This window comes from Delphinapterus leucas, chromosome 4, assembly GCF_059928025.1.
Source record: "Delphinapterus leucas isolate spDelLeu-1000000601 "Yukka" chromosome 4, BTC_Dleu_Yukka2, whole genome shotgun sequence".
NCBI lineage: Eukaryota > Metazoa > Chordata > Mammalia > Artiodactyla > Monodontidae > Delphinapterus > Delphinapterus leucas.
The window spans coordinates 80,303,300-80,447,478 of record NC_143132.1 but is presented as its reverse complement, the minus strand read 5'-3'; the positions used below and the strand labels follow the sequence as shown (position 1 = coordinate 80,447,478).

Below are 144,179 nucleotides of genomic sequence, written 5' to 3'. Positions count from 1 at the left end.
TCCCCTTTTACAGGGCTTTACTAGAAACCCTTCCACACCTTTAATTACACCTCATTGACAAGAACCATGTCACACTGTCATCCTTATCAGTAGTGGAGGCTGGACAACTTAGCTGAGAACATTGCCACCTCCATGCAAATCAGGATTCTGTTAATAAAGAAGAAGAAAAGAGTAAAGAGGTAGTTAACTAGCAGTCTCTTATACACAGTTTTGGAAAAGATGGCTTAAGGAGACTTCTGGGAATTTCAGTTCCCAAAATAACCAAAGCAAAATGGGGGGAAATGTAAAAAGTTCTCAGTAGAAAGAAAGACCTACTGGTCTGGCTACTAAAAGATAGGGTACAAAAATACCCAAATTGATGGGCAATCCATAAATGTTATGGTCAGGAAATACCAAGAAAACTAATAGCGATTGCAAACCTTACTGTCTGCTCTTCAACCCTAATACCGAAACTTCAGACAGCCCTGAAACAAATGCCCTAGAGGGGAGGCCGATGTCCTCAGACTAGGACACTTTCCTCATTGGGAACACTTGGGAACAGGAGGCTTTACGTACAGGTAACAGACTAGTACGTACATAGCGTGGGGTACAGAGTGGGGTGTGGTTGAGACACAAATGTTCCATGGAAACCAAGCCACAGGGACCTCTGCAGGAGTCTATAGGCTAACAGACATAACAACGGACAGGTCTGGAAACACTGAATGGGTAATAAAGAAAGGAAAGACATAACTACTATCTCTGCCCCATCTTCTCCTCTTCTCCCCATACAAAAAAAGAACCTTTAGCTACCTATCAAGTTCACCCTAGGTTGACCAAATGATGACTTTGGACAGCTACAGAAAGCATCTAGCTGACTTGGATCTACTCTGTGGATGATTTTACCATTTCTTCTATAACAATTTCTACCATTTCTACTCAGAAAAAGCTTGGAAGGATGCAAGGGAAGAAATCGACTGGGCTGCCACCAAACCCAATGAGAGGACCATCCCCTCCCTTGAGAACACTGGTTTTACTGGCTAGGGTTCTTGAAATCACTCTCATTTGAAAGTCTTCTCAATGAAGACTTCACTGTAGTAAGACAAAGATGTGCAGTAGGACAAAAATATTTATTGATTTATTGTACTATTTCAGGTATCAGTTCCCAGTAAAGTGAATGAGTACAGGGCTCTCCTCCAGGGGCTCTTGGGCTAGGAGCTCTTACCCAGTGTTGCCCAAAATTTCAATGCCAACACATACAGCTGTTAGCTGGAGCTAACTCTGCATGGAAACTTGGAAAGAAATTCAAAGAGGTATCTGGTACCCGCATTGAAGATAGTGAAGATAAATTCTAGAAGGTCTGGCTATAATACCAGTATAAATAAGGTTACAGCCAATAAGCTAGAGGTCCTCATTCTAGTATAATACAACAGCACTGGTTATAACAGCAGTTCTATCTTGAAGGAATGATCACACTAGACATTTCAGGTAATTCAGAACACCTGTAATAATTGGCTTTTCTCAAGAAAAGACTAAACTGCATATATTTGGCCATATGCCAAGTTATCTAATTAGTCTAGAGGCTGCATATATAGAATAATACAGATCTCAACTGTGAACATACATACTTCATTCCAGAACAACTGAAGGATGCGAAATCATGGTAAATTTCAGAACCTGGATAGTTTATGCAAAGGCTAAATTTAAAGGTGATAATGGAGGCCCTATTGCAGTTATAAGAGAAGATACATGTGGGGATGGGAGCACATTAAACTTATGAAATCTCTATCAGCTGGAACAGGGTTAACTGTAGCTGGCCATTTAACTGGAGCTGTCAGAGAAATGACCCATTCCCCAAACGCTGAGACACTTCCTGGACCCTGCTGTCCCTGTCCTAAGCACAGTCCCCAATCCTATCTATATATGCTTCTCTTGAGTCTGAGCTGAAGGGAATAGGCACCAGTACTCGTAACATCAAGGATGCTCATAAAGATCTTATTTTATAACACCCATATTAAGTACCAAAAACTGGACTCTGGGTTTTGGCAAAAAGTGTACACCCACTCCTAATTCTCCTACCTATTGGATATGAGGACCAATCCAATGGCTGCATGAAAAATACAGTAGGTGCTGCTATTTGGGAGTAACTAGACCAGCACTGGAGTCACTAAATGGCTCCCTAAAATCCTTATTGGGATCCGGGACAGAATTTATAATTTCCAAAGTTTAGATTGACAAAGCAACTCAGAGATCTGTGATACAGCTACTATATATATGCAACAGTAATGCTGAAGAAATGGTAGTCATGAGATATACCGTGGTCTAAAACCACATGTCCTTAATATTATATTCTAGCTAGGAAGGAGGACCATGTGCTATTAAAAAGAAAAAATACCTATATCCCAGACAATTCCCAAAACACATGGGATTCAATAAGATATATCCGTAAGGAAGTGGCTAAGCTGAGTGAATTTCATGTGGTCCTGGTTTTCCATATCTTGTGATAAAGTGGGAATTTATATTAAGGAAGTTTATTATTTGTGAACTAAATATTTCTATTTTTAATTGATGAGATATATGAAAATAATGATGGCATCATGTTGGTCTGGAGTCATCATATTGGTCTAGACAAAAGTTGTCAACTAAGAGGTGGACTGTGGTGGGTCATGACTTGTAATTTAAAAAGTCCGTGGCTGCAAAAAGCTCTATGGAAAGCTCCCTTGTTATTTGTAGCTCTGAACTGGAGAGTTCCTACATTCTGTGTTTCAGTTTGAAGGTCTGTATTCAAAACATGAGCTTTAGGTCCAGTAACAAGGTAGCTAGAGTATAGATTTACTGGTTTACCTATCAATGACATCACCCTCTAAACTGATAAAAAAACAGACTGAGGAGACTCAGTGCCCCTCTAATCTGGCGGGACTCCCATCCTGCATTAGTCCCATAAACCCACAGATTCAGGGCACATCTCTGGGAGAGAAAAGAAAGGCACTGAGAGCAGCACCTGTTGTCCTACCTTAAGGCATTCTCTGCTCTAACTAGCTGAGTTATAGCCTTCATCTGAGATAAGCTAATTCTTGCTACCACCAGGGTTAAATCCTGACATGTATCCTGACCCACAAGCTTCCAGGGGTCATGGGCTCTTACCACAACCAACACTTCCCCCTTTCAGGGAATCCTGACATCATCAAGTGACTGTCAAACATCCTTAAAATTCTCTAGAAATAGCTGTCAGAGTGTGTTCATTCCTACCCCAAGCCTAGCCTACAGGGATTGTTATAAATCCCAATTGTTAAGCACTAATTAGAGTACTCAAGATGAAGCACCTCACCAAATTCTTACAATCTCTGACCTCTAAAATGCCTACCAGTTTACCTTTCAAATGGTCAAATGCAGGATTAGTGTATTTCTATTTCCAATCCCCTTCAAAAGATACCTAAAGATAAATATAGCAGATTCATCCTTACCCAGAAAGAATGTGTTCTGACTTGTCAGGAACAAGTTGGGAATGGGGTATTTCCTCTTCGAGAATCTTGCCTACCTCAAGGGATCAACCTGACATAGGAAAAAAAGGGAATGTGATATACTTTGGGGGTCGGGGAGAGAGGTGGTTAAAATATCCATCAATTGCTTAGAACTCGACAGTAAATAAAGTTTGGGGCACTCCATGTGCTATCCCAGACAGAAACCTTAATAGGGATAAGAGTGTAAGCCATTTATGCTTCCTAAATTTCACGTCTCCAGACTTGTGAAAGCTATGGAAAAACTAAACCTCACAGAAAGTGCCACAAACTGTGAAATGGATCCTGTACCAGGCACATCTCTGCATTTTGTGAGGCTTTCTGAAACTGTGGGAAGCATTCCTTGGAACCCACTAGTAAAAATCAGAACATTTTGGAGTGATTAAATGTCATAAATATGCAACCCTGGGAATCTTTTCACAAGGAGAGTTTTTGTATCAAAATCATCTTGTGTGTCCCATGTTTGGATAAAGGTATAAGCTAAAAACAGAAGGTGTTTTCTTTTTTTAAGGATATCAACATCCATGTATTTTTAATGTTTTGAAAAACCACAGTATTTTGAAAACCTGCTGTGCATTAATGATGTATTTTGCAGATTTCCCGTTTCTGCTAATGGCCGTTTAGGTTGTTCACATCAGGCCTACAGCTGAAAACAACTAAAAAACTGGATAAAATGTATTTAAAATAATCTTTTTAAAAGCATCAAAGAGATTATAAAAGAGGAAGGAATTATCAGCACAAAGTAAAGAGAAGTCAAGAATCTAGAGAAGTAGACATGCCTGAAGCTAATCCCAGAAAATTAGAAACTCCATTCTGATGGCCTTAGGGTGCAGAAGGGAACAGAAAACAAAACTCTGGGTCCATGCAAGTTGGGGACTCTGACAGGAGACCTTCCCCTACAACAATCTGGGTTCCAGGATCTCAGAGTGAAGGTGAACAAGAATTGGAATAACCTGGGGAGAATTAAAACAGAATAACAATCCCTGAGTATTCTAGGAAATAGCAAACTTTGAACGGGTGGTCCCAGACTGGTAGTGCCCCTGGGTGCCTGGCAGAAGTAAATGCAAATAGTCTTTGGAGCAAAGTATTTTCATTATAGGCCTCACAATTATTCCTACAAAATAACCTTTCAAGTGCAATGACTAGCACAGAGTCAAATATACCTAGGATATATGAAAATTAAAATTAGTGAATAAAGCAGACAACAGAAAGAGATCAACAGAAACTCTAGATGTAGGGCTCAGGATCTGTGTCTTAATAGGCCACCCAGGTTTTTCTGATATATGCTAAAGTTTGAGAATCAATGCTTTATACTTTAATCATATAAATATGCGTCCTACAAAAAAATGTATAAGTGTATTAGGTCTGGGGAAGGGCCCAAGAATTTGCATTTCTAACAAATTCCCAGATGATGCTGATGCCAGGCCATACTATGAAAAGTATATAGAAATGTATATAAAAAAGGAATTACTACACAGGACAGGATAGTGGTCACCTGTGGGGAGGAGAAGAGCTGTAATTTGGAAGCAACATGCAGAAATTTCCTGGAATGCTGGCAACTTTCTATTTCTTGATGTCAGTGGTGGTTACACGGTCTAATCATTGTATGTTTATATTTGATGCACAGTGAGATCACTGGCTGTCCTTCTTCCATTCAGTCGTATATGTCAAATGCCACTGCACTAATTTTACCCATCATCATCCTGCCACCCTCATTTAAAATCAATTTCTAAAATATAAAGTGTAAGAAGTTAATAAAGTTGTGAGACGTAAATTCCTCAACTTCAGTTCCTAGTGTAATTAGCTCACAAAATTAAATTCCTACAAAACTAAAAAAACAACTATCAAACTTTTAACAAGAAAAAGTGTACAATATAAAAAATTACTGCTTTTTTCCCTAAGTGAAAAGAAAGGGGGAACTTCCTACTTCAAAGAGGAAAAGATGCAAATACAATCATTTTTGCCTTTGTGAGAATATCAGGTTCATATATAAATGAGTGCCACTTAAGAGCTATATAAAGTCATCTAGCTCACCCCGTAGGTATAAAGAGGATATCAGTGATTACTGTCAGGCTAGGTTAAGACTTCATTCCATCCATAGTTTTAAACTACTCTTTGTTATAATAATCACTTGGTTTGAAAACCAATCGTAAGTCCTCAAAGCATCCTACTCTTGCAAGAAAGTCAGAGTCCCTGCTACAGACTCATCAAAAGTTGTGGATATACCTATTGACTGTCCTACTCTATGTGCCCTCTGGATTACCAGAACTGGTTTGGAAGACTGCAGCATTTTCTAGTCATTTGTGAATCTTATTGTGTTTCTTGCGAGCTGATGATGTCCTTGTCACTTTGAAACCAAAGTGCTTTATACATACCATTCATTCGTTTTATTCTCACTTTATCATAAATGGTACTGATAAAATTTTTCAGCCTCAATTTTTTCCTATATGGCAAGTAGCTTCCAAGTAATCTTCAATTTTGAAACTGAAAGTATTCAATTATTTTATTTTTTATTTTTATTTATTTATTATTTTTTTTGCGGTACGCGGGCCTCTCACTGTTGTGGCCTCTCCCGTTGCGGAGCACAGGCTCTGGACGCACAGGCTCAGCGGCCACGGCCCACGGGCCCAGCCGCTCCGCGGCATGTGGGATCTTCCCAGACCGGGGCACGAACCCGTGTCCCCTGCATCGGCAGGCGGACTCTCAACCACTGCACCACCAGGGAAGGCTGTATTCAATTATTTTATACAGAAAATACTTGACACAGAAGTAGCAATCTTCCTGCAAGTTGTTTTTTCCACATTTCCACCATTACCAGGTTATCTGCAAAACGGGAAGTTTCCACCAAATATTTGATCACACTGGTCTGTGTAACTCATATTCCACTGACTTGTAGTAAGTTCAAGGCACCACTGTAAAATTTGCTGAATCCATTTCCTTACTTAGCATGTCCTCTTTTAGTTTTCTGCACATCTTTGTTTGGTATGTAACCTAAAATCAAAATGTTACTTAAAAGCCTTTTTTGGGCTTCCCTGGTGGCGCAGTGGTTGAGAGTCCGCCTGCCGATGCAGGGGACACGGGTTCATGCCCCGGTCCGGGAGGATCCCACATGCCGCGGAGCAGCTGGGCCCGTGGGCCGTGGCCGCTGAGCCTGTGCGTCCAGAGCCTGTGCTCCGCAACGGGAGAGGCCACAACAGTGAGAGGCCCGTGTACCGCAAAAAAAAAAAAAAAAAAAAAGTAAAAATGAACAAGTGCAATTCATCTTAATGCTTAATATATCCAAAATATCATTTCAACATGCAACTTATTTTAAAAAATAGAATAGTTTACTATAAAAAGTGAGACTCTGAAACCTGGAGTTCTTTGCACATTTAGAGCATATCGTATTTCAGACAGCCACCCTTCAAGTGCTCAGGAGCACCTGTAGTTTGTGGCTACAGAACTGGACGGCCCAGCTTTAGAATCTCCTTCTCCAAGTCTCTTACTTCCTCTGAACCATGTCAAACAATGCAGCCTCCGCTCTCTGCATTCCCCCACACCCACCTGCACCAGCCCTTCCAGGGCACCTGTAAAAACAGTCCCAGAGCACCCACCCATCGATACATGATTAGCTGATTCCTTACCTGTTTCTCTCCTTAGGCAAGGAGCCAAACGTTGTTGCCCTCAGTGGTGTAGCATTTCCACATTTTGCACATTCTTCAAAGGCCCTAAAATATGAGGAGCGTAGGGTGAGCGCTGGATCACAAAGGTCTCAATATTTCAACAACTCTCAGTTTAGTCAGTATAATCATCCCTACTCTGTCTCTGGATGTCTTAGTAGCTACTGAGAGGTCTAGAGAAGAACCCTTGTAATTATATTTTTGTATAATTGAATGTCACCAAAGAAAGCCTTTGGGAAAAGAGGAGAGTTGGTGCATATTTGGCTGGGCCCAGTGAAAAATGAAAATGGGGGCCCTTTGTTCAAAAATGAATTCTAAGATTTCGACTACAGAGCATTAAAGCAAGCACAGGGCCCTCTGATCACGGTGTCCTTCTGAGCCTGGAGCCCTGTGACTGCACAGGTTGGCCCTTTACGAAGCTGGTCCTGGTTGAGGCTTATGTCTTTGGAGGAAGCAGGGAAGTGGTGAGATTCCCTGGACTATCCTTGAGGAAATGGACATTAAAAGGGACTCCAAAATCATTATCTACTGGAATTCACTGGGGAAGAGTTATTTTGTTTTTTAACATCTTTATTGGAGTATAATTGCTTTTCAGTGTTGTGTTAGTTTTTGCTGTAAAACAAAGGGAATCAGCTATATGCATACGTATATCCCCATATGCATCCGTATATATCCCCTATATGCATACGTATTGTAAGGCCAACTGGCCCCAGGCAAGGCAACGCAATCAGACTCACAGGCTGCATCAGACCGAAACTTTCCGGACCACCCAGTTCCAGAAACTGACCTGGGGACTTTCCACCCGGCCCAGCCTTCCCGCCTTTCGAGGGGCGGGACTAACGGTCCCAAGACTGATGCAACCAGCACCGGATATTGCCATGATACCCGAAAAGACCACCAAATAAGGAATACCCTGCGCCCTCCCGGATTCGCAACACCCCTTTCCCTTCTTCCCCTATAAATTCTGCCCAAACGCTCGCCCGGGCGCGACTTCTCTGGCCCCTTTCTCTCGGACCAGTGAACCTTGCCCGGGAGCGTTCCCAAATAAAGCTTGTTTAAGCTCTCCCCCATTTCCTGGTGCCGTTCCTTACATTGGTGCCGAAACCCGGGAAGGGTACCAAGCCCCGCGGGTTACCGCGCCGGCCGCTCCTCCCCTCCCCCAGGAGACAACCAGGGAACCTCTACTCATCCACCCGATCCGGCAGAAAACGGGTTAAGTACCCCTCCCTTGTTCCCTCCGACCCTCAGAGTCCCTGCCCACCGGACTCCCTGTCCTTAATCGCGGCCACGTCAGGGACTCCTTCGTCCTCTCTCCGGGCCTCGGGCAACTGTGGAGACGTCCCAATCGCCTGACCGCCCTCCGACCTGCCCTCTCCATTCACTCAGGGACAAACTGGGGGTCATGGGAACCTCACGATCGAAACCAGATCCTAAGACGCCCCTGGGGTGTCTCCTAGCCAATTTTACAGCCCTCGGCTTCTCCCAAGATCAACGTTGCCGACGGCTTATTTTCTATTCCACTGTGGCCTGGCCACAATATCCTCTAAACAATCAATCCAAATGGCCTCCTGAAGGGACTTTCGATTTTAACATCCTCCATGATCTAGATAATTACTGCCGCAGGACGGGCAAATGGTCCGAGGTCCCTTATGTCCAGGCCTTCTGGTATTTATGCTCCCACCCTTCTCTCTGCGTCGATTGTTCCACTTCCCAGATCCTTTTTGCCAAACAGACATCTCCTACATCCAAGCCCCTAATTTCCTTTGACGATGACTCCTCTCCACTAGCCGACCCACCCGAATCTCTCGCCTACCTCCTCCTTTGTAGCCCGTCTCTCAGCCTCTCAAGACAACACACTGCAGATCTCCTCAATTACCTTGGCTCTCGCGGTTATCGGGTCTCCCCAGCCAAAGCTCAACTGTCTGTACCCTCGGTAACTTATCTGGGAATCCACCTCACCCCCACGACAGAGAGCCTAACGGCTGACCGCACCCAGATTATCCGTGAGCTCCAACCTCCAGAAACAGCGGATCAAATTCTCTCCTTTCTGGGCCTCGTAGGATTTTTTCCGACACTGGATCCCTAACTTTGCTCTCCTCGCTAAACCCTTATATCTAGCCGCTAAAGAAACCCCTCAAGGACCCTTCATCTCTCCTCCTGCCGTTCGACAGGCCTTTCTCACCCTCCGTAACGCTCTGATATCTTCTCCTCCCCTTTCTCTGCCCAACCCAAACCGACCTTTTCACCTTTTTGTGGATGAATGGGCCGGAATAGCCACTGGACTCCTTGCCCAGCCTGTAGGGCCTTCCTACCGCCCCGTGGCTTACCTCTCCAAACAGCTGGACGCAACCATTCGGGTATGGCAACCACGCCTTCGGGCCCTAGCAGCGGCAGCCGAACTGACCAAACAAACACTCAAACTGACTCTGCCCCACCCACTAACCGTGTTTTCCTCGCACCGGCTGGTCGACCTCCTAGGCCACAAGTCTCTCTCCCTCCTGGGCCCCTCCCGCATCCAGGAATTCCACCTGCTGTTCATTGAAAACCCTGCTGTCTCGCTCGACCTCTCCCCCCCGCCTAAACCCGGCCTCCCTCTTGCCTATCTCCGATACCAGGACCTCCCCTTCCCACTCCTGCCCCCAAGTCGTGGAGGCCCTCAGCCCGCCGAAAGAGGGACTCTTTGACACGCCTCTTTCAAACCCGGACTGCACCCTCTTCGTAGCATGCTTGCTCCCTGTTTTCTTAGGTTCCTTCGCAGGCGCATGGAGGAAGTCTCTCGGGTGGCCACAAACCAAATGCTCCTCGGCCCTTACACCTTCCTTCCCACAGAACCCCCCACTGGTCTCCCTTAAGCCTCGGACCTCTGGTCGCCCGACTCCCCTTTCGACGCCCCCATTCAGCAAGAAGTAGCCCGAGATCAGAACGCCGCCCCATTACACCAAAGATGTCGGGATGTAAGGCCAACTGGCCTGAGGCAGGGGTACGCAATCAGACTCACAGGTTGCATCAGACCGAAACTTTCCGGACCACCCAGTTCCAGAAACTGACCTGGAGACTTTCCGGACCACCCAGTTCCAGAAACTGACCTGGGGACTTTCCACCCGGCCCAGCCTTCCCGCCTTTCGAGGGGCGGGACTAACGGTCCCAAGACTGATGCAACCGACACCGGATATTGCCACGATACCCGAAAAGACCACCAAATAAGGAATACCCTGCGCCCTCCCGGACTCGCAACACCCCTTTCCCTTCTTCCCCTATAAATTCTGCCCAAACCCTCTCCCGGGCGCGACTTCTCTGGCCCCTTTCTCTCGGACTAGTGAACCTGGCTCGGGAGCGTTCCCAAATAAAGCTTGTTTAAGCTCTCCCCCGTTTCTTGGTGCCGTTCCTTACACGTATATCATACGTATGCATAATATATCCCCTATATGCATACGTATATCCCCATATACTCTTGTGTCTCCCACCTTCCTTATCCCACCTCTAGGTCGTCAGAGCTGATCTCCCTGTGGAAGAGTTTCTGAGCCCGTGAGAACCCCTTGGGAAGAGGTAGTGAGGGGATAAAGTAGGTACGTAATACACGTGCCTTTGTTGATTAATCAGTGTCACTCACATGCCGGATGTTCAGAAGGTCAAGCTTCTGTGGACCCTAATTGGGCAACAGCTGACTGACATCTACAAAGGTGACCTGCGGGCCTGAGCAGGAATCCCTTAAAAGCTACGTCATAGTCAACTTTCCAACGCTCCAAGCCAGAAACAGGTGGTGACGATGAGTGCCCTCCAGAAGCTACCACTAGTATGGGAGTTTGAGCTGAGGCGTGGTTTGTAGCCACCGACCTTACTTGGGCGGCCCAGGCCGAGGATGAGGAGAGAACTTTTCCCCATGGCCAGCAGCGGCTCTTTCCGGCGTCTGCTCTTCTGCTTCTGCAGACGAGGGGCACGCAGACTTCGAGACGTAGGAGATTAGGGCCGGGCCTGTGGGCCACCCTGACCGAGGCACCACCAGGTCTGGGCAAAACCAACCCAAACCACATCTATTGTTCCCGAAGGCCGCGGCGGCGTCGCAAAGGGCGACTGGGGCCTCGGTGCACCTGAGCCTCAGGGACCCTTCTTACCCCACTGGCGTTCGAGGGCAGCAACGGCCCAGGGCGACCACCTGCAACAGTTCAACCGAAACTGGGGCCTGGAAGAGCACAGAGACTCTGCCCGTGGTTTCCCGGGCGACAGGCCCCGCCCCCGCCCGCCCGTTAGGCCACGCCCCTCTGAGGAGCAGCCGGAGGGCGGGGGGATTCCGGGGTGTCAAGCGGTTTGGAACGCCGCGGGGTTCCTATTCTTCGTTTGTTCTCAGTTTGGGCGCAGCGTCAGTCCGCCGCCCGGCAAGGGCGCTTGGCACACGACAGGGACTAATACTCATGTGTTAGATAAACCAGTAAAAGATTCTCACACTTTGGCAGGTGAGGCCCAGAAGCCCTCAACCAGCGAGAAGGCGCCCTCTCGTCTGTTGAGCAACCGCCAGGCTCTCATCAGCTCTTCCTCTCGTCAGCCGCTTCCTCGATCACAATGCTGGGAGTCAAGATGATAGGCTCGCATCACAGATTTCTTAGATAACTAAATTTTAAACGTACCGTATTTAAAAATAATAGTGACAAAATTAATAAGATTCCTGCTAATGCAGTATCTATGCCAATTTAGTTCTATTTAAAGGAACGTCCGATCTCCTCTGTTACCTGTTAGCAGTTTACCTCTTGCTCATCTTTGCGGTAACTGCAATGATACATCGAAACCTTTTTCAAACATATTTGTAGTTGAAGATGCTATTATAAGAAGTGTATCTTCTTTCCAAAGAAGTGGATATGAAAGTTTGAACTGTAGATATAAAACCCTTCCTAATTACACCGATTACATCATACAACAGAACAGGTATCCTGCAAATGTTGTCTGATGTTGTTTTTACATAATCACAAGTGGATTAATCACATAGATCTTTAAATCTAATCATCATACAAATCTAGAAATATCAGATGGAGCCACGATAAATACCAACCATCCCAGGCACCAACCAAAGTGCTTAGTCGAATGAGTCCTGCTGCCACCTGTGTTCAGATACTGGCACCTGTGTTAATCTGTATAGAACATCTTTCAAGAGAAAGTACCAGGGAGCTTGTTCAAGTGAGGGTGTGGGTGTGGCTTAGGTTCCCAGCAGAAGCCCAGACACTTGCGGCCTTGGACATGTCATTTCAAAGTCACTTTCCAGTACTGGCTCATCAATTGTAACAAATGTACCATGTGAATGCAACATGTTAATAATAGAGGAAACTGGGATATAGGGACATTTTACCCTCAATTTTTCTGTAAAGCTAGAGCTGCTAAAATAAATAGTCTATTAATTTTTAAAAAGTCGCTTTCCTATTGATTAAGAAGATATGGTTAATAATTACATACCCCCAACCTGACTCATAAAAGAATTGTGAGCCCAATCCAATACATAAGGGTTGAATTTTACTGAATTATATTTCTTTAAAAAGTTTACACCACTTAATCAAAATCCCCTAGGATAGCTGTTAAAAAGAAAAAAAGCAAACAAACCAAAAAACCCATGACTCTGAATCTCAGGGGTGGACTGGGTGCCTAAGAATCTGCATTTTAGTAATCATGCAAGTAGACGATTCTGAGTTTGAGGATCATTGTTTTAGGTTGTCAGAATTCATCAGATTAAAAAAAAAGTCTATCCTTATTTAACTCATGCAAAGATGGAAATTTTGAAAGGTGTTAGTAAATGAGATTAACATGATTTAACTTTGTTGTTAAATCTCACCATAATTTCCTTCATTTAACGAGATTGATATTATTTTCTTGCAGTTTAAGGACTTTAACTTTTAAATGTGTTTAAAAGATATGTCAGTCTTCTACTTTTACTTTTTTTTGATTGAAATAAAGCATTCCAGTCACTTCAAATAGTGAACAAAATATTTAAAAAAATTTTTTCTTTATAGACCTGATTTCCTTATGCACACTAAGACATTCAAACCCTTATTTGTTTCAAAAAGAGTCATGTACTACAATGTTCATTGCAGCTCTATTTACAATAGCCAGGACATGGAAGCAACCTAAGTGTCCATTGACAGATGAATGGATAAAGAAGATGTGGCACATATATACAATGGAATATTACTCAGCCATAAAAGAAACGAAATTGAGTTATTTGTAGTGAGGTGGATGGACCTAGAGTCTGTCATACAGAGTGAAGTAAGTAAGAAAGAGAAAAACAAATACTGTATGCTAACACATATATATATGGAATCTAAAAAAAAAAATAAATGGTCATGAAGAACCTAGTGGCAGGAAGGGAATAAAGACACAGACCTAGTAGAGAATGGCCTTGAGGACATGGGGAGGGGGAAGGGTAAGCTGGGATGAAGTGAGAGAGTGGCATGGACATATATACACTACCAAATGTAAAACTGATAGCTAGTGGGAAGCAGCCGCAGAGCACAGGGAGATCAGCTCGGTGCTTAGTGACCACCTAGAGGGATGGGAGGGAGGGAGACGCAAGAGGGAAGAGATATGGGGATATATGTATATGTATAGCTGGTTCACTTCGTTGTAAAGCAGAAACTAACACACCATTGTAAAGCAATTATACTCCAATAAAGATGTTAGAAAAAAAAACCTTATTTGTTGTTAATGTGAGATTTAAAAATACCATTCCAAGTAATTCTCTTAGTTTTAGTAATGAATTCTATAACTCTTATGGGTTGTGATTTTTTTAAAGAGTCTTGGTGACTTAGTGTTGATAAATGATGCGACCAGTTGATGCTACATATTACTAACCAACTGCAGCTGATCCGCAAATGATGCCATCAAAATGTGGTTTTACCAATTGTTCCCTTGAAATAACTTGTGTATCAAATGTTAACAACGCCATTGTATCCATTGTCAGTAATTCTGAAGGCAAAAAAATACCTTCTATCAGCTTTTTAACAATTAAATTTTATATTTTGACATAACTGTACATACATTCATGTGCAGTTGTAAGAAATAATACACAGAGATATTCTGTGCTCTTTACCCAGTTTTTCCCAAAGGTAACATCTTACAAAAGTATACTATAATATCACAACCAGGATATTGAGATTGATGTAGTCAAGATACAGAACATTTCCATCACCAGAAGAATCCCTCCTGTTGCTCCATAATGGTCACACCCACTTTCCACCTATCCCCACTCCATCTTTAATCCACGATAACTACTAACCTGTTCTCCATTTCTATATATAATCATGGAATTTCAGGATTGTAATATAAACGGAAACAGTATGTAACCTTTTGGGATTGGCATTTTTTTACTCAGCATAATTCTCTGGAGATTCATCCCCATTGTTTCCTGTATCAGTAGTTTGTGCCTTTTTGTTGCTGAGTAGTATTCCATGATGGATATACCACAATTTATTTAACTATTCACCAGCTGAAGGACATCTGGGCTGATTCCAGTTTTTGGCCTTTACGAATGAAATTGCTGTGTACATTTGTGTACAGGTTTCTGTGTGATTAATGCCCAGAAATGCAATTGCTGAATTGCATGGTAAACGCATGTCCAGTTTTTCAGAAACGGAAAAACTGCTTTCCAGAGTGGCCATACCATTTTATATTCCCACCAGCAAATTACGAGTCATCCAGTTTCTCTGCATTCTCACCAGCAGTTGGTGTTGTCACCACTTTTTAATTCTAGTTATTCTGATAGGTATGAAATTGTAAGATATTTAAGGTGTACAACAAAATGGTTTAATATACATATACATTGTGAAAGTTTTCCTCTCATTGAATTAATTAACACATCCACCACATATTTACCTTTCTTGGGGGGAGGGGGTGGGAATATTTAAGTTCTACTCTCTGAGCAAATTTCAATGATACAACACAGTGTTATCAACTATAGACACCATGTTATACATCAGATCCTCAGACCTTATTCATCTTATAACTGAAAGTTGGTTCCCTTTTACCAACCTGTCCTTATTTTACGGTTGCATTTTGAGAGTTTTTAAAATATATTCTAAATAGTAGCTCTTTGTCAGATACACGTTTTGCAAATATTTTTCTCTCATTCTGTAGCTGTCTTTTCATCCTCTTACAGTCTTTCACAGAGCAAACGTTTTAGCGTAGTTCTGTCATATTATTTAAGTTTGTGTTTTAGTATTTTAATTTCTACCATGCAATGTGTTTTGTAATTTTTTTGAATGTGTGTGTTTATTTTAATACTTTGAAAATTATTTCTTTTTGATCTAAAGGTTATTGTTATAACTGTAACTTAAAACCTTTAATCCTATGTCTGTCTAGACAGAATCTAGCTCCACACTGTGAGCAAATCACAAATTAGTATTTTCCTTTTGCTTCCCTTTTACCCCTCCATTCAATTTTAGTTGTCATTTTCCTTAGCATTTACCTTTGTATTGCTACATAAACTTCCATTATTTTTACTTGATTTATCAGCTTCCAATGATATCTTTTGACCCCTTGCTATAAAGTATGAGTGAATTCAGCAAATATTAGTACCTATTTATTCTCCCAAATCTTTTCTCAAATCTGTTATATATGTTGTTCCCATATAGTCAGGATTATTACATATACATTTTGCGTTGTTACCGTAATCCCTGCATTTGCTTTAATCTTTGTCCTACAGTAAAGTGGATCAGTCCCAATGCCAGTCTTATTGTTGTCTTTCTCATTTATCTGTTGGCTGATGGAAGTTCATCATCTAGTATTTTCTACAAGAAGGGCTCATCAGATGTTCAAAATGTTTATTTTTTGCCTTTGCACTTGAGTGACGTTTTGAGTGTTTTAAATATTCTTTGGTTACAATTTCTCTTGAGGATTTATAAGCATTGCTCCACTATTTTCTGTTGCGGAAAATTTGCTCTTTGGAAATCTGAGATCAGCCTTATATTTCTCTTTTGAAAATGATTTAGTATTTTCGCATAGTTCCCCAAAGAATTTTTTGTCTTTGAAGTTCAGTAGCATTGGTTTATAGTACATCTCTGTGTTACTTTTTCCTGAGACATTGTGTGTCCTTGCAATTTTGCAATCAACTCTTCTTTTATTTTTTAAAATTTCGTGGTGAAATAGTCACAGTTTTCAAATTGTCCAAAGCAACTTTTTTCCCTGATAAATGTCTTTCACATCCTGTTTGTTTTTTCTTTTCCTCACTTGTTTTCTTTCTTTTTTAAATAAATTTATTTATCTATTAATTTGTTTTTGGCTGCATTGGGTCTTCGTTGTGATGCGCGGGCTTCTCATTGTGGTGACTTCTCTTGTGGAGCACGGGCTCTAGGTGCACGGGCTTCAGTAGTTGCGACACGTGGGCTCAGTAGTTGTGGTTTGCGGTCTCTAGAGCGCAGGCTCAGTAGTGGTGGCGCATGGGCTTAGTTGCTCCGCGGCATGTAGGATCTTTCCGGACCAGGGATCAAACCCATGTCGCTTGCATTGGCAGGCAGATTCTTTACCACTGCGCCACCAGGGAAGTCCCTTCCTCACTTGTTTTTAATAGGATCTTTGTATAGATCTTTGCAGTTCCTTTTGGTGATCTCATTTTTGACAGAGGTGTTTTTTAGGCATCAGATATTTATTTCCAGGAGATTCATATGCAGGTGGGTCCAGGCCTACATTTTAAGTGAGCAGAAGTTTTCTTTTGCTTCTGGATTTTAAGGGGGTTTAATGAGTTTTTACAGCCTTTAGTTTTTCCCACTAACGGAAAAAGGCAACTATGGGGGTTTTCACTTTGCAAGTCTCTCTTCTCCCCCAACCACATAGGTAGACTGATACCTGAAATTATGTCTTGCCAGTGTAATTCAACCTTGCCTTCTACACTTTTTACATCAAAACCAGGTCCAGGGAACCTGACATTGTCTGTACACTATATCCCTTCAGTTACAAAAAAAATTAGATTTTGCAACTCAGAGTATGCACCTGTCCTTAAAAAGTGTACTTTATGATCTCTTTCTGAGATCTGTAGCTGTGGGCATCCTCTTCTCCTCTTTCTCATATACTCCTCATAGAATTCCAATGTTCTCCCTAACCCATCCTGTTTCCTCTAGTTTTGTGACTAGAGGTTTTAGCAACCTCCTAGTTTCTTTGAGGGAAGAGTTTGCATTTCTGCTTCTCATCCTACTGGTTGCTTTAGGTTGATTTCCAAGGAAAGGATAAAATGGAAACCTTATGCCCCATCGTCAAACCAGAAGTCCTCAAACTAAATTCTTACTTTGCTGAAGTTTAGTCAATTGCAGTTTCCAACTTCCAGCCATGATAACTTGCTGGAGATTTTTTGGATGCATTAGAGACAGGAGTATGTGAGGGAAATGTGGCCAGTGAGAAATTTCCAATGGTGGATATTTATCTTACTGCCTATTTCCTTTTGAATATCTATGTGGTGAATCTTACCTGATCTTTGTCTTATCAATGAGTCTTTTTTAGCCAGAGAAATGGTCCTAGTTCATAGCCTACATAAAGGATGATTTTTTAAGGTTCCCTGTTCCCTGTGTGATACATGTTATCTCAATCTTTGTTGTCGCCCTAGTTCCCATCTTATTTGTGAGCCACCTGAAAATACCCTGCCCTCAGAAATGAACTTGATGTACCTCATATCTTCTCTCAATAATGGACTTCAATGTTTCCTACCTCCTGGAAACACCTGAAAGGAAACCACACAAGGACACTTTAGATTGTGACACTGGAAGCAAAGCCTTACAATCTGCTTGTCATGAAGGGATCGCTCCTCTTTGGAATCCTTCCTCGGTTGCTTTTTAGGGCAACAGATTTCCCCAAATCATCACACTAAAAATTCCCTTCCTTTTTCTGCTGAGTCAGGTCTTCTGTTTCCTGTGTGCTCAAATCTTCCTCTCTCTCTCTCTCTCTCTCTGTTTTGTTGTTTTCTCTTGGTCGTGACACTTCTTCTGATAGCTTGCTGAGGATGGGTCCATGAGAGGGGAAGAAGATTTTGAGACATCGTATGTCTGAAAATATCTATTCCTCCCTCATTTTAATTAAAAAATTGGTTGGGTATAAACTTCTAGGTTGGAAATAATATTATCTCAGAATGTTGGAGGCCTTACTCAATTTGCTAGCTTCTAGGATTGTGGAAAAATTCAATGACTAACATTCTTGAACTTGTGTATGTAACCTCTTTTACCCATCTCTGGAAAATTTTAGGATATTTTCTTTATTACTACTATTCTGAAATTTCATAATAATGTCTTATTGTGGTTCCTTTTGTAGTTCATGTGCCACACCCCCGTTGGTTCCCTTAAATCAAGAAATCTGTGTTTTTCAGTTTTGGAAACTTATTTCTTTCTGTAATTTTTTTTTTTTGGAAATTTTACTATTCAAATGTTGAATCCTAGATTAAAAAAAGAATATTTTACTGTGGTCAGGACACTTGACATGAGAGCTACCCTCTTAACAAATTGTTAAGCATACAGTTCATTGTCGTTGACTACAGGTGCAAAGTTCTACAGCAATCTCTAGAGCTTATTCATCTTGCTTAACTGAAACTTTATGCCTGCTGATCAGTAACTACCCATGTCTCCCTCCTCTCAGCCCCTGGCAACCACCATTCTACTCTTTAACTTTATGAATTTGATTATCTTAGATACCTCAAATAAGTGGAATCATGCACCATTTCCATAACTGGCTTATTTCCATTAGCATAATTTTCTCAAGGTTCTTCCATGTTGTCACACATTGCAGAATTCCCTTCTTTTTTTAAGGCTGAATGGTATTCCCTTGTATGTATATCCCACATTTTCTCTATCCATTCATCAATGGACATTTGGGTTGTTTCTTCAACTTGGCTATTGTGAATAGTCTAGCAATGAACATGAAAGTGCTAATATGTCTTTGAGATTCTAATTTCAATTCTTGAGGATAAATACCGAGAAGTAGGATTGGTGGATCACATAGTAGTTAAGGGTTTGATCTTCAAAATATATAAGGAATTTCTACAACTCAATTAGCATAAAAACTAATAACCCAATTAAAAAATGGGCTAATGACTTGAATATATATTTTGCCAACGAAGACATACAATTGGCCAACAGATATACTTAAAAATGCTCAACATGATTAGTCATCAGGGAAATGCAAATCAGAATGACAATGTGATATCATCTCATACCTGTCAGGATGGCTATTAGTGAAAAAACTCACAAGTGTTGATGAGGATGTAGAGAAATTGGAACCCTTGCACACTGTTGGTGGGAATGCAAAATGGTATAGCTGCTATGAACAGTAGTATGGAGGTTTTCACAAAGTTGAATCTCTTGGATTGATCCTCTAATTTCTTTATTTCTTCTCTCCTATGTTCCCTTCTCTTTTTTGTTGTTGTTCTGATTTCTTAGAAATCTAATCAACTTTACCTTCCAATTCTTTTCTTACAATTTTAATTTCTCCTAAAGGCTCTTAAATTTTCTAAGAACGATTTTTTTGTTTTGTTTTTTTTTTTTGCGGTACGCGGGCCTCTCACCGTCACGGCCTCTCCCGCTGCGGAGCACAGGCTCCGGATGCGCAGGCTCAGTGGGCATGGCTCACGGGCCCAGCCGCTCTGCGGCACGTGGGATCTTCCCGGACCAGGGCATGAACCCGTGTCCCCTGCATCGGCAGGCGGACTCTCAACCGCTGCGCCACCAGGGAAGCCCTCTAAGAACGATTTTTGATTTGAGTACTCTTTTTAGAGTTTTCTGTTCTTGTTTCATGTATGCAATATCTCTTTTTTTTTTTCCCCCAGAGGGCATTGATGATAGTTTTGAGTCATTTTTCTCTGCTTCTTGCATTGTCTTTCTTTCTTCAGTTCCATTTTTTTTCCTTTGGTCTACTTTTGTGGCTTTCACATTATATTCTTTCTTCAAATGTCTTGTGACCTTAGGCTGCCTTTTCAATTTAAGAGAGGCACTAAATGCTGATTGGAAGTGTATTGGTGGGGCTTGTAGGCTGGTGGGACTCACTGTAGGGTAGCTGGATAGCAAGAGAAGCAGCCTTTTTTATTGTGGGGGGGGATTACCCCATCATGTCAGTATTTGTAGGCTACTCAGTCTACCTACAGAGGAGTCCTCCCAAGCCCTGCCTGGGGAGGGAGATAACAACACACTTGATTTTCAACATTTTGGAGGCCAAGAGAGAAAAGAAGGCACTTTAACAAGCAGGTTTTTCTCTAATCTTCCTGTTTTGAGTGTGTTGACTCATTTTTACTCTTAGCCATTTCTGGTCCTTCTGCCTCAGTCTACCCACTTCATCATTTCCTGAAAGTAAACTTCTTGTTTGTATGGTTATCTGGCTGCTTGAAGTGAAAGAAGAAATCTGGGATTCTAACTACTCTTCAAACAAGCTTTCAGCCAATTCTTTTGAGGTTTAGCCTCACCCAGAACCCCTGTCCTCGGAGAGATACCAGAGGCTTATAATTCCCCAAATTCTGGGTTTTGACACCTTATTTATTGCAGTGCTTTTCAAACTTAGCATGTATAAAAATCACCTGAAGAGGCGGTTGAACCACAGATATCTGGACACCCCCTCCCAGAGACTGTTATTCACTAGGTCTGTGGTGGGCCAGAGTATCTGCAGTACTAGCAAGCTTCCAGGTGATGCTGATGCCTCAGGTGAGTGATGCATTCTGCTTTTACCTGCAGGCACTTCACTTCCAGTTTTCTGACTACTAATGATTTACTTTTTTTAAAATACTCATACAACCAATTCTATTTTCCAAAATTGTTTTAAATTCTCCTGATGTCTGTAGTCTCACTTTCCATTCTGTCTGTCCTAATAAATTTGAATTTAAAAGTTCTTTAATCTTGTCTTTATGTGGTGTGGGAAGGGAGTGGAAATAAAGGCAAGCATTTAGGTTGCTGCCATTTCTAACCAGAAGTCTAATTTGATGAAATGTAAGTTTGGGGCAAATCCTGATAGTGACCTTATTTTTAAGGTTGGAAATAGTATAATTGTAATATAAACTTGTCTAGCACTGGCTTAAATAAAATGGAGTTTATTTTCCTCACATAAGTCAGAAATGTCAGTATAAGCAACCATCTAATGCTTTTGACCTTTTTCTCCTGGTTGCAAGTTGGCTGCTAGTTCCTGACCAATACAGAGGGTGGATCTCAAGGAATGAGAACCAGAGGCTGTTAGGTTCAACGGTGTCTCCCAAAGAGGAGATTCTTCCTCCCCCGACAGTTTGGGGGACAGCAGTATCAGTTTAATAAAGGAACCACTTCCCCAACAATCATCTTTGGGAGTTATCAGGGCAGCTGTGGTTTTCCTGCTTCTGTCCTGGCACTCTACTGCGGGGCATTGCTCTATCTGCCAACCACAGGCTCTGCTGAAACTCGTTCTGTTCATTTCACTGAATTCTGCTGTTCACGATTCTGCATTGTCACTTTTCAGCTGCATACCGTCCTCATTGCTAGACCCTTTTGCTACGTGCTTTCTTTTGGACACTACTATCTTTTCTCAGGAACCACCATCTCCCATCAGGTACCACCTTGTCCCACTGGGCATTGCTGATACTCTCCTGGGTGCCACAGCTTCCACTGGGATTGGTGATCATGATGCAGTGGTGCTATCATGTACCAAAGCTCCATGGCATTCCGTGGGGGAGAACACCCTTCTTCTTTGTGTTTTATATTTGGTCACTGGGCACTGCAACCATGATGCTGTGCCTCAGTGCTCAACACAATGATTGGTGCACTAGTGCTTTTATTTTCATTCCAGCTTCCACTTCATCTGCATCCCCCAGAACATACGACAAACCACTCAGCAGTGAGTTATACTCAGAATGGTCCCTCTCCATCTGATATTACTGGGTAAGCAAGTCATTCTGTCCAAACTTTTCCCCCATTTTCCATGCTCATTGCTTTTAACGAGCTAGTTTAGCCAATTCACCATTTATCCAGATAGATTTTGATATCAAACCCCCATTTTTAGTTCATCAAGGCAGTGGACTCCCGAGAGATCCCTTTGGAGGAGATAATGCTCAGGTGTGCAGCAGGAAGGGCGTAAGGGAATTGGTTGGTTGATGCATTCATTTATCCATCCTACCTACTTCTACTGTACCTTGAGGCAAATTTCTTTATCTAATGTGATAAATACTGACCCCTCACTAACTTTTAAAATTTCAATCTGCTGAAGGTAGCCATGGGCTGAGATCTCTAGTGCCCCAGCAGTATAGTGGTATGGTTGTGACAACCAGTGTTTATTGCTTGGGAATAAGGTGCTGAAATTAGGTGAAGCTTGAAGAAGTCAGGCTGGGCTCAAGAGGGTTTTCATTAAATCCTCAAAGGTGACAGAGGGTTGTGAGCTCTTCAACCCTCAGCACGTCTCTGTGATCCTCCTCCTGCCCCGTCACTCATTACAGCTCACATCTCATCCAGGAGCATCAGGCTAGCAGCTCACATCCTGTGAGGTCCATGGAATACAGGTCTCACTGCTGAGCAGAAGCTGTTCACCTGAGCTGCCTGGGTGTCACCAAGGTGAAGTTCTTTGCTCCTTCTTTCTCCTTCCTCTACCTTGATCCATTTCCACTATTTTTTTTGTCTTTTTAAACTTATTTCTTTGCTTCTTTGTCTCTCTCTTGCCTGCTTTTCTCTTTCCTTATGTCTATCTTCTTTGCGTCTAAGAATTCTGTATCTTCCTTTCTCTGTCTTTGTTCATTTCATTTGAACACATTATAAGCATGCTATGTGCCAGGGCATGTGTTAGGTGGTGGGTATGATAAAGGTGGGTGAGTAAAAGAAGATCCTTGTTTTCCTGAAACTCAGTTCATTGTTGGCATTGTAACTATAACCCACAAGATAAAAAAGAATTATTAAGTGACTACGGTACTTCAGAAAACCACAAAGTGACCCTTGGGGTCAGAGGAGAGAGAAATTGTGACTGGGAGAATCAGGGAAAGTTTTGGAAAAGGTGGCATTTGAATTAGGCTCTAAAAAATGGATTTGCTTTAACAGGAGGAGCTGGAGAAGAGCAATGAAATTCTTTTGATGATTACTTTAAAGCTGATCTGTAGACCCTAGGCACTGGATTTAAAAAGTCTTAGTGAATAGAAAAAATTTAGATCTCTGAAATGGAACAGGTGGACAGAATGAGGTAGGGGTGAAGTACAAGGGGGTTCTCTGGGCTTATGACTTGAAGTAAGGAATCTGTAGGTGCTTGCTGCTTCCCTTGCTGGTGAGGTCGTGGCTTGTCCATAAGCCCTCTGAGCTTCCAGCTGCCTCCTAGGCTTGAACGCACAGCCCTGGGGCTGGCATGTGAATGGTGGGGCTGACCTGCAACACTCCAAGGACCATGCGAGTCCCGGGGTGGACACCTTCCAAGGGCTTTGTCACTTGATTTGCATCACTTCCCTCTGCATCTTCCCTTTAACTGAGATGCCAGGGAGATGCCACAGGAGAGGGTGGAGGTTTATCTGGAATTGTTGGATGGGAGGGGGCAACAATTTTCAAGGGCACTTTTTCAACTGTACTTGCACCCTGACCCTGGAAAATACTGAGAATTAAACGTGGTTAGAACCTGATAGCACCTGTTCACCATCATCCATCAAGTGCAAACCTTTAAAAAAACAACAAAACAATAAACCCTGGAAATATCATTCCTGAAAGAGTCTACTGGGGGTCAACTTCACAAACTACTTGAGCTGGGATGGATTTTAAAGAAGTGCCCTAATCACATTACACTTTCATTTTTGTGTGGGAAAACTGAGAATAATATCACATGGTGTGTACAGTAGTTTTGAAAATACAAGTCTCCTAACACCTAATTCTCTGCTCATCTCATGAACCCCTTGGATTTTGTCGGAATCACGTAAGAGGAAACATACTGTAATTATTAAAAGCCTGGGCTTCAGAGTCAGACCAACCTGGGTAACATTTTGGTGCTGTGTGGTTTTGGTCAAGTTCTCTTTGAGCCTAGGTTTCTTCATCCTTTAAGTGGATATAACTATGGGATCTACTACATTGGTATTATATCAGGATTAAATGAGATAATGCATGTGAAGAGTCTGCACATAGCTACTCAACAAAACTCATCTAGGACCATTAATTTATACAGATTATTACACTTTTGCATTGAGTATCTTATCCCTCAAGAATTATTTTATACCTTTACATTGTTTCATAACTATGTTTACAGTGATTACCTCCACTGTTTACCACAACTTCCCTTCTATCACATCTTTCCTTTCTCCTTTGCTGGATTCCAACCAACCCCTCCCCGCCAAACCCTGCCAGGACCTGCCCTTACCCCTAGCTCTCCTGCTCCATTTGGTGGATTTTTGCAGATTCTGGCAGGGCTCTTACCCACTTTTCTCTCAGGCCCTCTTTTCACACACAACTAGTTGGGCAAGACGTTTCTCAATCTCACATTTTCTGCATCATTCCCTGAAAAAATGTCTTCAAGTTTCTGGTTCACTGATGACACTGTTCCTTGTGGTCCAGGGCTGTTACAGATGATTGCTCAATATTTATATTCTTTACTCTGTTTTTATGAAGTTTGGGTGGAAGGGGTACTAAGAGTATGGACTCCAGAAAGCATCTTGGCAAGGATACCTTGGCAGATCCCCAGCCCCTGTGTGTCAGCCCCAGGGGATGGAGGATGGGTTTGTTTCTCACAGTTCTGATTCCAACAGAAGCCCTACTCCCTGCTCAGGGAAGCATGTCCCCCTCACACAAAAGTCTGGATGGCCCTGGAGAGCACAGAGGCTGTATTCCTCTGGGAGCATCTATGCCGTCATTCCTTGGCCAATCTGCCCGTGCATGACTCGGGCCAAAGTTTGAATTTTAGCTAGACTAATTATTAGATTCCTCTAGGAGAAAGGTCTCTCAAAACAAATCAAAGTTGGGATTCAGATCCCCAGAGTTGTGCCTTTAGATAAATACCCTATGTGGGGAAGGCACAATTTGGCCAGGAGAAAGAGGCAGAGTTAGAGAAGAAGTAAAAATGGCATTTTTTTAGACTCCAACTCCTGATAACACTTGGAATTTTTCCAAACCATAGCAACCTTTGTGGCTGAGAAAGTGAGCAGTGACAAGGTGCTGAGGAGGGTGTGAAAATTAATAATGAAGACCTTAACTAAAATTGGAGTCAGGAAGACCTGGAGAGGGAGCTCTCATGCCCTACCACTTGTCCTCAATTACAGACCCCAACAGGAAGTTAACATCTTCAGAAGGAAGTGACATTACTTTACTACCCTGGCAGGAGGGAGGAAGATTTTCTTCTCACCTAGCAACAAGCCCAGCCAATGGAAAACACCAGAGCTCAGCCAATGAGGAGCCACCATTACCCTGAACTCTTCCTTCCTTCCAATGAACTTTCACTTTTCTCTTGCTGATAGTTCCTTGTCCCACCTTCCTTTCTATAAACAGTCTTTCATTTTGTATAACTCCTCAGAGTATCTCTCCACTTGCCAGATGAGATGCTGAGTCATTTAATAAGGCCATTTTAGATCTCCAAGTTTACTCAGTTGAATTTTTTTTTTTTTTAACAAGGGTAACTAAAGTTTCTGCTTAACTGATCAACTGACCTGCTTATGGCATAATTTTTTTTCTAACATCTTTATTGGAGTATAACTGCTTTACAATGGTGTGTTAGTTTCTGCTTTACAACAAAGTGAATCAGCTATACATATACATATATCCCCATATCTCTTCCCTCTTGTGTCTCCCTCTTCCCACCCTCTCCATCCCACCCCTCTAGGTGGTCACAAAGCACGAAGCTGATCTCCCTGTGCTATGCGGCTGCTTCCCACTAGCTATCTATTCTACATTTCGTAGTGTATATATGACCATGCCACTCTCCCACCCTGTTCCAGCTTACCCTTGCCCCTCCCCATGTCCTCAAGTCCATTCTCTAGTAGGTCTGCGTCTCTATTCCTGTCCTGCCTCTAGGTTCTTCATGACCTTTTTTTTTTTTTTTTTTAGATTCCATATATATGTGTTAGCACACGGTATTTGTTTTTCTCTTTCTGACTTACTTCACTCTGTATGACAGACTCTAGGTCCATCCACCTCACTACAAATAACTCAATTTCATTTCTTTTTATGGCTGAGTAATATTCCATTGTATATACATGCCACATCTTCTTTATCCATTCATCTCTCGATGGACACTTGGGTTGCTTTTATGGCATCATTTTGAGTGAACATCTTTCTCTGAGTGACAGGGTAGATTGTGCCCTAGACTGTCCCACCTGTTTCCCCAACATGGAGACCATGGATGTCTCTAGGGCATTAGCAGTATGTCCGGCAGGTTCACTGAAGCCCAGGATTCTTGCCAATTAACCAGGGGTGCAGGGATGGTGGAGGAGGAGAGGAATGGAAGTTAGACCAAATCTGAAAGCTGGCAAAGAGAGAGAGAACAGGGTTTACATAAACGCCTCTCATAAGATGGGCAGTTGTGAAGTCTTGAGTCCATCCCTCTGATGGATGTTGAGGATCATCGTCCCTGCTTTGGCCCCAGCCCTGCCTTTCACAGCGCCGTCTGTCCACAGGTCTACAGGTAAAAAATTCTCTCCTGACATCGAATGTCTCTTGGTATCTTTCTTTTCCACCATCATATTCTAGTTGCAGCCCACTACAAGACTGAGGTCACAGGGCTGACTGCCCAACCCCTCACCTGGCCAAGGGCAATTCCCCTTGTTCTTCCGGATTCGCTATTGATATTTCTTCCCAGGAACTCTGTTTTCCTCATTTACGCTCTCTCTGTCTTCAACCTTCATCACCTCTTTCTGTTTTTCCCTTCATCTTTTCTCCCTCCTTTCTTTTTTTTCCCCCCCTCTCCTACTGACCTTTGTTACTAACTCTCCCTCATACTACTTCCTTTAAAAGTTTCTTTCTGGACTTTCCTGGTTCTTTTTCTCTTTCTCTCTTTTTATCCCCTCTCTCACTTCTTCTATAACTTCAAGCTTTTCTTTGCTACTTTATTTCTTAATCTCTGTTTCTTTCTACCTGTCTCTGTGTTTCTCTCTTCCTGCTCACATTCTTAACCTCTTTCTTTCCTTTTCCTTTTGCTGAAAAAAACCCTAATGTGCAATGTAAACATAGGTACAAAGAAGGGCACAAACCATTAATGTAAAGTTTAGCAAGTAATTATAAATTGGGCACCTATGTAACTTCTGCAAAGGTGAAAAATAGATTAATTCTAGGATTCATAGCCTCCAGTATGTACCATCCTGACCATGAGCACCTCAGTCTTCACAAGCCTCACTTTTGTGACTATCATTTCCTTGCTTTTCTTTATAGTTTGACCACCTATGTATGCCTTCTAAACAATGTAGCTTTAGTTTTGCATACTTTTGAATGTTATGCACATGGAATCATACCATATATATTCTCTCATGTCTTGCCTCTTTCACATTAGGTTTGTAAGATTTATCAGTGTTGCTGCTTGTAGTTCATTCATTTTCATTGCTGCCTATTACTCATTGGATGGACATACTGAAATTTATCGAACTATCTGACATCAAATTGTAGTTATCAGGATACTTGTTTTGCCTTTAAAAATGAGAGCTGGAATTGCTGCCCTCTGGTGTCTTTCAACAACTATAACAACAACATTGCATATATCCTTTCTTACTCCTTACAAGCAAACAAAGAGCTCCAAAAACCATTAAGAGTTTCACCCGGCCAGCTTGCTCAAATTACACCTGGGGCCTGAGCGGACCACACCTTGAAGCTGCAAAGAGATCCACTGACGGAGAGGCTTTTATTACCACCAGCGCCAAGCTCAGTGCTGACTCTACTGAGGTTTGAGTCACCACGACTGAAAAGGATTTGGCATAAATAGATTTGCCAGATATAGTTGGGAGGTGCTCAGGCGTCTAAAAGAATGTTTTTCAAAAAGATATCTTTTACAGTGTTATTAACTCAGATACCAAGTCCTACTCTGAAAGCAGGCTGGGGAAATTCATTTCAACAGGTATTTTATTCTTTTATTTACCTGATGTTCACTGAGTGCCAGACATTGATCTAGGCTCTAGAATACAAAACTAAACAAAAACAGTAAACAGGCACATAACTATGAAATAGTTATTTTATCACCAGTTAGTGATAAGTATTAAAAAGAAAACAAATTAATGGTAAAGAAATAGAGGTTAATGGGCTGATTCTTGGAAGCCACTCAGAGAAGGTGACGTGCAGAAATGTGAGGGATGTAACAGAGCAAGCCGTGTGAGGGTCCAGGGGAAGAGCGTAAGTAAAGGGAACTGTAAAGGCAAATGCGTTGAGGAGGGAAAGAACTAGTTATGCTTGCAGAATAGTGAGAAGGTCAGTTTGATGAAAGCAGAGGAGGGAGGTTGAGATTAGCAGGAGATGAGGTGGAGAGATAGGTAGGACACTGTAGGTGTAGTGGTAAGAAAATTGCATTTTACTCTGAGAGTGATGGAAATCCACTGGAGAGTTTAAGCAGGGAGTGATATGACTTAATTTACGTTTTGAAATCATCACTCTGGCTGCTGGGCAGAAAATTGATTCTAAGGGGATAAAAGTGGAAGCAGGGTGGTAAAAAAGAAAACTATTACAAAAATCCTGGCCAGAAATGGGATAGCTTTGGACAGGGTGAAATGGTGGGTATTGTGAGAAGCGGTCATATTTAGGGTGTATTCTGAACGCAGACCCCACAGGACATGCTGATAAACTGGATGTGGGGAACGAGGGCAACAGGAGTTCAGGATGACTCCCAGTTTGGGCTCAGCTGGTAGTGGAGGGGTGGAGATCAGAGTGGTCATGGGGAGAGACACATCTAAAGTTCTACTGGGGTGCATTAACTTTGAGATGCTTACTACACATCCAAGGGGACATGTCCAGTAGACAGGTGGTATGTGAGTCTTGGATTGAGATTAGGGTCAGAGGTATACATGTGGGAGTCATCATTGGAATAAATGGGACTGAATGAGATTACATAAGGAGTGAGAGTAGAAGAAAAGAGCGCTGAGGACTAAACTCTGGGGCCCTCAACATTTAGACAGCTGGAAGAGAGGTGAGGCCAGCAAAGGAAACTGAGCAGGAATGGGCAGTGAGGAAGAAGGGAAAGCAAGAGAGTTTAGTATCCCAGAAGCCAATTTTTAAAAGTAGTTTAAAAAGGAAAGTAATACGTTGCCCTCCCCCACCCCCCAAAATGCTATTGAGAGGTCAAGTAAAACGAGAATTGAGAATTGACACCTGGTTTTTCCGAGAGGGAAGTGATTGGTGACTCTGGCAAGGATGAGCTTAGGAGGGGTGATGGGCTGGAAGCTTGGTTGGGAAGAATTGACTTAAGCCCAGAAAAGGGAGATGTAGAGATTTGGAATGATGACATTCAAGATGTTCTTAAGAAATGCAATCCATGCTTATAAGAAGCTGAGCTTACTAAAGATTAATGAATATTTCAGAAGGCGTCTGTGTCTTTTGAATTTATATCTGCTACACTATAGGTAGGCAAAGAAAAAAAAAGTTTAAAAGAAAGTCTCCATGGTTTGCTGGCAGGAAAACCACTGAAAGGTTTTAAAGAAATCTTCTCTTTTGCATCTAAGTGGCTTAAAAGTTAAGTGGAAACACAAAGTCACCCTAGATTATGCATCACTAGAAGACAGAGTACTAACCAGATATGTGACATCCTCTGCTCAGGTGATGGCTGGGCTCAGGAAGGTGTACCAATTAGTGGCTGTGATTCTGCATACAATCTCCTTTCAAACACAAAATTAACAACCTTATAGATTTGTTTCATCTTATTTTTTCATTCTTAATTTTTTTTTTGACTTTGTTCTCCACAACTTTTTCTGCTTTCTTAATTCCATAACACTTTTTCTCAACTTAAAAGGCACTACGTTGTGACCAGCTGGAAAAAATAGGGGGTTATAGTTATATCCTTAATCTCAACATTGACAAGAGAAATTTTACTGTGCCTTTATGGATCAAAGTATTTTAACATCCCGTTTCTTACTGTTGGAATCTAGCAGTAGTCTGCTTTGTAACTTTGTAACGTCATTTTTTTTTTGAATTTTTGAATTCTATTTTATTTTTTTATACAGCAGGTTCTTATTATTTATGCATTTTATACATATTAGTGTATATATGTCAATCCCAATCTCCCAATTCATACCACCACCACCACCCTGACACTTTTTTGACATTTTTCTTTGACCACATTTTCTCACCTACTTAATGTAATTTTTTACTGCTTAATTGTTGCATTATTTATTTTAAAAAACTGCTTTAATTTTTTTTGGAATAAGGGAAGTAATAATTTCTTAGCTGACCCATGTAGTTATTGAAATGTCTGTAACACTTCCCTAAGGAGGGAGCGAGTAACTCTGGAACACAAGGAGAGAGGAAGGCATAACAAACCCTCTACTGACCCCACCACTGAACTACAAACCTCAGCCCTGGGAGGAAATCTGTAGCCTGGAGAATTTTGGTCCTGCAGCCAGATGATATAAAGGCCCAACAGATATCTCTTGGGGTATATCAAAAGGAAAGGTTTTGTGGCTATGGAGCAAAGATTGGAGATAAAAGAGAAGGACTTGACTGTGGCCCAGCCAGTTGTGAAGACTGCTGTGTACATTGTCAGGTTCTTTCTAAGCATCCCTCCATTCCCTCTTCGGTAGCAGTCATGCAGTTTGAGCAGGATTGACATCTCTTATCTCCCATAGCTCCAGTATTCCAGTATTTCTACCGGAATATCTGGTTTGTTTTTGCTGTGTAAACACTGAGAACCTTCCCACTCTTCCTATTTCCTTTTTACATTGTTGGCTACAAACATTGAGCCAGATTTGTGGCCACACCTGTAACACGTGTGTAGGAGTACATGGAATTCATTTGTGCACCAACTCCAGTCCTGGATCCTTCTTACAGTTTACTCTCTTTTACCCCCTGTTTTGTTTTTACTGATTTAAAAATGTTTTAGTATGAAATTTCCAAACACACTTAAGAGTAGAGAGAATAGTATAATAAGCTTCCACATGTCCATCCCCCAGACTAAAGTTATCAAGATTTTGCCACATTTGCATTATTGGCTCATGCCTGGAGAATTTTGAAGCAAGACTCAAGTACCTTGTCATTTCAAGCTTAAATACTTCAGTATGCATCTCTAAAAATTTTGGATTCAATCTATAATCAAATTTCTCATGTTATCGCAAATATGTTTAATAGTTTATTTAATTCAATCAGTATCCAAAGAAGGTCCACATATCACATTTGGCTGTACATCTCAATTCTCTTTTAATTTATAATAGTTACCCCTTCCTCACTTTTCCTTTGCCATTTATTTATTTGGGAAAAAAAAATCATGTGTCTTGTAAGATTTCCCACATTTTGGACTTTGCTGATAGCATCTTTGTAGTAATGTCTGAGATATTCCCCCATACCTTACATTTCATCTACACTATCTCGAGGCCTGATCAGATTCAGATTTAATTTTTTGACATGATTAGTGTGGTACAATTCCTCCAGCATTATATCAAGAGGCACATAACACCTGGTTGTCTTTCTTTTTGTGACTGATTCACCCTGTTCCCTTTTTCCCTGATAGGCAAGAACGTTCTTTGGTTATTTGTTTATTATTCCATTTATTTTTAATATATGCAAATATTTATCTCTCATTCTTAGACCAAAGAGTATATCCTGGAGATTATAACCGTCTATAGAGACAATCCTCATTCCTTTGTTTAGCTCCATAGTTCTCGATTGGGTGGATGTTCCATATTTATTCATCTAGCACCCTACTAGTAAGCATTTAGTTTCTTTTCAATATTTGGCTACTAAAAATAATGTTGCAATGAATAACTTTTTGTGTATACCATTTTCTATGTTTGCCATTATATTTTAGGCCTAGATTTCTAAACTTCTGATTACTGGGTTGAAGGGAAATGCATATATTATTCCGTTACATATTTTTGGCTGTTTTAAAATATAGAAAATATTGTAATATTTTGTGCATCTTTGATGCTATTTTAAACTTTCTTTTAAGAACTTGGGGGCATAAATTAATTTTTATTTTCATTATTATAATAATAGTTTTTGAGGCAATAAATAAATTTATGGTTGTATGTATATCTATCATTTATAGGCATAATTTTCTGTTGTGAAAATTGATATTAACCAGGGATTATCCATATACTTCCCTCTCCCCCCCAGTCCACCAAAGCCAACACCATAACTACCAGGTCAACCTTTCCCTACTCCCCCAGATTTCCCCATCCCTTGCACTCTAAACTTGGCATTGGATGGGTCAAGAAGGATTTTATGGCAGAAAGAAATGACCTAGGGAGAAAAGTAGAGGGATGGACATAAGAAAACTGAGGCTATAGAGGCTGGAGATGGGCAATGTGGTGGAAAGGTGGGGGTAGCAAATGAGAGGTGCTAGAGGACACAAAAGATTAAGTGGAAGGGATGAAATAGGAATATGAGAAGTGTTGCTAAAGTTTGTGAATTTGACCACTTTGTCTCCTTTTGGAAAAGCAAGTGAATAAAATTCTTCTATAATTTCTTGTTTGGCTCTCGTAATATGCATCTTGAACGCAATGCCATGTAGAGATGGACCTTTATGGACTATAGCACCAAGCCTTCATAATGTAAACACCTAATGTGTTTACAGATAACACTAGATTGAGATTAAGCTTGGCTGTCGGTGTGAAATCAGTTATGTATGAATTAATATATATGGACCAGCTATGTACTAACTGAAACCCATCCACATACTTGCAATGTAGGTATGTCTCTTTCTAATTATGAGCAGACCTATAAAGCAAGGCTGAGTCCTACCAGACACCAGATGTCCACTTACACCCTAATGCTTGAATCCAGTTCTTCTGGAATGAAACTATATGAATCACTGGTAAAATTTCTAAAAAAGAAGAAAAAACCATAGCAACAGAAAACAAAGGCTGACTCTAAGCACAGCCAGTGTATTAGCTAAACAGGATAGGCCACGTCGTCAAAATGTTGGCAAGTGTGGCTGTCATCTAAAAAGCACCTGAAGTCAGGCTGTCCGTGATCAGTGCCCGAGGAGCTGTCACATCTGCCCTGCACAGGATTCCTTCATGGAAAATGAGCCTTCTGGGCCTGTCCCTGATGGCCTTGAGGGCTGACTGGAACCCGTTCCCTGAGGGTAGCATTCTTGTAATCCTCTATTTAGTTGATCTCCATTTGTGGAAAACCTGGGGCCCGAATTCTGGATTCTTTCTTCCAGAGAGTTTAGTGTTTTGTTTTGTTTTTTGTTTTGTCTTTATTGGAGTATAATTGCTGTACAATGGTGTGTTAGTTTCTGCTGTACAACAAAGTGAATCAGCTATATGCATACATATATCCCCATATCCGCTCCCTCTTGAGCCTCCCTCCCACCCTCCCTATCCCACCCCTCTAGGTGGTCACAGAGCACCGAGCTGATCTCCCTGTGTCATGCGGCTGCTTCCCACTAGCCATCTGTTTTACATTTGGTAGTGTGTATATGTCAATGTTACACTCTCACTTCGTCCCAGCTTCCCCTTCTCCCCCGTGTCCTCAAGCCCGTTCTCTATGTCTGCATCTTTATTCCTGCCCTGCCACTAGGTTCATCAGTACCGTTTTTTTAGATTCCATATATATGTGCGTTAGCATAAGGTATTTGTTTTTCTCTTTCTGACTTACTTCACTCTGTATGACAGACTCTAGGTCTATCCACCTCATTACAAATAACTCAATTTCATTCCTTTTTATGGCTGAGTAATATTCCATTGTATATATGTACCACATCTTCTTTATCCATTCGTCTGTCGATGGCCACTTAGGTTGCTTCCATGTCCTAGTTATTGTAAACAGTGCTGCAATGAACAATGAGGTACATGTATCTTTTTGAATTATGGTTTTCTCAGGGTATATGTCCAGTACTGGGATTGCTGGGTCATATGGTAGTTCTATTTTTAGTTTAAAAAAAAAAAAACTAAAAAAGAGAGTTTAGTTTTTAAACTACTATTTGCAGCAGGCTGGGGAAGTCACAGATCTGCGATTGCTTTAGCCTCTTCCCTTTTCCCAAGCTTCATCTGGGAACCTGGGTTCATTCTGCTTTACTTTTGCTCAAAGTTTAGCTCTGGATTATCGCACTGATATTGGCATTTACCCTGAAGGCAACTCTCCCTTTTTCTGCCTACCGCTAGTTTCAGCTCAACGTTTTAAAAGTGAATGTAAAATTTCCATGTATTTATCTCCTTCATGCCCCCAAGCATTATCCTGTCCCCACCTCCCACCCCAAATCAGCCGAGTGAGGAAACAGGCTTTAGAGGATATAAACTTTTCCAAAGTGACACTCGTAGTAAGTGGCACAGCCTCGATTTCAGCCTTGTCTCTTTGACTACAAAATGCATGCTCTTAACCACCGTGCTTCCGGCCAACTCCTCCTGGGGTGCGTTATGACCATGGCCTTCAAACAGCCACTCTGCTGTTTCTCTTCATGTCAATCCACCCTTCATGCTGCCCACCAACTGTCCGTTTTAGAACATGGCTAAGACAGTACCAGTCTAACCATCCTTGATATGCCATCTCCATATTTCCCACCAAAGTGTACAAAAAACCACAAAGGACACAACTGCAAAAGCACTGGGAATTGAGGATGGTGATGGACTATTTGCTAGTGTCTGGGAAATTTACCACTAAGTGAGATGTGGAGGGGCTTAAAATGACAAACTTTTCACTTTGACCTGTGAAACAGTACAGCAGGACTAGCCATGACGATGCTGGAAAGCAGATTTGACGCTCCCCTCCCACAGTTCCTCTCTCCAGGCCATAACAACCCTTCATCTCTAAGTCATAACATCCACTGGACAGCAATTCCCTGGGTGGGAGGGAAACAGAGGAAGTGTCTGTGTTAGTTTCTTCCTGGCACAAAATATAAAATCAACCAGACGTAGAAGCAGAGCCTTGGGGGCAGTGCACTCCGGGGCTTTGTTTCCTGAGACACCACTGCCCTGTCCCTCCCTCCCCACACATGCCTTTCTTGTGCCAGTAGAAGTAATAGATAGGGAGAATTGGAAAAAAATTGGGCATAGGGCCAGTTGGGAAGGAACTCAACAGATCTAAGCAGGAGGGGGGTAAGTTACCAGGATTTGTTGAAGGAGGCGCTCAAGCCAGCCAGTAAGGGACAGGCTTCTATGTTGCTTCGGAGAAAGAAAAAGAAAAAGATTTTAGAGGGATATGCTATGGTAAATGGGAAATGGATGGGTGAAAAGAAAGTTTAGGACATGTTGCTTAGTGTTATACAATGTAATTGCCCATCTGGCACCTCTGTGAGAAATGTCAATAAAAATATAAATTATTTTCCACCGCCTTTTTGGATCGTGCTTCTTTCAGTTGTAGCGCTGTTTAATGAATGACCGTTAAGGTGGTCCAAAGTTATCTCCCCTTCACAGTCAGACAAATGGGCAGTGGAAGAATTGAAAGATTCCTTCTTAGTCTGAATGAGTCACTCCTGATGTCTGTCTGTCTATAGGACAATCACCTCCCTCCAGGGTGTGACCTGAATGAGGGGAACCCAGGCAGGTATGGAAAGAGGGCATCCATGTCACCTGTTTGCTGGAAAACGTTGAGCCTTCATGGATCTTCTTTCAAATTTGAGCAAATAGGCAAACAAATGAACAAACCTCAAATCAAGCCAAATAAAAATAAAAACACAATCCAAATGGAATCTATAAACACAATTAAGCCACACAAAAGCATAGTAATACTCTACAGCTGCAAAGGAAGTACAAATTTAAGAGAAGTTACTGTAGGAAGCAAAAGCATGCTTTAGAGAAATCTGCTTTCCTTCTTTTTCCTCCAACTCTGTTTCTTTCCTCCTGTGGCTCCCTTTTTTCTCCCAGTCTTTCACTGTTCCATATGCTTTCTCTTCTCTTTACCCCCCTCCACATGTCCTCTCTCCCTTTCTTCCTCCCTCTGCATCTCATTTTCCCTATTTTCTGGTTATCCTTTTGAGTTTCCATAGCCCTTGCTAAGGATGACATGGTGGGCATCTTTAAATCTTCCCCTCATTCTCCATCCTGTGTCATGGGAGGCGTGTTGGGATCTGAACTTCCAGGTCCTCTCAGTCCCTGAGCCACCTGGGATGGGGGAAATCTCTCTTCCTGTGGCTCCCTCCTTTGCAGAGCTTAAGTTCATGTCTTACATCAGATTCCCTTAGCTCTATGTTTCACTTGTTGAGGCTTGTTAAGGAAGCCAAGATGCATCAGGTGCGTGGCAGTGGTGATGCCCTATGTAGAGTCCAAGCGTGCCTTGGATTGAGTTTCCTGGAAACCAGCTCAGAGACAGAGAGTTGTGTGCAGAGTTTATTGGGAAGCGCTCTCAGGAGTTACACCTGTAGGGAGGTGAGGAAGGCAGAATTGGATAGACAAGAAAGGAACATGGGATACGGTTGCAACTGAGTCTCAGTCTACCCTATGGGGGGCTCTGGAAGTGAGATAGCCCTTTGGAGTTGTCTCAAATCAGACCGGGGGGAGGGACAGGTCTTTGGATCCTTGAATCAGCTAGTCATTGGCCTTTGGGAGCCTACTGTGAAGGGCAGTTCCCAGTGAGCCATCAGCATTCCCAGTATTCCTAGTTGAGGGATGGGGGCATTGGCAGAGAGTTCGGAATCTGGGTGGAGAGCTGGAGTGATACCCTGGGGACAGATATAATATGGCTGTTTTATCGTCACCCATCCAATACACTCCTTCTTCTGCATCCACAGTGATAAATGAGACAGAGGGTAATCAGACGTGGGTTTGGTCTTCATTCAAGGTACAAAGAGATAATGACCAAAATAACAAAGGAGTAAGAAAAAGACCAAGAAAGGGAGATATCATCTTTGGGGGATGATGTGGGAAGGTTCCCTGGGGGAGGCAGCATTGAACTGGGCCTGAGAAATAGGCCAGATTTTGATAGGTAGAGATGAGGGGTAGGTAGCAAGAATGTAGGCAGGAAGTTATCTGGAAGCACTTTAAGTCTTTGCAGGTCTTCAAGCCCCAGATGATTGTGAATAAAGAAGATCTAATTTCTCAAAGTAAGTGTCCTTTAAAGACATTTACTTTGGATAAAGCATAGAGTGGATAGAATGGAATGGAAGAGAAGTCCAAGGGACCTTGACATGGAGATGTTTTCATATATTAACACCTCGAAGATATCAGGAAGCTACAGGTGTGGAGGTGTTCCCCAAAGGCTTTTAGCATCTTGTATTTAATAGAAGTTTATTTACAGAGCCATTTTCTGAGGCTTGAGTCTTGAAGTGAGGGTTGGGAAAGCTCCAAGAATGATAACTGTTGCTGCCTTTAAATATCTGAAGGGTGCCATGAAGTGGCGGGGGAGTGGGTATCAATGCGCGTTCAGAAGGCAAACCCAAGATCACTATATGGGTGAAACAGGAAAACAGATGGTTCGGCTCATTGAAAGAAAGAGTTTAATGGAAGACAGTGCTTTTTCAAAATTAGATAGGTTATGAAGTAGTGAGTTGACCATAGGACGAGGTATTCAAGAAGAAGACAGAAACAAGATCAGAGAGAAGATTCTTTGGAATTGGCAGTTGACCTAGATGAACTTTAAAGCCCATTCCAGCTCAGAGGTGATATAATAATGGCTAACATTTATTCAGCATTTACTATGTACCAAATACTATTCCAAGCACTGTGAACATATTACCTCATTTATTCCTCACAAGTTTATAAAGTGGGCACTATTATTCTGTTCATTTTATAGACAGAAAATTGAGACTAGGGAGATCAAGTCATTTAGCCAATTGTCACACGGCTAGGAAGAGGTGATGCTGAGATTTGAATGCAGACAGGCTGACTCCAGAATCTGGTCTTCATCTCCTGTGAGACTGGGGTGTCAGAACCTGTGGCATCATTGCCCAGCCCACGTGATGCAGAGACAGTCAGTAGTCAGAGCCCAGAACAACAGTGATAGACTCTGATGTGTTAGCAAATGTCCCCTCCACTTGGTGAGTTGCTTAGCTCAGTAATCTATAAAATGTCTACAAATAACGTTACCCAAGGGACACATCACTTCTTCTTACCTCAGGCAGGAATGAGATAACCAAGTCCTTGACAGTCTCTAAGTGATGGGTTACTCAGCAAGTGGAGAGTAAGTTTGCAATGTGTTTCTTTGCTTCTCTTGTGAGGTTAGAGGGGGACCAAGAATGTGTGTCCTAGTTTTCCTATCAGAGTGGAGGTCCTTGAGGGCATGAAGTGTAGACATATTTCTTGGGGCCCAGCAGATCCCTTCTCGCCTCTTGCGAGTCAGCCTGGATTCCCAGACAAGAGCACTGAGCCCATGTGGTTCTGGCAGACACAGCCATGCCCTTAAGGGGCTTGTGAACTGTTAGAATTGCTGTCACAGTCACAGCTCGCTCACACTCAAAATAACATGGCAAGTGTAACAGAGGCACCAGAAAGGGTTTGCAGTGGCTTGGAAGACAGCAAGCATATTCTCACAGGGAACAGTGGGGAATCTTCCCAGTGCAGGCAGGATTTTAACTCATTCATTCAACACCAACTTTCTTAGATGCTGTACTTTACATGTCAGTGAAAGTCAGAGGAGGAACTTGTTCTCAGAGAGCTCCTCTTTTCTTGGGGAAGACAGATCATCCTGCCACTACCCAGCACAGTGGTTAAGAGGCTGTGATGGCACTGCCATCAGACTTCAAATCTCCTCTTCACCACCTGCTGGCCAAGTGACTCAGGGCAAGATGCTGAACCATTTCAAGGCTTATTTGAGTCATCCATGAAAGGCAGAAAAACAAGAGCTTACTTTATAGGGCTGATATGAGAGTAAAATGTAAACCTTTAGCAGGGTGCCTGCTTGGCCTACAGTAAGTGCTCGGTAAATGCTAGCAATCCTTATAAATGTTGCAGTAGGGAAAATGTGGGCTGCGATGGAGAACATAGGAACTCTCGCCCCTGCCGCAGTATAGGGGAGCAAGCATACCAGGCTGGGTAAGATGGTGCTCTATGAGAACAAGGCATTTCAGACAGAAGAAGCAGCAAGAACAAAAGAGGAGGGGGGATTCCAGGTCCTGTTCTGGGAAGAGAGGCATCGGCCAGGTGGGTTGAGCAGGGATAATGTGGTGGGAGCTGTGTCTGGTGAGTTAGATAGAGAGCAGGTCACGGGTGAACCTGAGTGCCACACTGAGTAATTAACCCCGGGATGTGGCCCTCAAGTGTGAGGCGGGGGATGATTTCCATACTTGTACATCCTTCTTCTGTAGACTCTGCTGAATTTGCTTGGAATCAGAAAAAACCTGGAAGATATACCAATTCAGGTAAAGATATAACCTTGAGCTGTCTGGATGACGGGGTGCTTATTTCATAACTTTGGTTATTTAAAAATTTGAGGGGTTTTCTAAATAACCATCAGTCCTTATTTCTTTAGAAAATATTTCATAAAGAAAAATTTTGGCACAGCCCTATCTATTCATTGGGAAAATAGAAGTAGCTCCTTACATATGTTTCTGAGTATCTGGCGGGGGCGGGGGTGGTATGAAGAGGGAAGTCCTGCCTTTGCCAAAGCTATAGGTGCTTCATATAATTGTGGGCCCATAAACTGTTAGCACAAAGAAGAAACTTATAGACATGTGGTATAGTTCTACCAGTTTTAAGGTCACAGAAATGTAGCACCAGGAGACCAGCTTCTCTGGGTCACACAGCAAGTCAGTGACAGAATGCAGATCCCTTATTTTTCCTTGCTCTCATTCATTCCACAGTTCTTGCTAATTCTCTCTCTCTCATAGTTTCTGAGAGTTTATATATGTAGACATGTACTGAGTATCATATTTGCACCTAAGACAGGCCTTATATAAATGCAGGTGTAGGTGGCACCACATAGCCAGACCAGATGCCAGTTGCTTCCAGAAGCATGGGTCATAGATGTTTAAAGTGCAATTCAGTCAAACAATGGCAAAGAGTCCAAATAAAATATATAGTAAAGGTATTACTTAAATCGAAAAGGCTATGGATGCCAAAGTCTTAACACTAGTCAGGCACAAGTGGCCTGGGCGATGCCCAGGTCACTATGACCCATGAGCTTACTCTGGTGCAGACTTGGCTAGTTCTGGGCTGAGTCGTTCATCTGTTTGAGTCTTCTGAACCTGTTCCCCACGGGTACTCAGAAAAGGGGCTTCAGGCTCTTTGGTCTTCTGTCTGGTGTGAAAGCCATCTTCCTTCTGGTGGGGCTTGTCAGGGCTCCTAGGGCAGGTCTTGGCTCCTGGAAGCTCACAGAGGAGAACTGCAGCTTCTGGAGCTGCTGCCCCAGAAAGCTGGCAGGAAGGCTGGCCTCACACCTGCCTTGTGGGCCAGTCTCCCAGTCCCGGTCCATTGCCTCAGGCTTCCCTTTCCTACTTCTCTTCCTATCTGTGTCTGGTACTAAACATCCTGCCACCCAACCCCAAGAAAAGCATAGCTTGTTCCCATCTCAGGCAAAGGGCTCTCTCTTCCTGGAACTTTTCTCTCTCTCATTCATACGGGAGTCACACTCTTTTCGAGGAGTCAGTCTGGGCCTAGATTTTGGTCCCAGGGAAGAAAATAACTCCTCTGGGACACTGAAGAGAAAATCTGGAGTCTGAAGATTCTCAGTTCCCAAGTGGCTGAGGTGAGGACCCCTTTACTCTTCTGCTCCTGAATCAGATCTACAAAGGAATTAACTTAGACCCTTGAAAGATCAATGCTGGCTTCTAAGAGAAAGTGAGAGCAGTTTTTGGTAAGACATTGGACTTAACCAATGTGACTGGCTGTGAAGGATGCACCTGGGTTTTTCACTGTTCCTTTGTCCTGTTTTCAGGCTGCACATAACTCTCCAATTCCATTCACCTAAATCAAATACTGCAACCAAAAGTTACATATAAACTTCCAAATTAACCTCCAAACCAAAGCCAATCAAAAACTGAGGACCTAGAAAGATGAATATGGGAGAGTAAATCCTTCCTATTTTTTCCACTGAGGTCGATAGTCTTCTCTCAATAATTAAGTCATTGTTAAGTGGCTGGGATTATAACCTGATATCCAGCAATGCACTCATACATCATTCACTCAACAGACATTGAACATCTACTACATGTTGAGCAGTATTCTAGATGCTGGGGATCCCTGTGGTCTTTTATTTTGATCAAGACTATAAAATTCATCTGAACACTGGTCTGAGAGAGTAAAGAATAATTTGTCTTTGTGGCCCACAGCCATGTTACATTACCTACATGCTAGAGCATCTAGCATGTAAGAGTTACTCAATGGATGGATGTTGAATGAAGGGAACTTTAAATTTTATGGTTCACCAAGACTGTTTAACTCCTTTAACAGAAAAGTCTTTTGGCCTGAGAAGCTAGGCCTCTGGATAACAGAACTGCTAATTACCTGCATGTTATGTATACACCATGTATTTCAAACATAGACATTCGTTGGTGAGTGCATCTGAGGCTACAAGAGGAACACGTTTAGACTATTTTTGTACATATTAGGTTGTCATTATAGTGATAGGAAGATGTATGGAAAAATTCAGACCACAAAGGCTTAAACTAGACGCCTGCAGTTACAAGTTACAAGAAGCATGGGTTCACGGTTTCAAAGCAAAATATTTGAAGAGGACGATGAGCAAAAGAAAAAATGCTTATTTACTTTCTATTACGGAAACGTTCGACATAAGAAAGTAGAGAGAATGGTATAATAAATGCACATGTACCCACAGAGTCAAAAATGATCAACTCGTGGTTAATCATGTTTCATCTATACGGCCACCCATAATATTTTGAAGGAAATCTCAAATATTATGTTAAAGAAAATGTTTTAGAATGGCAGAAGCCTGCTGGTTGTTGAAGCTGGGTGATGGGAACGTGGAGTTCCATCTTTTGTTGTTGCTGTTCACTTTTATATGTCTTGAAAGTTTCCAAGATACACCGATGGAAAACTAGGAACTGTTCTGCTTTTGCCATTACAGAAAATTATGTCAGAGAATAGAATAACTAATACTCTTTCCCCTAAAGTTGTGTTTCAGCTCCAATATAAGGTATTCTTAATAAAAGCTTTCAAGTTTAAAGAATAAAAAAAAGTAGTGGTGCTCTGACAACATAGATTTTTACAGATTATTTAAATAGAGGCTTCCAGCAGAAAAACTATAACACTTTTCCCCCTCTAAAAGTAGTTAATTTATCGACTGCTTACTGTGGGCTAGGACTTTGTTAAGCGCCCCTCATTGGACAATGAATTGAGGTTTCGGGGAGTGAGAGGTTGGCATACAGCCAAGAAGAGCTTTCCAACAGCCAGAGCTTAGCTAGATCTGCTGCCTCTGGAGACAGTGTGCTCCATGGCACTGGGGGTGTTCATGTCAGGCAGGGTGACTGCATGGCAGTCAATGGGCTTCTGTGATTACTCGGACTTCAGTAGTAACCCTAATCCTGGATCCCTGGGTCTGTCTGAAGACAGACGGTGAATGGTCTCCTCTCTCTGGGTGAAGAGCTGCCTTCACAGTAAATTAAAAACTGATCATCTTATGTCTGTGTAAAGCCTCACATGTGATAAATCAGAGAAACTGGTACATCTGATCGGGGTTGGACTAGATAAACTCCCAGACCTCTTCCACTCCTTGACTCTGTTCTACATACACTTCTGTCTTTTCAGGTCATGTGGTAGAGGCTGAGCCAAAGTAATTGAATGTAATTGTGATCCAGGATTATTCTGTGGCTGCTGTGAAATACACATTCGCTGTCCGGAGCAGTTTCCCATCGCTTGCAAAAGAGAGAACCATATTTTCTCTTTTCATGGCTTTTCTTGGAAAGGTCATGTTTGGAGGGAGGATAGTATGTGGTATGATGGAATTTTCTTTCTCCTCCATTCCCTCCATTCCTTCTTCCTTTACCTTGCTGAGTAGAGGATCTTTGATATAAGAGAATGAAGGGACAGAAACCTTGCTAGTGAATCAAAGTTACGCAATGGTAAGTAGTCACTATTAGTAGGAGGAACATTTATTTGCCTGTAGATGGTTCATGCTAAAGACTGAATCAGGGCCCTGAAGAGAAAGCAGAAGAGGAGAAGACAGATGGGAGATCAGATTCTATGGCCATACCACCCTGAAAGTGCCTGATCTCATCGGAAGGGAGGTCAGGGAGAGAAGGGAAAGTTCCAGACATGCAACCTAGATGGATTTTCAGTTGACTGATGGGTAACTTCATGGAAAAGTAAAAGAAAGTTGTACCCTGTCCTCTGATAGTGCCCTGGAGGATAGTGGCACATAGGACTCGCAAAATTGAGCAATAGCTTAGAAGAGAAGCTCAGTGGTGGTAGTGAGGGCAGGAGGGGAAGGAGAGGAAAGGATTCCTATACATCGTGATAGGGCAGGCAGGGGTGGGTGGTAGTAGTGGGCTGAGTATTTGCGACGGTTTCCTTTACTGGGTTTCAAGGTGAGCAGCCCTACTGTCCCTTTCTGGTTATGTTTTGAGGTTGGGCTTACTGGATTTAGTTTACTATTTGCTTTGCTTCTCTGATCTTTAGTTTCCTTTTTTGCAAAATAATGTCAACCTCTACTTACATCATAGAATTTGACATAGCTTTTTCAAGACGCTAAGCTTTGGAGGATAAGAACAAATGATTGGGCACTTTGGTGGATAGTCTGCAAAGGTGGCCACTACCAATTCCTGTCTTCCCTGTAGGTATATGCCACTTCCCCAACAAGAGGTGGAGTTTATTATAAGCTTTTGCACAGAAAAGGAAACCATAAACAAAACGAAAAGACAACCACAGAATGGGAGAAAATACTTGCAAACAGTATGACCAACAAGGGCTTAATTTTCAAAATATACATACAGCTCATACAGCTCAGTATCAAAAAAACAAGCAACCCAATAAAAATATGGGCAGAACACCTAAATAGACATTTCTCCAAAGAAGATATACAGATGGCCAACAGGCACATGAAAAAATGCTCAACATCGCTAACTATTAGAGGAATGAAAATCAAAACTACAATGAGTTATTACCTCACACCCGTCAGAATGGCCATCATCAAAAAGTCTACAAATAATAAATGCTGGAGAGGTTATGGAGAAAAGGGAACCCTCCTACACTGTTGGTGGGAATGTAAATTGGTGCAGCCACTATGGAGAACAGTATGGAGGTTCCTTAAAAAAACTAAGAATAGAGTTGCCATATGATCCAGCAATCCCACTTCTGGGCATATATCTGGAAAAAATGAAAACTCTAATTTGAAAAGATACATGCACCCCAATGTTTATAGCAGCACTATTTACAATAACCAAGAAATGGAAGCAACCTAAGTGTCCATCGACAGATGAATGGATAAAGAAGATGTGGTATATATATATATATATATATATATATACACAATGGAGTATTACTCAGCCATAAAAGAGAATGAAATAATGCCAGCATTATTGGCATTATTTGAAGCAACATGGATGTACCTAGAGATTATCATACTAAGTGAAGTAAATCAGAGAAAGACAAATATCATATGATAGCACTTATATGTGGAATCTAAAAAAAATGATACAAATGAAATTATTTACAAAACAGAAACAGACTCACAGAATAGAAAACAAATTTATGGTTACCAAAGGGAAGAGCAGGGATGGGGGAGGGATAATTTAGGAGTTTGGGATTGACAGATACACACTACTATATATAAAACAGAGAAACAACAAAAACCTACTGTATAGCACAGGGAACTATATTTAATATCTTGTAATAACCTATAATGGAAAATAATCTGAAAAAGAATGTACATATATATATATGTATATATATGTGTATATATATATACACATATATATTATATATATATAACTGAATCACTTTGCTGTACACCTGAAATAACACAACATTGTAAATCAACTATACTTCAATTTAAAAAAAAAGGTGGAGTTTATTTTCCAGCTCCTTAACTCTGGCCCTGTGATTGCTTTGACCAATAGAACATGATGGGAGTGATGTTCCGGGATTTCTGACCCAGCCCTAAGTGGACTGACGGCTTCCATTTCCTTCCTCTTGGAATGCTCCTTCTTGGAAACCATCCACCATGCAGTGAGGCAGCCTAAGCAGCTGAGGAATACCATAATAGGGAATAAGGCGTTTTGAAAGTCCACAAATGACGGAGCATTGTGAAGAAGGAAGGGAAACCTAAATCCATAATAATTTTCTATTCCAGTGAGAACAAAGTTCTGCCCATTTCCATTTCCTTGATGGAAATGGTCCAATAAAATCAAACTGCTACCAGGTTGTTGGCTGGTTCCCCATGGAATCATGTCCCATTCAAGGGGTCACTGCTGATCTCTGCTATTGTCATTTGGACACTCAGCAGTGAACTTAGAGAATAACTTATTTGCCACTGTGATGTTCTGTATAGCATTGCTTCTGACCAGGAACTGATTTTAAAGCAAATGAAATCTGGCAATGGGTTCATACTCATGGAATTCATTTGTTTTACTGTATCTCCCATCACTCTGAAGCAGCTGGCCCCAATGAACAGTGGGGAGGCCTTTGGAAGGCTCAGTTATGGAGCCATCTAGGTGACAGCACCTTGCAGGGCCGGGGTATTGTTCTCCAGGATGTGGCGTATACTCTGAATTAGCAACCAAGGTTTGATGCTGTTTTCCTCAGCTCCACGAATTCAGAGGTGGAAAAGCTCCCTCAAAATTACCTCTGATGGTAGTGATTTTACTTTTTTTTTGTTTTATTCTTTGCTTCCTATCCCCGACAACTTTGGACTCTGCTGGTTTAGAGGTCTTGGTTCCCAAGAGAGGAATGTTTCCACCAAGGAAGAAAAGAATTGTTTCATTAAATTGGAAGTTGAGACTACTACCTGGGCTCTTTATACCAGTAAATCAACAGATCATGGAGGGGCTTACTGTTTGGGTTCAGCAAAAGTAGGTCTTTCTGGGAAGGAAAATTCTTTGTTGTGGAACTGTCAGGTACATTTAGATCCTAGGTCTCCAGGCACTGTGTGCCAGCAGATACTTCTAGTCATTGATCCAACCCCCAAACATACCCTTCCTTCCCAAATGCCCTTTAGAGATATGGAATTGTCCCTGGTTGAGAATCGCTTGTCACTAGTGCATTGTTTCAACAGTGACAATGTTTATTTTTATAACATTTTGATAAGCAATAATAGAATAATAAACTTTATAAAATATTTCTTATTGAGCCAAATAACAAATTAGAGACATGGTTTTCTTTCTTTTCTCTCTTCTTTCCCCTACCACTCTATTTTCTAGTTGGGGATTTAGTTTTAAACCATTTTATGGATTTAAATTGTGGTCACAAACTTTAAGAAACTAGCCAAGGGAGGTCATTGGCTTTAAAGATGTCTAGATTTGAGACAGGCTGGGACCTGGGACCCTTTGCTGTAGTGCTTGCACCTGGACAAATGTCTCCTCAAGCAACAAAATATGAAGAAACTATAAGGGACTAAAAATAAATGCGCACATGTGCAGTTGGGGCAAATTATGAACAACGAGATACCAAAAGACTAAAAACCCAAGTGCCACTTCTGAGGAGTCCAGAGAAAAAGCTGCGTACTGTGCATGCCCCCTGCACTCAACGCCACCAAAGGGGTGGGCAAAACACCTAAGCCCGCCCTCTGGCCCGACCCCTGGACCCACCCCTACCCTTGCCCCATATAAGGGACCAGCTCGCTGCCCCCCTCAGGGAGTGAGCAAGGGAACCCGTTACTTGTTTTCACTCCCTCCTGCTGCAGCACAAGTCCCAGTAAAGCCTTGCCTGAATTTCTCATTTGTCCTCTTATCAATTTCTATTGATTAAAGAGTCTAAGAACCCTGTCAATAACAGATTGGCAATCTCTAAATTGTGGATATCATGACATCAGAGTTCATTTGACTGAGAGCAAGTTGCAATACCACAGGGTTATTTGTCTTGATACAAATATGATTTTATTAGAGAAAACATTCTGCTATACAGAACGATGTGTTACATTGCTCTCTGCATAGTAAGCTCAGGTTCTAAATTAAACTTAGTTTGTGCCAATGGGAATTGCATCAGCTGGTTAGGCACACACACGTGCGCACATGCACGCGCGCGCGCGCACACACACGTACCTCTGGTGATTCTTACCTTCTGTGTTCTTGTTTTTCATCATAATGTTTACTGTAGCAACGACTGCAAAGTATTTCCAGAGAATTTGTTCCTGGTGTTGGGTAATACACTTTGGCTCCAGGGCAAGTTCTAAAAGCTTCTATCAGCTTTACATACTTTCTGGAATTGTCCTCAGTTTCCATTCTCTCCTTGGCCTGTGGCTGCAAAGTGAGACAGCTCCCATCACACCTCTGAGACTGGTTAAGTCAGTTTACTTCTCTGAGTATTGATTGCCTTAATTCAGAAGCAAGAATACTGACTTGAAGGATAAAAAGTTTAATGAACTTTAAGATCCCTTCTAGTGTTAACGTTCAGTGGCTCCAATTTATTTTCTTACTTACTGTGTCCAGTACAAAGCTAGTGGAGTGACACCTCCACAGAGATCTTCAACTATGTAGCAGCCCCCAAGGAGACAGACCCTGACTCCAGGCACTACCTGCAATGCCTCATTAGAAGCATCCCTCTTCCATCCAGTGGCCTCCATCTGACCTCCTGCCCTCCAAGGATTCAGGTTTCTAAGTATAAAGCTCTTTGAATTCATACGTGGCTACAGCCAGAGGGGACCTCAGCCTTGCCATCTAGTCTAATTCTTCATCAAACAAATGAACAAACTGAGGCCAAGAGAAGTGACTTGTCCATGGTCACAAAGCCAGCCAGTAGTAGCAGGGCTGGGATATATATTGACATATCCTGCCTTCCAGTTCAGTGTTCTCTCCACTGAACCTGGGTGCCTGTCATCAAATGATTACAGCTTCCCAGGAATGGTGCTCCTAGAGATGGCTTTCTACACTGTATTTCCTTTGGTAAGATTTCAAGCGGAATTTCTCTTTCAGCTCTAAAGTCTTTACACTGGGTATCAGGGGCCTGTGGACACTTGCTCCATGGAGCTCAGCAGAAAAGGAGGCATCCGCAGTGATAACAGGGAACCTGGTGGGTTAAATACACTCACTTCTCTATCCAGGGGCTGTGGCCTCAGGGTGGCCTACTGAACTATTTGCCGAAAGGACATGAATTTCAATTCTCTGGGTCTGGAATGACCATATCCAGTGATGAGAAGGTAGAAAGACGCATTTATTTAGCAAATGTTTTGTTTTGATGTTCTGTGCTGAGTGGCGTAGTGATTAAGCTGGGGCTTTGGAAACAATCATTTAGGCTCAAATCCCAGTTCCATTCATTATTAGCTGTTGAATCTTGGGCAAGTTATCGAATCTCTCTGCTTTATCTTACGTATCTGCAAAATGGAGCTGCTGCTGCTATTACCTATGTATAGAGATTATTATTAAGATGAACTCAGTTAATATGTATAAAGCACTTAGAAAAATGCCTGATACATAGTAAGTGCTATATAGTGATCGCTGTTACTATGCAAATTAAAAATATATTCACATAAAACATCAACATACATTTTGAAGTGATACATATTAAATCTATTAGAATAGCTACCTATGAGGATATAAGAGCATTCCAAAAAAAAAGAACCCATGCAAGTAATTCCAGAGCTCCTGCTTTTAGTCACTAGAGACACTGCCTCTTTTTTTTATCCCATTGCCAATCTGAATAAACTGAGGCTAAAATAAAGGATGCTAAGGCATCAAGCATTCATGCAGAGGCAGGAGGAGAACTTGGAAGATAGTCTCCAGAATCAGATGGGAGATTTAGACCCTTCTTTTTCATCCCTAAACTTCAGAATCTGTAGGCTGTCTATGAGTTAATACTGTTTGAAGAGCCTGCTCAGATTCCGCTAGCCGCACCAAGCTTCTGCAGGGAGTAGAGTCAAGAGTGTGTTTTCCAACTGCAGAAAGCGTCATCTCTGATGCCTGAAATGCAGGTCCATGAGCTTCAGCAGTAAGTTTTACTCAAATAGGAAGCAAGAGTGTAACTGTGAGAGATTGAAAAAATGAATGCTCCCAAATAGAAGGTTGCCTAAATAAATTATGCCCAACCATATAACAGCATATAGGCAGCCTCCAAGCTGGAATAATATTAATGACCTAGGCCTAGAAAATGATCTAGAAAAATATTTGTGATATATTGTTATTTAAAAAAAAATAGATCACAGTGTACTATGTAGAATGTGTGTGTATATATACACATACATGCATACGCACATATATATATACACACACATACATGTACAGAAAATAGCAGGCAGGGTGTGCACATCATAATATTAACAGTGACTATCTTGAGCACGGGTATTAGGAAGAGTCTTACTTTTGCCTTATTTTATCTATATTTTCCAAGTTTTCTATAATAAACCTGTATGACTTTTATAAAGGAAAAATAATGAAAAAAGAGCTAAAGGGGCACCAATAGTAAAGGTTGTTTTTCCTATGGATATCATGTTCCTCTTCTATAATCAAGTTGAAAATTATCTTTTCTATTCCTTCCAGGCTGATGCAATGGCTCCCACCTTTGTGCACAGGTGGCTGCTCTTATCCATGGCTGTCACAGCATGGATCCTATTGCATTCTGGTTACCGGGTACATACCCAGTTACAACCATCTGGCATATATAGAACCTGGCACATGGGTACGTTTGACACAAATGAATTAATGAATCGGTGGGGGCTCAACAGCTTGGATTTGGCTACAAGCTCTGCCATTTATAAGCTAGGTGAGTCCCAGTCTCCTGATCTGTACAGTGGCGATAACAATTGTGGGTCAAGAGACCTCCAGTAGTTTTCGTAAATGGCAAAGTGCTGGTCGCAAGATGGGTGAGGGTGCAGAAAGAGGGTTTATTATTATTGCTGCATCTATTAACAGGTCTACATCTTCCCATCCCTTATTTCTCTTTGGCTCCCTAAGGCATCATGGTTACCATAGCAGCCAGATGATGCTGATGATACCTCCAGGGGCAGCAAGGTAAAGCTGAGCCAGTTCCCAGGTCCTCGTGCATGCCCTTGGCAGGCCAGAGTGAGACGGTCTGAAGCTCAGCCTCCTTTCAGGCCCCCCACCCTGTCTAGGGTCACTTAGATCCACAAACCCTGCCTCTTCAGCCTCAGTTTGGGGGCCCTGAAACACCCCTTCAGAGGCTCCCTCCTTCCCAACCTCTGTCTCTTGACTCCCTGCCTGGTTGCCGTGGAAACAGGTTCCACTGCGGACAAAGGAGGGAGCTGGGTCCTGCTTCCTCCCGGTCCTGCTGATGAGGATTTTTAGACCGTGGAGACTGCGCTGCCCTGCCTTGCACCTGCCCTCACTTCCCGTGTTCTCGCTCAAGTGGAGGTTGCCCTCCCTTGCCACTGACGAGACCATGTGTAAAAGTGTGACCGCAGGTGAATGGAAGAAAATCTTCTACGAGAAGATGGGGGCGGCAAAGCCGGCTGACAGCTGGGACCTCATCATCGATCCCAACCTCAAGCACAATGTGCTAGCCCCAGGCTGGAAGCAGTACCTGGAGTTGCGTGCCTCAGGCAGGTGAGTAGCCCAGGAAGTAGGACCCCTGCAGGCAGCCCCTGGGACACCTTCCATGAAAAGACAGAAACATGGGGAACCCAGGTGCTAGGGGTCAGTCTCACTGTTGGCCCAGTGCAGACTGGGAGGCAGAGAAAGAGTAGCTACTGGGAGTTGGGACACCTAAGTTTGATTCCAGCTCTTCCGCTGAGCACCTGGTAACTTTCCCTCTCTGAGTCAGAGTCTCCCCTTCTGGAAAAAGAGGCGGAATATATTTATCAGTTCTAAACACTGGTATTTTACATACTTTTATATTTTAATAACCTCTTAACACAATTGAAAGCCAAGAGAAGGGGGGGCTTGTGGGTCAAGAGGCCTATGTTCTGGTCCTGGAACAGTTCAGTTTCAATCTATTTAATTCAGCTTGACTTAATATAAAATATTGAACACCTGAGGTGTGCTGTAAACTAGCTCTACTCTTTATGACCTTTGAGAAATTCAGTTTCCTTCTTGGACCTCGCTTTCCCCACTTGTGGAAGGAGGGGTTAGCATAGATCCTTGCCTCTTGGTTCATGGACCAGCATCAGTAGCATCACCTGGAACTTGTTAAAGATGCAGAATCTTCGGCCCCATTCTAGACCTGCTGAATCGGAATCTGCATTTCAGCAAGGTCCCTACGTGATTCATATGCACAATAATGTCTGAGATGACTTTCGAGCACTCTTGTCCATGGGTGGATTATGTAAAGACTTACCTCTGGGACATAAGATTCGGAGGTTGAGTGGTGCAGCCTGGGGGTCAGAAGCAAGGCCTTCCTTCCTTCCCTAGTTCAATTTATTCAATTCAAGAAATATCTACTGGGTACCTGTTAGGTGTTGGATACTGGCTCTGCCTCTAACTCACTGTGTATACAGCTTTCTTACTCTCTTTGCCTCAGAGTAAAACAAAGGGTTAATTAGGTGATTTCTAAGCTCCCTCCAGTTTTGACATTTTCCATTCCAAGTTTTGTAGTCTAGTTTGGGAGAGGGGAAACAGTCCCCAAAGGGTGTGAGTAAACAAGAAGAGATGAGAATGGAAATGTGGAGTCCCTTAACCAGCTGATGGGAGGGATGCAAAGGACCAGACACTCGCTGTCAGGGCCCAGGAGCTTCTCAAACACCTGAAAGGCTTGTGGGGCTGAGTGGGGAGGGCTTGTGCATCCTCCCAACCTGGCTGATGACCTGAGAACCCCAGCTGGCCCCAGTTAGCTCACTCTGGGCGTGAACTGCCTCCACTTCCAGGCCTTCAGGTACATTAACCCTGGCACCAGCCCAGAGGCTGAGAATTGACAATGGTGTCATTTTCTCTGGATTTGGGTCTAGCCAGTTCATAGTCAGTGTTGACAGGCAAGAGTGTGTGGATGGAGCTTGTGTTTTCTCTGTGGTGCGGGCCATCTCTGCTATCAGACTCAAAGGATATTTGAGCAGGAAGGACTCTTAGTGCAACGTGCACGTTTTACAGATGAGGAAAGGTGCCCAGAGCCAAAGGCCCAAAGGCAAGGCCTGAAGGGCATTGAAATGGAGGGCACTGAGGCTTCTGCAGAGCACAGAGGGGGGCCCAGTGATGGCAGAGCGCTGCTGGATGCCAGCTGCCTCCTGAGGCGCCTACTCTGCTCCTAGCAGAGCACACAAGGGGGCGGGCTGGGAAGCCACCTGGGGAAAGCTAGTGAACCCAGGGGGCCGTAAACACAACACCTCTACCTCCAGGCTCTGCCTACTGCCCCTTACCTCGTTCCTGGATCTGTTTCCACCTCCTCCACTCCGTCCTCTCCTCCTAACTCTCCTCGTCTCCACAGGTTCCACTGCTCCTGGTGCTGGCACACCTGGCAGTCGCCCCACGTGGTCATCCTCTTCCACATGTACCTGGACCGCGCCCAGCGGGCAGGCTCGGTGCACATGCGCGTCTTCAAGCAGCTGTGCTACAAGTGCGGCACGGCGCGGCTGGACGAGTCGAGCATGCTGGAGGAGAACATCGAGAGCCTGGTGGACAACCTCATCACCAGCCTGCGCGAGCAGTGCTATGGGGAGAGCGGCGGCCAGTACCGCATCCACATGGCCAGCCGCCAAGACAACCGGCGGCACCGCAGAGAGTTCTGCGAGGCCTGCCAGGAGGGCATCGTGCACTGGAAGCCCAGCGAGAAGCTGCTGGAGGAGGAGGCGACAACCTACACCTTCTCCCGGGCTCCCAGCCCCACCAAGCCGCAGGCCAAGGCGGGTTCTGGCTGCAATTTCTGCTCCATCCCCTGGTGCTTGTTTTGGGCCACGGTCCTGCTGCTGATCATCTACCTGCAGTTCTCCTTCCACAGCTCCGTCTAAGATTCCCTTGTTGGGCCCAGGCGGATGCTAGGGGCCCAAGGCCTAAGAGGCCAGCCAACTGGTGGGAGGGGGTGAAGAGAGACCTGGGTTGGGAGTGGGGATAAGTTCTAGAGCCGGTGCCACCACTGACTCAGTGGGGACCCAGGACAAATCGCCCTGCTTTTCTATCTATAAAAGTAAGGGTTTGGGCTAGATCATTGGCTTTTCAAAGTGAGGCCCAGGACCCCAACGTTCTGCATAGGTGCCTCAGGGCTTTTGGATTTGGAAGGGGTGAGTGAGTGCGTTTCCCATCACGGTCAAACCGCCCATCCCCAACTCCTACCTCCTCCTCTAGAGCAGCTCCATGTTAGATGGAGTTTATTTAAGAGTTTTGTATGAAAAAGGTCCAACTGCGCTTAAAAAGTTTGAAAATTACGGGGCTAGGTGTGATCTCAAGGGGCCTTTCCACAGCAATGAGCTCCTCCTTGCTTTCTCATTAACCTCAGCCCTACCCTTCCCATTAGATACCCTCACTATTGCCCACATCCGGAGCTGCAGCCTTACATTAGCCTCTGCCTGGTGTATGAGTCTCATCCATAGCTCCATCTCCATGCACACAGCAGAGGTTCCTCTTGAAGGGAGAGAGGTGGAGGCACTAGGCTGCCCCTTTGTTCCTGGGTACGCGGCGTCCCTTGCTTCTGTTTTCCACACTCCCAGTTTCCGGCTTCCCTCCACTCAGCGTGGATTCTGGGGCCTGTCTGGTGCCCAGATGGTGCTTGGGGTGGAGTCCCATAGAGTAGGCTTCCCACCCACTGCACGTGAGCCATCAGAGAATTTAGGAGAGGTTCAGAAGGTAGAATGTTAGAAGCAAAGCACAAAATCCCTAGGAAAAAAATATAATGACTCTCCATTATAATGAAGAGTCTTCAGAGTTCAGGGACCAAGTTGGATTGATTCTCAGTGGTTCTGATGGTCAGAGTACCTGAAGAGGGGCCTGGCTTCTTGAGCTATTTGCTGCAACCCTCGTTGAGAGGCTTTTCCACATGGGCCAGGCATGGGCCCGCTCACCAAAGATCAGCTGTCCACCTAGAACCACAGGGATGGGGGGCCATTAGTAAGAGAGGGAGCATGAAAGATGGGAAGTGTTTTGCCCTAGAGAAGTGCATAGATATGTGGGAGAATCCTAATCGCCTTCAAATGGGATGCCATATGGTGTAGAAAGGGAGGAGAGGAGACTTTCTGATGGTAGGGGTACAGAGTGTGATTTGGGGAAGGGAGGCAGAAAGCAGGAAGTGGGACGCCACCCTGTACCTTTGAGGGTCCTCGTCCACCTCACCTTTGTTAATAACTTGACTCCTTCTCCTTCCCCCACTGCTCCCCTTTCTAATGGGAAGTCACCACCCACCGTCTGTAGTGGTGGAGGGAGGAGGGCCACTTATATAAAGACAGGGTACTTTAATAAAGATGGGATTTCTTCAATCAGGCTTAGTAGTCATTACTGTGTGCTTGGGATTCACCAGTGTCCCTGATCTGTAATGGGCTGTTGGACACCCCTCCCATCCCCTCTCTCCCCTTTCTGGGGTCCCCATATAAAGCTTGATCTAGCTCCAGCTTCAAGGTCTGGGCCAACCGTGTACATAGTCAGGAGGGATTCAGGCAGCCCTTGGTCAGCCATCCAGGGCACTCAGCTTAAGATTATTCTTACTCTTGCCCTTGCTCTGATCCTAGTAACTGCCTGGTGACTTCCTTTGCTTCACGTACACAAGTATTCATTCCTTTATCCAGGAGGTGTATCCTGAGTGCCTTCTCTCTGGCAAGGCCTGATGTGGGTGCTGGGATCCAGCGAGCACTAAGGGGTAGGCCGTGTCTCTCAGAGATCTCTGCTTACTGCAGATATTCTCAGCCTTGGCTGTACTTCAGAAATCCTGGGGAGCCTTTAAAGAAATGTCAGTGCCCAGCCACCACCTGAGACCAGCAGAATCAGAATTGCTGGGTGTGGGGCCTGAGCATCTGAAATTAGAATAAGACCCCCAGGTGATCCACCTGAGCTGCCTGGTGTAAGGCCTCCTAACTGAGGAATAGGCTTCCTTCTGCACCCAGGCTTATAATAATGAGCCCAGATATCTTCCTTGATGACCTGCCGTGGATTCTCTAGGACTTGGGCACAGCTTCCCCACTCACTCCCTGGGGACTTGACCCTCCCTCAAACCTCCCTGCTCCTGCCTGACCACCTGCTGCATGGCTTTATCCTGCTCTGAGAATCTCCAATTTTGAGCTCTGCCACCCTTGCCAGATGCTTATCAAGCTTGGTTGTAATTACTTGTCCATAGCTATACTCCCTGCTAGAGTGTGATCACGGCTTGGAAGTGACTTACTCCAGTCCCCACTGCCAGGTAGTGGTAGAGCAAGGGTCCAACCCTTGACTGGGTTTACTTCGGAACACTTTCCTAAAGCATCAAGCCTCTTCCTGCTCTGTAGGAAGATGTCTACCATCTACAAACACCTCCTCCGTCTCCCTCATTGTCCCTCATACTTGCTAGGCTTACTCACAGCTTAGCCCTTGTCTTGGCAAAGACTTCTCTAGGGCAGTTCTTTCTTTGCACACATGGCCACATGCCACATGATGACCTTGTTAGATGTACCCTAGGTTTTATAAATAAACTCCTCAGGGACATTCCAGGATCCCAAGCCTCTCCCACTGGTGCTTCTGTGCATTGGTCTTGATGTTCAAGCCAGGAGGAGACCTACAGGCACTTGAATTGGTGTTCCAGAGGCTGCAATCCTTAGCGTAGGGTCAGCAAGAAGTGCTGCCTTGATCACTTCCTTCAAACTCAGCAGGATGGAGGAACAGCCCAATGGGAGAACGCTTCTTGGGGCTCCGGAGTCCTGCAAACCCAGAAGATCACCAACTAAGGATGATTTGCTGTGAGACAGATTAGAGATGTCTTGATTGAGTGCCCTTATTTTATGGAGAAAAAAACTGAAGTACTAGAGAAAGTACGGAAGTTGAGCTGCACTGTACAGCGTAGAGTAAGGCAAGATCATGAAATCTGGGGTTAAGAAAGACTTGAGTCCTAGTTCTGCTACTTACTAGTATGGCCTTAGGAAAATTAGTTAAGCTCCTTGAGCCCCAGTTTTCCTCCTTGTTGAAATGGGAATAATCAATCTGCCACGGAGGGCTATTGTAAGGAATAAATAATACACTACGTGCGACATTCCAGATACAAAGCCCATATTCATTCTCTTCTTTCTGATGAGATTGAACGCTCATCCTCTTCTTTCTTCTCCTTTTCCTTTCCATTGGCAGCCTCCCCTTTGAGACCTGAAGGGCTTTCTCTTCGTGATTTCAGTTCTGTTGGTAAATACTTTAGGAAAAACATGGAAGACAAGGGTTAACTTCCCAGCCCAAGAGTTAGAACTAGTTTATTTTAATATATGTAGCATCGTTTCTTTTCTTCTCCTCATATATCTTGCAAAGCAATGACTTCATTTTCCCAGCAGCATGGTAGCCACTCTTCATTCTTCAAAGATAGCTATTTAAAAAATCTCCCCAAACAGAAAACATCAGTGATTTCTGGGCTCCATTCCCATTGGCTGAAATACCCCAGAAGGAATTTAGTTCTTTTCCAAGTCCCATTCTGGTTCTCTGCAGGACTCCCAGCTAAGAAATTTCCTTTGGGATCATTTTCGGCATTGCGTGGGTACTGCCACATGCATCAGGGAAGTGAAATCTGCCTGCTGTATGGCTCTTTTGTGACAGGGCCTTGTGAGGGCTGGTGGGCTGGCAGTTGTGGTATAGAAATCTCATTGGCCTGAGGGCTGGAAACCTGGGTTTCAGCCCTGGCTTAGCCAATATCCAGGCATGTAGGTTGATGACCTTGGGTGATCTAGTCTTTCCCGTCCCCTGGGTCTCAGTTTCTTCATTTGTAAAGCAAAGAGGTAAGGTGAACTGAAGGCTCCCTGCTAGCTCTGACGTTGCTCAAAAACTGCTGCTTAGACTTTTTTTTTTTTCTCATTAAACTTTTTTAATGGGTCTCAAATTCTGTGACAGATTTTTGGTCAAGTTGTTTCCATTAAAAAGTACTGATTTTAAAAACTAATACCTTAAAACTGCCACACACAAAACAAATGGTCCACAAAACATTCTCCTTCCTTCTGAAGGTTTTGCCATGCATTGTTATCATTAACCAGTCTTTTGCTATTAAACTTAAATGGCCAATTGAGACAAACTGTCCTGAGACCATTCTTCCACCACTGATTAAGACTGGGGTGGCAGGTATCGGGGATAATATTCATTTAGCCTTCTGAGCTTTCTGGGCAGACTTGGTGACCTTGCCAGCTCCAGTTGCCTTTTGTCCACTGCTTTGATGACACCCATAGAAACCATCTGTCTCATGTCACGAACAGCAAAATGGCCCAGAGGAGGATAGTCAGAGAAGCTCTCAACACACATGGGTTTCCCAGGAACCATATCAACAATGACAGCATCACCAGATTTCAAGAGTTTGGGGCCAACTTCCAGCTTTTTCCCAGAACAACGATCAATCTTCTCCTTCAGCTCAGCAAACTTGCAGGCAATGTGAGCTGTGTGACAATCCAGCACAGGTGCATAGCCAGCACTGCTTTGGCCTGGATGGTTCAAGATAATCACCTGAGCTGTGAAGCCAGCTGCTTCCAACAGTGGGTCATTTTTGCTGTCACCAGCCACACTGCCAAAGTGAACATCTTTGACAGACACATTCTTGACATTGAAGCTCACATTGTCCCCAGGAAGGGCTTCACTCAAAGCTTCATGGTGCATTTCAACAGACTTCACTTCAGTTATCACATTGACTGGGGCACAGGTGACCACCATGCCAGGTTTGAGAACACCAGTCTCCACTCAACCCACAGGGACAGTGCCAATACCACCAATTTTGTAGACGTCCTGGAGGGGCAAACGCTAGGGCTTGTCAGTTGGGCGAGTTGGTGGCAGGATGCAATCCAGAGCTTCAAGCAGTGTGGTTCCTCTGTCGTTGCCATCTTTTCAGGTGACTTTCCATCCCTTGAACCACGGCATGTTAGCACTTGGCTCCAGCACGTTTTCACCATTCCAGTCAGAAACTGGCACAAGTGCTGCTGTGTCAGGGTTGTAGCCAGTTTTCTTAATGGAGGCGCTGACTTCCTTAACAATCTCCTCGTATCTCTTCTGGCTGTAGGGTGGCTCAGTGGAATCCATTTTGTTAACTCCAACATTTAGTTGTTTCACACCCAGAGTGTAGGCCAGAAGGGCATGCTCATAGGTCTGTCCATTCTTGGAAATACCGGCTTCAAATTCACCAACACCAGCAGCAACAATCATGACAGCACAATCAGCCTGGGATGTGCCTGTAATCGTGTTTTTGATGAAGCCTCTGTGTCCTGGGGCATCAATGATGGTCACATAGTACTTGCTGGCCTCGAATTTCCATAGGGAGATATCAATGGTGATACCACGCTTGCATTCATCTTTCAGTTTGTCCAAGACCCAGGCATATTTGAAGGAGCCCTTTCCTATCTCGGCAGCCTCCTTCTCGAACTTTTCAACGGTTCTCTTGTTGATCCCACCACATTGGTAGATCAGATGGCCAGTAGTGGTGGACTTCCCCGAATCTACGTGTCCAATGACAATGATGTTGGTGTGGGTCTTCTCCTTTCCCATTTTTGCTTAGGTTTAGTGGTGGTTTTCACGACACCTGGGTCCTGGAGGCAAACCCATTGCGAAAAAGCTGCTAAGTCTTATTTTGTCCTTGGGCATTTGGGATAGTGCCCTGATCCTGACCCCTCTAATAGGCCATCTAGTTGTTACACCAAGATTTCAGTCTGCCTAGGTCAGCTTGGGGTTGGACTTTCTTATCTGAATGTCCATAGCATCTTCCTTTCCTTTCCTTTCTGGAGCAAATTGATTTATGCATCTTACTCTGACTCAACCTCTCTCTAAAGGTATTCACATTTTGAAAGGCAGTTACCTTGAGAGGTGTCACCTTATACAAGGACTTGGGTGGTAGTGTTGGAATATCAGTCTGTGTCTTATCCCTTCACTTCTAAGCCCAATAATTTTTATTTTGAGGACATAATAAGATATTCCCTATTTTCAAGACTTATTCACTCAATAAATGTTTATTGAGTACATATTATGTGCCAGGCATTGTTCTAGGCACTAGAGATATAGTGGAAAGCAAAGTGACTAAATCACTGACCTTATGGATAGTAGAAAAACTAGACAGCAAACAATATAAGTAAGCTGTGTGGTATACTAGATAGTGTTAAGTGCTAAGGAGAAGAATAAAGTAGGCAAGGGGGACAGGAAGGGCAGGGGATGGAGTTACAATTTTAGATTAGGTAGCTAGGGAAGGTCTCACTAAGAAGGTGACGTTTGAAAAAAGATGAAGGAACTGAGTAAGGCAAAGGGCATGTGCAAAAGCCCTGAGGTAGGAGCAGCCTGGAATGTTGAACCATGAGGAGGCCAATGTGGCCGGAATGCAGTTCAGGCTTAGTAGTCATTACTAAGTGGGGATGGGGGTCAGAGCATATAAGCCATAGGTCGTCAGGACATTGGTTGTTGATTTAAATGAGACAAGAAGCCATTGGAGGGTTTGAGCAGTGGGGTGATGTAATCCAATTTAGTGTCACTGTGTTGAGAATGTCCACAGAGGGACAAGAATGAAAGAGGAAAGATTAGCTAGGAGGCTCCTGCAACAATCCAGCAAAGATGGGATAGTGCCTGTTCCTGGGTGGGGACCTGTACCAGGGTAGTAGCAACTGGGATTGAATCTGGCTGTATTTTAAAGTAGAGCTGAGGGGGTTTGTTGATGACTCAGATGTGTGGTGTTTGAGAAAGAGGAATCAAACACGCCCCAAGATTTTTGGTCAGGTCAACTGGAAGAGTGGAGTTACCGCTTTCTGAGATGGGGTTGGCTGTGTAAGGAACAGACGTGGGGGCCGTAACAGGAGCTTGGTTGTGGACACGTGAAGTCTGAGATGCTTTTTGGGCATCCTGTTAGACACTGAACACGAGAAATGCCAAGGCAGTTGAATATTCATACCTGTGGTTCAGAGGAGAGGACCAAGCTGGAGATGCAAGTGAAGTCATTAGCATTTGGATGATGTTAAATGTCATGAGATTAGATGAGATTACTCAGGGAGTGAGGGTGGAGAGCACAGACAGGAGGGCCAGGACTGAGCCCTGGGGCTATCCATGTATAGAGGTTGGAAAGAAGGAGAAACTCGAGGGGGACTGTGGAAACTGAGCACAGAGAGCATGATCCACTTGAGCATTCAGAACCATCAGGCAGCAGAGCTGGGGCTGGAGCCCACGTCTTCAGGGTCAGGTTTCAGAACTCTTTCCACGCATCCAAAGCACCTTCTCTCTCATGGCACCAACTTACTCCTTGAATTGGAATCCTGTCCATGTGCCCTGCGTCCCCTGTTGTTTCATCAGGTCTGAGCAGGACGTGGATTTGTATCTTGTTTGTTTTGTTTTGTTTTGTATGTTTAAAGTATTTCGTAATGATGAAATACACTGAAATAAAAAGACTTAATGGGAGGCCTAGACCGCCAGTATGGATTTGGGCCTTGGACAGGCAAGCTCAGAGCAAAGGGAGCTGTTGTTGGAATTGTTTAAAGGAAGGATTCTGTTGTCTGGGGTCCTGTTGGCAAGTCTGGGCCACATGGGAGCGTTTAGTGGGAGTGGATTCAATAAGCTGGATAGTCCCAGGAGATGGGCAAGATGGAATAATGTCACAGGATAAACAGCTGAATGGGAGGTGAGAGTCCTCACTTCTAAAATAGGTGAGCATCATCTAAGACCTTGGGCCTGGACTGCATCTATGCTGTACCCTTCGGATCCTCGGGGCTTGCTGTGTTTGGTGCTGACCTGTTGGCATGTTACTTTGCAGAGATTTCCCCTGGGACTGGAGGATATTGGAGGGTAAGGTTTGTTCCCACCCACACTCTGTTCATCACCCTGCACGCTCGCCCTGGGCAACATCCAGGCTCGACACACCTTCCCCTGTCTGAACACTGTCTTGTCCTAACGCCCCACTTCTGAGGGAGGCCTCCCTAGGAGCCTTTGCCTAAATATTAGCAGGGTCCCGGCTCTTTTTCCTGTGATCAGAAGCTCACTGCTGGGAATTGAGCCTGTGTTTTTTGCATACAAAAGACATTTTCCTTATCTTCTTGAAAAAAGGCCAACACATACCAGACGCAGGAGGTGGTCACAAAGGCCCTGTTTGTCTCTTTCCCTCAAGTTCAGAGAATGCCCTGGCTTCCTTTCTGGAGACAGCACTGGTGCCAGAAAGTCCAGGGACCTGAAAACAGTTACTGCCTTCAGGTTTTGGTCCCTGCCCTTTTCCCCCTCTACTCTCTACTAATTCACCCTCAAATGTGAACAGAGGTTTGAATCTCTTCAAAGTGGCTCTTCTAGGCCCAGCCCTAGGTTCTCAGAGCCCCTGGAAGCCGATTCCTACCCTCCCTCTCCTCAGGCCTGCCCTTGTTCAGGACCAGAGGGTGTCTCATTTGTTGTTGGGAAGCCATATGGAGTCTCCCTACCTTTAGGCTCTTCTCCTGCAGTTTACTCTCTGCACTAAAGCCTGATTTGAAAGGTAAAGCATCACATCTCTCCTTAGTCTAAAACCCTCAAATGTCTCCCCATTCCCAAAACCGCGCTGAGCATCCCAGGTCAGTACTTCCTGATGCTGTTCTTTTCTCTCCCAATTTCTCTGGCTCTCCAGGGACACCAAGTCACTCAGTTTCCCCCAAACACCCTATCATACCCCTGCTTCCTCACATGCTATTGCCCATGCCTGGGATGCTTTCCCCTTCTTCAGTTGACCACTGCAAAGTAAAAGAGCACTGTTCTTGCCAGGAAGACACTAATGCAGAAATGGCTTAGCGACGGTGTTGCTGCTGGGTCGCAGAGAACTCCTGGATCTAGGGCTAGAGCAGCAGGGTGTCTGCCTCTCCTCTGCCTCTCACCAGAAGCATGACCTGGGTCAAAAAAACCCAAGCTTGGGAAATAAAGGCTCGCAGCATTCTTCAGGGGTCACACACAAGCAGGACAGCCTGGAAACGTGCATCTCAAACTGGGTGCACATTAGAATCACCTGGGGGAATTTTAACTACCACGCCCAAGCCCCCAGGGCTCAGCCTTACTCCAGACTGATTATATCTGAGTCTCTGGAGGGTGTGAACCAGACATCAGTATTTCTTTAAGGTGATTACAAAATTTTAAACCGGGAGTTTCCTGTGTGCTGCCTAGTTCAAGAACCACTGGTATAGAACCAGTGGAGCGAGAGCCTGGGCTCCAGAGTCCATCAGAACTGGTTTCAAATCCCAGTGCCCCTAATCTCCTAGCTGCAAGATCTTAGGTCACATTGTTTTAAATACAAACTTTTAACTTTAGAATACTTTTAGATTTTTAGAAGAGTTGTGAAGATGATAGAGAAAGTTCCCACATACGCTTCACCAGTTTCCCCTGTTATTAACATCCCATGTTAGTATGGTGCACTTGTCACAATTAATAAACCAGTATTGATATATTATTCTTAACTATTCAGATTTCCTTCGTTTTTACCTAATGTCCTTTCTCTGTCCCAGGATGTCATCTAAAGACGTCTTCTTAGGCTCTGTATTAGTTTCCATAAAGGGTTGCCATAACAAAGCCCCTCAAACTGGGTGGCTTAAAACAACAGAAATGTATTGTCTCACAGTTGGCAGGGCTATGCTCTCTCTGCAACCTGTAGGAGATAATCCTTCCTTGTCTGTTCCTAGCTTCTGCTAGAATGCCATTCCTTGGCATTCCTTGGCTTGCCGCTGTGGGATTTCAATCTCAGCCCCCATCGTCACATTGTGTTCTGCCCTCATGTGTCTGTTTCTCTGTGTCTCATCTTCTCTTAAGGACACCAGTCATCACCTACTCCAGTATGACCTTGTTTTAACTAATTACATCTGCAAGGCCCCTATTTCCAAATAAGGTCCTGTTTGGAGGTACTGAGGGTTAGGACCTCAGCATATCTTTTGAGGGATACAGTTCAACCTATTACAGGTTCCTCTTGGCTGAGACAGTTTCTCAGACTTTCTCTGTTTTTGATGATCTCCAAAGTTCTGAGGAGTGTTGGTCAAGTATTGTGTAAAATATCCCACAATTGGGAGTTTTCTGATATGTTTCTCAGGATTAGAGTGTGCTTATGAGATCTGGGGAGGTAGAACACAGAGGTACCGCGATATTTTCATCACAGCATATCAAGGTCACAAACTATCAGTGTGACTCACCTCTGTTGATATTAACTGTGCTCATGTGGCTGAGGCAATGTTTTGTCAGGTTTCTCCTCTATAAAGTGGCTCTCCCCTCACCCCATTTCCATATTGTACTCTTTAGAAAGAGGTCACTATATGCAGCCCACACTTAAGGGATGGGGAGTAATGTTCTACCTCCTTTATGGCAAAGTATTTACATAAATTATTTTTTATTCTCTATTTTTTTATTCAATTATTTATTCATATAAGTATATATTTACGGGTATTTATTTTATACTTTGAGTTATAATCCAATAATATTTTGCTGCTCAAATTATACCAGCTTTTACCATTGGAGCTCTTCCTGTTGGTTCCTGTGTCACACACCCCCATCATTGTGTGACTTACTTAATTTCTGGTACCAGATACTTTTGTATCATCTTGTATATTTCCGGCCCTGGTCCTAGAATCAGCCATGTCTTCAAGGAGCCCTTATTTCTTTTATTGCAGAATAGTATTAGAAACAAAAATCTGGACAATACGTGTGCGCATTGCTACTGGGGTGTTGTTGTGTCTAGGTAGAGCCACATTTTTAACCTCACCGTGCTTCAGTTTGCTCAGTTGTAAAATAGGGATAATAGTAGTACTTTTGTCATAGGTTAGTTTGAGGACTAAATTAGAGAATTGTGTAAGAGCTTAGTGTGGTCTCAATCATATGGTAAATACTCAAAAGTATTTTAGTGATTATCTCCCATAGACCTTTTTATTTTGAGCTAATTTAGTTTCCAAAGTTCTTTCCTATATGCTAATTCATCTGATTCAACAACCCTCAGACAGGGGTAGGGCAAAGATTTTTCTGCCAGTTTATAGATGGAGAACTTAAGTGGATAAAGAAGTCAACATATGCTTGCATGAGAACCTAAGTCTCTTGCTTTCATGCCCCATACTAGACCCAGATTGGCCACCGTCTCTGCTGCATGAGGGGTATAGATTTTCCTTCCATGATTGTTGCCTACCTTTACTTGAAGGACTTCTTAGTGTTGCTGGTTCTTTGATTCCTGCCACCTGGGAATAAGGTTAACTCATGGCAGAAGGAAAGTACATACTCCAATTCAGAGCAGGCCACTCATAGACCTGGTGCCATATTTTCTGAACCAAACAATTGAACACATGATCTGAAAAAAAATGTTTTTTCTATTCTAGGTGTGGGCAACAATCCAGAAATACAATTTGGATATTGAAAGACTGGCATCCTGGGATATTTTGATAACTTACAGGAACAATAGAACAAGGTATTTAACCAGAACTGACCTGAAAAGCCTAAGAAGTGCTTTTGTATCGATAATTTGATCTTCCCATCAGTCTCCCTCTCTCTCTTCATGGTTCAGGGATCCTAACTGGATACAGAGAAATGTTGATAAACGAAAACGCAACTCACCAGAACTATCAGTACCTGAAAAACATACAAGCCAAACAGGATGCTTTGACTCAATACAGATGTTTATTGGAAGTAATGTGTAGTCACAGCTACACATGTAGAGCAACAGCTTCTGTTGCTAATGAAATCGGGCATGATCATTATTGCTGATAACAACATTCATGGCACGGAATCATAGCTTTAGATACGCTAAGTATATTCCGGGAGGTGGATTTTGGTTGTATAGAAGAGACCTTTCTAAGAGCACGTTTTGAGGCTGAAATTGGCTATGTTTGGAGGTAGTGAGTTTCCCGTCTTTAGATATGTTCAAGAACGAGGTCATAGAGTTAGACAATATGGTCCTAACAGACACTCCAACCCTCTGCTTCTATGACTCTGTGAGACAGTTGGTTTTCTTGGACCTTAGCATCAGTGCGGGGGCTGGTACATCTGGTAAATGTTTGTAGATTAAGGGTAAGCCCAAGTCCAGCAGCACATCTAGACATCCCTTAGAATCAGGATGAAATTGCATTTGGGGGAATAAACAGGATAAACTGGGTCCAGCCAGAATTTGTACACAAATTCCGAGGCTGCTTCAAGTCTCAGAGTTGTCTGATTTTAAGGAGAAAGTTTCTTTTAGATGTTGGCTCTGGTCCTGGAGTCAGAGCACTGGTCTGCTGGACATGTCCTTTTTTTTTTTTTTTTTTTTTTTTGCAGTATGCGGGCCTCTCACTGTTGTGGCCTCTCCCGTTGCGGAGCACAGGCTCCGGATGTGCAGCCTCAGCGGCCAGGGCTCACGGGCCCAGCCGCTCCGCGGCATGTGGGATCTTCCCGGACCGGGGCACGAACCCGTGTCCCCTGCATCGGCAGGCGGAGGACATGTCCTTTTTGTGAGGGAAGAGAGTGTAATCTGAGGAAAGCCTGAGTGGACATGGACTCTTGTCCTTCTACCTGGAAGGCCTCCCTCTGTCTTACCTTTGGAAATGCCCACCCTCTTCAAGGCTCAGCTCCAACACCATCTCCTCTGGGATGTCTTCCTGACGCCCCCTCCTCCAATGTCTCCATACTAGAATGGCCTTTCTTTCACCTCTGTGCTATTCTGACACATAGCACTTGGTGGGGTTCATTCTGTTCATGATAGACACTTGTGTATGTGTCAGCTCTTCCTGTAGGAGCTCCTGGAAGGTATGAATCATGTTCCCCTCATCTTGGTGGTCCGCATAGCCGTCAGCATAACCTGGCACGTGGGGGCACCCAGGCAGTGCTGTGAAATTGGAAGGCATGGTGTTTGGAATGCCTTAGGGTAGTTCCAAAACTTTGCATTGCAATTCTTCTCTGGTGTCTGAAGTAGAGCTCCAGTTTGCTTGACAAATGTCTGGTGAGATTGAGTATGATTGCCATCTTCCATTTACAGAATAAACAGCAGGGCACAGAGAGGTAGAATGACTTGCTCAGAGAATCAAAAGCAGGCTGTGAGCTTAGGGCTTAGTGTCCATAAGTTCTCATTCCTCAGTATCATCTTCTTTCAGCAAGAGACCCTGAACTACTCCAGCAGCTGCAGTGCAGGTTGAGAAATGAAATCTCCCATGAAGACCAAATTTGATAGAACAGAAGCCAGGGACTTGGGGCTTCTGATCCCTTGAAGGGCTTAAATCTCAGAGCTCTGGAGGGAAGGAGGTCCCTGGAAGCTTCCTGAGAGAGGAGGTGGCTCTTGGAGAGGAGAGGCATCCTGCTTGGGAAGCAATTATGACCCTGCAGGGCTGGGGTGTTCAGGGTGAAGAACAGGGGTGAGGAACCAGGGGAATGGTGGCTTGGGGTCAGCTGTGGACACAGGGAGGGAGAGTGCAGGGGCCTGAGTCTAGCCTCCCAGGGCCTACCTTGTGCAACGCAGGTTCCCAGGAAGAAAAGGAGGTCGGTGCCTAGAACAGAGGCTCTGCTTAGGAATAAGGAAAGGGCCCTTGGCTAGCACTTCGCCAGGCCTATGTCCTTGGGAACTAGGGTGTGGTGCACAGGGGTGGGTGTTGCAGTAGCAGCAGTGTTTGGTCTGCAACAAAGCTCTATTGAGCCTAAGGCAATTTTTGCCTTTTGGTTATTTTGGCTTTAACTCATCTCTTCAGGGAGAAATGGCTTCATTGGATCCTAGGTTGTCAGAGCTGGGAGGGTCCTTTGGGATGAGGGGAAGGGAGTTGCATAGAGTCACAGGGAGCTGCGGGCAGAGTTGGTTCTAGAACCTGGTGTCTGACATCCTAATTCACCATTCCCAGTCTCCCCACCCTGTGAGAGTGCCTGCTTCTCTCAGGCACTCTCACAGTTTGGTATCCAGCTCATGGTCATAAGTGCATCACTATGGGACATGCCATAGACCAAGAACATTGTCTCTTTTACCTTTTTATGGGGAGGGGTGGGGATTGGGGATGGGAAATGCACGGTAGCAAAGAAGCGTGGAGCATTCGGGGGCAGGTGAAGGAGATGGTCAAGTTTGAGGGGAGCGGTGCACACTGGTTAGCCCTAAGGCCCAAGCCAGGATTTGTAAGAGAATGTCATGTGCCTGGTAGACACACCAGCCTTCTGCTAAGTCATGTTTATCGAGCACTTACTTTATGCCTGCGCTGTGCTACACTGTGCTACGTGCTGTATGTATATTAACTAATTTGATCCTCATTAGACTTTTATGAGGTAGGTAAGGTATGCCATTTCCATAGTGTGGACAAAGAAACTGAGGCTTAAAGACGTGAAGTCACCTGCCCAGTGTTACAAAGCTAGTAGGTGATACAACCTGGATTCTGACCGCCCTGCTACTCGGCTTCTTTAAAGAGAGTGAGAAGGGGGCTGAGATGCCCCCTTTATTGGCCAGTAATAGATGGGCCGAACGAGGTGCGTGTAGGGCAAGGGGCATCTTGCATCAGATAACCATCCTCTGCTGCTGACTGACCACGGACACGTGAGGAAGAAGGTGAGGAACCGAGTTCAATTCCTCATCCCGGTGACCCTCTGTATCCAGTCCTTGTTGTGGAAGGTGTAGGAATACACTCCGTAACGGTCCTTCTTTCCACAGTCCACACCCCAGGACACCGTGCCCACTAGGTACCATTGGCCTCTCTCTATATCCAAGGTCACCATGGGCCCTCCAGAGTCACCCGCACAGGCATCCTTCCCACCTAGAGGAAGAAGTGAGGCAGGTTAAAGCGTCTCCTTCCCTAGCCCCAAATCCAGAGAAGCCTCCTTCTCTCCACAACTGCCTTGTAGTTCAGAGAGTCGGGCACCAGGGGGCGCAGTAGACCATTGGACCCAGACCTGGATTCTGAGCTGTTGTAGGTCAGACCTCCTCAGACCTCAGTGATTTTAGAAAGTGCACGTTAGGACTCTCTCATTTCCTAAGGGAAAAGCTGGGCTGGGAGAAGGGAATTATGGAAGTTCCTTACTTAGCCCCCTTCTCTCCGATGCAGCTTCTTCAGTGGAATCCTTCCTCTCATGACCGTCCTCCCTCTCCCCCGCCTCGCTCCTGCCTGTCCGCCGCTGCTCAACCTGCCAGCTCCAAGGTCCCCAGTCCTTCCGCTGCCAGGCTCGGCTCCCCTCCCTGGCTGGTAGTGCCCTGTTGTACGCCGGCCTCCTGACTTACCTTCCTTCTCCCCAGCACAGATCATGTCTCTGGTCACCTTCTTCTTCAGTGGGGTATAGGCCTCCTGGCAGATGCGGTGGTCAACAACTGGGATTTCGATCTGGAACACAAGGCCACTGTTGGTCCCCACCCCTGGCTGAGGAGCCCTGCTGCTCTGACACCCCTAGAGCTGACTCATCCCCATCCCCTTCCTGGATGAGCCTGGGTCTGCCTTAGACCTGGCCTCAGAAACTACCTATGGTACAGGTGAAGGAACACTGAATGCAGAATCAGGAGATCCATGTTCTGGTACAGTCTTAGTCATGAACTTGCTGTGTGACCTTGCGCAGGTCATTTGCCCTTTCTGGGCCTCAGTTTTCTCATCTGTAAAATGGAGATAATAATACTTGCCTAGCACACGCATTATCTCAAATATGGCAGTGTATGCAAAACCTATGGGCAGTCTTCTTTTCCTCACTCTTACCATTATTGGTTGTGGGACCTGGGGCACGTAGCCTTCACCAGTGTTTTCTCAGATCTCTGAGACTCTGTTTCCTTATCTGAATAATGGGAGTCACAATATTTGACATACTAATCGCATGGAGTTGTTGTGCGAAGAGGAGAAGAATGAGCAGGTATTCTGTAAACTACAAACACTGCATGAATAGTAGGTGGTGTAGGGTTAGTGAGGCTCGCCTAGCAGCAAGCATTCACTTACGTTCTCCCCCACCACAGTGTGAGCTTCCAGACACTCGGTCTGTATGTTGTCCATTTCTACCTCACACAGCTTGGAACATGGTCAGTACTCAGGAAATGTTATTTTGAATTGAGGTGATACATTGATACATAAAGTAAGGTATTGTGATTATTATTGCCCTTGATTCAGCTTGGGGGTAAACGTTGGAATGGATGTTTAGAATAAAAAGAGGAAACATATGAGTTTCATTCAGCCAAACCAAGGACTGAATGGGTCACACTCCCCGCAAAAGCACAACTCCTGTTGGCCCTTGCCGGGAGGGGACCAGAGGCATTCAGGTCTCTTTGGGGCCACGGCCTTCCCAGAGAAGTAGCGAGAGGAAGTCAGGCAGGGTGGTCGTGAGCACATGTCCTCAGCAAACTGTTGAGTGCCTGACTGACCTCTATCCATCGCTCATGCATCGTCTAAGTGTCACTTCCTCTGGGAAGCCCTTCTGTACCCCTAAGACAAGGTCAGAGCCCCTGCTGTACATTCTGGAGCATCTTGTACCTCTTCCTCATTCCACTGATCACATTGATAACTACCTTCTGTCTATCCCACTTGACTGTAAGCCCAAGGAGGCCAGGGGCCAGATCTGTCCTCTTACCTCCCAGCATACCTAGTAGTTAATACAATGTCTGGTACACAGGAGGCACCGAATAAACACTCTAGAGTTAATGACTGAAGGGCTAAATTGGTGTTGCCAATCCAGAATTTTAAAGTACACTAAAATAATGCATGTTGAAGGGTTTAGAGACTAGCTGTGGCAGTCGTAGAAGCTGGTAACGTCCGAGCCAGGCAGCTCCTGGAGGACATCTAGTGTTGCCCCTGACTTTGCAGCTTGAGATACTACACTGCGGTCTAGAGAGGCAAGATCACTCGTTTAAGATCTCGCAGCAGGTTACTAGGAGCCAGGACTTGGAGCCATGGCTCCTTACTCCTGGTTCAGTGTTCTTTTCTGATATGACAAGAATGTAAACTTCTAAATGCAACAGTCAAGTTCATTGCTGCAAGGACTGCAGCTCTCAAGGCCCATTCCTTGGCCCATTCTTGGTTACTCTGTTATGTGAATCTTCATGATGTATACAGATGGATCACCTTTGAGGGAGTCCAAGCCAGCTGTTTTCTGGAAGAATTTCCATAAATTGAGACTTTAATAAGCTACAGAAACATTAAGCAATGTTTAGAGACTAGAGCCCTATGACATGTAGAGCAAACAGATCCAACTAGTTGGGATTCAGTCTCATTTAACTTTGAAGGTGAATTTGGGCCCCTGGTACCTCTCTCACCCACCCCCTGCCGAAGCCTCTAACCCCCTAAGGGGCACTATGGTGCAGAAAGGTCCAATGTAGGGCAGAGGTGTCACCCTCTGAAGGGTATAAATTGAACTTCACCTCCATCAGGGTCTCCGGGAACCTTTGCAAGAACTGCTTCCCCCAGCCACTGACGATGACCATGGCCCCTGGAGGAGAGAAGACACAGTGAGAGCAGAGAGGCTGTCTGTGGGGTTTTCAGAGGGTGGCACCTTGCAGCCCCATCACCCTCTGCCTGTGGAGGAAGGGCTGAGTTTGCCCCCTCAGAGAATGGCAGCATGGTGGGGGAGAAGACTGCTGGGTTGAAGGTTACCCACGACAGAGGTTTAGGCATTTGTTTCTATGAGACGTTAGCTGGTTTATTTGTTTAGTTGCCTGCTCTCTCCCACTCCCAACTAGCTTGGAACCTAGACTCCATGAGAGCAGTAATCTCATATATCTTATTCAGCACTGTATCTCCATGCCTACAGCAGTGCTGACACATAGTAGATGCTCAATCAATAACTGAATAAATACAAAGTCCAGCTTAGCCCACAATATGCTATGTTCCCTTCCCTTCTGAGTCTCAGTTTCTCCATCCATAAAATGAAGAGGCTGGACTTGGTATTCTCTAAAACCCCTCCCAGCTCTGATATTCTAGAAGCCTATGAAGTTGGCAGATCTCGAGGCAGTGTGGAAATGGGTTGAGCACTGATAGAACACTTATCTCTTCATTTGTAAAAGAGCCTGGATACTGAAAACAACATTGGGCTTTAAGTTGGAAGATCTGAATTCTATCCCCAGATCTACTTCTTACAAGCTGAATCTTGGGTAAGTCACTGTGCCTTGCTGAGCCTGTTTTCTCATCTGGGAAACGGGACTACAATACCACCCCATAAGGCTTTTACAAGTAGTACATAAATTAATTGATGTAAATCAAGTGGCACATGGTAGGCACGTGGTATCTGATGAATCAGAGCCATACCTGTGCCTTTCCTGTTGGCTTACTTCTCCTGAATACTTCTCAGATTCCATTCAGCCATTTTAAAAAATAACTTCTTTGAACTAAACGAGGTTATCTGTGACATGGCACCACTGAATTTAGAACAGGATGAAACAAAAGCCAAATGCCCTGGGTTGGACTCTCACTCTATGTTGGATATGTTTGATGATTATTTCATTTAAACATCACAACCACCCATGGGCTATTATCCCCGGTGTAGAGGGAAGGGGCTTGAGGTTTGGCAACTTCCTCAAGGTCACCCAACTAGGAAGTGGCAGCATGGGGACTTGAGCCTGTGCTGGTGATTAAGCTATTGTCTCTCAGCTCCAAACGTACCCTTCTACACTCTACCCTGTGATGCTGCGAATGAGACTCTGAAATGGCAGATCTGCTTTGTCAGGGGTGTTCCTGAAAATCGGGGGAACCTCCAGGAAGGCTTGCCATCCCTGTTGCCATCACCCTAGCAATGGTTCCTCACCCCAGCAGTGGCGGTTGGTCCCAGCTGTTCTCCCTAGCACCATCAGCACAGGGCCTCTTTTGCAGCGTCTGAGTTCCTGCTTCACAGGCACCTGTCAAGCTTCTAGGTTCTATATCTCCAACTTCTTCTCTTTGTTCCTCCAGCCCCAGGAGTGGTGGTTTCTTCCTGCAAGTGCTATCTCTATTATCTCAGCATCCCCCTTTACTTCTCCAGTCCTCCAATACCCTATATTAAATTCTCTCTGATATAATAACTGGTCTGGTTTCTGTTTTCCTATCTGGACCCTGACTCATATAGCGCTTGCAGTACTGATCAAGCCTGCCTGTTTACCTTGGAACCAGTTTTGACTCAACTGTTTTAGGGGAGGCAGCTGAGGAATCACACAGACATGGTCAGCTGGCTCAGTTGGCACCAGAGCCCGACCAATGCTGGAGAAGAAGGCTCTATGGAGGCACCAGGTGCTCTGCAGATGTGGAATCACAGGTGGGGGTGGTACCTTCCTGCGGTGGCCCCTGGGGCAGACAGATGGGCATCACGAAGTCATTCAGCACCGGGCTCTTCGACAGCTCCACCAGAGCCACGTCATTCTCAAATGTGTTGGGGTTATACAGGGGATGGAGGAAGATTTGTTTGACGCTGAGACTCTGTTCATTCTCATCTGACCGGTACCTCCAATGCTTGCCTGGGAAAGAAGAAGGCATGTGAGGTATGAAGGCAATGCAAGCTTAGAGGATAAGGTCACACCTTGTTCCCTGTCAGCCCCTGCCCCATTCAGCCCATGTTTCCAGCCTTAACTCTTATACTGCCCTTCATCTACCTTTTTCAAGGCATCCCGTCCTACCTGCCCTTCTCCACATATTCTCATGGCTCTGACCTCTGTCTTTCTTCATGACCTGATCCCATTGCCTTATAATACTCATTCCAGTGCCCACTGCCATATGTCCAAGCCTTCCTTGCCTGGGTCATGTGTTGCCTCCCTCCATGAAATCTCTCAGAGTCTTGAGTTAGATTCTTCAATTAGAAATCTCTTCCCTACGAACTCCCATGTCCTTTATCTGTTCCTCTCCTATAGAACTTACTGCTTCCTACTTTATATTCAAGGTCTCTGTGCTTACATTCTATTGCTTTATTAGACTCTAAGTCCCTGTGGGCAGGAACTTGTGTAGTTATATGCTGGCATAGTGTCAGGACATAAATATGTGCTGAACTAAACTGAATCGGCCAGTGGTCTTGATTTTACAAAGGACAGGGGAAGCTTGGATTGTTTGTGTATGATCCACTTGAAACCACGGATTCACAGAAGCCTGAAGCACTTTTGGAAATTATCCAGATGAGGCTCTTTATTGTAAAAACTGAGGCTTCACCTTCAGTGACCTGCTCATGGTCCCACCACCTGAGAATCACAGCCTTGGGCTTAGATGCAGGTCCCTGGCCTCCAGTCGTGACTTGTCCTTCATCCCAGGCAACTTCCCTGATGATTGAGTGAGTGAGTGGACACACCCCATCCCCAGAACCACAGCTGGCTGCAGGAATCACCTTGCTCCGCACTCACCCATGATGATTTTGAAAGCAGAGGGGCTGAGCAGGTCCAAGCCATGTAGGGTTGCGTCCTCTGAATCCAGCAGTTGGTGAAGGCAGTGAGCCGCGGTCACAATCCATTTGGAGCCTGAGAACAGAATTGTACACACACACTGTCCTCACGGCCCCATCCTGCTTCCCACAACCTCAAGCTGAGGGCTTTCAGACCCCTCCTCTCCATGGCACCCCTCTCCCTTGCATTTCACAGCCTCAAGGCTGAAACGCATATGATCCTGATCTGAAAATGGGGAGTTGAATCTGAGATTTCATCTGCCGTATCCAACCTAGGCCCAAACTGAATGTTTTAAAGATGATTTCAGGTCTCCCTTAAACCCATGGGGTTGGCGAGCTCCGGACAGCCCAAGGTGTCCACAAGAAACTTCGTGCTCACTGGCTGCCCCTCCGGCCTTGCTGCTCAAGGCGTGGTCCCTGGACCAGTAGCCTCAGCCTCCCCTGGGAGCTTCTTGGAAGTGCAGACTCTGAGGCCCCACCATACATCTACTGAATCAGAATCTGCATTCAGTAGTAAAATCTGAGGGTTTTAATAAGATCTCCAAGTAATTTCTATGCATATTAAAGTTTGGAAAGCACTGTTGTACGTGGTTCTTCTCAACTTTGGGTGCACATTTAGAATCACCTGGGGAATTAAAAACAAACAAGCAAACAAATCCCCAAAAATAGTACCTGGGCCTGAAGCCAGAGCATCTATGTCATGGGAGTGAGGCACAGGTACAAATACACTTTAAAAGTGCTCCCAGATGATTCTACTGCCATCAGGGCTGAGAACCGCTGCTCTGATCCGAACCTCTCATTTTATAGACATGGGTTCTGAGGCCTGGGGGAGAGTGAGGATGTCTAGGGCAACTCTGCAGGTTGGTGGCAGGGCCAGGGCCAGACCCTGGGTCTCCTGATGGTCAGCTGAGCACATGTCTTGCATCTTGGCTGTCTTTTTCCCTTGATGGACAGGTTCCTGCCCTCTGCTCAATATGGGGTCAGGCTTCGGTTCATCCTTAAGGTGGAACAGATGACAAACCCATAAATAGCTGAGCCCAGAGACATGCTGGGTTGAGCCGAGCAGAAAGAAAGGCACCAGGGCTTTGGGGTGGGGTATCAGGGCCAAGTATAGAGTCCAGGGCAGAGTCCCTTTCTGGAGCAGGTCCCAGGCTCCACTTGGCCCTCTCAGGAGCAGCTATGTTCCCTGGCTACATAGGCTTCTGGATAGAGCTCCACACAGGCCACCCTCTTTTCCCTGGTGGCATTTTTGATCCCTGTCCACAGCCAGGGGCTGTTGACTAACTTTCCAGGTAGGTAAAGTGGGATGAGGTACCCAGATTAGGGAGCCTGCCTTGGAGCGGGGCTCTGGGCCATTTAGATGAACCTGGGGTATGCAGTGGTGAGCCCAAAGACATGGCTTTGCCTCGCAGCTCTGCAAATACTGAGTCCCTGAGCCAGAACCCAGGCTTTAGGGTGGACACTGAGCGGGAGCTTTCTGTCTGTCCCTCAGCTCCTTCTCTGCTTCCTCTGCCCTCTCCTGTCTTTCCCTCTCTCTACAAAACTAGACAACAGAGGAGGAGAGAGATCCTAGACGAGGAGAGAGATCCTAGACCAGGAGAGCTGTCGGGAGGGCTGAGTAAGTCAGATCTTGTAGTTTGGCTGAGGGTGGAGAAGTGGGAATAAACACGCAGTAGACACAAGTGAGTGCTGAACATCATTGAACTTAAACACTCAAGGCTTCAGAAAACTAATCTAACTCTTAAAACCGTGGGCAGTAATCCATCTATTTACTTACATTCTAAGAAAACCAGAAATGTCTTTGCTCCCTTCTGCTCTCCCCGCCGGCTCCTCCCCTCTCTTTGCTTCTCTTCTGATGCGTTCTTTTATGGGTCCTCCCTGCTTTTCTACGCCTTTCACAATTCTCTCTCTCTCTGTCTGTCTCGTCTCATGCCCCACCAGTTTCTCTTCCTCCGGTTGTATTTGTTTCCTTTCATTTTCCCCTTAATTTCTCTTCACTTCCCTCTCTAGTTCTCTCATATGCCCTCTGTCTCTTTCTCTGTCTTTGTCCTTGTCCTTCTAAGCCCTCTCTCTGTCTCTCTGCCCCTTCTCATCCTTGGTCCTCTCCCCTGCCTGCTCCCCACTGGGCTCCCCTTTAACCTGTGTTCACTCTCTGTGCCCCTTTGGGAGGCTCCGCAGGGGAGACCACTCATCTTTGTGTTTGGAGGAATATAAGGATCAAACCCTCTGCTGGGTTACCATTTCACATCTCAGGGATGTCCAGACTGCAGCCTCACCGGAGACTGCGCCTCCCCTCGGGGATCCCGGTCGGGGAGCTGTCCTCACCTGAGTGTACCCTGGAGGAGGAGGGTGGGTCAGCGCGAGGCGAGACCGGCAGCCCCAGAGCTGCCCAGGCAGAAGTGGACCCATCCATGCCTTCTTCCTCTGTGATAGGGTCAGAGGGACTCTAGATTGCTATTAATTTTTATTATGATGTCAGAGCTGGGATGGGCCTTAGATCATTTGGACTAAACTGGCAGGAAGAGCCATCAATCATTTCTCGCCTGCCTTCGCTCCCACTGCCAATCACATTCAGTCCATTACAAAATTCTCACAATCTTATTTCTCAATGGCTTTGAATCGGCCTGGTTTCTATTCCTCAGCCCCTGTCCTTTTTCTGAGGCTAATGACTTCCCTCCCCACTATTGCACTACAGCTGCCTCACTGGACTCTTGGCTTCCAGATTCGCCCTTCTTTCAATCCATGCTGTCTCAGGAGAGAACTTTCCAGAACATGCTTATAAACCTGGAGCAGCATTCAAGAAAAGATCTAAATTCCCAAGCATAGCATTCAAGGCTTTGTAAATCTCCCTTCTCTGACTCCTCTAGTGTGGGTTTCCTGGTTCCCCCTGGTCCCACGGCGCTGGCACACCCTCACTTTGAGCCGCACGTAAGTGCCTTGTGTTGTAATCCATGTTTAAGGGTCTGACTCCCTCACTCTTCTCAGTGCCAGAGAATGACCAGGGCTCGGGAAGTGCTGTTGGCTGAAGGAGCCAGCTAGAACAGAACACATGTCTCCTGGCTCCAGCTAAGGTTTCTTTCTGCCACTTTGTACTTCTGGGTCCCGCTACTACTGTGGAAGATTCTCAGTGAAGAAATCCTGTCAGTCTCCAGGAAGAGGGTCAGGTCCCTTTCCTTCTACCCTAACCTCTAATCCTGGGTCCCCCACCCCTTCCACCTTCACCTTACCTAAAAGGGAGCCCCCGCAGAAGGGCTGCCCATTCAGGTGTGACAGCATGGCAATCCATGGGGTGGTGCCCTTCTGGGCTGGGCGTCCACTGAAGATCCTGGCCATCAAATTCCGGGAGAACTTGGGGATCCCACACACTGCAGCCAAGGGAGGGAGGACAGATCACACTCTGGGCTCCATCTTGCCCTTTGCCAGAGCTACTAGCACATCACCCTCTGTTAGGAACATCTGTTATTTTTGATATCCCAGCATCCATTGCTCCTTTCAGTAACAGCACCCCAATTTTCCTCTGGGGCCCACTCTTCCCCCATTTCTTGTCCATATAGCCTGAGTTGCAGTGATCTTACCTCTGGTTCTAGGGGTAGGAATGTGACCCAGACCTGACTAATGAAAGCCTCTTATGCTCTGGTCACAGCGATTGCTCAGAGATGGGAATGTAACCCTGGCCAGGCCAATGAAAGCCTGCCTTGGGAATTTTGCTAGAAGGTCCTTCTCTGCTGGGGTTGCTAAGCTGCTGGCTAAAAGCCCAGATTTGCCAGAGATCACTTCATGGAAAGTTTGTAGAAAAACTTGCTACTAATGGAAAAACCAAACCAAACCAAACCAAAAAACATCCTCCTCTCCATCTGCTCCCTCTGTAAACTTTCTTCTCTTCAGAACGAATTCTGGGCTTTGGATCTCCTCACTTCCAAACTTTTGGGGACCTGGCTTTGAGGATTCGCACCCCTCTCCTCTGTCTTGCATCTCTCCTTTGTCTATGCCTCCAAAACATGATCAAGGCCTCTCATCCTAAAAATCAAATTTCCATTTTCCCTGGTTCTCACTCATTCCACAGTCTCTCCCTCCCCTCTCTTCCATAGTCAAGCTTCTGGAAAGAGGAGATGACACCCAGTGTCCGCATTCTTCCCTGTCCTTTGGAGGTGGATTCGAAAGAAGGAAGTGCCATGCTCCACACAAACTTGGACATAAAGTGGCCATTTGAATGTTTAATAGATCTGTAGTCATAGATGGAGACAGAATGGCTCTGGGCCCATAGCTGGAACTTCAATGATGATATTTACATGTATAGCAGAACACTATTTCTGAAATTTTATCTCACGTGTTCTTCATCTCTAGGAAATCTCCTCGCCTTGTGGCTGCTGGGGGTTTTTAGGTTTCAAGGAAGCAAAACCTGGAGAACTGAGCATATAAACCAAGAGAAGGGAGGATGTAAGGGCAGTGTGCTACCTCAGGAAAGAGATAAAAACCTAGGAGAAGCCTGAAGAGAGAAAGAGAAGGAGAGAGGGTGTGGGAGGGAGGGGGAAAGAGAGAGAGAGAGAGAGAAGAGGGAAAGAGGAAGGAGGAGAAAGAGGTGGTGGAGGAGGAAGAGGAGGAGGATAAAGGACGAGGAGGATAAAGTAAGAGGGAGGAAGGGTTAAGGACTTCAACATGAGCGCAGGCCTGCTCCCTGGATCCTCTCTCAGAGTTGACAGTAGAGACCGGGTCCCAGCACCCGGGAAAGTCCAGCCTGGAAGCGTCCTCTGGACTGTCCTGGGGTCATTTGCACTGTTGATCACTTTATCCTTCTTGACACTTTCCCTCCTTGGCTTCTGAAGCTCCTCTCTTCCTGTGTTTCTGATTCCTCTTTCTTGTCTCTTTCTTGGGGTTTCTCTTCTTCTCTCCATGCCGTCAATGCTCGTGTTTCCCTTTTTGAGTCCTCAGCCCCCTTTTCTTTTCTCTTCCAGTAGATAATGCCATCTCTTCCCATGCCATCACGCTATTTAGACCCTGATGAATTTCGGATCAGTGTCTCTAATCTGCCCTTTCCTCCGAACTGATCCTGAAGTCTCCAGCTGGATTGCACATAAGCTCCTCAAGCACAGAAAACCCAAGTCCTGGTCTCCACCCTTCACCACCCATCTGTCTCCCCTTTGTTATTCCAGATGTCTGTCAATGTCTGCACGGACTGCATCCTCGTTGCCTCCCTCTTCTTCAACAGCCGTATTTAACCAGCCACTAAACTGGTAAAAAAAAGTCACCAGAAGAAGCAGAGAGTAATGTCACAATGTGCTCTCCATGCAACCTCATGACACCTGTGTCTCAGTATGTCACAACATAAAGTCCAAATTTCTAGAGGAAGGTAAAACTCTGAAATGTAATAGAATACAAGACACGATAATCTTCGAAATCAGCTACGTATAAAGTATAAGGCATAATGTAAGATTCTTTTAGCTCTCAATAGTGTAAAAAGCATGACAGTTTCATTATGGTACAAACCCCAAACAAAGGCAAACCAGGAGTATGGGGAGCTCTCACTAACAGATTAGCTTGTGTTACTCCACATCTCTGTCTGCACTATTCACACGATGCCTCTACACCAAGCCCTGCCCAATACACTACTTAGATGTTTTCAAACTCCCTCACGCCCACATCTGCAGTGTCACACCCTAGGTCCGGGGGGTTTTCACCACCTCTCTCCAGAATGGCTGTTGTAATTTCCCACCCGCTCTCTCTAGCTTGGTCCTTCCCCGACCCCTCCGCTTTTCACAGCATGTTGCTCACGCTCTAACCTGCTGATTCAGAATTTCCCATGGGTGAGACCCAGGAATCTGCATTCCTAACAAGCACTCCAGGTGATTCTGATATACCCCAAACTAGAGAATCACTGGTTACAGGACAGAGCACATAGAATAACACAGAATGACCTTCGAGACTCTGTCCACCTTCCCCTCATCCCCTCTGCCCCCACTCTACTCAGGGCACTTTTCTGCTTCATCTTTGTCCCCTCTCCCCTTGTCTCCCATCTCCCAGTGCGTTCTTTGTAACCTCTCTGCAAACGTATCCAGATCCTCTTCAGCTGTATGAACCTCCCCCTCCTTAAGTTCCCATAATACTGCAATCTCCACTCCTCTAATGACGTTAATTCCCTTTGTCTTTGTGAGACCTAGGTGCACACGGTCTTGCCTTGCGTGCTCATTTGAGCTCTTTGAACTCAAGGAATTAAACGGCAGGCACTTCCGTGATGGAATGGGCAGCCTTCGAGAGGACACATGTCCATAACCGACTCCATTCCTCAACACCCTTTCTTGGATGATGTCCAGGTGACAAATATTGTACTGTTTCTGCAATGGGAGAGATGTTGGCTTCATGAGGGGCCAGGTTTTCTTCAAAAAGTCAAAACGGGGCTTCCCTGGTGGAGCAGTGGTTGAGAGTCCACCTGCCGATGCAGGGGACATGGGTTCGTGCCCCGGTCTGGGAAGATCCCACGTGCTGCGGAGCAGCTGGGCCCGTGAGCCATGGCCACTGAGCCTGCGCGTCCGGAGCCTGTGCTCCGCAGCGGGAGAGGCCACAGCAGTGAGAGGCCCGCGTACCGCAAAAAAAAAAAAAAAAAAAAAAAAAAAGTCAAAACAAACGAACATCAACAATAACCAAACCCCAAAACAAAGGCTGTTGGTTATCCACAGAGGGTTTATTTCCACTTTAGTCCCCTGATGGGAGAAACGGAGTGCAGGGGAAACTTACAGAGGAGTGAAGCTTGTGATATAAAATAAACAAAATATAGTATCCTCTACATGCACTGTTCATACACATAGGAGTGTGCGTCCAGGACCCGATTGGCAAAGTGGATGCTTCCTAATTGCTCTCTTGGAATCCCTCTCAGGGCTTCTTCTTTCTCTGATGGAGAGTCCCCAGGAGAGCGAGCCTGGGGAGAAGGAAGATGATCAGCCCTGTGAGGGCCAGGGAGAGGCTGCTGGCATTGGAAGCACCGAACGCTGGAGCTGGAAGGACCCTGAGGGGGATCTGATGCCTTCCTTTTACAGATGGGGAAACTGAGGCCCAGTTGGGGGCAGAGCTGGGGCTAGAACCCAGGACTCTGGGCTCTCCCTCTCTTCTCACTGTCTTTCACGGGCAAGTCCCTGCTTCTCTTGGCTCTGGCTCCTGGAAGCTGGAGGACTGGATCCCTCTCAACATCCACGCTGGGTGTGTTCTCTGTAGAGCTCAGACCACAGACACGCTGGGCAGTCTGGTGGGACTGGGTCACTCCTATGCCCTGAGCCCTCCTTCTTCTGTTTCCCTGTCCAGAGGCACAGCGGAGCATGGTGTGAGCCTTCTCTTTCTCCAAACACCAGTTGAGTCTCCACACCTGAGGCTGAGGCTTTTCACATGACACATTTCAAGGCTGGAAGGTTGCTTCGTGCTCGTCTGGAGTGCCAGGTGTGGACACCCGTGTGGTCAGCTGGTATTCGGGAGTGATGTGTGGGTCCAAATGATGTGCTCTGAGTGGTTGGTGGGAATTTAACGGGCTTGGGGAGCCTCCCACTGCTCTTCTCCTCCCCCCAGTCACCACAGAGCTTCCCAACTTTCTCTTTGTCCTTTGAAATTCCTTTAACAGGGAACAGAAGGGATAAGGCTTGGACTGCAAGAGGTTTTGGGAGAGAAAACCCAGGGACAAAAGTACTACAAGGCATTACACTCGGAGAGAGGGGCCTCAGGCTGTCATCCCTGTCTCCCCAAACCTGAGGAGTTTTCGGCCAGAATGTACCCAGAGAGCAAAGCTGGGAGAACACAAGGACTTAGCTCACGGCAAGGATACATTTTCTAACAGTCAGGTCCAAGCTCAGTTACGCCAAAAGTGAGAGCAGGGCCACTGGGTTTGACAAATGACTAGCAGTGAACGAGGCCCCTGGGGTGAGTACTCGGGAGAGGAGTGGGGGGTACTGGCCCCAGTCTAGCTCCCTCACTGTACTGCGGGGAGAAGGAGGCCTGGAGAGGGGAGGGGACTCGCCCAGGGCCAGCGACCCAGGCCTCCTGTGTAGGGCCTTTTCCCTGTACCACACTGCTGCCTCTCAGGGTCCCAGGGGCTGTCTTGGGAGGGTGGGAGCAGCGTGGTCCATCCCACTGGTCACGTGAGTAACATGGAGCGTGCCGTCTTTGGGAGTGTGTGGTGCAGCCTCGCTCGGGCTGGCCAGGGCAGGCGCCCCGAGGACGTAATGCAGCTCACCGCTCCACCTGGAGCTCCCCCAGGCCCCGCGGGGAGCCTATCTGCTCCCACACCCAGTCCACGTAGTTGGAGACCTTGGTGTAGACCCCATACACCTGCTTGCTGCCACATTCTTCGGGGCCCCCCCAGGACACCAGGCCTTGGGCCACCCAGCGCTGGCTCGAGTCGTCGAGGATGACAAAGGCGCCGCCGCTGTCCCCCAGGCACGTGTCCTTGCCACCCTCGTAGTAGCCGGCACAGAACATGTTCTCTGTGACGCTGTAGTTGCCTGACCGGGACTCGTAGCTAGTCTTGCACTCGGCGTGCGGCACCACGGGTAACTTGACGTACTGCAGGACATCTGACAAGGTCCGCGTGCCACTGCTGATGATCTCGTCCACCGTCACGTTAGGATTGGAGATGCCCCAACCAGCTACCAGCCCCAGCATGTGGGGCGCCGGGCCTTCGGGCTCGGGCCGCGGCAGGCAGACGGGCATGATATGAGGCCCCAGGGGCACAGGCTCCCGCAGCTGCACCAGAGCGATGTCGTGGTTGTAGTTCTGGATGTCGAAGTCTGGGTGGAGCACCACTCGGGCGGCCGAGCTGTTGACAGCCCCCGATTTGTCCCGCACGTCATGCAGGCCCAGGTAGACGGTGACGTGCTCCTTGGAGACCGGTGTCACCGTGTTGTCTCTGCGCTGGGAGCGCAGCACGTGGGCTGCCGTGAGGATCCAGGACTCAGAGAGCAGGGCCCCGCTCCCAAACCACTTGTTATTGGGCACCCTTGAGGTGTCCTCCACCACGATCAGGGCCTGCCACGGGAAGAGGCCGGGCTCAGCATTCCGGCCCCCGATGATCCTCTTGACCAGGTTTGGCAGGGAGCGCGAGGGCTGGCCACACGCTGCAAGGAGAAGGAGGGAGCGGGGACAAGGGACAGAGACACGTCAGGTCAGCCAGGTGGAGGACCTCTGAAAGAAATGCACGTCTCACCCACTGTAGATTATGCCACCACGGCCCCTACTCTGCATCACAGAGCCATGCTAGCCTGGGAAAGCTGTGAGTGGGCTCATCTTTGGCCTAAGTCTTTCTAGTCTGGCCCGTCTGTAGTTGGACCATTCTGTAGCCAGGGCTGTCTATGGACCAGACCTTTTTATATGTGGGCCTTCACCATCCTGAACCATTCCAGCCAAGATCACTTGTGGCCTGGATCATCTTTAGCCAGGACTATCTCTAGCAGTGGTCACTTTGCCCCTTTCTTCCCTAGAAAGGCACCTCAGAACCCAGACGTGGTCCATGCCGTAGGTACTTAGAAAACTTCTGAAAACCACAGATCAATGGCTTTGAGAGATGGAAGGAAATTAAAATACTGCCTAGCAAGTCACAGCAAACACTGGACTGGGAACTGAGACACCTGGGGCCTTGAACTGGCTTTTCTCTCCTCTGTCCTGTGTGACTCTGGGTTAGGAAATTTCCTTCTCTGGATTTCAATTTTGATCTGCTAAATGAGGCAGTTGGTCAAGATGATCTCCAAGGATCCTTTAAATTCCAAATTCCTTTGATTTTTATTTCATCTGCCCTGGTCACCCCCATTTTATAGGTGAGTAGAACTCTCCAGAGGTTAAATGACTAGCCCAAGGTCACATTGCTATTAAGTTGAGTAGCAGGGGCTTAACTAGATTCTAAGATGGATGTCTTGTCCTTGTGTCCCACAGTGCCTCATTACACATAAAGAACCTTTTCTTCTCTAGACTAAAGGACACATGATGTGAAGGGATGCCCAGGGCATCCAAGGTTAGGGAAAGGTGGCATAATCTACAAGCAATGATGCATAGGCTCTGCTCTACCCATCATTGCACCTGGGAACCCCGTAGTACCTTCAGGAAAGAAGAAAGGTCTGACCAAACTTCGTTCTACCGAGTTGTACCCCGAGCATGCACACGCACCGCCAGCCTCCTGGAGCCAAATGCCTTTGGCCTGTGAGCAGAGGGTCTTCAGAACCAGCCCCCCGCTGCCTAATAACAAGCTCCCAAGGGCCCCTCCAAGCAGGGTGCCTGGGTCTGGGGGCTAAGCCTGGTATGAGCGTGGACCGCCTCTTGGTTGCGAATTGCCGGGCTACACCTCTTGGCCTGCAATACTTCCAGCAGTCCTTTAAAGACCAAGAAGCATCTGAGTTTTCTTGGCAACTCTGAGAGGTCAGGCTTCCAGCAACCTAATGCTTTTCAGATGCTCTTCTTCCGGAAGCCAAATGCTTCTTACATGATCCCGAGGCACCCTGCTGCGCACCCCAGGCCAGACGTGAGGTGGTTTTCGCTAATTGTCTGTGGCAGGCCTTTCGGAGCTGAAGGCCAGACTCCTGATTATAAGCAGCAGCCTGCCAAGTGACTTCTCCAGGCAGGTCTGCGACTGGCCCTGCAGAACAGCGCATTGAGCGCTCACAGGCCCTCATCTGGTGAGGGACACTTCTGTGGCTCAGTCCACGGTCACAGCAAAGCCGGCACTGAAAGGTGCCTTTTTCCCACGAAGGTGCCAGTGGCATACTCCAGGTCACAGAGTGTCTGAGCGGGGGAAGCTTGGAGAACAGCTCACTTACAGATGGAAAACTTGAGGTTCAAAGAAGGCAAGTGACACACTCAAAGTTATTGGTGGCAGAGCCAGAAATGGAGCCTGTTTCTTTGGACACTGGCTTCATTTTTTCCCACTAAAGTCTGTTTTTCTTCTTGATATGCTCTTGTCCTTTCAAGAGGTTGAATGACGCAGCAAGCCTTTGAGAGGGCTCATTGAAATGGGGCCATTCTTTTAGGCTGCTACCGTTCTCCATCCAGTCTTTCCTGAGGCAAAGGATTCACCTTGAAATGCTAGAGCTTCAGCTGTGCTGAAGTCAGATTTGGGCTCTAGAAGACTGGAGGTACTGAGGGAGGGCCCTAAAAACAGAAATGTGATATTCGAGAATTCTGGGTTCATGAGGATGGCAGAGTCAAGAATGGCTCAGCATTGCTGGTGTTGACATCAAAAGTCTTGGGTCCATCTTCCAGTTCTGCCTCTAACTTTCTGTAGGTAACCCTGGATGAATCATTACACCTCCCTGATCCTTAGTTTTCTCATGTGTCAAATAAGGGGCAAATAATATTTTCTTAACAGTTTCCTTGGAAAGGTGGGATATTATGATGCTAGATGAAATGGCTTTCTCCATTCTGGCTTGCCTTTGGGTTCAGTCTTGATGTTTTAGTGGGGGAGAATTTCGAATTCTCTGGCCTGGTTCAATGATACACGATGTTCTGCTCGATACCAGGTGTTAAAAGAATTTCATGACTCATTGCGAGACGCTTTGTATGAATCTAGAGGACGATGACCACTAAGAGTCATAGAATGTCAGGGATCACCTGGTACTTCTCCTTCACTTCTGAGGTATGAAATCCTAGCCCCAGAGACGTGAGGTCACCTACCAAAGCTTGCAATTAGGAAAAGACAACAGTGGGACCAAGACCCGGGCCCATGACTCCCAGCTCAGTGCCTCCTCCCCTTCTAGACACCGCAACATGGCTGCCTGGGATGGAAGCCACCTGCAGTGCCATCTTTGGTCCACCTAGTATTTTAGCAAAATGGGGGTTTGGCCTCCAGTTTGCCACAGCTCCACCATTCCCCATCTTCTGTGAGGCTTCTCCAGCCGTGGCCCTTGGGTGTGCTCCTGGCTAAGCCTAACTGAGATGATGGGGGTCAGCAGAGCGTGGATGGGTTGGCCTTTCCCCTGTTTCAGCTCCTCACGAATTCTTTGTGTTCTTTCTTAGACTTAAAGCCCTCTTAAGTGAAGTCTTCCTAACCAGTCCCCATCCCTTTACTCCCAGACAACTACATGCAGGAATTTCCTCCCTCTCTGGGAACTCGTAGCAGCTGTGATGGCCAGGGACATTTCCTATTACCACAACGTTCTTTGTTCACTTTAAAGTGGGGTCAGGCTTGGGGGAGGTAGCAGTCACTAAGACTTGAACGCACTGCTCTTTGGAAGAACTTGTTGCTCTGTCCTATGGTCATTTGGTATTTGTCTGATTTCCACCTCCTCTGAAACACAGTGAGTGCTTGAGGACGAGGTGTCTACTTTCTCACTTTTCCTGGTGCACAGCCAGGGCAAACACCAACTCTGTGGGATGAAAAACCTGGTGGGAAGGGTGCAGAACTGCAGAGAGAAGAGGCAAGAAGGCTCCTGGTGTGACAGAACGGGTTGAACATAGAGGCTGGCTGGTTTGAGAAGATGTGAGGCTAGGCTTTTCTGACCTTTGCCCTTCTGACGTTATCTCTTAAAAATCAGTCGAAGCGTCATGACCTCCCCACCCCTTACTCCATCAACAGCCAGAGCACCTGCGGCCCGAGGGCCTGGCATGGGAGACCCTGAGGCAGAGAACTTGAGGGTGAGGTACCTGGCAGGCAGGTGGGCTGGCTTCTCCCCAGGACTTCATTCATCCAGACTCCTTGGGCAGAACACGTATATACATCTGGGAGAGGGAGAAAAGGTTGAAGAAGAAGGAGAACATAGGTGATTTATAGCACATGGAAAATAGATCCGGGTTTTTAACTCCTCTGTTGTGGATCATTGCAAGTCTTCCAAAGAGTCTTTCTGATGCCGTTCTCTCTGAACCAGTCCTGTCTGCAACTTGAAACATCTTTCTAAACTGGGAATCATTTCATCTCTGCTCAAAATCACAGTAGCTCCCCACTGGCCTCAAAAATAAACAGGATGCTCTTCAGTATGGTGTCTAAGGCTCTGAGCAATCTGACTCCTGCCTGTCGGGGCCCCGCCCAGCCCCTGGGAGGCACCTCTCATCATTAGTCACACAGCTCTCTGTGACGCACTTCCCCTGCCCCCGCTTCTCCACTTAGCAAACCCTTTCATAAACCACACTTGTGCCCACCATCTCATGAGACTTACGCTGGCCCTGTGAGCACTATTACTATTCCCCTTCTGGAAGGAGGACTTGGAGGCTTTGAGAAATTAGGAGAATTTTCTTAGTGCTAGTCTGTGGTGGAAGCAGCACTGACGGGCCTTCACATCTTGAGGGTTCCTTCTCTGCCAGAGGCTGTATGTCTGTGTGGGTACGGGGATGTCATGCAGCTTAACTCGGGGTGCAGGCCTGAGGCAGGGAGAGGTGAGGCATGTCTCCAAGGGTTTCTCTTCCCAATTCCTCCCAAACCGTGGCCAACAGACTGGCTGTTTCAGCCCCCAGCCTAACCCTGAGACCCAGAGCGTGTGAGGACAGAGTGCGCTGGTTTAGCGTGGAAGGCTCACCTGTGATACTGTGCAGCATCTGGTAGTAGGGCTGCTGGCAGGAGTATCTGATCTCAGATTTGTATGTGGTAAGGTTGTTTCTGGTGGAAAATGTGACCAGTCCGTTTTCCAGCTCTGCCGGGGCTCCACAGTCCACAACTGAGAGAGAAGAGAGTGAGACCCCTCAATTACCCCTTCCTCTTCTTCTTGGGGCCATCTGGTGCGTGTCTCATACGATGTGCAGCTTGTACACTGCACACAACTCCAGAGAGCAACGTTATGGTCTATGCACATGGTGGCCCTGCATTTGGGGTGTCTCCCATCTATGACTACTGTGTGGTCAACTCACCTGGCCTGGTGTCAATTCCAGGGCAGGGGCAGGTCTGCTGAGACTCAAGTAACATCCCAGTCTTCTCCCCACCAGGGCCCTTTCCTTGACTTCCAGTTCTATTGTGCAATCCTCTTATCCTCTTCTGTACAAGCATGAAGCCCATGTCTCAGTGAGAAAATTCTGGCTCACATGAACCAAAGAACCTTCAGTTCTTCCAGACCGCACCACATGCTGAGTAAGAGCAATTATTGTGCTCACTTTGGAGCTTGGCATAAAAAAGTACAAACAAAAAGAAACCCAGCTCCTGCATGAGTACACAGCCGCACCCTGCTGGCTCTCTGCAGGCACAGAAGGCAGAAGGGGGGTCAGGAGGGACCAACTTTTAGTCTTCACCTACTCATTTTCTCTGGTTGCTGGTGGCTGGACGTTGGGGCTGGCTGTAGGGCAAGACCAAAGATGCCTGCTCCTCAGAGGTGATCTTAGGAGAGCTTGCCAGTCCAGGCAAGTCTTAGGGGAGGTGCCAGCACGAGTGTGCCAGGAGCCAGGTCAGGGGCTGAGGACCCAATTTGTCAATGTCTCTTCAGGGGCCTTTGTTAGAAGATGGTGCTCATGTCTAAGGAAATCCTAATCTTAGTTCAAACAGCCTCTGCCAGAATTGAAGAATCCCAGAGGACTCAGAACTTCGCAGGTGGAAAGGAACCTGAAGTCAGGCAACCTAGAACATCATCTTTACTTACAGATGAGCCCAGGGGGGAGACTTGGCTGGTCTAAGGTCACATAGTGAATTACAGTCAGAGAACCAGACCTGACCTTAAACTCAGTGTTTTTTTAAGTACGGTTCTTAGGATCTGTTTTCTAGTGAAAACGGCCTGTAATCAATATTAGCTGGGTAATGGTGGACATTAGCTGTCCATCTTCTGATAATTTCAGAGGATCATATTCTAAAGCCAGAGTTTCCCTCCTCCTGAATTTTACCTGGTCACCTCGGGAAACAGAGATAGGGGCAATTTAGCCCTGAGACGCTATTCAGAAATTGTGATTTTTAACTTTAGGACTCCAAATCTATATTTTTGATTGAACAGAGAGTTATCTAACTGAAAACACAGATGATTCTAAGATCCTTCAGGGTGGAGGAGAGGGATGAAGCATGGGAGTGAAAGCAGGTAGGTACCTCCTATCTACAAGGAAGGCAAACGCCAAGAGAACTGGTTAGTGCTGTTTCCTGGCCTCCAATCCCCCTGGACAAATCGTTCCCATTTGTTTTGATCTCCCAAAGGTAGAGACACCCTTCTACTCTGAGGAGAAAGCATGTAAGGGTCAGCACTATGATAACAAGAGGCAATAATATTTACTATCTAAAGCTATAAACAATTTTAAAAGAATTTTCCTGCAGAGTCTCTAAGCAGATTTTTCTTCCTTTTTTAAGAAATACCATCGATTAGTGCCTGGATCTTTGTATTACTCTTGAGTCCCTTAACTTCGGTCTAGCAATTTATTTTGCCCAAATTATCCTCAAGACCTAATACCTAGTTCTGGGTGGAGGATTCCAGAGTCAGTCATAGACATGGCTAGGTGGTCAGGCCATTGAGAGCCTGTAAGCAGCCAGCACAGGTGCAGAGAGATTGTCTGGACGGAGGGCCTGCTTTCACTTTACTCCAGAGAAGTAACTTTGCCCACTGATGAAGCTGGTTTTACAACCAGACACCACAGGGGGTGACAGATAGTGGAAAACAGAGGGTCATTTCAGCTTCGGTATAGTGAGTGGGGAAGAGGTGAACCTTCTCCCCAAGTCTACACTGGCAGGCAAAGAGCCATGTGTCTCTGGGACCTAGAGACAGCTTCCCGTTCGGAAGGCCCTTTGAGTTCTGCCTGCCACAATCCAAGATGCTAGATCCAGACCCTGCTTCCTCAGTTAGTCCATCTTCTTTGCTTGGGAAAGGGTCCCATCATCTTCTCTAAAGTGTGTCTGGCCACTTCCACACTCTGGGATCAAAACGCTCTTTCTTTCCCCTTTCCTTTGGCCTCCCATTCTCATCAGTCTCTGGGTTGGGTTGTGGCACCCACACCCTGTCTCCACTGTCACTCTTCCTGCCATTTACTTTCCTTCAGACGTGTCTTTCTTGACCTGCCGCCCTGAGGATACACTGACACAGTCTTGGGGCTTCCTAGGGAACCACACACAATCAGCTCACCTGGCCCTCAGGTCCCAGGGATGCCCCTGACCTGCCCCACCCCACTTTCATCTTCGCCCCTCCTGCCATGCCCTTGCATTCCAGTGTCACACACCCCTCACTGTGCTGCTGCTTTCCCTACACAGGAAACCCTGTGGTTCATGCTCTGGCCACCCTCCAGGCCTTGATCGAACATCGCTGCTTCTTGAAAGGCTTTTCTCATTCTTCTGATTGGATAGGGCTGCTTCCTCATTTCTCCTTGCATGGCCCTTTACTCACTGCTCTCTGAGGCATGTATCTTAAGTTGCCTGGTATTGCAATTATTTGGTTTTATATCACATCTTCCGTCTAAATTACGATCCCCTCTCTCACACTGAGTACAAGACCTGTTATACTTTGTGGTCTTAAAAATATTGATCCAACTGATGCTTATCTTCAGTGATTGCCCCATCTCCTCTCTCAAGGGTGCCCTTGATCTAGGATGGTGCTGCAGTCTCCGGACCATTCATTGTCCGACTTTGCAGGATTCTACCTTCATCAAGAGGCCATTCAATCAGCAAATAGACTGAGCAGTCACAATGTAATGCAGGGGTGCTCTGATATGTCTACCCAGATTTTGTTCAGGCTGAAGCAGAGATTCATTCCCACCTTCCACAGCCCTTTCTTTATCATTATTTATGACCCACTGATGTCCCATGGCACCAGAGCTGAGGACTGCTGCTTTCAAGCGTGATGCCTATCTTTTGAAAAACTTTAATTAGGGAATTTTCAGAAATGCAAAATTTGTAAACCCCGGAGGAAAGATCTCTTGATGATGGAATTTCAGCCCTGTGTTAGGTACAGGTGGAAGAGAAACTCTTGGGCATGAGAATAGGTCCAGGTTTCCTAAAAATCCATGCTATATGAGTTATTGTTAGTTTCACCTACTCATGGTTGTTAAGAAAGTAGCAATGGGGACAAATATTAAAGTCATAAAGTCACAGGCATTTTGGCCCATTTAAACTTGAAGTGTGGAGTGGAAATCAGGGCCCACTTTGACCTGGTCTACCTAAGACCATGTGAATGTCTCTAGAATGAAAGCCGTTTTTCCTTTGATAAGAGTATAGTCCACATAGAAGTGCTAAAAAAAATCCCCCATTATCTTTTCAGCATAATGTTTGTATGATGGGTGAACCCTCAAAAGGAGAGTTGTTATATACGCCGCGGTTTCAACTGCTTAGGCCTGTGTTGCCTTGTTCAGCATCCATTCTAATCCGCACTGAAATGGGAAATGGAGTGTTGGCAGGATGGGGAGGGATGGAGGAGCTCTGGGACCCAGGGGTCTTGTGAGTGGTCCATTCCTGGATGTCTGCACTGTGTGGGGTCCCGCCATTCACTCTGCCACTTGCTCTGACTCAGGTTCGCTCTCCACATCCATTTCCGTTTCTGCCACCATGATGAAGATCAAAGAGGGGTCAGGAGGTAAAGAGAAAGGAAGCAGAGAGAAGGAGGGAGAGAGAAAAAGAAGAGAAAGAAAAATTAGCAAGCAAAGCAGAAACAGTTTCTGCAGGAAATACAGAAATCACTCCACCAGAATCGATTAAGAATGCGTAGTGTAGGTGCAGCCAGCGTGAAGGACAGCTTGGGATGGTGGAATGCGCACCGTTCCGAGAATCTGCACAGTCATAAATCCTGGCTCATGGCAGTGAAAACATTCTGCCCGTGCAGCAAGCTTTGCATTCATCTGGCCCGAACCCTCATTTGGCAGATGGAATCAGGGTAGAGCAGGACTTGTTTGGGGTCGCCCAGCGAGGTGGACGCAGGGCCAGAACCACAGCCCGTAATTGCCACTTCCTGTTTTGGTGCAAGTTTCTTCACTGCACACACACACTTCTGTCTGTTCCCAACTGCTTTCCCCACAGTCCCTGGGGGCTCACAACTTCTCAGTCTTTTTTGTCTTTTTTGCATCTCCCCTAGGACCCAGCACATGCCTGGGACAAAAGTACTCAATAAATACCTACTCAGTGAACAAGCAGAGATGCCGGGTGTGTCTGAGTGGGGAGTCTAATAGTCCTGATTCAGGCTATGCTGGGAGAACCAGGCCATATTAGGAAGAAAAAATTCCTCTTTTTCTTTAGTACAAAATGACAGCATACCTTTGTATACTAGCATACGTCACATAAAAGAGCACCAGCAGATACATTAGTGCCTTACTCTATCAATACTTCCGTGACAATAAAAAGTGTGTGTTTCATCAGGGACAAAAAATTATTACCAACGTTTCCTACTTTCCAAGAGTATGAATGAGAGAAACCAAACCTCTTCCTATGAGGGGGTTGGGGAGGAGAAAGAAACAAGCTTCTACAGAGCTTTGACTTATTCCTGGTGCTCCATGGGTATGATACTTACATTAACTCAGTCCACAGAACAATCAAGAATGCAGGAAACTCAGGCCAAATGAGTCTCAGTCAAGTGTTCATGCATATTTAACTGGTGGAGTCTGGATCTGAATCTAGAAATTCCTGTCTCCAAAGCAACACCCTGTCCTCTCTACCCCCCATCCTCTGCCTCGTCCTTCAGACCGCCTCCTTGCCCTGTTCTGCAAAGTGCTTCACGCAGAACTTAGTCACAGCACCACACACGAGCCACGTGTCGCAGGAGGTGGCAGATGTGTCTGATGGCATCTAGTTCTTCGATGCCTGGGCCTTGTCTTTTCCATCTGAATTCCCTGTGGACCTCTGCACAGGCATCCAGTAAGTGTCTGTGGAGACTTTTTGTTGCAGCCATAAAGTGCACCCATTTCCCACACTGGGCTGACTCCAGCCTCATCATCATATAGAAAAGAAAATTGAAAACAAGCACTTTCTGCTCCAAAATTATGCCTGGGATTTGCCTCAGGGGAGCCTCACCCTGACAGTGTCCCCCTGGGGCAGTGGGAGTGGATCCGCCTGCCTACTGGACCCGAGCCATTTATTAGAAGGGAAGAGGACAGCACTCTAAAGTTTATATGAGGTCATGAAATGGGGCTGGGCAGGACCCACCCTAATTCTCAACTCCTCACCTCTCCATTCGAAAATATTTCCTCCTTCCCTCCCTCCCTCTTTTCCTTCCCTTTCTGTCGCCAGGCCTCCTCTCATCACTGTTGCCACAGATAAGTTTTCTAAAATTGTGGTCCTTACAAGTCTTGCATTGAAATCACCTGGTTAGGGGCAGAGGGCGTGGTGGCTGGTGATTTGTATTTTTACAAGCTCACTAGGTGATTTATAGGGATTACATTATTTCCGAACCAGTGGGATATATTCTAGAGCTGATCCAAAATCTTTACAGCTGAGGTGAAGGATCTTGTCCCTGGTCACAGCGTGGCTTAGGAGCAGAGCCAAGGCAAGAACTCTGGGTCCCAAGAACCAGTGCAGAACTGGACCCCCTGCTTCACTGTGTTGACCGCACAGCCCTTCCCGCACAGCCCCAGCTCATGAGCTGTCCCAGGAGACAGTGGATATAGCTGATGGCCACATAAAGGCTGGCAAGGTCACTGGGCTCTGGGCACCAGGGCCAAAATAGTTTCCTGAATTAGCAATTGCCGGAGCTAGTTTCGAACCTGGAAACAAGCTATTCCTTTAGCAAATCTGGCAACCTGCCCGCAGGCAGAGGTAAAATTAGTATTTAGAAAACAAACTGGGACCCACAAGGTCCTTTCGGAATTCTAACATCTTATTGCTGAAAGAAACATTAATAAACTTTTGTCCAACCCCGATGTGCCTGTGGAATTCCTGCCCTAACCTGCTCAGACTGTACCTGCCAGGTTTCCCCCCTTGTGTGGGCTCTGCTCGGATCCCACCAGTGCTGGGGAGCTCACGAGCCTTAGAATCAACCGATTGTGTTTTCTTACTTTTACAGGTGGGAATCTTGTTACTCCACGTCCCATCCTTCAGACACTCGATCTGGAACGTGTCCATCTCCACATTATCCTGGGAAGAAACATGAAGGAGGTATGGGAAGAAGGAGGAACGGTGGGGTCTGTGGTTTTTCCCAGTGAAAGCAGCTCGAACAGCAAAGGTGGCTGCCCTCCCCTGAGCTTTCCCAACCGTGGGCCTCCAAGGGCTTGAAGCTAAGGGGAATACAGATGCTGAATTTGTATCCCCCCGCTCCTACTCTGGAGACAGGCCAGGACTGTGTGCAAGAAGGGGTCCGGGAGGCTGCCTCTGAAGGGAAACCTGGACCCGTGACTCCTTCAGAGCAGCGGCTCTCAAACCTGAGTGAGCGGCAGCAACCCTGAGCCCCTGAGGGCTTTTGCACAGGTCACTGGGCCCTTCTGAATCAGTGGGTCTGGCCTGGGGACCACAGCTTTGCATTTCTAACAAGTGATGTGCTGATGTCGTGGGGTCCTCACTTGGATGATCGTTCCCTGAGAGCAGCGGTCCACTAGCTTGGCTCACATCAGACTCACCTGGGCAACCTAACAGAGAACAGTCACTGGGACACCCTCCCCCCCAGAGATTCTGCTTGAATTGATCTCAGGTGGGGTTGGGAGGTGATTTTTGCTGTTGTTTTTAAGTTAACCATGGGGTTCCTGGGAGAACGACTGTTTCAGAGAGCAAGCAATGCCTACCTGCCACCTTCAAAATCTCTACTTCTATCCCAGGTCCCCCCCAGAAGCCTGACAAACTTTGTTAATGTTGTTTGTACTGGTTATCGGGCTGCATGGATTTGATTTGCTCTGACTTTTGTGTCACTTTCAGAAATGAGAGTCTGGGACACACACTTTGAATTTTTACAAGACTGGAATCTCTGATGCATTTTGGAGGTTTATGGAGAAGGTAGGAAATACTGTGGTGGGACCAGGACAAGCTCTAGAAGCCCATCTGCCCTGGGAGGCTCTGGAGAATTTCTCTGGCCTGGATGACCTCCCTCCCCCGGCAGGACCCTGTACCTTCAGCACTTTGTGGCCTGTGTCACAGCTGATGAGCACCTGGTCTTTGAAAAAGTACTTGGCTTGCAAGGGCTCGATATTCCCATGGACAGGAGGCTGCAGCTTGGGGCACTCATTCCCTGGTGGGGAACAATGAAAGGAGAAGGTGAGAAAACAAAGAAAAGTCTGGTCACGAGAGGCCATTCCTTAGAATGCAAGGCCTGATGAAGGTGGTAAAGCCACACAAAAACCATACCCCCAGGCTATGGGGGCCTGGACCTACCAGGCCCTGAAGAAGGCTTACTTTGGAAACTTGAGCAGGTCACTTTCCAACATGGACCTCTATTTCCTCATTTGTAAAATGAAGTGGTTGGCCAGATGATTTCATCAGAACTCAGGGTTGGAAAAGATATTAAATGTCACTGAGTGCAACTCCTGTCTAATGTTCCCTTTACATCTTCTATAGTAGACCTCAGACATCTATTTGCATTCCTACAGGGACAGGGAGCTCGATACCTCCCAACCTGTATCTTTCATACTAGACTCCTCTGATTAAAGGAACAGAATTTTCATATTCAGCTGAAATTTATACCCTTGTAATTTTCACTCAGTGGGCATAGTTTGCTCTCTTGGGTCACGCACGATGACCCCACTCTTTCTTCCCAAGACCATTCTTCAAAGTGTTAGAGAGACTGTGATTGTATGCCCCTGAGCCCTCTCTTCAAAAGGCTAAATTGGATAGGATTCCTCCTTCCTGGACGAACTCTCCTTTGTTAATATCCTCTTCCTGCCTCTCCCCTCAAGCAGGCACTAAATGTGATGATGCAGGCAAGTCCAGGATAGTCTCTGAACTGGATTAGTCACACACAGCTGTGGTCTTGTCACTGATGTCTACCCACTTCTTCCTCGGGTTACTGCAGGCCCGTTGGATCAAATACCTCCAGCAGGGTATGGACCAGGACTGAGTGCCTTGAGGTACTGGGGAATGAGGCTTGTGGGCTTTGTCAGTCTGGGGGACACATGGAGGCAAACGGCCACGGTGAAACACTTTGAGCTACAGACTCACCCAAATTCCTGCCCCAGACGTGAGGAGGGCTGGCACTGGAGGGGTCCTCCCCACACCCAATGAATCACAGCGTGAAGGGGTGAAGTTCAGGAAGCAGTTTTTTTTTTTTTTTTTAAATCTCCTCATGTGATTCTGAAGCGCAGCCAGTTTTGAAATCTGCATCTAGTCCAAACCCACCATCATTGCTGCCCTTGCGCCCATTTTACAGATGGGAAACTGAGTCAGTAAAGAGAATTTGCCTCGGTCCCAAGCTGCTCACTGGCAGAGTTGGGAGTTCTGCCACATCCCGGGAGGAACCCCAGGCCTGCTCCCCCTCACCACGTGGCCACTGCCCCATGAGGGCTGAGCATGGGAGCCAAGTGTGACCCAGGAGGGGAGAGGCCGTGTTACCTGTTGCCCTGTACAACAGCTTCCAGCCCCGGTTCTCGCCTGAGTTGTCACTGCGGAACAGGATCTGGACGCTGTGGCTCTGGGTATTGATGGGTTCTGGGGCTTTCTCTCCACAGAAGGGCCCCAGAACTTTTGGACCGGTTTTAATCTGTGAGGGGCAAGACAGAGAAAAAGCAGGGTCACACCTGAGTGTGTGTGAGGCTGCTGCAGGGATTGTCTCTACACTGCACCTGGGGTTTTCTGGAAGCTTCGATGTGAGCCCATGGTGTTCACTCACATTTTTAGTGGGCATTACCATTCACCAAAGGGTTCCATCTCCACTCTCCCATTTACAATTTACAATGACCCTGGAAGTGGACAAGGCAGGCTGATAATCCTCTGCTCATAGATGAATATATTATGGCTCAGAAAGGAGAAGAGCCCTGTCCAGGTACACAGGACAGAAAAGGCCTCTGTTCTCAAAGACCCTGCAGCCTAGTCGGGGCAGACTAATGGATAATAAACAAAATAATTACAGGCTTTGGTAAACATTATAAAAATAATCAGGATGATGTATATATATAATATAAATATATGCTATATGTTTATGATTTATGTAGTAAAATCTATGTAGTTTGTATAATTCATCATTAATATAATAGATAATAACTTTAAACAGGAAGTCAGGGAAGGCCTCTTTGAGGAGGTGACATTGCATTTGAAACATGTAGGATGAAAAGGAGCTTCTCATTGGAAGAGGAGGGAAGAATACTTTCCAGGCAGCGAAAACAACTTATATGAAGGTTGAGGCCAAAGGTGGGAAAGAGCCTGGCAAGTATCAAGAACAGGAAGGATTTGCATTTCTCTAATGATTAGTGATGTTGAGCATCCTTTCATGTGTTTGTTGGCAATCTGTACAGACAATAAATGCTGGAGAGGTTGTGGAGAAAAGGGAACCCTCCTGCACTGTTTGTGGGAATGTAAATTGATACAGCCACTATGGAGTACAGTATGGAGGTTCCTTAAAAAACTAAAAATAGAACTACCATACGACCCAGCAATCCCACTACTGGGCATATACCCAGAGAAAACCATAATTCAAAAAGAGTCATGTACCACAATGTTCACTGCAGCTGTATTTACAATAGCCAGGACATGGAAGCAACCTAAGTGTCCATCGACAGATGAATGGATAAAGAAGATGTGGCACATATATACAATGGAATATTACTCAGCCATAAAAGAAACGAAATTGAGTTATTTGTAGTGAGACGGATGGACCTAGAGTCTTTCATACAGAGGGGAGTAAGTCAGAAAGAGAAAAATAAATACCGTATGCTAACACATATATACGGACTCTTAAAAAAAAAAAAAAAGGTTCTGAAGAACCTAGGGGCAGGACAGGAATAAAGACGCAGAGTAGAGAATGGACTTGAGACCATGGGGAGGGGGAAGGGTAAGCTGGGACGAAGTGAGAGAGTGGCATGGACATATATACACTACCAAACGTAAAACAGATAGCTAGTGGGAAGTAGCCACATAGCACAGGGAGATCAGCTCGGTGCTTTGTGACCACCCAGAGGGGTGGGATAGGGAGGGTGGGAGGGAGACGCAAGAGGGAGAAGGTATGGGGATATATATACACATATAGCTGATTCACTTTGTTATACAGCAGAAACTAACACACCGTTGTAAAGCAATTATACCCCAATAAAGATGTTAAAAAAAATTAAAAGTAAATAAATAAATAAAAGAACGGGAAGGAAGCCAGTGGGGCTGGAACAGAGGGAATGCCCTGGCTTGAGGTTGGAAAGGCAGACAAGGGCCATATTGTGTTGAGGAATTTATGTTTACTCCAAATACAATCTTGATGTAACCTGGCTTTCATAGAGTTTACCCTGGATTCTATGAGAGAGCAGACTGTGTAGAGCAAGAGTGGAAGTAAGCAAACCCTCCAGGTAGCTTTGCAGTTGACCGGAAGAGAGCAGGGTTTACACTCAGATGGAGGCATCGGGGATGGAGAGATGGGAAGACGCACTCTGGGCTGGTCCGGATTTCCCAGCTCCCAGGCCCGGTCCTGCCTATGCCTTTAGCTCTTTCTCCTTCTACCTCTGAGGACCAGCACTCTTTAACCCTCATTTGATGAATTCTATAATCCTGGGTACAACTTCATCTTGTCAGCCTTACTGTGGCAAGGGGGCAAAGTGAAGCCCCAAGAGGTTACGTGCCTGGATAAGGCTCATAGCATAGCTCCCAGGATGTGCTGTGTGGTAGACAGAATTCTAAGACAGTCCCCATGACCTTCACCCTGGTGTTACATCGTGATGATGTTATGTTACCTGGCAGAAGGGATTTTGCAGGTGGGCAAAGGGCTAGTTTGGGAACAGGGCAGATCCTTAGACTGGATCCAATTAAGCTGGTAGATGTTATTTTAAATAATTATTTTTAGGAAGAAACCTGCTTGGCCCCCTCTCCTGGAAGAAGGGAGGGCCAAGAATGTCAATTTCCCCAATTCATCCAAGATTTTCCAGCATTCCCAGGGCTTATGCCCACTGTCTTCTTACCTTGATGTAGTCATAGGGGCAGGACACCTCAGGATGGTCCTCAATGTCGAAAATGTCCTCAAACTGCAGGCTGATCATGAAACCCTCCTCCAGCTCAATGGTGTAGACGCATTCGGAGCTCTTAGGGTAAGGGCTGGGGAAGTCGGGGCTGGTGATCACGCCAGTCCTCTGCGTGAAGAGGTTGTCACTGCACTCCACTGTGGGAAACACACCAGAGCAAAGTGGCACACCACACCCATGGCCACAGCAACCCCTTTCTTATCGGCTACTGTACAATTTTCCCAGTGGTCCTGAGACGCAAGTGGGGAAGGAGTCATTATCCCCATTTTACAGATGGAGAAACTGCAGTTTAGTGAGGGGAAGTGATTTAGCCAAGGTCACACACCCAGTAATTTGCAGAGTCAATACTCAAAGGCAGTGAGTGTGATAAGCTTTCTTGTCAAATTCTCTGGTCTTCGTGGGGGGCTGGAGGGGTCTGAGATGGAGTGGTCTGGTACAAAGTCTGGTCTTCTTTTGTCCTGCTCTCCCCTCAGCCCAGGACTCCCTGGGGTCTCTGCTCAAAGCCTTCCTGGATCCCTCATATAACACAGGACCTTCACACGTACCCTCACTCTCTGGCCCTGGTCTTGCTTTTGTTTCTCTTCATGCTGCTGACCACTGCTTGCCAGTATGAAATATATTTGTCAGTGGATTTTCCTGTCTCCACTAGACTGTAAGTTCCCTGAGCTCAGGGATTCTGCCCTGTTCCTCACCACAGCTGCAACCCAGCACCCAGGGTCCTGGATCCCGGCCATGGCTGAGCCCTGCCAAGGCCCTGTTGTTTGCCACTGAACCATTGTCCTTGGGCTGACCCATCCTGGATCTGGCATGACAGTTCTTCCTAAGCCTTTGTTTATCCTGCTTATTTGTAAATGAGAAAACTGTGGCCAGAAAGGGGGCATGACTAACCTGAAGTCCCACAGCTACGAGCTGCAGAACAAGGTTTAGAGTGGTTTCTGAATCCCGAAGCTTTCGTTTTCTACACCAACCACTTTCATGGGGAGAATATCGCCCCTAAGGGGGCCAAAATTGGTCCTTTGGGAGGGGGAGTTGTTACTCTTTTTATGCATAATACACAGATAGACATACAGTGCATAAGCATATATACAGTATGTCTGTGGTATTAAAATTTCGTGGGTGAGGCAATTAGGAAGAGAATGTTTAAAAAGGCTCCTGGGGGCAGAAGTGAAAATGAAAAACAGGATTGGGAAACATTGCTCATTCTTAGCCCCTCTGTACTCAGCACATAGTAGATACTCAATAAATACTTACTGAATGAAAACCATGGAAAATACTAACCCTCTTCGAGAAAACTCCTGTTATGTGCCTGCTTTGTACTGATGGGTCCTATAGGGTTTTATTTGGAAGTAAGTAGAAGTTTTTGAAGGAGAAAGGAAAAAAATTCTTGTTTCCAGCCTTTACCTCCTCCAATGATCCCTCGCTCAGCTTCCAAGTGATCTTTCTAAAACGCAGATCCTTACCCTGAAGTCAAACTAATCTACTGGCAATTCCTCAAACATTCCAAATTCTGTCATGCTTCTGAATGCTTGCAGAAGCTGTTCTCTCTGCCTGGAGTGCCCTCCTTTCCTTGTTATTTCTCCTTCATCAAGGGCACCATCTCTGAGAAGTGCTTGCTCACTTCTCTGTGCAGACTCAGTCTGATGGTACCATGTCCACACTTCTTTTACAGCACTTACTACATTTTACCATTTTCCTATGTGGCTATTACCTGCTAGCCAGGAGGTCCTCATGGAAAGTGGCCGAGTCCTCCTATTTCTCCACCCCTGCCTCAGCCTGGAGACTGTGGCAGAGAAGGCACATTGATGAGAGGTGAAAGCAAAGGGAGCTAGAAGGAATGGGACGTTTTCTCGCCACCTCCGTCTTTGCCTCTCTCTTCCCTCTTCTCTCCCTTGCACTGAGGTTCTCTCTATCACAGAGGAACTTGAGAGGCCATGAAAGAGCAGGAAAAAAGGACCTGGTGGGTGAAGCCTAGTTCATGGTTCAGGACTGGGAAACCTGGGTTTTCCCTTGACTTGGCCAGTTACTTACAGTAGAAGAGGAAATAGGGACTAAGGAGCAGAAATTCCTGCTGCCCAGGAAGAAAGATGAACTAGAGGCTAGGGCTTCTGAAATGCGGTCCTCTGAGAACCTGAACCTGACTTCCAGGCTGGTGGGCATTTCAGCATCTTTACCCCTGGGTATCTGAGGCATAGCTCTCTGATTTCATTTTAAATCATCCCTACTGCATATCTGTCCTTCCTCTGAGCCTCCCCTAATCTTATCAGAAAATACAGTGCATAATGGTGATGCACAGAGTCATTGCTGGGCCCCACCTCGGCAGGTCCTGTTGTCTGTGTGGAGGATGTAGCCGAAGCGGCAGGAGCAGTAGTAGCCGCCGATGTAGTTATGGCAGTAGTGGTCACAGGACAGCTCCTCGTCTTCCCGCTCCATGCACTCGTCCACATCTGCGGGGCAGGTAGAGCCTCTCAGTCAACCAGTTCATGTGTGATGGTGAAGACAACAGCCAACATTTACAGAGCACTCAGTATGGGCCACTCACTGTGTTGGGAGGTTCCTGCATCCCTCATTTAAGCCTCACCGAAGGCCCATAAGTAGCCACTATCTCCATTTACAAATGAGGAGGCTTACCCAAGATCACAGAGAGCCTGGTTCAAACCCAGGCAACCTGACTTCTGGTGGTGCCACTGTTCTCTAACAGTTGTGATAATAGCAAGCAGGACCATTATGATCCCCTTTCTATAGATGATGAAGCTGAGACTTAGAGCCATTAAAGAACTTGCTCCGAGTCACACCAAGAGTTAAGTGGTGGAGTCAGCATTCAAATCAAGGTGGGCTGGCTCTAGAATCTGGGCTCTTAACCTCTCCTCCATGCTGCTTCTCTCTTTCTAAGTCCCTATGGGGGTCAAGCCCTATCCTAGGCATTGGAAATATAAGGATAAAAAGATGTATGTTCTCAACCCAGTTTAAAAATTGGAACATATATTTCTTCCCAAAAGATACAGGAATGGCCACAAAGCACATGAAAAGATGCTCAGCATCACTAGGCACCAGGGAAATGCAAATTAAAACCATAATGAAGGGCTTCCCTGGTGGCGCAGTGGTTGGTAGTCCGCCTGCCAATGCAGGGGACGAGGGTTCGTGCCCTGGTCCGGGAGGATCCCGCGTGCCACGGAGCGGCTGGGCCTGTGAGCCATGGCCGCTGAGACTGTGCGTCCGGAGCCTGTGCTCCGCAACAGGAGAGGCCACGACAGTGAGAGGCCCACGTACCGCAAAAACAAAACAAAACAAAACAAAACCATAATGAAGTACCACTACATAACCCACGGAATGGTTAAACATTTTTTAATTGATAACATCAAATGTTGGTGAGGATAAGGAGCAGCCAGAACTCTCACACATTGGTGGAGAGGTACAAAATGGTGCAAACACTTTGGAAAAAGTTTGACAATTTCTTATAGAACTAAACATACACCTGCCCTATGACTCAGCAATTCTGCTCCTAGATATATACCCAGCAGAAGTGAAAACATGTTTGCAAAATGGCTTGTACAAAAAGGTTCATAGAAATTTTATTGAGAGCCAAAAAATGGATAGAACCCAGGTGTCCAACAATAGGAGAATGGATAAATAGATTGCAGTATATTCATACAATGGAAAATTACTCTGCTAGGAAAAGAAACCATTACTGATGCATTGCAACAACATGAATGAATATCAAAAACTTTATGCTGAGTAGAAGAATCCTCACCTCACAAAATATATTCTGTATGTGTTCATTTATATGTAGTTTTGGAAGTGGCAAAGCTAATCTATGGTGGAAAATAAATCAGGACAGTTGTGGCCTCTAAAGGAGGTGGGAGTGGGTTGCAATTGGGAAGGAGTACAAGGGAACTTTTTGGGTTAGTGATAAAGCTCAACATCTTTTTAGGGGTTTGTGTTAGACACAAATATAAATTTTTGAAAATTTAAATGTACTTAAGATTTGTGCATTTCATTGAATGTAAATTTTACATTAAAAGGAAAAAATGTGAATAGATCAGATAAACAATATACATGCTAAAGTATTTAGGAAGAAGAGTACTGATGTCTGCAATTTATTTTGAAATGCATCAAAAAAGATGAATTAATGAATAGAGGATAGATAGATGGATAGATAAGTGATAGAGCAAATGCAGTAAGACATTACTGGTAGAATCTATGTGGTGAGTATAAGGTGTTCATTTTAAAGAAGAGAGCACAAGGCACTTTTAATCTTGAGAGAGAAATGGAGACCCGGGGATGAGCCACCCACTTCTCTAACTTACCCACAGCCATGTAGTGGGCCTCAAAGCCTGTGAATCGCTCCTCGTTGGAGAAATCTGAACGGAAAGTGATAGACATGAAGGAGCCAGGGGAGAGGACCACTTCCTGGCCAGGGGTCTGTTCTGTGTCTGTGGTCTCCCTGCCACAGAAGGTTGCCAGCACCTGCTCCTCAGTTTCTACCTTTAGGGTCAAAGAGAAAGGAAACAAGATGAGCACCTTCCCAAATTAGCTCTTCTCTGCTGGTCTCCAGGAGAAAAGACGGAGGGGCTGCCCACAAGTAGACCAGGCAGCCTGGGAAAGCCAGAGAAAGGGGTTTAGGGATTCTGGGATTTGAGGAAAGACACATTACAGGTTAAGTCAATGTGGCCGTCCAGCCACTGTTTCACTCGTTTTGTTTAGGTCCATCAGAAGTAGCTTGGCATTTGTCATTCCTGTTGACAACAAAATGGCTTATTTGTTAAAAATAGCTCAATGTTAAAATAAATAAATTTTAACATTGGATAATAGAATAAATAAATAAGAGCTAGATAATCTCACAGATTCTATACGCAACAGGAACTTACATTTCCAGGAAAAGAAAGTTTATACACAATATAAGTCATTCATTGAACATTCAGTGTATGCCTGCAACAGAGCAAAGCGTGGGGTGGGGATGATGGGAGATGAGTAAGATGCAGAGCTGTCACCGGGAGGCGGTGTTCAGGGGGAGAAAAACAGAGACAGAGCTATCATACAGTGTGACAAGTGTGTCACTGAGGATGCACTCAGAAGGAGGTGAAGGATCCCCGTTAGAACGTATGCTGCAAGAGAGTGAGACTTTAATTAATTAATTCTTAATTGATTAATTAATTACTTAATTACTTATTGATATATCTGAGTTTTATTTATAAAATGATACAATATCTGTATCAGAAGTGGAAGTTTTAAAAAAATTGCATATGCTTTTTATTATTTTTATTGAAGTATAGTTGCTTAATAATGTGTTCTTTTCAGGTGTACAACGAAGTGATTCAGTTATACATATGTAGGCATCTATTCTTTTTCAGGTTCTTTTCTTCATAGATGTATCTTCAGTGCATGGTGCAGGACCTAGAACATAGCAGTTACCCAATAAATATTTGTCATTAAGAACTAAAAGTGCAAGACCTATTCTGAGAACAATGAGATGCCAGGGAGTCTGTGGGGATTGTAGGAGGAGATATATTTGGAGGAATAAGTTGAAACTAGATTACAGTTGACCTTGAATGACATAATAACAAGTGACTCAATTCTGTGAGTAAAGGGAAGACGTAATCAGAACTGTATTTAATAGGTAGTCTTAATAATACAGAAACTACTGGAGTCACCCAGAAACAGGTGCATTTGTGTTAAGACTCAGATGCAAATATTGCCTATTTGCTAAAGAATTCTCTACTTTGCAAGAGTCTGAGGCCCTGGGTAAATTCAGAGACCCAAGGAGAGATTCTAAACTGATTGCCTAAAGCAGAATTTGTGTGTTTGGTTTGGGAAGCACAGTGTTGTAGCTGGTTGGTATATTTATTTGACTACTAATACTTGGCCTACCTACCACTCTATCATTTACACCTACCGCGATCCTTTTAAGGTAGTGTTTCTGTTTGCAACCTCTAGATTGGTATTTTAACCAAGATGCATGAGAAAAATCTCTGACCAAGAATGATTTCTGCTGCCTTTCAAAGTCATTAAAGAAAGTTCTCAAAGGCTGCCTATCTCTAGTAGCTTCTAATGAATTCATTGTTTTGTTCATTAGTTTAGTATGTCAGAAGTATCTTAACATTTGACACTTCTGTTTTGAAACTAATGATTTATTTATTTAAAATAAGTGGGAGTTTTAAAGAAAAACAATTTGCCCTGGCAACAAAACACAAGGACAATTAATCACTAACTTTGGGAACTGAAGTGTAAACAGAAAATGAGATCATAGCTTTGCTATTTTTTCCTCTTCTCTGCAGATACTAGCCCAACTCACACCAGCCTTATTGCTATAGAATGTGCCTATCTGCACACAGCTGAAATGTCACTTCCTTGAACATCACAGCTGTTTTGCTGATCTGAGTTTTCCAGGTAGCTGAAGTTTTTACCTAGCTATGACTAAAAAAATTTTTTCCGGGGTAGCGGGGTATAATGCTTTTTAAAGTGCTTTATTCAAATCCCTGCTTTCTCAGGTAAAACATGCTAATCCTTCTTGGTGATCCAGGGACATTGTTATGAACATCAACTATCTTAGGGATATTGAGTTATGTAATGTTGCTTGCCCTGCTTTGAAGGTCCCCAGACTATTATGCCTTCGCAATTCTTACGTCTTCTTTATGTTTTATTCGCTGTTTTAAAATCAGTTTATTAGCTGAAATATGTTGTAAAATAGAAACTAGTTAAGCTGCTATCGTTAGAACTTAATAAAAATAAAACAAAATAGATTTAGAGTGAGGGCCTGGGAGAAGGCTTCTTCTATGAGTAACTGCATGAGCTGGAATGCAGTATCTTGGTGACCTCTGCTTTGGAGTGTATGGACCTGGCATTTAGAGGTCCTGAGTATTCCTGACTCCACCATAAACTGTTATGTGGCTGACTCCTGTAGTTATCCACCTGGTAAACTAGGGGTTTCAACTTGCTGAGCTCTACACTCTCTTCCAGTCCTGACATACTAGTATTCTAACAAGTCATCATATCCATACATTGAATAAACCAACTAGAGGATGGTGAGCAGGAATTTCAGCACACAGATTGCTTCCTGCTGAGGAACTTGATGAACTTGAACTTGTTTGTGGTCTATAACCATGTGATACAGAATCAATTACTAATGAAGAGTCATGCCTTGAGCATTAACACTTGGAGGCACAGCAGCCTCCTTCCTAATTCGGTATTCCCAAGGTCTCTGGGGTTCCATAGTACCTGTAGCATGGACACTTTCAAGTGAAATCAGCCAGAGATAATTTGGATTAGGGAGAGACCTAATGAAAGTCTGTGATAAACAACCTCCCTCCTTGTAACTTCCAGGCTTAAGGACCGTTTATGATGGCAGGTAAACGATCATCACCTGCAGGGCCTCACTATTCCAGAGGACAGGTAAGCACGCCCCAGCTGAGACCCATGGGGAAATCTGAGCCAGATATACTTTTAGAAGCAGGGAAGAAGAGGCCCCAGGGCCCTGGGAATTCAGCCTGCAGCTCCGAATAGAGTCCTGGAATATCAGAGCGTGGAAGAAGGGACCCTTAAGAGCTGTTTCGATCCCCATCCTTCTAGAGGAAACTGAGGTCCAGAGAGGGGCAGTGACTTGCTCAAGAGTAGAGAGATTATCATGATTCCCTGATACTTGTTTTGTTTTTGGAACTGTTTTGACCCCGGAGAAAGGAACCCACCAACCCAGAGAGTGCAAGGCAAAAGACATAGGCACTTTGCCAAACAACTTTTCTAGATCAAGGGCCTCTTGAAACTTTATCTTGGGTGCATGGACTGTCTCCCAGAGAGGATGTGGCTCAGTGACATCTCTGGCCATAACCTAAATAGAAGGGGTCACTGGCCCTACTTAATATCTTCAGCCCTTGCTATGATTGTAAAAATCTACAAAAAGCATTGACTTCTGAGTACAGATGGAGGATTGAGCTCTGGCTTCTGTTCAGACTATCCCATTTCTAGGGTCACCGTATTAACATGATGGAGGGAAATACCTTATCAAATGAAAACACAAAATTTGTAATATTAGAGAACCATCTGGCTGGGGATCACAGACTCTTCATTTTTCTACTTCTTATGGGCACCCATGTCCTTTCAGACTATTGTGATTTAGGGCACCAACACATGGATGCATGTCCTCAATTTGCTTTCTCTCAACTCAACCCAGCAAATATTTATATAGCAAGTTCTGTCTGCATTATAATGTGAAGGATGTCAAAAATTACTTATTTGTTGCACGTGCTTAATAAGGAAGTCCCCCTGCCTCTGGGAATGTAAAATTTAGTAGGAGAATAAGTACTCAAATGTGTATGTGTTAGGGGATCACCAGATTGTAGTTATTGCAATGAAAGCTAGGAAGCCCCTGCGCTTATAAGATGGGAAAATATTGCATCCAGCTGAGAGGAATCAGAGAACACAGAAGAAGAGAATGTTCTTTGATCTGGGGACTGAAAGGTGAGTAGAATTTAGGCAGGTAGAAACAGTAGGTGGAGGGTTTGGGGGGCAGAGGGGAGGACATCCAGGCAGAGGGAATAGCGAAGTCCCAGGGGCATTAGGAGTCTCAACTGCCCCTCCCTTCCCACCACCACCTAGGAAAGGGGTTCTATTGATGTAGGAAAGGAGTTCTATTGAGGACAGGGAACAGGGGAGAGAGATCTAAGGAAAAGAAGCCAGAGCCTGTTTTCTATGAATTTTCTACCTTAGTAGAAACAGCACAAGCCTCCTAGGCAAAGATAAGGCAGAGCAGCAGAAAACTTGGTCAAATTTCTGTGGGAGGACAGCTATGGCTGCTTTCCACATGTCCATAAGGTTATCTCACCAGAGCTTAACAAATACACTGACAGCCACCCAATGAGAAACTTGAAGCCCAGATGATTTAAATGAATCAAGCAAGGTCATGATCTAGTGAGTGGTGGCTTCAGGTTCACAATGCAGCATCCTGATTCCCTAGTCGATAATGCTCATGCTCCTTTAAGACAGGAGGCAAACAAAAAATGCTGTCCTCTACTATATGATATCACTTATATATGGAATCTAAAAAATAATATGAACTAGTGAATATAACAGAAAAGAAACAGACTCACAGATACAGAGAACAAACTAGTGGTTACCGGGGTGGGGGTGGGCAACAAAGGAGTAGGGGGTTAAAAGGTACAAACTATTATGTATAAATAAATAAGCTACAAGGATATATGTACAGCACAGGGAATATAGCCAATATTTTACAATAACTATAAATGGATTTTAACTTTTAAAAATTGTGAATCACTGTGCTGTACACCTGTAACTTATATGATATTGTACATCAACTATACCTCAATTTAAAAAAAAAGAGGCTGTCCTATAAGCCCAAATGCCTGAGAGCTTTGCTAGTCCATGTTCCCAAGCTTCATCCTGGAGCCCCACTGACATCTTCTCTGGGCCCTTGAAGAGCTTTTCAGATTTAATTTAGGCATTCAGGGAGTGTGCTGAATTGTCCTGCTGTCAATTTAGTTAACCTCAGAACCATGTTCCCCAGAATTTCCTTCTCTCTAGTTCCAGGTTACTGTTGGCCAAAACAGGAACTTGTGTGGGTTTGGAAGGCAATAGTCCTCACTCTCTGGAGGTTGTTTTATGATCAGATACAGAGATGGACAGATGTAGATGTGCCAATAGGTTCTAATTGTCTTCACTCTCCTCCTCTCTGCATACAGCTCTTCTTTCCTGCTTCTGGCTCTGATGACTACGAGTGGCCCAGGCCCACCAGAGGCTTGCAGGTGTCCCCACAGGCATAGTAGCTGCTCAGAGACAACAGCTTCTCATAGACTTCTCTCCATGAGCTCCCCCTTCATGACCCAACTTTGGCTTCTTCAATAGGCTTGAATTCTCAGCTTTCTCTGAAGATACCAATATTTCCACCCATGCCAGGGCTTCACGAAAATGGATAAGTGAACTGTCTGTGGTCCTCCAACTGTCTGTCTAGGAGAAGCTGGGATCTTTACTTTCCTAGCCTCTCCTATAATTACATGAGTTCTAATGCCCATAAATAGCTTTTATCTCATAATACTCACAGAGGCTCTGCTTTTCTGACTGAACTCTGACTGATACAGCCTGGAGCCACAGAAATGACCTCAGGCAAATCCAGCAAAAGGAGCATCCTGCCAAGTCTAGCCTAAACTTCTGACCACAGAATCAAGAGCAAATAAAATGGATATTGTTTTGGCTACTAAATTTTGGAGTGGTTTGTTACACAGCACTAGACATATTATAGGGAGTAAGGAAGTAATCTGGGACAAAGAGAGACACTGACCTTCGTGAACTGAAATTTTGAGACTTACAGTCTCATGCCGTCTTAGGGCCCTGAAATTTACCTCATTTAACCTCTTATTTTTCTACCACACCCTTGAAAAATTCACATCAGCTTTTCATGATCAGTTGCAGAGATGAAAAACTCACTACCTTCCAAGATAGATGAGGCCATTTTGGATTATCTTTGGCTTAGAAAGTTCTTCCCTGGCCCCATAACTGGCAATATAATTGAGGGGAAGATATTCCAATTTTGGAAAAAACTTATGAACAATGATGTTTCTAGCAGTTATATATAGTAATAGAAAACTGGAAACAATGTAAATACCCAATTCTAGGGGAACTGTTGCATTAGCATTAGGTTAGTTAAGCAGCTATTAATTATTGCATTAATGGAGAATTTTCAGTGATCTGGAAACATTCTTAGTAGGTTATACTAAGTGAAAAAGCAGGACAAATTGTATATTCAATGTAATTATAACTATGTTGAAAGCATACATTGAAAATAAAAAGTGGAAGGAATTAGAGCAAACAACAATGGCTAGTGAAATGATAGGTAATTTTTCTTTTTCCTGTTTTTCTATTTTAAAAGTATTTTAAAAAGAAATTTGGGCCCACAGCTACTTCCCTCTAGCTTCTACCCAATGGCATAAAATCAGTTGGTTCAGGTCAACCAACAAAGGGAGCACACAGGTGGGGCAGCTGAACCAGCCTGGAAGTTCAGGGTTGGTTTCCAGTCTCTCCATCTCTTATAACCACCTGAGTCTTCCCTTCCTCGTGGTCATGTATGGAGACCCCCTCATCACTATTTCACTTCCTTCTCTCATTTTTTTCTAGCCCTTGGGTCCCAACAAAGCTGAAAAAGAGGTGAAAATTTTTGCTTTAATTCCACACAAACAATACAGTGAAAAATAGAATTCTGAGAAAACAATCAAGAAACTCGGAACAACTAAAATTCACATATGGCAGGGAGGGTCTCATGTTAGGGAACAGTTTTTGTGATTGTCGAGTCCAAGAGGGACCCAGAGGATGGGGTGTAAGTGGAGGTATGAGGGGAGATAGAAGAGATCCTTGGTGTGAAATTCCCGAAGACTTTAGGGGAAAGAAGAGGAGAGGGAGAGAGGGGGCATGGAGGATTGAACATTTAAGAATGTTTGTGATAAGAACATCTCTGCCCTTTTTTGGTTCTCAAGAGAGTGAGTCAAATTGTGAATTGCTTTCAATTGTGTAAGTTTTCTGCTTTTTTGGATGTAACCCCTTACTGAGACTGGATCATGTGGGACCTCATCTTTATATAAGTTGCACATGAGTCTTCACCAATTAGTATATGTTAGGAAAATTATTTAAATTCTCTATGTTTTAGGTTAAATTGTATTCCCTAAAAGATATGTTCAAGTCCTAACTCTTGGACTTGATTTTATATGGAAATAGTTCTTTGCCTATGAAATTATGTTAAGATGACCTCATACTGGATTAGGGTGGACCCTAACCCAATGACTGGTGTCCTTATAAGAAATGGGAAACTTGGACACAGAGACATACACAGAGGAAAGTGTGAAGACAGAGGCAGAGATTGGAGATATGTGGCCGTAGCCAGGAATGCCAAGGACTGGCAAACAACCACCAGGCAGCTAGAAGAGGCAAGGAAGGATCCTTCCCTAGAGCCTTCAGAGGAAGCATGGCCCCACCAACACCTTGATTTCAGACTTCTGGCCTCCAGAACTGTGACAGAAGCAGGTGCTGTTATAAACCACCAGGTTAATGGCAATCAACGGCAGCCCTAGGAATTGAATACACTCTGTATATAGGTTTTTCTCATTTGTAAAATAGTGAAAATAATAGTATTTATAAATCATAGGACTTTGTGAACATGACATGAGTTAATATATGTAAAATATTTAGAAAGTTACCTGAAATATAGTCAGCACTCAGTAAATCAGTGAGAAAAACAGGACCACTGAGATTCAGCCAACTGAGGTGAGACCTTTCTGGACTCCCAGCTAAGTGGGGCATGGGTAATTTCACATATTCGAAGAAGAATTAAGAGACTGAAACCGTCCCTAGATACTCTCTTGTTTCCTGGTTCCACTCTTTCATTCCTAGTCTCACTGGGGTCATCAGCACAGACATCTCTTTTTATGAGTCCCCCCAGGTCCCAGGCTGATGGGGCAGGCAGGGAACCCAGGGAGACCTTGCAACCTGGCCTCCTCATTTGGCAGGTGGCATCTTAGGTCCCTTTGGCTCTCTGAACTTTACAAGCCTCCTATCAGTCCTGGGAGGTGGGTGACATGGAAAAGATATTATCCTAATTTTATAAGAGAGGACCAGAGTAATTTAAGGGATCTCTGAAAGCTTCCATCCACAAGAGAATAATAGCAAGTCCAGGAATCCCTTTACTTTCCTGTGTTTCAAAGGATTTCTCTAGGTGTGTGAATTTAGGCCAATGATTCAGTGACAGCCCTGGGCCCAGGACCCCTGACTCACAAGTGAGTGCTCTGTGCTCCTGTGGTCGCCTTCACCGCAAGTCTGTCACCCTCCAGGGACTGGGCCAGGGGTTAACAGCTCAAACTGCTACTTTACCCAGGTGCCCAAACTGCAGTTAAATATCATGAGAAGGAGCAAAGTAAAGGTACCAGATGCCAGACAAGAACCTGGGTCTAGAAAAAAAAGGAGACGTGTGTGTGTGTGTGTGTGTGTGTGTGTGTGTGTGTGTGTGTGTGTATTGCATTTCAGAAGCTCTTGAAAGCCATGTAAGTAAAACCAGCACAGATGGTGGGGTTAAGACTCAAGTTGGCCACATTTGTGAGGGGCTGCAGGTTGTTGCTTCAGTCCTGGATCAAGTCGTTTGGCCATAAAATAATAATGATGATAATAATAACAATAATAATAATAATTGTAGTAGTAGTGGTAGTAATAGTAATAATTCCCACTCCCCCCCCATGTGGAATTTCCAGTTGACAAGGTGTTTTCACCTTCTTTGTTTCTGACGGCTGTCTTGTAATGATTGCACTTCAGGTAGACATTGTGATTCCCCGACCAGAGGGGTGACATGAATTTCCAAGGTCACATAGCCTAGGAGTAGCTGACCTGAGATAAAAATCCAGATGTTCTGACTTCCAGCCTTGTTCAGTAACTGGAATTACAAGACCATAGAAGGTCTGAGATAGAAAGGACATTAAAGGCTACCTATCATTTTCCTCTCTTAGATGGGGAAACTGAGGCTCAGAGAAGTGAAGTAACTGATTGAAAGTCACACGGCCAGATAATGGCAGAGCTACCATCAGGGCCCAGATATACTGATAGTCCCAGCAAAGTGTTCTTATACATTTGTTAGTCGGAGTAAAAACCTCCTAACAGAGCTGGGTAAGCCCCTAGGAAGGTATGTATCGTGTACATGCAAATGCTAGACGCCATTAACAGTGTGAGGACCTGAGACCCAGCTGGCAGGTGTTAGAGTCCCCGAATCCCTCTGCTACCAGGAGGATTGCCCAGTCGCTAGGAGGGCTCCGGGCAGAAAAGGAGACGGTCTCTAGGCAGCAGAGCACGGGAAGAAAGAGCTGGTTGGGGAGGGGTGGCCGCGAGCTTGGGAAGCAAGCATCCCGCAGGTGGGAAACTGGAGGCGCCTGGCATCTCAGTGCGGCAGGGCTGGGGGGGCGTGGGTGGGAGCGTCTGGGAATCATGGTTGGGAAGGGGGGCCAGGAAGGGCTTTACTCTCATTGGCCCGTGAATGGCTTAAACTCCCCATCCACCCCTTCTGTGACTTCAGAGCCAGACCCATTCACATGCAAATACCCTCTGGGACCGGGAAGCTGAGCCCCAGAAGGTTCAGGACAGGAAAATAGCCTGGGGACAGGCAAAAACAAAGCCTTGTTGTGTTCTTCTCCTGCAGAGGCAGCCTGGCTCCAGGTCGGTCACAGTCAGCACTGGGGTGAAAGCAGTGATTAAGTAAGTGCTGAGCGGAGAGAAGGGACCCGCCACAGGCCAGCGTCTCCAGGCACTTTCCAGGAATGTGCAAGCCAGTATGTCCCTCCGTCACTGCCCAGGACCCTGCCCTCCCCAGCCCGAATGCACATCCTCAAATCTTGGAAAATTTTCAAGAGAGCTAGAATAGGGACCAAAAGACCTGGCTTCTGGTTACCGCCCTGCCACTCACATGTGTCACTTTAACCTCCCCAGGCACTGGTGCCCTGGAGCTGGCTCTTACCAACTTACAGGGGCCAGTTGTCAACTTTTCAGGGATTTTTGCGATGCTGTTGTTAAACATAGCCATCGTGAAAAACTGTTTCATAAATTTACAATTAAATAAATTATATTAAAAAGAAATAAATTATATAAAAACTCATCATCTCCTAACTATTCTATCATTTTACTATTATCTCGGCACTTGAGTTTACTAATGTCTAGAATATCTGAGTGGTGAATAGAGAGCTACCGAGGTATCTCTTCTCTGCCCTCCCAACCCACCCCCCAGTCCAGACCAGGTTGTTGATCATTGATAAGTGCACCACTGGGTTCAGCCTCAGTTTTCACAAACATACTCGGTGGACCTTAATTCTATCCTCTAAGAGTCAGGAGGTCAAATGACACTTGGTTGGGAAAGCAGCTTGTAAAGTCTGCCATTGCCTGTGCGCATTAGACAGGGACCCTATTTCCCAGGCCCCCTGGTGATGGGGCTCCCACCTGTACCTCTGTCTTCATCTCCCATCCCTGTCCCTCCTGCTCCAGCCACACTGCCAACCTTGCTCTTCTTCAAACACACCAGGCACATTCCCACTAAGGTCTTGGCTGTTCTTTCTGGTTGGGATGCTTTTCCCCAGAAAGCTACATGGCTGACTTTCTCAACTTCTTCAAGTCTTTGCTCAAATGTCACCCTTTCAACAAGGACCACCTTGATCAACATATTTCAGTGGTAACATGCACCCCACGTCATGTGGACCCTCTCTACCCTGCTCTGTTTCACTACTTTGCCTATCACCTTACTACTCATTATATAATTAACCTGTGGATTGTGTTTAGTGTTTATTGTCTGTTCCCCCCAGTGTCATGTAAGCACCCCGCCGACCGGCATTTCTGTCTTGATTACAGCTATACCCCAAGCTCTAGTAAATGGTAGGCATTCAATGAATATTTGTTGAATAAATGAATACCTCCCCTTCCCTACTTTTTCTTCTATGAGCACATCAAAGCAAATTCAAGCCCTGCTTTTTACTAAGGTGTGTCTGAGAGTGGCCCGTGTACACATAAGCACACAGATTTGCACACCGGGGCACCTATTCCCCAGAGCACTCCCACCTCACACTCACCCACACTTGCCCACATTCTCTGCCCCAGCGCTGGGAACCTTCCTTCTGTTTTCCATCACCCCAGAGCCTGTGCTGTTTGTACTTCCTTCATAAAATAAGCTTTTGTCACGCTTTTTCTGAAGCTCATTTTCACTTCCTGATTCTTCTGAATCAGCTAGAATGGATTTGGAAACCTGGTATCTCTGGAGTGAAGAATTCCACTAGGGAATACAATTGAAATTCATGAGAAATATTTACCCATTCCTCTTTTCCTTCAGGGGCAAGGCCTCCTGTCTACTCCCAGAGAATGAACAGAGCTTCGGCAGTAGTTGAAGGTCGAGGGCACATTCAGAGTAAACACAGAGCACTGCACAGAAATTAGGAGTCCGGGTTCAGAGGAGTCAGTCTTTGAGCAGGGCCATGGGAGGGACTTATCTGTCAGTTACACAGCAGGATGCAGACTGACCCAACGAGGCCTGGGAAGGGAGCATCAGGGCTGGAAGGGCTTAGAGAGGCCAGCCAGTCCAATTTCCTCATTGGGCAGATGGAGAAACTGAGGTCCAGAGCAGACAAGTGACTTGCCCAATGTCTCAACAGGAGTCAGTGGCTGATTTCTAGACCAGAGCCCTTTCCTTTATGCTTACCACCAGGAGATTTTTGCTTTTTCCTGTTCTGCCCCCAGGGCTGTGCTCACTACTAGAAATAAACACAGACATAGGCCCTGAACTCCTGGGCCTGACAGTCTAGTGCAATGTCCTTGAGTTCACCATTAGACATGTGTACCACAAACAGATAAATTGAGCACTTTCCCAACCTTCATAGCTCAGACTCCAATTTTTATTTATTTATTTATTTTTGCGGTACGCGGGCCTCTCCCTGTTGTGGCCTCTCCCGTTGCGGAGCACAGGCTCCGGATGCGCAGGCTCAGCGGCCATGGCTCACGGGCCCAGCTGCTCTGCGGCATGTGGGATCTTCTCGGACCGGGGCACGAACCCGTGTCCCCTGCATCGGCAGGCGGACTCTCAACCACTGTGCCACCAGGGAAGCCTGTTCAGACTCCATTTTTATAAATTTTTTTTTTCTCTCAATGTCAGAATAAAAGAGAAAGTTCTTTAACCAAATCTAGACAACACAGGGACCCTCAAGGTCCTTCAGTTTTATAAGATTTTACTAAATTTCTCTTATAGCCAGGAAGCATATCAAAATCCTGAAATCCCTACCAGGATAAAACTTGTTCTGAGAAGGGCCAAATGGAGAAACACAATCATGACTTAGGAGTAAGAGGAACAAGGATTGAAACCTGGCTTTGCCCTAAAGTCCTGGACAACAAATGCACTCAAGCTCTTGATGCTCAGTGTCCTTTCCTGTAAATTAGGTGTAGTAATCCCGGCTCTCCCTAGTCCATGAGAATCAAAGGAGGCAATACATCAGAAAGTGCCACAAACTTGTGTCACGACAAATGAATGCACAGGAGAAATAAACAGCCTCTTGCATTTGATTAGTCCTTTCAGAGTACTTTTCCATAAATTGCCTGAAAAACTGAGTGATATGTGCAAGGTCATAGGCAGCCAGTTAGTGGTAAAGTCAGAGCAGGTGAGAAAACGGACACTCACTGAGCATCTGGTGATACCAGCAAGCACTTTAGTGCTGACACCCTTGCCATCATTACCACTCCAATAATGCTTACTGAACTAATTACATAGGTGTTGGGCATATGTCAATATAGCATTTACCTCACTTGACATTCACAATAAGCCCAAGAGATAGGCATTACTGTTATCCCTATTTTACAATAAATAGTGGAGGCAGGACCTGACTCTAGGTCTGAGTGGCTCTAGAGGCTGAACTCCAAACCACTGAACATGTTTGCCTTTTGCAGTACTGATTCCACTCATAAGCCATCATTTCATTTAAACCCTTGCATAAACTGCAAGGAAGGTACTGTATCATTTGAGTCTTTTTTTTTCTGGTACCAATCACAAAACCAATGCTTAGGGAGATCAAGAAGTTTAGGGAATTACACTGTTAAATTCCTCTTTACCCTTCAGGACTTATCTCAGACATTAATTATTTCCAAAGCTTTTCTTGAACACCCAGAAATGATCACTCTATAACTTATATACTGCCCCATACTCTTGTGTTACTCTGCCTAGCTTTAGCTTATTAATTATGTACTTGTCTTTTGACACACTAAGAAATCATGAGTTCTTGGAGGGCAGGTACTGTCTTACTCATCTTCACGGGGCCTGTCTTTGGTGCAGTGTCCAACTTATGGTAGATTTTCAATAAAATTCTTGGACTTCATTCCATAGACAGCGGAGAACGATTGAAAGGTTTTGAGAGTTGCACAATCAAAGCAATGTTTAAGAAGATCTCTCTGGACACATGTAGAGGGTGGACTGGTTGGGGAGAGACCCACAGCTGGTAGACATTTAGGATGGTATTGCAATAAACTAGGCGAGAGGAATAAGAACTGGAACTAAAGGGCTAAAGTGGAGAGAATGGAAGAAATGTTGAATGTATCAAGAATATAAGAGGAGAAAAGTGATGTTATGTCATATGAGCATTTAACAGATGCCAGTTGAGCTATATGCACTCAATAAAAGAAGGGGAAAGAGAGAAAGAGAAAAAGCCAAATGCAGGTTTTTATTATCTCCTTTTCCAATGAACAGATACCATGAAGTGAACTTGAAAATAAGATGTGTGAATCTGCTGCTCCCTTGGTGGTTCTGGTTTCTGAGTACCTTTTTCAGTAACTATAGCTCCAGGGCTCATTTCTCAGCACAAGTCAAACTACTTCATCTGATGCTCAACTAAAGGAACTATATAATTTGTTGCATTTCTGGGAAAGAAGTCTCTTCTGGACATTCTAAAAGACAGTGCTCTACTATATTTAAGAGAGTAAGTTTGACTATAGACAGTATTTGCCTTACATTACACTTAAAAACCTAAGCATCCATAAGATGGGGGACTCCACTGTCACTCAATATTTTTAAAAGAAGAAAAGAAAAGACTGAGAGTTTTGAGATATAAATTCTGGTCCCCGTGTGACCTTGGCCAATGAATTGCCCTTTCCGGGGCTTCAGCATGATGATCATGAAGTTGAATCATGATTCCTGAGGTCTTAGATACATAGAATATCAGGGCTAGGTGGACCTTAGAGAACATCTGGTTTAACTCCCTGTATTTGAGACAGGAGGAAAGAGTCCACTCTAAAAGCAATCACTTGCCCAGGGTTACTTAGTTAGTAGAGAATGGCCACAAGAATCTAGGCCTCCAGTTTCCTGGCCAGTGTCTGTGCTCTGCCCCTCGCCTACAGCATTAACCAGCTGTGATTCATATGTCTCATCTGTGCACTGTAGGAATCCACACATTGCAGCCACATTCCAAGGAAGCAAATCCTGTCGTGCAGATGTGCATGTGCCTTGAAGACCAAAGACTGCGGGAAGTCAGGCTGGAGAGGAATTTTCATAAAATGAGAGCATCCAGACCACAGCCTTGGGGTCCTGCCCTTCTTCAAGCTGCTCATGTGCAGTGTCAGCAATTCCGTCATCATCACCCTGATGGGCCAGGGTGGGAAGGGCAGTCTGTGGACTGGGGCTGGGCTGAAAGGATTCCTGTGAACTGGACGGTCCTTTAAACCCACTCCCAGGCCTGCCAGAGGAATTCAGTCACAGAATGAAAGAGCCTCAAAACAGGGGATATTATCCCATCAGAGGGAAATGAGTGATATTCCAAGTTCCTTGGAAAAGGACAGCACTGGCATGATATATTTACAAGTTTTCTTCAAATGACATGTCACTAAGGCAACTCCAGCAGACTATAGTCTCTTAACGGAGTGCTTATGGCCACGGAACTTCAAGAAGTGGCTGCTGTAACATATTATTACCGTTTTCTGGCATTATCCTAACTAGGATAATGAGGGTTTGGGGGGGTCATCTGGAAAGCTCTGGCAAGGAGAATGAAGATTAAAATTCTGGAATTTAAGGGACCTTAGGGATCATCTCATTCTACTCCTCATGGAACAGGTGAAAAGACAGAATTTTGTAGAGGGGTATTGACTTATCCAAGGGTGGCATGGCTGGCATGCTCATGCTTCATTCAGATGAAAAGGGAAGAGCCTCCTTCTCATTCATAGCCAGGAAAGCCACATATTCTGGGGGTGGAAGGTTAGGGAGAGAACACAATTAGAAAAAGTCAACGGGTTTCGACTATATGTTGAAGGCTTCTGGGTTTTAGGGTTCACAGGTGAGAGTACTAGTCTTGTCCCTGAATTGGGAACTTAAGGAGTATTCAAGCTATAATTCCTGCAAGGTGTGACCTTCAGGGGGACCAAGAAGGTTGAGTGAGCAGAGTGAGCTTCTGAGCCACCTTCAACCCTAGCAGCCTCACTTCTGTTTCCTATATCAGGACTACTAGAAGATTTTTAAGAAGAAAATGTCCACTAGGGAGAAAATATTTGAAAAACAACAATAACAACAATGACATGGGACTAGGTGGGTCTCCAGAGGGCCCCTGTGGCCTGACATCCTATGAGTTCTTGAGTCCAGGAGGGGAACTCTGCCGGGCACGTGTGGGCAAGGACACAGGGCCTGTCTCCACATGAGCACTCGTCATCAGCTGACCAGGGTGCAGCGTCCTGTGAAGGAAGGCCTGCTCAGGCCCCATGGCTGCTAGAACCTCTGCAGGGAGGCCAATGCTAGTGCTGGGATGGCATTCTGGAAGGAAGTGAGCTGTGCAAGCCCAAGCAAAGTAATACCTCTCTGTCCAATATGCTAATCTCTTCTTCTAAAGGAACTGGAAAAATGTATTGTAATCAGAGAAGCAAGGACTGTCGGGCACTTCAGGTAGGCAGCTCAGTCTCTGTGTTGCCTCACACAGACTGTTTCTTTGCTATGCTCAGAGGTCATAAGTCTAATTTTGGAGCAGAGAGAGTGCTAAAAGATTGTCTTTTCTACTCCAGATCATTTGGGAGTTAGTGGCAGATCTGGGACTAGAACAGGCATTTCCTGAATCCCAGTCAAGAAACCAGGATGATGCTGCCCTTCCAGAGGTCCTAGTCCCATCTCCTTGGGCTTTCAGGAAGGTATCTCACCACCCTAGATAGAAACCATCAATCAATTTCCAAAATATTCTCCAACCAGAAAGGCCAAACTTTGGGTAGAAATTTCAGTGTCCTTAATTCAGGGTCAGAAGAGGTCTTCACAGTCTATTGTTGCCCTTGAAAAGTATCATTTTTTTCCACTACAAAGTGTAGCTGATGTCAACTCTTTAATCTGCCTTGCCAGGAGACTCAATTTATTTGGGGGCAAAGGAATGAGTTAAATCCTCTATTGTGTGTTTATCATCTCGATAAAGGAGTCCTAACAAGGTCAAACCTGGCATCCATATAAATAAGAGGAAAACTTGTGAGAAATGATTGAATATGAATTGAGAGTGAATTCTTAGGGTGGAGGCAGGGAGGAATAATGAAAATAAGTCATTGTCACAGATAAAGAAAAAAATTCTAATTTCTGTGGTCTTGAGGCCTCAGCTACTAATAAAGGCAAGTGTTTCCGCTGGCAAATTTTCTAGATGATTGACATATTTGAAAGTAGAGAAAAAAGCAGTTAGGAAGTTCACATCTAGCCTTGTCTAAATCTATGGAATTTACTCTTCTATTAAGTCACTGTTTGGTCATTTTCCTTCTGCTAAGTTCACTCTCCAACCTAAATATTTGAGAATACCGTGGTTGTACAGCGAGCATCAGCTAGGGGAATGGGCTGGGGGATTCTGCTAACCTAATGCCCCCTACCCATAATGCATCTGGGATCCTGGAGTTTGGTTCTGCCAGAGGCTAGATTATGTCCTAGAAGACATAACTAACCTGTTTGTTAGAAATTTCAATTTAGGATGATAAACACTTAGGATCTTGGTGAATACTCTCTGCTTGACCCTTGCGAGTCTGAGAAGTTGACTCCATTTTCAATGAATTTATAGAAACTGTCTGTCAATCTAGATTACCAAGCCACATCATCTCTTAGAGCAACCAGTTTTACCTTTTCTCATTCTTTTTGTCAATCTTTTATTGTCATTACTCTTCTTCATCTTGTGCAATTGCTATCTTTCTAGGCTCATCTCTCTTTTTAAGGGACTAGATTTTTGTGTCCTTAAATTCTCACAGTTTCTAGCACAGGGCATTCAAAGATGGGCAGCATCACACAGAGAGAGCAATGGTTCTCGAATGGAGAGATTTTGCTCCCCTGGGGATATTGATAACTGCTGGAGACATTTTTGGTTGTCACAACTGGAGTGGGAGTGCTATTGGCATCTAGTGAGTAGAAGCCAGGGATGCTGCTAAAGACCCTACAATTCACAAAACAGCTTTCTTCAGCAAGTAATTGTCTGGCTCAAAGTGTCAATAGTGTTAAAGTTGAAAAACTGTCATGGAGCACCAATTTTAGAAAGTTTTCAGTCACAGAAAATGTGCTTTAAATGGGATACTTGATGCATATCCAACATGTATAATTAGCAACAGCCACCATTTAAAATGAGTTAATCAGGGTAGGGGTTCACAGCCCCACTTACCAGGCCTCCGCCCCGCCCCATCCCACTGTTCTTTTCAGGCCCTGCAGTATCCTAGGGCTCAGTGTAGTACAGCTTGTGAGCAGTTTGGTGGAGCCAAAAGAACATGGTATTGAAAGTCACAAGACATGGGTTTGGAACCCTGATCCATCACTTACTAGCTGTACAACGTTGGGTGAGTTGCTTCACCTTCTTGGGGTTGTTTCTTTGTCTGTAAATGGGACAGTAGTACCTGTCTCATAGGATTGTTTTAAAGGTTGAATGAGATTTTAAGTGTAAATCACCTTGTCAACTCACGTCTTTGCTGTTGATCAAACATTCTGGTAAATACAAGGTTAACTCTTGTTGAATTACAGGCTGTGGAAAAATGAGACTATACTAATACCAAAAATATAGAAAGCCTACTCTAGGGTGGTTTGATGAGAACTTCTACCAGGAAGCCAGAGAGAGTTTATAAAGTAGGTTCTTAGGTCTTCACATCTTTTTGAACCAGATACAACCTTAATAAGTGTCATCTCTCAGAAGTACTTTAACCTTTCTTAGCTCCACTTTTAAAAGAGAACAGCTTCCCACCCATGGCATTGTTTGTGGGCTCTCCTTAAATTCTGGGAAATGTTGTTTTGATGTTGTAATCTTTTTCTGCTCCTCTTCCATTTGTCTTTTACATCCATCTGTGTAGTGACCCCCCCACTGTTGCCCATACTCTTTGTTGATAAAATCCAAACTCTTTAGCATCATATTCAAGGCCCTTCAGAATCTCACCCCAATCCAAACTTCCAACTTCACCTCCTACTCGCCGCTTCGGCATACTCTACACTTCCCAAACACTTGATCATTACCTAGGGAACAGGGCAATGCTTTCTAATGCCTCAGCTTTGGATATAATGCTAGCTTACTCTGATTAATGCTGACTCTGGGGTATCTGCCCTTTTCTGCTTGTTGAATTAAAGGTGACATTGGAGCAGAGGTTAGTGGAAACGTTAAAGACTTTGAGATCAGAAAGGAAAAGGCAAGGTTGTGTTTGGCTGAGTCACACTTTGCCAGTTTCAGTTTCCCTCAAGGTCTTTTCTAGGTCTTCCTACTCAGCCTGCACCTAGCATGCCACCCCAACCCTCCTTCATAATGTTATAACATTGTAATGTCTCCCTCACTGGACTGCCAGCCCGGGTGGTAAACACAGCATCTAATTCATCTAAGCTCCTCTAACTCCCAGCAGATTCTCCCATAGAGAACCTGGGGAACCTAGGGAACATTAGGGGTCTCACCTTCACATAGTCGTATTCACAAAGGTAAGAGGATTCCAAGTTGAAGTGCATGAAGTAAAGCTTGATCCGAAATCCCTCTGGGACAGTGATATTCCACGTCACCTCTGAATCACTTGGATAAGAGTCTGGATAGCCAGGCGACTGAATCTGGCCAAACATATTGTTAAGCTCCACTATGTGGGCCAAAGCCTTCAACAAGGAGAAGCACAGAGCATGAGAGAGAAGGAGCCACCTGAAAGACATGAATGGATTCACTTACATTCACAGACACTGGTCCTTGCCATTTAGCTAAATCAACAGCCAGGAGAACAAGTTCCCAGCATGTCTCTGCCGCTGACCTGCTGTAATTACTTCGTCCTTATGGGTCTTGCTTACCCAGCCTTAATACTGGAGGGCGGTAACTTGATTTTAAAGGTTGCTTCCAGTTGTGCTCTTTTTAAAGATTTGATAATAGTATTAAACTTTCCCAGAAAATACCATATTTGGGACTCTGAGGCATATCATTTTTTGGTTGAAAATATAAATTTCATAGTTAGGTAAAAGCTGATATCATTTCTTTAGCTTAGCTTCATTTAAGAATCATAAACTCTTGATTCAATTTTCTAAAAAGTAAGTAATAGTAACATGGTAATATTGAGATAAGACTTATACTCAATGATGGGATCTGTAGTACCTAAAACAAATTTAACAAAATCAATCAAGAAATGCAAAATTTTGAATTAAGAAGGAATGAGCAAAACAAGGTTTTTCCTTTTGGCAAGTGTTTTTATAAAAGGATCAAAAACATACAGTTTATTTCCAGCTGCAGGAATGAGAGATGATGGACTGTGAAAAGAGTTGCATAAGGGGCACGGGAAATTAAACAAAACTTACAGAATACACCCAAAGTGGCTGATGCAATAATGAGGCAGAATGTCCAAGGCTTGTCAAAAACCTAATGGTCGGGCTTCCCTGGTGGCGCAGTGGTTGAGAGTCCGCCTGCCGATGCAGGGGACAAGGGTTTGTGCCCCCGTCTCGGAAGATCCCACATGCCGCGGAGCAGCTAGGCCCGTGAGCCATGGCCGCTGAGCCTGCGCATCCGGAGCCTGTGCTCCGCAAGGGGAGAGGCCACAGCAGTGAGAGGCCCGCGTACCACACAAAAACAAAAACAAAAAACAAACAAACAAAAAACCTAATGGTCAGTACACAAGACAACCAAGGCATCTACTAGATTGCTCCCCCTGTGAGACTCAAGGACCTTGAACTCAAACATCCCAATCCTGGCTCATCAACTTCTCCCTTAAATACTATATGTTCTGCTTCCTATGTCTTGGGAACCCCTCTCCTTCTCTCCAGCCAATTCATTTAAATGTTCTTATGTGGACTGTTGCTATTTCATCCTAACTGATCTCCCTGGCTACCACTTCATACCATTCAGCAATCTTCCGCCAAGTTTGATTTTCTGTAACACAGATGTATCCACACTGCTCCACTGTGCCTGCAGGGCAAAGCATCTGCTCCCGGGATGGCTGATAAGCCCTTTCTGATCTAGTGCTGATTCACCTGTCCAACTTCATCTCATAGCAGCCATGCCGAGGCAGATCATTCTGGGAGCATGCCGTGCCCATCCAGGCCTTGGTCCCATTGCACATGCCCTGCTCATTCCTCACCTGGTTGTCTTATTTATCCTCCACCATCCAGCTCAAAGCTTCCCAAGATACCACAGAGTATCCTTCACTCCAGATTCCAGCTCCCTGTACATGCTTCCAATTAGAGCACTGCTTTAGGCACAGTCCCTGAAGTTAGGTGTATTTGGGTTCAAATCCCGGTTCTCTTACTTACTGGCTGTGAAACCTTGGGTAATTAGTCTCTGAGCTCAGGTTTCCTCAAATGTAAAATGAAGATTATAATCTCTAATTTACAGAGCTCACATGAACATTGGAGATGATGTATGTGAAGGACCTAATATAAAGCCTGGTATATAAGAGATGATGAATGAATGAATGAAAGCATGAAAGTGGGGCCAGAGTCTTATATAGCCTAAAAAGTAACTTCTGGGAAATTATACCAGCGTCTTAAGATTAAGATACAATTTGGCTAATCAGGAAGTTGTTTCTCCCCAAGGTGCCCCACGCTGCTCGGTAAACAGATGCACATATGTTTATATATGCACACATATGAATTTTTGAGTGTGTAAACACAATGAGATAACTACAATGAGATTATCTAGCTGTCTTATATAATATTTACATAAAAGGTAAATACGTAAGTGCAAAATGGCCTACAAGGGTGTCAGTAGGATATTAACAGTAGTTATCTCTGAAGTGGTAATATGAGTGTTTTTAATTTTACTTTTGTGTATATAAAATGTTCAGATGTGTCTAGAAGGGCCTTGTGCTATTTTTTCAATTAAAAAAAATAGTTATTTAAATTTTTTCCAAGGCCCCTGCAATAGCAACATGTGAGATGCAACTAAGGAAACAAAATGTTTTAATCCAATTGCCAGGGTCAATATTTTTATAAACCAATCTGTGGAGGAGAGAGAAGGGGAGGCACAGGTCCAAGCTCTCTCGTGAACGAGTAGGAAAGCTTGAGTCTAGAAACTCTGGCTTGCAGGGCTCAGGCAGCCCCACTTTCAAGTGAGGAAATATACTGATGGTACCTGGGCTAGGAGTTCTGGTTCAGTTCCGCTTGGGGAGGGGAGAGCACTGGTCTTAGGTTGGAATAGCTGGATTCAAGTCCAGACTTTGACTTTATTTATCTGACCCATCTTGGGGAAGTCACGTAAGGTCTCCCTCTCAGTTTCTTCATTCTTTAATTGGTGATAATAATGACATCCCCCGGGGCTGCTATCAGAATAAAGGACGATTGGAAAATAAGTACTTTGTTAACTGTCCAGCCCTAGGCAAACATTAGTTATGATTACTCCATCATGCTGCTTCCCGAAAAGCAGGGGTTAGGAATGAGCTTTGGATCCCCCAACTGGACCTCCCTGCAATAGGGACACCCAGATTATGTAAGGCTGAAAGGTCAACTTTCTCCATATCTGCTTTTTCCAGACCACATGGAGGAGACTGAGCTTCCTAATGCTGCTTCTGTCAAGGGCTGGCCCAGGCTAACGGCTCCATCTATCCTCAGAGGCCTAGGACCATGTGTAGTAGGCAACTGGTCATCGTGGGAGGAAGGCCTGTGAAGCTTTCTGTTCTATTTTGTTTGCATCTCAAAACAGTTTCAAACATATGAAACAAATCTCTCTTTTCACATAATAAGCCTGAGCATATGCTTGCTTGCTTGCTTTCAGGGCTGCAAATTAAAGAATGTAAGTGGCAGCTTTCATTTCCCATCACACTCTCTGAATGTTTTTGGCTTCTTATCCACCAGGCACCGGCTGTACAAATTCTGACACCTGCTATCTATTCTCCAACTAATCAAAAAGTTTAATTACATTTGCTTGAAATGTCAAAAGTAATATATAATGCCAGGATTTCCTAAGCTCTACTGTAGGAGCAAGCTCTCAGGAATGCCTTAAAAAATGCCGGCAGATATCCATGGTTGTGGAATGAGTAGCACTTTCTATCCTTTCCATTCACTCCTCACTTCAACCTACACTACACCAAGACTGTTTTGGGGTAGAAGAGTTGAAATGGACTATATAGATCCCTTTGACAACACCCGTACTTGACAGATGACGAAAAGGATACCCCAAGAGGTGACATGTCATGCCCAATACCATATGGTGAATTAGCTTCAACAGAAGAAGGGAATAACAAAAGCTCACAGAGGATGCTGGGTCCATGCCCATATCATGCCCAGGCATCTGGCCAAAGCAATTAATCCTGTGAAAAATAATTTAAAAACCCGTAGCTTTATGTGAAAATTAAAAAAAAAAATACTAATACCAAAGCCCTTCCCCAGCAGATTTTAGTTTAATTAGTCTGGAGTGAGGCCTGGTCACTGATATTTTTTTTTTTTTTTTTTGCGGTACGCGGGCCTCTCACTGTTGTGGCCTCTCCCGTTGCGGAGCACAGGCTCCGGACGCGCAGGCTCAGCTGCTCCACGGCATGTGGGATCTTCCCGGACCGGGGCACGAACCCGTGCCCGTGTCCCCTGCATCGGCAGGCGAACTCTCAACCACTGCACCACCAGGGAAGCCCTGACATTTTTTAAAGCACCACAGATGCTTCTAATGTGCAGCTAGGATTGAGAGCCGCTGGTGTAGAATAATATACTTGGTTGAGAGTCTGGCAAAATACAGTAGAAAAACATCCTGAACTTGGAGCCTAAAGATCCAAATTTGGGTCTGGGCTTTTTCAAGATCATCAGTGTGGCTCTGGGCAAGTTGCTAAACTCTTTTATCCTCACTTCTCCATAAATCCTACCTCATCCAAAATCTGAAGACCAGATGAGACAGTGCCTATGAAAGGGCTTTGCAAACTCTGAACTGTTGTGTCTATGTGAGGGAAGACCTTTTATAGACTTCTAGTGGAGCACTTTTCCAGTAGTAGTTTTGCTATTGAACAACTGAATTCAATTCAGCTAATATTTATTGCATGCCTAATAGGAAACAGACATTATGCTAGGTACTAGGCATACAAAGATGAACATGCCATAGATCCTATTCCTTAAGGAACACTCAGTCTTGGAAGAGGAGGTGGACATTTCAACAAAGAGGTATTAAGAAAGGTAGCTCCCAAGGACAGAGATATCACAAAGGAGAAGATGCTGACTCTGGGGATACTGGGCAGGGAAGAGGAGGTGATGTATGAGCCAGCTTGAACAATCGGGTCCTCTAGAAATAGGAGAAATAAGAGGGAGAGCTATTCTGGCTTAAGGGATCAGCAAACACAAAGATACAGAGCTGATCATTGGCCTTGTAGTTTGGTATGGCTGGGGCACTGGGTGGTAGGGTGAGATCTGAATAGTGGACAGATCAATCAAATTGTCATTCCATGTAGATGGGCATAAATCTCCTCTCTTTTAGGAGAAAGGAAAATGAAGTTAGATAGCAGATTTAACATTACAATGGATTTAGAAAGAAGAGAATGATTGGATTAACCTTAAAGACCTGATTATCTCTCTAAACCACAGGTAATCTGAGTTCAAAGAGTTAACATAGCCTGAAGCCCCTCATTGGCCCCAGACCCTGAAAAGTTGCTAGGTGACTTTGCAGAAGAGAAACAAATAGAAACCCTTTTCCAATTGAGAAGAAAATTAACGGGAAAAGATGTTTAGAGGCAACACATCTGCAGAGTGTTTTTTTTTCTTTTTTGTATTTTTAACAGTATTAACACTTATAAGTAGTAAAAGTAATTATGGTGGTCGGATTTTGACACTTGGAGAGAAAAACTTACAAGAAATGTCTGGTAACAAGCATCAGGTAACTCTAAGTCTAGGCTAAGGAATGGGGAATATTGAAGAGCTTGGAAACAATTAGAATTTAAAGTCCTAGTTTCAGAACTCCAAAGACTCTTTTTTTTTTTTTTTAATTTCAATTTGTAATATTCCTTTAAGAGCCATTTGGTGCAATTCATAGCCTGATTCACGCCACTGGCGGCCTCTGATTTCAGTAAGAAATGCAGAAATTTATAGTGGAATGTAAAACGGGGACAGGTTTTTAGTTTTCTAAATTGAGGTTTTAAACTAGCAAACTTCTGAAGGTTTAAGAAGCCACATAGCTGAGCTACGGGAATCTGGTTTCTTTTCCGGTCAGAACAAATAAACACACAAACACATATCTAACTCACAAAGTGTTGGAAGAGATAAAGCAATGCTCTTTACAAAGGAGGAAAACAAAAACTCAGCCTTGTGGGCAACAGAAGAAAAGTCACATTGGCCAGCAGACAGCACCCTGCGCTGGCAGAGGGAGAAATCTGAGTTCCAGTGGCGTCAGGGGCATTTGCACACAGCCTCCCGTTTCAAGTTGCATGTCTCCGGAGTCCCAGGGAAGGCCCCAGCCTGTCTCCCTTCTCAGAGCCCCAGGGAGTGATGAAAAGCCCCTGAACCAGCCACAGGACTCGCAGGTGAGTCGGCCCAGAGACAAGGTCAGACCTTCCAGGGCTACTTGGCACCTGGTCCCTGGAAGGACCCCCTGTGCCCACTCCTGCCCTGGCACTCACCTCATTTTCCTGCCTTGGGTGCTCCTGGCTGCCTGGTCCCCCCGGCCTGACTTGTCTGCGAGCTCGTCCCCGGTGTGGTGTCAGCGATGCCTTATCTTTGTTCTGAGGTCCCTGTGTGTCTCTGGAATTGGCTGGCATTCTCCATTCAGGTCACGCCTTCCCCTGCCTGCAACAGATCCCCTCTCCCCCTCTCTCCCTCTGCCTTTTCCTCTCTCTCTCCTCTCTCTCTTCTCTGACTTGCTCGTACACACACTCAGAGGAACCTGACAGAACAGAATCTGTCTTCTTCCTTAAAAGATCTGCTTCTCCAGGTCCCTCCTTCATCCCATACGGCTGCTTCCAGCTCCTGAGAGAGAATAACTGAGCAGCTCAAATAGGTATTTGTATCACCATGTGTGTGTGTGTGTATGTGTGTGGATATATGTGTGTATATGTGTGTGTGTGTGTATGTGTGTGGATATGTGTGTGGATGTGTGTGTGTGTGTGTGTGTGTGTGTAAAGGGTGGAGGGGGACAAAGTCTGATCTCTGTCTCCCTTGCCAGATGGCTATAGTTTTCTGCTTGTGTTCAGGACACTGGCAAAGGACACCAATTAAACAGGATGATCAACTAAGAGGGCAATTCTAACATCTACACTAGGCAAGAAAATAGAGCCAAATCCCAAAGCTTGTCTGTCTGCAAACCACTACAGGCTTTCCTGTGAACAGAGCGGCTGGCCCGGTATGTGAGGGGAGCAGTCAGTCCTGCAGTTGGTTAGTTGTTCTTCATCACTTAAAAGCAAGGCTTGTGCTGTTTACCAACTCAGAGCATTCAGAGGCCTGATACAGCCCGGGGAGGACCCACTACAGACAGAAAGCCCCGCATCCCATGGCTGTAGAGAGATCTGGGCCTGTAAAGGTGGCTAGACCTGGAGTTTGTGGAGAAAAGCAGCATCAGATATAAGCCAAGCTGAATAAGAAGAAAATTCCTTTCTTCACAACAATGACCACCAGTCCTGAATAGGGAGAGAGACATCTGCGTGTAAAACGTAGATTTTACTGAGAACCTTTTCTGTGTTAGGCACATGGCTAGGTGCAAACATCATCTCAATTACTCCCACAAACCTGTGAGGATCATACTATTATACTCATTTTACAAATAAGAAAACCGAAGCATAGAGAGGTACACAATTTGCCTGGATTATCCAGCCCTTTATTACTCCTTACTGCTACCACGGCAAACGCAAACAGTTAACATTTACTGAGCACTGTGTGTCAGGTACTGCTCTAGTAATGTATTGATTGCTTTCAATCATCTTTACATTTTGTGTATCTGGGTAGTAATATTATCCCCATTTTCCCGATGAGGAAACTGCCCAGAGAGTATAAGTAAGTTACCCAAGATCACACAGCTAGAAAGTGATGGGGAAGAATTTGAGTTCTTACCCACAATATTGTACTGCTTCTCACTAGAATATTATAGTACATACGGCATTTCAAATACACACCACATTCACAAAGACACTCAATTTGGGGCATTTTGAAAAGAGCAATTAGACTCAGCATCAGAGTTGGCTATAATCTTCCCTTTCTATCCAAGCTGGCTGTGCACTTTGGCCCCAATTGTTAACATCTCTGATCCTGTTTTCTCATCTGGAAAATGGGGGTTGCTTTGAGACTTAAAGGAAATTATCCTTGCCATTTTTTTAGCTGTTCAGTGTACCCAAGAGAGGGCTCCCACCCATTCTAACCAAGGTGGCAAACACATGCATTCTCCACCCTCTGATAACACTGCTTTAGCACATTTGGGGGAACAATGCCTTGCATCTTGCTGAAATTCTCCTGGTTCCATTTTCTCTCCAGTTTCTCTATTTTATCACTTTTAAAGGTCAGCTTTGCTAATCTGGGCATTATTAAGAGGCTGTGTTTGATAATGTGAGTGCAAGTATATGAGATGGGAGAATATGTGTGAACCTAGGCACCATTCTGGCTAAACAGCCTAAAAATTTCTGTGTTAGGCAGGATAGAAAAAAATCCCTTTAAAAGTCCCATTAAGAAGACTCACAGGCTCCTCAAACATCAAATAACTCTCACACAACATTTTAATGATTTAAGTGCAAATCAATCAGAAACACATGGACTACATTTCTCTGGGAATATACAAGGGTTTTAAAACCAAGGGATAAGGAACTTGGCACGAAGCATCCTGCACCATGCAGAGGGCCCTGCCCACTAAAGACATTCCCTCCATCAACACTGCAGCTGAGCTGACCCTCTCCTAATTTAGGGCACATCCAGGGAAATGCAGTCATTTGTTCTGGGCACAGAGGGGAGAGCTTGGGAGGGAAAGCCGTCAGCTTCTCCTTGCAAAGTGTCATAGAGTAACTGAGCCTCCTGGAATAATTTCCTGGCCATGTTTCTTTAAGGCTGCCAGTGCTCAATGGGAGGCATTTGAAATACGTTCTGAGCCAAAGTTCTGCCAATATACAGCAGAGCTGATATGTGCTTCCCTGGGAGTTAGCCAAGGCTCAGATGGAATCTGCATGATAACGGGAACTATGTGGCTCAGGACTGATCTGGGTGGGATTCAGAGCTGTTTCCCATCGTGTTGGGCTGCATTGGTGATACCTTCCTGACCTCTTGATAAAAACTTCCTGGGGTGTCATGAATAGATCACGGGGAGTGGGAGGAATGGAAAAGACAGTGGTTTAGGAATAGACTCAACTTGAGTAGGCTAACTCATGGGACCTTGGGCAAGTCACCTACTTTCTCTGCTGGAGGAGGGGAAGGAGTGACACCAGTTTGCTCCGCTATAAAATCAGGGGAGAGGAGTCCATTGAGATCATGGAGTGAGGACTAGGAAATTGCAGTGGAGGTGGGGAGGTGAATTGCTAATGATCTGTAAAGAGAGTCAAGGAGTCCTGAGTGACCTTCTAATCTTGACACTTGTTTTATCTGTGGTCACAACAGCATTACATTACTCAGGATTCAATCATAGGTATTCAGAAAGATAATTTTTAAGAAGGTTCAACTCGTTTTTTAAAATGTTGATGAAAAGGTTAACATATAAGGAACTAACAGTATGTCAATTAGAATCATAGAAGTGTAGAATGACGGATGTGGGCTCAACATCTCGTTTATAGTCAGGGAAAGGGATCAGAAAGCTACTACTAGGAAAGTAAATACTACAGCACTCCTACAACTAGAACTGGGCTTGGTTTACATGTTCTACCAAAGTATTTATTACATGCAACTCCTGAGCCCAGACTTTCTGGAATTCCATGAATGCGCTGGAAAATGTAAAATATTTGGGCAATGAGTTTTTGTTGGCAAAGTGTGAAATCCAGGCTTCCTATAGAGTATATGAGAACTGATAAATAGCCCCAAAGATTACACCTTAGAATTAAATTTTAGGTTATTCAACACATTGGCTGACAGTATGCTGGAAACCCTGGCTTCAGAACCTATCGGATCATCAGAATAATATGGGAAATTAAAAAAGAAAGACAAAAAAACCAGTGCCTGAGCTTCATCTCAGAAGATTCAAATTCAATGAATCTCGGGTGGGGCTCCTGAATCTGTAATTTTAGAAGCTCCCGTGGACGATTTTGTCATTTTGGGTACTTACAATGGTGCGTCTTATAATTAATGGCATCTTAGATTTGATGATATAGTCTTAGTATCTGCCAGATACCTTCATATACATCATTACATGTAATATTTACATGTGTTTAAAGGTGAGGACACTGAAGTTCGGAGAGACTAAGTGTGTCAGCAAGAGGATGATGGACATCTAGAGTCCAGGACTCCTGACCCTAAATCCAGGGCTCTTTCATCTGCAGCCCCTTGATCCTGCCTGTGGACTTTGAGCATCCATGAGCCACGCTGTCATGTGACTGCAAGATTTCAGGGAAGGGATATATAATTACATTCAAAAAATAAATTATGAAGCTCTCTTATGGGCTAAATTGCACCGCTTCAAAATTCACATATCAAACCCGAGACAGGAACTTTAAAGAGGTCTAAGTTAAGAGGAGGTTATTAGGGTGGGCCCTAATCCAATATGACTGATATCTTTATAAGAGGAGGAGATTAAGATAGAGACAATCAGAGGAAAGACCATGTGAGGAGACAGCAAGAAGGTGGCCACCTGTGACCCAAGGAGATGAGGCCTCAGAATAACAACCTCGATCTTGAACTTCCTTAAAATACCTGCCAATACCTTGGGCTTGAACTTCTAGTCTCCTAAACTGTCAGAAAATGCACTTCTGCTGTTTAAGCTACCTAGTCTGTGGTACTTTGTTATGGCGGCCCTAGCAAACTCATACAGGCTCTCTTACAGAAGTTCTCCCAAAGCGTGAGCGCATACCACCACGGTGTCAAGCTGATTTCAAGCACCGCAGGCACAGAATTAACAAATGCTGGGTCAGTTAAGGTTCTGTTTGGTAGGTAATAAGAGAAACCTTGACTAAAGCTGAAACAGAGTTTATTTTCCTCACTTAGCAAGAAGTGAGGCAGTAGGTGGGCCTGGGGACATTTTCTTTTTTTCTGTTCTGCCATTCTTAGGAGCTAGGCTATGTGTAAGGAAGAATCCAGGGATTCTTAAGTACTTGAGATACTTGAGACATAGACTGTTTGTTATGAGCTGAATTATACCCCCACCCCAAATTCATATGTTGAAGCCTTAACTCCCACTATCTCAAAATATGACTGTATTTGAAGATAGGAGCTTTAAAAAGGTGATTAAGTTAAAATGGGGCTTAGAATGGGCCTAATCTAATTATAAAAAGAGGAGATTAGGATACAGACAACATAGAAAGCAGGGAGACCATGCGGGGATACAGTAAGAAGGTGGCCATCTGCAAGCCCAGGAGAGGGGTCTCAAAAGAAACCACCTAGACTTCTAGCCTCCAGAACTGTGAGAAAATAAATTTCTACTACTTGAGTAATCCAGTCTGTGGTATTTTGTTATGGCAGCCCTAGGAAGCTAATAGAGCATCCACATCTCCCTTACCTTTGCTCACCTAAATCCATTTGATACCAATTATTGTTGCTATTCACTCATATTAGGTCTCCCCTCCCACAGAAGTTCCTCAGATGCTAAGACTACATGGCCCAAGCAGATTCAGCCATAGGACAGGATTAATTAGGCCTTAAGAAGCAAATGGACAGCTGAGGTTAGACCATGTGAAAGGCAGGATTCAGATCAGGGGAGTCAGTGTTATCACTTCTCTAACTCCCTAATGCTGTTTCAGTGACCATGACTTTTCCATCCTCCTTCCAAACTCCCTTGCTCTTCTATCATTCTGGCACACCCTACTCATCTCTATTACTGTCACCTTCCAATCTCTTGGTCCCATCCTCTGTTCCTTTCATTAGGAGCTTAGGCATGTGGCACCATGCTTACCTCTCCTTCCCAATTCCTCCTGACATCCTGACACTGGACCCTCATTGCTTGATCTCTTCACTTCAACGATGACTTCTTCCATTTCACTGTAACGATCTCCTCTACTTAAAGCCACATCCACCTCTGAAATCTTAAACTTGTAACACCCCATTCTCTGACCACCATCTCTTACCTTTCTAAGTCTTTGACTCCTTCAATAACCCTAGACTTCAACCTCATCAAGACATCCAGTCCTCTGACACCACTCCATTTCCAGTCTATCAGATCCTCTTGGCTTTATATCTTTTCTGAATCCCACAACCAATCACCAGCACTCCTGTGTGGATCCTTCTTTCTCTACCAGTTTCTTGACTCTCTTCTTACTTCAGAGGAATGATTCCTCATCTTTCTGGTGAATCACTGAGAATCTAATGAAAGCTAGATTCTCTGTCTGGAATACCCCCAATAAAGCCACGTAATTTACTCCCTCACTTCTTCAATTCTTTCTAAAAATGTCACCTTTTCAGTGAGGTCTTTCCTGGCCAATCTATTCTATTATTTCTATTTCCACCCAGCTTTGCTCTCCCCATATCCTGTTTTATTTGTCTTAATGGCAGTAACCATCAGCTAAGATGGTATTTATTTTAAGTTTTTATTGGTTTGTTGCTTGCTCCCCACCCCACTAGAATAACACAATCTCCAAGTGGACAAGTATTTTTATATTTTTTGTTTACTGCTCTATTCCCAGTACCAACAATAATGCCTTTGACTTGCACAAAGTAGGACCTTAATAAACATTTGTGGAATGAGCCATCTTCCAAGAAACATTTAAATAGGCACACATTCTTGAATTTTGGCATATAATTTCAGGGACTTGATGGCTCTTCTGAAGCCATGAAGCTCAGAAGCTCAATTTTTTTTTTTTCACCCGTGTCCCCTGCATCGGCAGGTGGACTCTCAACCATTGCGCCACCAGGGAAGCCCCAGAAGCTCAATTTTAACCATTCTTCCTGAATATTTCTCATACATCCCACCACTGCAGTTTTAAATACCGTTATATATTGATCACTAGCAAATCTATTTCTTTAGTCTAAATGTCTTCCCATAGTTCCTCACCCTCAAATCAAATGTCTATTCTCACCTCCATCTGAAAGTTCCACTGGGCCGAGGTCATTATTTTTCTATTCCTGACTTGCTCATTCTCTCATACCAACGATGTCTATGAACTACCATCAGCTCAGAAATTCAAGCCAGATATTTGAGTGTCATCCCTGATTTATATTTTCCTTTTCTCCTCATATGCCACCAATCAATAACTCCTATTGTTTACATATAAGTATCTTTCAAATCCATCATTATGCATAACTTCAATTCCCCACTACCGCTGCATTAGTGACGGGATTCATTAGTTCTCACTGGATTATTTCAACAACTTCTCATTTGTTTCTTTGCCCTTAGTACCAATCTTATAAATACACAAGTCTCATTAATTGCCTCCCTTTGTCAAACCTTTCAGATCACTCCTTTGCTTACAGAATAAAATAAAAATACCTTAGAAGAGCATTTGAACTCTGAAGTTTAATGTTGACATGAGGTGCAGTGAAACTGAAGTAGCCTGCAGTGCTGAGCCAACATGTGGAGGACAGCTGCCCTGAAGAATGGCTTGGATCCATAGTAGACTTTGCATAAATGAGAAAGAAACTGCTGTGCAAAGCCACTGAGCTTTCAGTATTATTTGTTACTGCAGATAATTTAGCCTATTCTGACTGACACAATACTCTTATATGGGATTGCTCTTTCACCTCTATATTCTCTCCTACAACCAGCACACTTACATATACAGACTTTTATGTCTAGAACTGGTACCAAACTAGTTGCATATTCCAGATTTTATCATGATCTCTCATGTCTGTAGGTACTGATATACTTGGTTCTCTTGGTCTTTAATGCTATCTTCTTCCTCACTTGTCTGTAGAATTTCCTCTTATCTATCATATGAAATCTTGCTTAAACGTCAGCTTCTCTGGAAAATCTTCCCCAATCACTCAACACGGAAGTAAACACTACCTTTTTTCCTTACACTTAAACTTTAAATTATAGTTTAAATTGTATGTGTCAAATTATACAACAAATTTTTGTCTACTTGTGTCATCCTTTCATCACAATAATTTGAGGGCCTGAACAATATCCTTTGTACCTTTGGCTCAGTAAATGTTTACTGAATACATAGATGTCTAAATAAATTTTTTAAAAGGCATCAAGACATGGGGCTTCCCTGGTGGCGCAGTGGTTGAGAGTCCGCCTGCCGATGCAGGGGACGCGGGTTCGTGCCCTGGTCTGGGAAGATCCCACATGCCGCGGAGCGGCTGGGCCCGTGAGTCATGGCCGCTGAGCCTGCGCGTCCGGAGCCTGTGCTCCGCAGCGGGAGAGGTCACAGCAGTGAGAGGCCCGTTTACTGAAAAAAAAAAAAAAAAAAAGGCATCAAGCCAGGTAAACACACAACTAAGTCTATAATTATAAATTGTGATGAATGCCATGTTGAAAGAGAGCAGAGTTCTATGAGAGAGGCTAATAGAAGGGCTTAATTTACAGAGTGGTTAGCAAAGTCATGGTGAAGTGGTATCTCAGCTGAACAGGATGAGTACAAGTTCTCTAGTGAAGAGCTGGTGATTTCACAGTGATGGACTTTGCTACCTGGACTTCCACACATGTGGAAATTCCCCATTTTTATAACCCAGTTCATAGAAATAATAAAGATACAGAAATGAGATTAATAAATGAACAGCTGCACTCAGAATCAAGAAAAGCTATTTCCTGTGGGAAAGTCCGCAAAAGGAGGGTGGTAGATGAGAAGCTATGGCAGTGAGTTGCCCACAGTGGGAACCCATCCTGACCATGTGGGAAGTCTTCACAGTCCCGCTGGAAAGCTGGGGGCTGACAGGGCTGTATGTGAAGTCACTGGGGAAGGAGTGAGAATCACCACCACAGAAAAATTGCCAAACAAGAATCAACAAATATTTTTCAAAGCCTGCGTATGGAAAAGGGATAGTAAACTCAATAAGAAAAGGATTTCATGGAAGGAAATAGAGTTAATAGAACCATAAGAATAGGATTTTAAAATAAGCTGTTTCCATAAAGCTAAAGGAGGGGATATCATCTATGATACAAGAAGAGGAGAAAGATTTGAAACAAGGACAGGTTGAAACGCAAAAAGAAGCAATTGGATAATTAACGAAATTAAAATAACAATTTTACATTTATTAAATATAATTTATTAAATATATTTATTGAAATTAAAAATAAAATGCAATTGCAAGTATAAACAGCTGAATGGTCACAAATGAAGAATTAATTAACGATTTGGAAAATCAAGCTGAGGAATTCTCCCAGATAAAGAGATCAGAAGTATGAAAAAAATAAAGGGGGTATGGATTCAGAAGGTCCTACATATGTCTAATAGAATTTTCATTAAAAATGGAATAAAGAGGGCTTCCCTGGTGGAGCAGTGGTTGAGAGTCCGCCTGCCGATGCAAGGGACATGGGTTCGTGCCCCAGTCCAGGAAGATCCCACATGCCACGGAGCGGCTGGGCCCGTGAGCCATGGCCGCTGGGCCTGCGCGTCTGGAGCCTGTGCTCCGCAACAGGAGAGGCCACAACAGTGAGAGGCCCGCGTACCACCAAAAAAAAAAAAAAAAAAAAAGGAATAAAGAGGGGGAACAGGAAGTAATCTTTGAAGAAATATTGGCCTCAGTTTTCTAAGAATTGAGAAAAGACAAGAATTCTCAGACTGAAAAGATCTACCAAGGCCCAAGTGAGATACTTACATAAAGTTAGATCTAGATTCCTTGCAGCAAAATTTCAGTGTACTAAGGATAAAATTAAAATCTTAAAAATTACCAAAGAGAAAGAATGAAATTAGATTATCATTCAGACATTCTCACCAGCCACCTGGAAACAAAAGGGAAATAGAGAATACCCACATGTACAAAAGGAAAATACTTTTAAACCCATCATTCTATACTAGCTGAAGGATTATGTAAATGAAGCTGAAATAAAGACATTTTCAGACTCTAAAAAGCCTACCATTCGCAGGCCCTTTCAGAAAGAGTTACTGGATGATGTTGGAGCTGGTTAGTGTTGCTGAAATTGTGGAGAAATAACCACACTTGTACCATGCATGTGGAAATATAAAGTGGCCTGGCTACTTGAAGTACAATCTGGGGGTATTAATAAAATAAAAATTTGCATATCCTACAAACCAACAATCTTACCTCAAGATATCTGTCCTAGGGAAACATTCATTTGCAAACATGTTTATTGTAGCAAAAGTTGTCAAGGTGAAAAATGGGCATCAGTAAAGTAATGGCTAAATATAATATGGACATACTATGAAACACAGAGCACCAGTTAGAAGGGATGAGAAAGATCTTTATGCATCAACCTGGATTTATCTCCAAGATTTACTATTAAGTGAAAAGGGCAGGCTGAAGAATGACACGTGCATTAGGATACCATTTATTTAATGAAAAAGCAATAGGCTCAACCAGCAATACATATTTTGCACATACCATAGATATTTTGCATGTATTTTCCATATATCACTGAAAAAAGCGTGGAAGGAAATATACCAAACACAACTAGTTACTTGTATGGAGGATGTGGTGAGAGGCTTTATTCATATTTGTAATAAGCAAAACCTTTAGTGTCTGGTCAGAGCTGTTTAGGCAGGGGATTTTAAGGATAAAAGAGGACTCTGGGAAATGCAAATCAAAACTGCAATGAGATATCATCTCACCCCTGTCAGAATGGCCATCATCAAACAATCTACAAACAATAAATGCTGGAGAGGGTGTGGAGAAAAGGGAACCTTCTTGCACTGTTGGTGGGAATGTAAATTGATACAGCCACTATGGAGAACAGTATGGAGGTTCCTTTAAAAACTAAAAATGGAACTACCATACGACCCAGCAATCCCACTACTGGGCATATACCCTGAGAAGCCATAATTCAAAAAGAGTCATGTACCAGAATATTCATTGCAGCTCTACTTACAATAGCCAAGACATGGAAGCAACCTAAGTGTCCATCGACAGATGAATGGATAAAGAAGATGTGGCACATATATACAATGGAATATTACTCAGCCATAAAAAGAAATGAAATTGAGTTATTTGTAGTGAGGTGGATGGACCTAGAGTCTGTCATGCAGAGTGAAGTAAGTCAGAAAGAGGAAAACAAATACCATATGCTAACACATATATATGGAATCTAAAAAAAAAAAAGGTCATGAAGAACCTAGGGGCAGGACAGGAATAAAGACGCAGACCTACTAGAGAATAGACTTGAGGACACAGGGAGGGGGAAGGGTAAGCTGGGACAAAGTGAGAGAGTGGCATGGACGTATATACACTACCAAATGTAAAACCGATAGCTAGTGGGAAGCAGCCGCACAGCACAGGGAGATCAGCTCGGTGCTTTGTGACCACCTAGAGGGGTGGGATAGGGAGGGTGGGAGGGAGGGAGACGCAAGAGGGAAGAGATATGGGGATATATATATATGTATAGCTGATTCACTTTGTTATAAAGCAGAAACTAACACACACACAAAATAAATAAATAAATAAATAAATAAAAATAAGACCGGGGAGAGAAATAAAAAAAAAAAAAAAGGAGGACTCTGGGTATTGTGAGGAAAATGGATTTGGAGGATAGGAGGCAGGGAGACCAGTTTGGAGGCTGTTGCAGTAGTTAGGACCATTAGGCACAGTAGGCACACAGCCTGGGGCCATGAAAATGTTTTAATTTTAATTCTTTTAAAATCAGAATAAAAACTAAGATAATAATGAATATATAATAAAGAATCCATTTACTTTTATAGCAATGAAGCACTAAAATACAATTTCTATTTATTTATTTATTTTATGAATGAAGCCCAGATTAGGAGAGAGAATGCTTGGATGGATCAGAGTGGTAGCAAGTGAACATGGAGCCAAGAGGATAAAGACAAAATATATTTTGTAAGAAGAAAAGCCTGAACCTGGCCATAAATTGAGAGTGAGGAATTGAGGGAGAGAAAGACAGCAAAGATAACTCCCAGAATTCTGACTTAAGACGGTGTTGGTGCCATTTACTGAGATGGGGAAGAGAGGTGGAAGGTGAGCAGGGGTCAGGGTGTAAGGAGACTTGCATGCCGGACTAGATGTGGAAAATCTACTAGACAGGCCAGGGATTCTCAACTCTGGATGGATGACAGAGTCACATGGGAGCTTGAAAAATTCAAATTTTTGCAACAACTCCCAGACCAGATCCCACCCAGAGTCTTGAAAGGGTTGAGGAACGCTGAATTTTTAGGCCACAGGGAGACAGAAAAGATTTTTAAACAGAGAATGACATGATCAGATAGCGTTTTTAAACAAATTCATATTTGAAAGCAGTATGGGAGCTGGAAACGAGTTGGCAAGAGATTGGAGGATAACCAGGAGCTACAATACCCAATGAACCCAGGCCCCCTGATTCTCAGGCCACTCCCAGGCTCAGAAAAGTTTAATGGAACCAAAGAAGTTTGGAAGAAAGCTGAAAAGACCTCCCAGCCACACCCAGTACAGAGCACAGATTGACTGAAGGCCAGGGACATTTGAAGCACGTGGGCCTTGGGGCCATCAACATTCTCTCTGGCCAAACCACAGTGCTAAGTTAAATGTTCAGTTGTCACAAGACAACAAACCTGAACCACAATTGCTTTTTAAAAGCAGGATTTTAAAACCTGAAATACTTCACAAAAAAAGCATGTCAGGAAAGCTGGCTATCTTTGGGACAATTGTTTTAAAATGTGGGCCTCAAAATATTTTCAGCCCCCCGACGAAGGGGCTGAAGAGGGAAGGGGAACAGAGCTCTATGGACCTTCTGTCTTTACCCATATCTGACAGTGAATAAGGGTGACTCTTCTGGAGACATGCCAGCAGACCCTGATAGTTGAGCAGGAGATCATGATACTCAACGCTTACACTCATCAGGACAGTGAGGGCTTTTGGGTAAGCTATGGCAACTCTTTGGGCCTGAGTTATTTTGTTTTGTTTTCCCGTAAGATGGGAGCAATGATAGCACTTTTTTTTACATATTGTTTCAAGGACACAGTTGTTCTTAAAGCCTTTTGAATGAGTAACACCTTTGAGAATCTAATGAAAGTTGATCTTCCCTGGAGTAAAGTATAAAATATACATGTATCTGGGTATTTATAGGACTGGTAATTAATCCTTGGTAATGTTATAAATCACCTGCAAAGCTCCTGGCCCTTTGTGGAGACTCAACTGATAGTAATTATTATTAATACAATTAGACAGTAAGGGTAGGAGGATCATGAAATGTATATGTAGAAAGTGGCCTTCAGGATGGGACTAAAAAGATGAGCAGGATTTCAATAGGCTGAAGGAAGAACAAGAGCTACAGTAATGGCAAAAAGTGAAGTGAGAATCAGTGATGGAGGGATTATGCCTAATGAGTAATAATACTGACCATTTGCTGAGCCCTAGCTATGTGCCAGACGTTACATGCATGATCTCAGTCAGTCTTCACAAGTGAGGTACTGTTAGCCCCACTTTAGAGATAAGGAAACTGAGAATTAGGGGGATCAGGAGGGAGGCAAGAGTAGAGGCAGGATCTTACCTTAAAAGTCTCTATTTCTGTTCTTTATGCAATTCTCTTTAATTTTGTGTATGTTCAAAAATTTCCATAATAATACATTTAAAAAGTCTCCCACTCCCTACAATTTTTATACCACAGGATGGCTTAATGGGAAGCCATTAATGGGAAGTAATTTCTTCTAATTATTGAGTTATCTATATATGAGTCCATTATATATACAAGTCCATTATCAGATGCATGATTTGCAAATATTTTCCCCTAGTCCATGGTTTGTCTTTTCATTATCTTAATGTTTTTTGCAGAGGAAAAGTTTTTAATTTTGATGAAGTACAATTTATCAACGTTTTCTTCTATATATCATGCTTTTGGTATTGTATCAAAGAAATCTTTTCTTAACCCAAGTGTCCACCATAATAAAATACCATATTCTGGGGGGTTTAAACAACAGACATTTATTTTTCACAGTTTTGCAGGCTGGGAAGTCCAAGAGCAAGGAGCCAGCAGATTTGGTTTCTGGTGAGAGCCCTTTTCCTGGTTTGTAGACTGCCTTTATGTTGTGTCCTCACATGGGAGAAAGAGAGGGCGTGTCTTCTTATAAAGACACAAATCTAATCATTGGTCCCACCCTCATGATCTCATCTAAGCTTAATTACTTCCCAAAGGCTCCACCTCCAAATACTATCACATTGGGGGGAAGGGCTTCAACATATGAATTTTGGGGGATACAAACGTTCAGTCCATAACACCAAGGTCACAATACTTTTTCCTGTATTTTCTTCTAGAATTTTTAGGTTTAGATTTACATTAGGTCTATGATCCTATGATTTACATTTAGGTCTATGATCCATATGGAGCTGATTTTCACATATGGCACAAGATATGAATTGAAGTTCATTTTTTTACATATAGATATCCAATTGTTCCAGCATCACTTGTTAAAAGGACTATCCTTTCCCCACTGATTTGCCTTTACATCTTTCTCAGTTGTCCTTATAAGTGTGGATTTATATCTGTTTTCTCAATCTGTTCCATTCATCTATTTGTCGATCTTTATGCCAATACTGCATTGTCTTAACTACAGTAGCTTTAGAAAAATTTTGAAATATGTAGTGTTAGCTCTCCAACATTGCTCTTTTTCAAAGTTGTTTTAGTAAGAGTTCGTCAATTTCTACCAGAAAGCCTGCTATGATTCTGATTGGGATTATGTTGAATCTATACATCAGTTTGGAGGAGAACTGATATCTTAAGAATATTGAGTGTTCATATTAAATGAACACAGTATATCCCTTCATTTATGCGTCTTTAAAAATTTCTCTCAATAATGATTTGTTGTTTTCAGCAAATAGTTCTTCTCTACCTATTGTCATATTTATCTCTAAGTCTTTCATAAATTTTGATTTCATTGTATCTGACATTTTTATTATGATTTCTGATTGCTTAGTGCTAATATATAGAAATACAATTGATTTTGTAAATTGGTTTTGTCTCCCGCAACCTTGCTGAATTCATATTTTAGTTTTAATAGCTTTTTTTAAGATCTCATCAGATTTTCTGCATAGATGATCATATCATCAAAAGAATAAAGACAGTTTTACTTCTTCCTTTCTTTTCTTTTCCTTATTTTGTTGCACTGACTAGAACCAAAAGTACAATATGGCATAGAAGTGGAGAGTGTGAACATAAATGTTTTATTCTTGATCTTATGGAGAAAGCATTCAGTCTTTCAACATTTAGTTGTTAACTGTAGGTTTTTTGTAGTTGTTCTTTATCAGACTGAGGAAGTTCCACTCTATTCCTAGTTTGCTGAGAATTTGTACCAGGAATAGCTGTTGGATTTTATCAATTGTTTTTTCTGCCTTTATTTGTTAATTTTTTTGGCCACGAGGCATGGCTTGTGGGATCTTAGTTGCTGACCAGGGATAGAGCCCCAGGCCCGGGAAATGGAAGCATGGAGTCCTAACCACTGGGCGTCCAGGGAATTCCCTTTTCTGCCTTTATTGACATGATCATATGATTTTTCATTTTTCATTTGTTAATATTTAAGATGTCAATGTTAAAATTTTACCATATTAAAAATAAGGTAAATTACATTGGTTTATTTTCTTGACTTTTCCAGAAAGTTAATCTTGCATTAACTCCACTTGATCATGATATATTATCCTTTTTGCATATTGTTGAATTTAATTTGATAAAATTTTGTTAATAATTATTTTATATATGGTTTTGAGGGACACTGGTATGAAGTTTTCTTATAACATTTTTATCTGATTTTGGTATCAGGAAAACACTGGCCTCATAGAACGAGCTGAGAAGTATTTCCTTCTCTTCAATTTTCTAGAAGAGTTTATGTAGAATTGGTATTATTTCTTTCTTGTTTCATAATACAGTGAAGTTATGTAGGCCTGAGTTTCCCCCCTCCCTCTCCTCTGTGGGAAGATTTTTAACTACAAATTCAATTTCTTTAATAGATAAAAGGCTATACAAGTTATCTGTTTCATCTTGAGTAAACTTTTGTGTTTTTCAAGGAATTTGTCCATTTTATCTATGTTGTCAACTTTATGGATATAACATTGTTCATCGTAGTATTCCTTTATTGTACTTTTAGTATTTGTAAAATCTTTAGTAATGTCACTTCCTTTATTCCAGAATTTGGTATTTGTGTCTTCTCTCTTTTTGTGCTGACCAGTTTATATAGAAGTTTGTCAACTTTACTACCTCCTCAAAGAGGCTGCTCTTGATTTCATTGATTTTTTTCCAACATATCTTTGTTGGGTATTTTGTGGATTTATTCCCAGATCTTTGGTATTTCCTTTCTTCTGTTTACTTTGAGTTTAATTTTGGTTTGATCTTTAGTGCTATAAATTTCCCCATAAGTTCTGCTTCAGTAGCATCTCACACATATCTATATGCTGTGTTTTTTGTGTTTTGTTTTTTTTGCGGTACGCAGGCCTCTCACTGTTGTGGCCTCTCCCGTTGCGGAGCACAGGCTCCGGACGCGCAGGCTCAGCAGCCATGGCTCACAGGCCCAGCCACTCTGCAGCATGTGGGATCTTCCCAGACCGGGGCACGAACCTGTGTCCCCTGCATTGGCAGGCGGACTCTCAACCACTGTGCCACCAGGGAAGCCCATATATGCTGTGTTTTTGTTTTTACTCATTTAACTTTTTATTTTTTGACTTCTGGTTATTTAAAAATGTGCTATTTGGTTTCCAAATATTTGGTAATTTTCCAGAAATTATTCTGTTATTGATTTCAAATTTAATTCCATTTTGGTCAGAGAACCTACTTTGTATGACTTGAATCATTTTAAATTTACTGAGCTTTGTTATAAAGCAGAAACTAACACACCATTGTAAAGCAATTATACCCCAATAAAGATGTTAAAAAAAAATTTACTGAGATTGGTTTTAGCCCTGAAATATGATCTATCTTGGTAAATATTTCACATGCACTTAAAAGGCATG

The 144,179-nt window shown here is 44.4% G+C and overlaps 3 protein-coding genes and 1 pseudogene across 3 annotated transcripts; 1 reads left to right on the top strand and 3 right to left on the bottom strand.

Annotated features, from left to right (window-relative positions):
* Positions 1-50,384: 50,384 nt before the first annotated feature.
* Positions 50,385-52,986, top strand: RTP1 (receptor transporter protein 1). The gene is made up of 2 exons (XM_022575159.3): positions 50,385-50,656; positions 52,467-52,986. Exons 1-2 carry the CDS (start codon positions 50,385-50,387, stop codon positions 52,984-52,986), a joined length of 792 nt encoding a protein of 263 aa, XP_022430867.2.
* A 4,271-nt stretch (positions 52,987-57,257) lies between these two features.
* LOC111175537 (elongation factor 1-alpha 1 pseudogene) lies at positions 57,258-58,660 on the bottom strand (annotated as a pseudogene).
* Positions 58,661-67,603: 8,943 nt separating this feature from the next.
* Positions 67,604-78,225, bottom strand: LOC149749365 (mannan-binding lectin serine protease 1-like). The gene is made up of 7 exons (XM_089909909.1): positions 78,054-78,225; positions 76,561-76,698; positions 73,296-73,409; positions 72,240-72,425; positions 70,365-70,432; positions 68,256-68,355; positions 67,604-67,794 (listed from the first exon to the last, which is right to left on the bottom strand). Exons 1-7 carry the CDS (start codon positions 78,223-78,225, stop codon positions 67,604-67,606), a joined length of 969 nt encoding a protein of 322 aa, XP_089766035.1.
* Positions 76,579-121,848, bottom strand: LOC111172796 (MBL associated serine protease 1). The gene is made up of 10 exons (XM_022569876.3): positions 121,617-121,848; positions 102,532-102,709; positions 100,540-100,671; positions 98,168-98,364; positions 95,625-95,772; positions 94,190-94,308; positions 93,149-93,227; positions 86,800-86,937; positions 85,934-86,008; positions 76,579-82,422 (listed from the first exon to the last, which is right to left on the bottom strand). Exons 1-10 carry the CDS (start codon positions 121,773-121,775, stop codon positions 81,539-81,541), a joined length of 2,109 nt encoding a protein of 702 aa, XP_022425584.2. The 5' UTR covers positions 121,776-121,848; the 3' UTR covers positions 76,579-81,538.
* Between the last annotated feature and the right edge of the window lie 22,331 nt (positions 121,849-144,179).

What these genes read in the sequence shown, in the direction of transcription:
- RTP1 (XM_022575159.3), top strand. Translation starts at nt 50,385, where the DNA reads ATGAGGATTTTTAGACCGTGGAGACTGCGCTGCCCTGCCTTGCACCTG. An exon ending in GAGTTGCGTGCCTCAGGCAG is followed by an intron (nt 50,657 to 52,466) that starts GTGAGTAGCCCA and finishes TCGTCTCCACAG; the next exon opens with GTTCCACTGCTCCTGGTGCT.
- LOC149749365 (XM_089909909.1), bottom strand. Translation starts at nt 78,225, where the DNA reads ATGGAGAGAAGAAGAGAAACCCCAAGAAAGAGACAAGAAAGAGGAATC. An exon ending in TGCTTTCAAAATCATCATGG is followed by an intron (nt 72,426 to 73,295) that starts GTGAGTGCGGAG and finishes CTTCTTTCCCAG; the next exon opens with GCAAGCATTGGAGGTACCGG. An exon ending in CCAGGGGCCACCGCAGGAAG is followed by an intron (nt 70,433 to 72,239) that starts GTACCACCCCCA and finishes TCTCTCCTCCAG; the next exon opens with GGGCCATGGTCATCGTCAGT.
- LOC111172796 (XM_022569876.3), bottom strand. Translation starts at nt 121,775, where the DNA reads ATGTTTGGCCAGATTCAGTCGCCTGGCTATCCAGACTCTTATCCAAGT. An exon ending in GGCCCACTACATGGCTGTGG is followed by an intron (nt 100,672 to 102,531) that starts GTAAGTTAGAGA and finishes CCTGCCCCGCAG; the next exon opens with ATGTGGACGAGTGCATGGAG. An exon ending in GCCCCTATGACTACATCAAG is followed by an intron (nt 95,773 to 98,167) that starts GTAAGAAGACAG and finishes TGCCCCTCACAG; the next exon opens with ATTAAAACCGGTCCAAAAGT.